The sequence below is a fragment of the Semicossyphus pulcher genome, unplaced genomic scaffold (assembly GCF_022749685.1).
Source record: "Semicossyphus pulcher isolate SPU_LCO1_2020_fin unplaced genomic scaffold, fSemPul1.0.p SCAF_11, whole genome shotgun sequence".
Lineage (NCBI taxonomy): Eukaryota > Metazoa > Chordata > Actinopteri > Labriformes > Labridae > Semicossyphus > Semicossyphus pulcher.
This window is the reverse complement of record NW_027211615.1, coordinates 25,699,857-25,844,035: the sequence shown is the minus strand read 5'-3', so window position 1 is coordinate 25,844,035 and position 144,179 is coordinate 25,699,857. Positions and strand designations below refer to the sequence as shown.

Here is a 144,179-nt window from a genome sequence, read left to right as displayed (position 1 = left end):
CGTGAATGGTTGTCTGTCTCTCTGTGTCAGCCCTGTGATTGACTGGCGATCAGTCCAGGGTGTAACCATGCCTCTCGCCCAATGACAGCCGGGATTGGCTCCAGCGCCCTGTGACCCTGAACAGGATAAGCGGTACAGATAATGAATGGCTGTTCTCCTTACTCTAATTTAACAATGGCTACAAATCTTAACGAGGCAAAGGGTTCATCCAGTTCAGAACTTTGCGCAGATATAAGGAAGTAGTGATGTGCAACTTCAGTGGGGAGAAAAGGAAAGAGACATTAAGTTATACATGACAGAAGCCTATGTGTAGGGAGTTTCTTTTCTGTTCAGTGGCCACGGATTGAACTTATTTTAACGCTCAGTTTTGAGATCTTTTCTGTCTTCTACAGTACAGCAATTCTCAGCAGATTTAGCTGTATATCTGATGTATATGGCAGCTTTATAGTGAATAAAGAATGAAATGGTTCTTTTCAACAGCTTGGAAAGAGGCACAGAAAGAGATAGGAGTGAGACTGTTTCAGCACCATGGACAGAGACACACCAATGGGATCCAGCCTACACACTGTTCCAGTATTCTCCATGAGAACTGCTTGTCCTATGCCAGAATAGTCTTGCACACACCTTTTACCCTTCTCCTACCAATGGTGCAACTTGCTAAGTGGTTGAACTTTTCTGTCTAACTTTCTTTTTCACTTGTAGCGGAAATTTGTGGCACTTTCCCCCAACCTTTACAGACGCAAGTTCACCAGAATCATCAGACATCCTGCTTGTTATCTCGTCTGACAGCGTCTGAGACCCCTTCCTAACATGTTTTCTTTTGTTGTAACTTTTTGAAATTAAAAAGAAAGTTTTGGCCAGGTTTGCAAAACTATTTCTGTCCATTTTCATCTGCAACAACAAGTGAAGCACAGCGAATGAACCTTCAAGGAGAGACAGAATGAGTGCATTTTTATCACTCACTGCGTCACAGACCTACGGAAGAGGATTAGGGCCACACTTGGATATTTTCTTTGACTCTAATCTCAGAATTCTGACTTTGATGTCTGAAGTACGGGTACCTGTGAGGAGCCAGTTTCAGTGAGATTGACTCTGAATCTGAGGGAACACATTCTGACCAAAATTGTTGGATTAAAGAGATTTTTTGCGTGTTTGAGGGGACGAAACGAGCTAGCAGTTTGGAAGCTAGTTGCACTTTGTATCAGCTGATATGTCCATCACAGTTTTTGGTCATCTATACAAAGAGGCAACTAGAAGAGTCTGAATATTTTTACATCTAACCTGGTGAATTAAGTGTTTATTTTGACCCGAGCAGAGATGGTGATGATGTTTGAATGAGGCGTGTTTTACCAAGAACAGGACAGATCGATGGATATTACCAAGGTTGTGGTTGAATCGTCCTCATTCCTGAGAGTAAGATTTCTGTGAAACATCCACTGAGGCCCAAAAGGACTCAGAGGTCAGCTGTAGGGTCAGAGGCTCTCCAGTGACAGAGTAACCTCCAAACATTCTTAAATTAATTCTGTTTGAATGAAGATACTCACCATCCTTCATTCAGCCTTCGACTTGGCTCCAGCCTCACGTCAGTTCCAAACACATATGCAACTGTCTTTCGTATTGAAGTAATAGGTAAGACTGCTTACATTGCAATCCTAAGTTTGGACCTATTGGCGTTAAGGATATCCTCATATGGAGTACAGTAGATAGACAGAACCACATCTGAAAGGTTAAATACTGAGTACGAGGAATGGTCTGTTAGAATTGACTTGGTATTACACTACACCTCCAAGTGTTTCTTTCACTACTCTTTGATAAATACATGAACTACTTCAACTTAAAGTTGTAATCTCGAAGAGTTTCGCTGTCTTTGGCGCCACCTGTGGCGTCCGCAGTTGGCTGACGGTCGCTTTCCTTTTTATTTTATTTATTTATTTTTTATTCGTGCAAAGCCAGTGACAACAAACAATGCAATAAAAATCACTAACAAAAGGTGCAATACAAATACGACATGAAGAGAAACAAATTAGACATGACATAGCACAAGACAAGTGCTAATTAAACTAATTAAAAGTAAGACAAAACAATGAAACAAAAACAAACAAACAAAAAGAGCATTGTTTTACTTAAGTTTTATATTGGTGTGTGTGTTTCCTTTTCAGACTGTTTGCTTCATCTGAGCGTCGAGTTTGTTTCTTTTTCTTTGGATTTTCACTTATTGTTGAAGTTGTATCTGTAGTCATCCATCTTTTCTTTGTTTGTTCAGCCATAGTAGATTACTGTTTACTCGCAACACTTGCAGAGAGCGGAACAGTAGCCGCTTAGCTCCGCCTACCCTCTCTGGCAGGCCAACCACTGCTTGCTGATGGAAAACGTGTCACTAACTGGGCGCCACAGACACCCAGTCTGTAATACTGCAAATGCAAAGGCTTTCATCAGTGGGCCATAGGCTCAATCACCATTGTGTTACCTCATTTGGCGATAGATGGAGACTTAACAGACATTTATAATCACTTAAGCCATCAGAGTCTCCTGAGTCTTCTTCCTCTTTTGGTTTGTTAAGCTTCCTGAAATTCCTTAACAAAGTTCACAAAAGGAGTTCACATATAAAAAAGTAAAATGACAATATGAACTTTAAGGCTTTCCTATAAAAATCTTACCATACTTATTTAACATGCCATTATTTATTTATCAATAAAAGATCATTTAAAGAATGAGGAAAAACACACTTTTGGGACCACGTGTGTGTTTAGGGACTCATTATATTTTAATGTCACCCAGTGTAACCTTTCCCTCAGTTTGAACCCTCTCATCAGTGTCCAGCCCATGTGACCCCTCAGATGATTTCAGTGTCTGTAAAGTTAAATGAACCTCACAACAATGCTTTAAAACGCCGCGTTGAGTCGATGCGTTCACATCTAACAGCCCCTGAAATCTCTATTCCGGTCAGGTTCTGCTGAACTTTAAAGAACCCTGGAGTGGATAATCATCCGTCTTCTGTTCATGTAGAAACTCATCACAGCTGCATTAATATAGAAATGAGCCAGAGGCTTTAATGCTTTAATTTGTTTTTGGGCTGCCTGGCAATCATCAGCTCATCCCCCGACTTAACAGCCTCGCTCCATTATCTGACCTATCTCCATGGAAGACTTGCATCAATGGACACTCTTTTCATGTGTATGTGTGTGTGTGAGAGAGAGAGATAGACCGTGATCACTTACTTTGTGCGTGTGTTGACCCCCCTTTGAGCTGCAGCAATGTTTATATCTGTGTGTGCACAGTGTGTGTTTTATGTTGCGATGCTCTAAGTAGTGTGAGAGGTGGTTTTATACGGCGTCTGGCCTCTGGGGAGAAGGAGGCACTTTGATTTTTGAGGTAACAAACACAGGAAATAAAGTGACCTGTAAAACATGTATTTTGCACATGGGAAAATGTGATCTTGTGGTTTTCCATGTGCAGTTAGACCAGGTACGAAAATGGACGGAGGCCAGCGGCACACACCGAAGAGGGGACTGATACGATAAAGCCCCGCTTTCCCGAGGCTCTTTTGCGACTTAACTCACTCTCCTCTCAAGTGTGGCAGCAGGTCCAAGGCTTACCATCTAAGGGAGCCGGTCGACAGCAGCTCTTTGTTTCGTGGGCTCCATTTCTGAATTTATTACGTCATCAGTGAGGTCACACAAGAAGCAAAGAAGCAGTTAATATCTATACCGTGACCTCATCATTGATTTCGACCTAATGCTGGTGGGTAGCAGAGCTGGAATAGGCGCCAACTCTAGCCGACTGACTGGGCGATAAACAAGCTCACAGCCTTACAGACCGGATGATGCCATTTTGAGGACAGGGAACACCGCACCAAGGAAGCTGACCCTGCTGTAACCCCCGCTCAGGCCTCAGGAAGTGGGCACGTCTCTTCTGTTTATTCCTGTCCCCTCATTAACTCGCCCTGTCTAGATCGTCCGTGGGATTGTGTGTTTAGTTGCGTCTTCTATTTGGTTGGTTGGTTCTTTTATATAATATTTTCTCCTCTTTAGGTGAGGAAGAGAGGTTAGATCCTTATATCTTCTTTTGGTTGTGTTCTCGGCCATGCCCTCCCTGACCCGAATCTATCATGTGTGTAAGATTAAAGGCGTTTTCACATTAGGTTAACTACTACTTCTAACTACTTCACATTAATAATTTTGTTCCTTACCCGAGTACACTTGCGGTAAGACTCCGAAGCAGAATGTGGCGTCTAATGCACCTCAAAAACAAGGAGAAGAGCAAGAAGAGGAAGAAGAGTATCATCAACCACGTAACATTGTTTATGTTGTCGTTCCAGTGTAGAAAAGCGTGTAAATCGCATTATCCCAAGCCCTTACAATGCAGCCGACCTTCGCTCTATGCCTACTATTTATTATAATTTGGAGGAAATCTCAAGAACGACCCTTTCGCCTACATTCCTACGGTATCAGCCCTGGCCGTGCAGTTCAGAGGATGAGATCAGTGGTGCTGCACGCATACGCGGATTTCAGAGGAGACGTTATAAAAAGCAGTCCACTTCTGTGGTTTGGTACGGTTAGCTTTCACACCTGATGCGTACCATACCTGAGTACACATGAACCGTACTCGAGACCACCTTTCCACGTGGACCCGTGGGAAGGAGCAACCAACCCTGCTCGAGTACGGTACACAGCGTTCACACAGTTTACCCTATGCTAAGCTAACGTGAAAGGCAAAATAAAAAGATTCAGAGTGTACAAGTAATGCAGGATCTGTCTTTGTTCCTGCAGCCACTTGCACATTGCTTTAACAAAGCTTCTTTATGATTGCACAATGGCTTTTCGGGGGCGGGCTTTAAGGTTTATAGATTAAGATAAGGGTAATGTTTTATGTCACTGTGTGTGTGAAATGGGAACAACAGATTATCATCGTTTGCTTTCTCTCTGTGAATTCGAATGTCTTGAACGTCTTTAACCACCTCAGTGTGTGTTTGTATACAGCTGCTGTCTCAGCTACCATCTGCAGTGTGTAAGTGTGTGTGTGTGTGTTGGAGAGTTATTGTCTGTGTATTCCCTTGGGGGTCATTGTGATCAATGAAGATCTGCCCTCTTCGTTTTGCCCTTTTGAACAGCTTTCAATGCCGGCAGCGGCACCGAGAGCGAAACACCGACTCATCCTCCTCATTTATCTTTCAGCGCGTCTCGTTCGGACTCCCACCAGGCCGGCCTGCAGGTGTAGGTGTGTGAGTGTGAGTGTGAGAGCAAAGGACAGTATTTATTTTTTACTTCGCTCTGGGAAAGATAAGTCATAAGTCACTGTGACTTTTTCTTTGTTTTCATGAATGATTCAGCCGGCTGACAAACTAATAAACTACCAGCGTCCCGGTGAGCGAAGGAAAGCAGCGGCGTCGCAGAGGTCCAGCTGCGGACCTCGTCAATACTTTATGTTCTTTGTTTTCCGAACTTCAGTGTGGAAAAACACAAGAGAGATTGAAAAGATTTGTTTTCTGTCTGTGATTTATATTTTCAAGGACGGGTTGTGAATAAAATTGTCTGCAGATTCTGACAAATCCTTAAATCGTCTTCAGTCTGGTGTCTTGAAATTCAAGGTCTAAAAGCTGTCGTGCGTCTTATAGAACAAAAACAGAAGATATTTTTGTGTTTAACAACTGCTGAGGATCATTTCACAGAAATTTTATGTAATAACATGATTGACTTGTAGGGCTCGACATAAGCACTGGCCCGGTGGCCCGACGGTATGTTTTTCACCCACCAGGCCAGTAGATTAAGCATTTAACTGACCCGGTGTGCCAGTAATATCCACAAGCCCACAGTGTAAACAATATAGTAGCCCTCCTGAGATTCACAGTCCTGATGGACGGGACAAATTACTTTCTACGCAGAATGGCTACTGCAGTCAACAAAACGTTACACGCTACTCGCTGCACACACGACAGAGCAGCTGTCATTCTAGAACACGCTAACTGACGTTGGCAAGCTACTGCTGACTAGTATAAACACACACGTTTTTGGTTTTCAGACGGGCAGTTACGTGAGGTGGCAAGTGTGTGTATTCCCGTTATCAGCTGCAGCTCGTCCCGGTGCACGTTAGCGCTGTGGCTACATAAACAGACCGTTCAGGGAGCGGACGTGGTGCGGACTGTTTAAAGGCTACAGGAAGTAGGAGACGGAACGATTTAGTTTCAAAAAGTTACGGGCTGATCATGCTGATTAAACATACAACATTGAACAGTGTCAGAAATGGTAGGTACAGCTTATAAGTAACACAACTGCAGCTATTACTACTTATTCATGCGGGTGTCAGAGTTACTGAACCAAGAATGTTAAAGGAAGCCTCTTCATACCCATATAATTATTTTGGTCTATTTTTATACGTTTCTAATAGTTCCACAATTGACTGAACACATGTTCAGTAATAAGAACCCTTACATGAGGAGAAACTGAATTTTACGTTGAAAAATTCAGAAATAACAAATAATCTCAGGACGAGATACGGTGAATTTGGAAAGTTACTGGCCCGGAGTGCCAGTGGGAAATTGTGCTCATTGTCGACCCCTGCACAGTAAGTATCAGGATTTGAGTCAGACCACTCACGTTTGTGATACTTTGAAATGTGTATTGCAGCAGCAGAGCTTGTGTTTGGCGTCTCGGCTCCGACCTCATCACTCCTCGCAGGTTTATTTTACATGCAGACATTTGAGGAGTGATGAGATGATATCTTTAACCCCTCCTAGCCGGAGCCTGCAGGTGGATGCTGGGGTGGTGGCAGGGCTGAAAGTATGAGCGCAGTACCGGTGCAGGGCAGCGGGGGCGATGACCAGAGAGGGCAGAGGGAGAGACAGGAAGTCCTGCAGCTTAAGTAGAGCGACGAATCGGGAGGATGTCGCTCCGTGTTTTAGAACATTTGTGCTTTTTAACAGAATACACTCATTATAAGCTTCAAAACATTGAGTGACAATTCAGCTCAATACACTGCATTATGTGAAGGTTACGCAAGCCTTCATTAAACCAATCACACGCACACACTCGTGCACACATGGCCGGAGTTTTGGCGTTATTTTTAATTATCAATGAGTGACATTCAGAAGTGACCTTATAAAGGGAGCGAGAGACGTTTCATCGGCGGCCATTCTCCCCCAGCACGATCGCTGCCTGCAGGCAACACAGATCCCTCTCTTCTCTCTCCCCTCTGTTCCAGATCTGACCGTGTGTGTGTGTGTGTGTGTGTGTGTGTGTGTGTGTGTGTGTGTGTGTGTGTGTGTGTGTGTGTGTGTGTGTGTGTGTGTGTGGCCTCCTCTGGTCTCCAGAGTGCTGACATTCTGAGAGGCGAGTCGAGCCGTGCCATGCCAAGCTAACACCCTGACATTGTCCTGACATTTCCCTCCTGCTGGCTCCTGCTTGCCTGCTTAGCCTCTGAGTGTGTGTGTGTATGTGTGTGTGTGTCATGTACATGTGACGTGTGTGGTTTTGAGATTTCAAACTGACTGTCAGCCTCATAGAATCAGAGTAAAGGGCTGAGCAGTGTTAAAATAGGTTTGGCTCTGGAAGAAGTGTGTATCTTTGACTGAGTCAGTATATAAATATAAAGTATTTAAGCACATGTCTGTGCACTAAAGCAGCGCCCTGTCTTCCCTACAGGAGGAAGCAGCCGTGCAGGAAGCAGAATCAGTGATTGTGAGGCTTTAAAGCTGTTATTAATCAGAAACGCCTCAGCTGCATTTCTGAACTTGTTTTTTGATGTATTTTTTTAAAGCAACAGACAGATTTTTATAAAAAAGTCTTAATGTTTTTCTTGCATAACCTTTTAAGGGAAAAGTAATATAAATGTAATGAATGTTGGTTGTAATTACTTTAGAGAGCAAACTGATTTATACTTTAAAAAGCTACAGACATTCAAGGTTTCTGTTTGGAAATATTAAAGCTGCTCTGAGGAACTTTCAGTTTGTGTTGATTTAATAATAATACTACATTTTATTTATACAGTGCTTTTCATGATACTCTAAGGTACTTTACATTTTTAAAACAACTAAAGAGACAAAATAAGAACAGAAGAAACACAACTTTGGCACAAAGGACAAAGCTGTATGGACAATGCGTCTCCATCTGCTCCCATTGTACGAAAGTAATGCCAAAATAGCCCCTGTGATAGGCGCTGCCATCTTGCGATGGTGACGTCATTTGGACATTTGGCCACTTCCGCTAACCCAAACACACATTTAACTTAGCGAAAAAACAGCAAGGATCCCACACGCCGGCGTGTTTAACAGCAGAACAGCTTCTTATGTTGGTCAGAGGTTAACGTTCACAGGTACGGAAACCTCAATGACTGTAGTGATTGTTTTAGTTACATCTCCTCTCGCTGTTCCTCCTCTACTCCGCTAATCCGATCGGCTGCAGGAGCCGTATTTGTCAACAGAGCTGTCAATCATCATTTTTACAGCATCAAATAACTAATTAAAAATAAACTTGTGAGAAAAATGAACACTTGGACGTAAATCAGCATGATAAGAACTAACTATAATGACAGAAACCATGTTTGAGAAAAATGTATCTGACATGTATTTTGATTTTATAGTTTGACTCATGTCCCATCTGTTAACATGGAGGAGGCGGGCTTTATGACCTATACTGCAGCCAGTCAGCAGGGGGCGATAGAGAGGGTTTGGCTTCACTTTTAGGGAGCTGTCATGTCGTCCATCTTTTTATACAGTCTATGGCTGTACCATATCTCTTTGCTGATTTCACCTGTACATGTGTATCACGCAGCGTGCAGTTAATGACTTTGTCTAACACCTACCCCCCTGCCAGCAGTTTCAGGCATTAAAAATAACTATAAAAGAGATAATACATCTTGTTGCTGATGGTCTGGTTTGCTTTTGTAGCTCATATAAAGTAATCAGAATTAAAATCAGTCTGTTTCATAACCAGTGAAAAACTCCTCACGGGAGCTTTAAAGATGCACAAAGATCTTCGGGGTTTCAGTTAAACCCTTTAAAGCCTGAAACTCAGATTTACTTCCATGTTTTTCACACAAAAACGGCTCCAATCATACGTACTTGTGCGAGATCTCATTAAAGTGTCTTGTTAAAATGAGTTCAAGTTAATTTATTCAAACAACAATCAGTGCAGTGTCATTTAGCTCTTAAATGAATACATGCAATCAGCCAGCCTTCATCATATACATTTCATCGTTTGAGTCGTTTCATCTCAGTAATGAGACTCATTCATGTCGCTTTTTCACTGCAGTAGGATTCAGTGTGAACAGGCGAGCGTTTAAGTGTTTCTTTGACCTTTTGCACCTGTAGTTTAACTTCTGACTGTCTGCGCGGAGCTGTAAACAATCTGTTTGTGTTCTCCCGCCTCTATATGCACCTTTGCTAACTGAATTAATGACAGCCCATATTTGTTTGGCTGCATTAATCTTATCTACTCCTGCTGGCAATTTTGTGGCCACGTTTTGTTTGTGTGTTTTTAATTAGAAAAACGATGTCCTCAGTCTTAATCCTGCCAAACAAAGTTCTGATTGAACAGGAATAAACAAATATTGTGAGGGCTGCACTCGAGCCAAGGAAGTAGTTTTGGTGATTTGGTTATAATGAAAGTCTGTCGTACTGATTGTCGGTCTAAAAGAATCCACGGCACTATAATCACAAATATATAAATCCTTTATTAAATAATGGATTTCGGGGCGCTGGTTTATCTCCGTCTGTACAGCAGTCACCCCATATACAGATGCAAAGTGTTGCTGCATCAGCCGCTGGTTCGACTCCAACCTCGGCCCTTTAATGCGCGTCCTCCTCCTCTCTCTTCCCTATATTTCCATATTCTATATGTCAGTAGTTCCCAACCTGGAGTCCGGGCCCCTCTCAGGGGGGCGCACGGCTTTGATTGCACCGAGATTGTCGAGATTAGATTTGCACATGTTCAATAAAATCATTAGAAAAGCACTTACTTGATAATCAAAAGTCTGTTCAACTATTAAAAAATGTTTTTTTTTTGTCCTCATTCAAATATCCTCAGGATCCGTCCCCGGCACGTTCCGTGTGTGCCGCGACATCCGGAGTCGATCACGCCCATTCAAGTCAACGTTCGTGATTCCACAGCACGCGCTGGTCCGTCTCCAGCACCCGGAAGCATCTCTCTCTTCCGTTTTTCATAACAACAACACACTGAAATCTTGAAAAAAGAACACTTTTAATTAAGTAGTGTACTCAGCCATGGTAGAAGCACAAAAATCACAGGGGCCTATGCAGATTCGTGAATTTTTAATGAGGGAGAAGGAGGAAATTTTAAATGCATTTTGTAGAAAAAAAAACATATCAGATACAATTTATTATTTCAAGCAGAGCATTTTGTGTCTTAAAACATGACTGGAGCTGCTCTTTAACCGTATTTAATATCTTCACTACTATCAACAAAGATGAAAGGACAAAAAAGAATCTTTAAAAAAAAAAAGCATGTTGACTCTGATTCTTGATTGGCTCAGCTGGTTTTCCAACCAACCTACCAACCATCAAAGAGCAGAACACCAGCCCATTTGTTCTTTTTTTGGTGAGGATTTGTGTATTTAGTGGACTAAACAGTGTTGTTTTAATTAAAATAATACAACTTTATTTATACAGCACTTTCCTCACAAAAAACAACAGCAACAACAGAGTGCTTTAAAAAGGTGGACGTGGGCAGACAAATGCAAAAAACTGGAAGATCTACAACTAAGAAAGCACCAAGAAGCTTGAATGAGGTGCTTCAAATTTTAATATATGAACTTGAAATGCTGCTGGAAAATTTTTAATTACATTCACATATTTGAAAAAAGAAGAAGCTGTAAATAAGAGATTAAGATGGTACAGTAAATAACCCTGTAACTTACAGTCCTTTTAATAGTCCTTATCGACATCCATCCCTCCACACATCCTCCACACATCGGACATCCAGCCATCCATTTATCCACCGGTCTGATTAAAGGCGATGCTGCTGACGGATTGATAATATCAGGTCAGAGTTTTGATTTAAATCCTAAATGTAATACACCATGCAGTGTAGTATTCGTCCAACACGTGTCCTCACACTCTGGCTGCTCTGAATCTTCCTCCAGGAAACAAAGTTAGCACTCAAACTCCGGCAGCGGGAGCAGCTGTGGGGTTTGACTTCAGGCTCCGCGGACTGTGAGCAGTCATGGCCGACCGTCTTTCAGAAACACTCGGTCTCAGGACCTGACTTGGTGGTCCGGCACTCTGTGGACCGTTACGCCGTGCAAGGATTTCTGTGTGCCGTGGGGAGATGGACTGTTCGATGGAAGGAGGGAGCTTAGATACACTGAGCAGCCAGCCGAGGTCGGAGAGTCTCTGTAAGCCCCGGACAAGTGGGACGCTGTGGATTTCCAGACTCAATCCTGAAGTAGTTACAGAGGGGCTGGATTTGAGTTCAGGGATAACAGCAGGACCTGAGGTCAGCCTGTGGCTACAGATACAAACTAGTAGAACAGGAAGTGAATATTAAACATGCAGATTAAAGAAAAGTCATAGTTTTTCTCCAGTTGATAAAAGAGTTTTAATTTGTGGTATGAAAAATAAAGATTAAAGCACAAGGTTCATCTATTATCTACACCGCTTACCCTGTTCAGGGTTGTGGAGGGGTTGGAGCCGATCCCAGCTGTCATTGGGCGAGAGGCGGGGTTACACATGGACTGATCACAGGGCTGGACACACAGAGACAGGCAACCTTTCACGCTCACATCACTACGGGCAATTTTAGAGTCACCAGTGAACCTAACGAGTGTCTTTGGACTGTGGGAGGAAGTATCCAGAGGGAGCGCACACTTCGTCTGACCTGTGGTTCCAAATTGGAACCGTCTAGCTGTGAGGCGACAGCGCTTACCACACTGCAGAGTGTTGAGACTGCTAGTATTCAGCAGATATCAGACCGGTGCAGTGACTCTTACATCCATAAACCAATCACATAGATTTTTCCTAAATAAACACTGGTGCTTATTCTGGTTGAAAAACATAGAAGTGAGTAGTCTGCTCACATCAGGCCTCGCTGTCTCTGCAACGAATCACTTTTCTTTCCCAAGAATTCAAAGTGTTAAATTATTTACAGCTTTAAAATGTAAATTATGCATAAGTACATTTATGGTGCGACCCTGTGGGCACGACCAAGAGAGCACCTGTAGTAGTCGACGCTTCATACGGCTTTGGAGAATGTTCGAGTCAAGCTCTAAGCATGTGCAGGTGACTGACCCTAGTCTTTTGTTGACGGAGGAATTGATGTACATCTTTCTCAGCTTCTCTAGTACCCTTTTTGTTCGTGTAGTCTTAAGTGCACGCATTCAAGGTTATCAAACTAAAAGGTTTTCATAGCCTGTGTTGGAAAAACACTTACAATGACAGTCTCAGACACTTTCTAAAGCTGGAGAGGTTTTATTTCTACGTTTAAACTCACATACGTTCTGTTAAAAATGCTCCAGTTGTGAGTTTTATAAAAGGTCACGGGTGCTTTTCCTTCTTTATCCCTAAAGGTCAGCGTTCCCATCAGCTCATTCCTGCTAATTGTAATATTAATTCATTGAAATCCTTCCATTAGCTGAGTGTTTAAGCAGCAGTGTAGGTAAATGTCAGCGTAATCAGTGCAGAGATTTGAGCAGGCAAGTGTTCTTTAGCTGATACATTAGACCACACAAGCTTAAACAAAGGCGGGGTAATTCTACATTAGCATAAAAAGACGAGACATTTGCTTTAACTGATCTGCTGATTTAAAGTTACCGTCACTTATTATTCTTGGAGTAGTGATGTGGGTTATTCTTGGTGGAAGCAGCAGGTTTTATATGTAAAGCTAAAGAAATACTGTTTACCAATTATCGTCAGAGGTCTCGTGTTGTTCCAAACACTGTCTGCTTTTAAATTTGTTGAAGACTATCTCATACTTTCCATTTGAACTCTATAAGGGATACCACTTTCTTTCAGACCAAGCATAAGTACAAGTCCTTATATTTGGGTACTTGCCGAGTACCAATATGAGTACTTAATAATGTCGTTACTGTTCCCATAATGACTTTAAAAGTTTTATTTTCATCAGACGTTCCTCACTTTCTGACTGTGACAAAGTAAATCGACAGAATGATGCAGCTGTTGCTGAAACTCAACTTTGTTTCACTTAACAAACAAACATGACAGTGCCACACATTTTAAATTTACGTGTAACCTCTAACACATTCAGTGGATTTCAGTATGACACAACATACCGCATATAGTGTAAAAAAGGTCACATGATGAGCACTCCCATTTCTGAGCGCACCTGAACGCAGCACTACACAGCTCATCCCCCCCCGAAACACGGCAGTGAGGGAGACATGCCTGGACTTGTTTATTGCACCTACTACGGAGACATCAGTGATCACCGACGGACTCTAGTAATTGTGTTTTTATCAGGAGGCTAACGTCACGCTGTAAAGTGGTATCGGATACAGTTGTATCGGTGTAGTACGAGTACTTAAGCTCCGATACCCGACACTGGTATTGGTATCGGTGCATCCCTAAACTCTATTAATATCTCTTCCTGCTTTGTTTAAAGTAGTACCAACTGATTTATGCGCCACAAGGGGGCAGTAGCACAAGCTCTTAACACCACATCATAGACTGTTTAAAAAGGTGGACGACGCGTCTCCACCATCTCTCATTGTACTTATTTGAAGCCAAAATATCCCCTGAGGCGTGCGCTGCCATCTTGCGCTGGTTATTTGGAGCCAGAGTGTGTGCGGTAGAGATCAGTGGGTGGAGCTGCCGTAACAATGTCCTGCTCCGTCCGCTAACCAAAACTTACAGAACAAAAACAGCAAAGAGCAGCTTCTTGTCTTGTCTTGTCGCCGATCCTCCTCTACTCTGCTACTCGGGAACTGCAGGAGCACAAGTTGTCAACACAGCTGTCAATCATGAGGTCACACCCCCTTTTTATAGCATCAAATAACTAATAAAAAGTAAACTTGTCAGAAAAATGAACACTTGGACGTAGATCAGCATGATAAGAACTAATTATAATGACAGAAACCATGTTTGAGAAAAATGTATTTCAAGTGTATTTCATAGTTTGACTCATGTCCCATCTGTTAACATGGAGGAGGCGGGCTTTATGACCTATACTGCAGCCAGTCAGCAGGTTTTGGCTTCACTTTTAGGGCGCTGTCATGTCGACCATGTTTTTATACAGTCTATGCACCACATTAACATATTATCACATTGTAGATTAATGGCTAAAGGCTGGCAGATTTCTATTTTAAACATTGAGCAGACAGAAAAATATCAGCAATAATCTGGGTTCGTTCACCAGTTAGTCGCTTACTTTGTCTGTCTTTTTTGGTGCTGGGCAGGTCGTGTACGCTGCGTTCTGCAGCTGCAGACGGGGTATAAAAGCAGTAACAGTGAGTCAAAACAGGCTGTAAATCTATTTAACTAACTATCTATATTTGTCTTTCTTTTATTTTCTTTATTTTTGGGCCTTTACTGAAAGAGTGAAGTGAGGAGTGAAAGGAAATGTGGGCAAGAGATAGTCAAACCTGTGGCTGCCCTGCACGGACTATGATCTCTGTATATTGGCCGTCTGCTCTAACCACTGAGCTAAACCGGCACCCCTAACTCTGTCTCTTAGACGGATAAAGGATTTAAGTTAAAGAAACAAGCAGAGCTCATGTTAGCAGGAGGTGTGTCCCCTGAAGAGCGTCAGAGAGACGCTGATTTAGCTGGACATGGTATGCAATAAAGGAAAACACTGCAGGCACACAGTGATTAACCACGGGGGGATTATAACATATACAAATGTATGAGAGCCAAAGGCAGTGAAACAGTAGAGCGAGAGACTCTAATGTCACTCCGTGGTTATTATATGCTCATCCTCCTGCAGCCATCATTTCACACCTGTCGTCCGTCTCTGAGTTTATTCACGTCAGGATCGTAGTGCTCGGTTAATGATGCGTCTCCTCCCTCTCTGACCTTTCTCTCTGCAGAATACACGAGCAGGTGACGTGTGACCAGGGCTGTGCTGACATGTCGGTCTCTGCTGTGTGTGTGTCTGGCAGTCACACACACACCAACACACACTGATATGTCGGCTGCAGTCCACTCGCTTCCCATGACAGCGTCCTGCCTTAAGGGGTTAAAAATGCGGGTTATAAGAGCGCTACCTGCATGCTTGTGTTGATAAGAAAGTCCTGGACACACACGCACAGGGTATAGATCGGGGAGGTCAGAGGTCAGAGAGACGACAGCAGCAGGGTGACCCGCTGCTTCAGGGAGGATGATCGCCCGGTCAGAGGTTATGGATTCAATCTGTGCACGGTCATATCTGCAGACTGACAGCAGGAACACACAATGACTCTCGCTGACTCATCACCAACACGACGGCACTCCTGCGTGGGTTTGATAGCATCTGTGATCGATACAGCAAGGCGTTCTTTTGTGAGGGTACAGGCTGGTCAGGAGGGCACACTGGTGCACCAAGCTAGTGAGATGGAAGCTTCTGGAAGATGGAAAAAAATATTTTTAATTAAGTAATTTGATTTTAACGTGGCTGCATGGTGGTGCAGTGGTCAGTGCTGTTGCCTCGACGCTAGAAGATTCCTCGTTTGAGTCCCCCGTTTGGACGTAGCCTTTCTGTGTGGAGCTTGAATGTTCTCCCCATGCATGCGTGGGTTCCCTCCCGGTACTCCGGCTTCCTCCCACAATCCAAAGGCACGCTCGTTACATTCATTGGTGACTCTAAATTGTCAGTAGGTGTCAGTGTGAGCCAGTCATCAACGATCTATTTTCCCTGACGAGGGCGAGACGTTGTCGAGCTAAAAATAGATTGTTGATATTAAAAACTCTGACGACACGTATGTTTTGTTTTCATTTATGAGACAGGACTAAAATGTTAGTGGTCGGCTGTTGGATGTTCAAAATGCATTTTCCCCGCTGTGCGTCTGATCTGTCTGTCAAAATACAAGCAATGCAGTCCTGTAACTGGGTAACGGATATCATGAAGGTGGTTGTGAACTTTCTCTGTAACTCAGGCTTTCTGCTTCAGGCTCTGTGCACGCTCACAGAAAAAAAGGGGCATGTTATGAGTCATTTGACGCTTCTTCTGCACAAAAAGGTGCAAACATTGTCCGCCTGCTTCAGTCAGACTGTTTAAATGAGAAGCGATGATGAAAAGTGATCTTTACATGTTGTGTCCTCATGGGTTCCCTGGGTTTACTGTTCAATCAAAGTGTTAATTTAACCTGAAGTAAACAGGTAAAAAGGAGAAGTATAGTTAGCATAGTTAATGGATGGATATCCTGTTGTGTTGGGGGGAACCCCGAGAACAGCCGAGCACGCACTCTGTGGATCGTCTCGTGGAACGAAATGATAGCCGATTGGGAAGCTGACAGAAGAAGTAAGCACAACAACCGCAGCCATGTTCATGCCATGTCCACCACTAAATCAGAGTTTTTGCCTCCTTCGTTTCCAAAAATCCCGTCCCCACAAGCAGGGTTATAAAAAATCCCCGTCTAAATGAAAACACAAAAACACAACAGAAACGGTGTCATGAGAATGCCACACCAACAGGCGGCAATATGACCCGGTCATGCAGAAGAAGAATCGCGGGCAGCCACAGGTCTGAAAAAATCTATCCCCACGCCTCTTTTCCTCAATATAGCAGACGAGTAACTGTACATATTGTCAGGAAAGGGGTGGGGGGTGGGACGCAGGTGCAGACCCAGGGGTGTCTCAAAGTTATCCCAGAGGGATATTGGAAAGGGGAGGAAAAGGACAACTGAACTGTATAGAGCCGCTACAGGCTTCCTTAATGAAATAAAGCACTAAAATGATTAACTAAATCGCAGCTGACTCAAAACCAAAATTGTCCAGGGGACCCAGAAAACTCGAAGCTAAAGGCAAAGGCTGCCCGGGAGGCCTTTGATAACCCAAAAGGCTGGAGTCACACAAACTCTCCAGCACCCCAAATTATTCCCTGGGAAACAGGCAACTGACCACAAATACACACAAAGTTCTGAGTTGGTCTTTGCAGATACACCAACAACTAGAGAAGCCACATGGAGAACCTCTCACTACCTCTGAAGGTGAGATAATGAGTCAGCCCAGGGCACTGGAGACTCAGGGTATATGAAGACTCCCCACACCTGGGCTTAATCAAAGCCAATCAGTGCCACACACACCTGAGTGCAGTGAGTTGATTCTTTCATCACTCTCACAGGGCCGAAAGGTTGAGTGCCCTCACACATATATACATATATAAACATGTAAAAGTCCTGTTAAGCATCACTGTTTTTGTCACATCCGTCATTTTGCAAGGAATGTCGCCTCATTCGTGTCTCCTCACAAAGGAGATAACGGCGCACAGCCTGACGTCACGAGCCAAAAACGCTGTTTACCTCGTCTACACGTCTCCATGGAAACTGAGTTTCTAAAAGTCTTCACCCTGGCCGGAGTTTTACCAGAGATCTGTTTTCAGTGACCTAAAACGGCGTATTGTTTGATGAAAGGCCAAAACACAGAGAAAAATCATGTGGACATGGCCTTAGATAATTTTCCGTGAAAAGTCCAAAATCTTCGCCAACTCTTCCAGCCTGTCGCACGCCAGTGTGCTTCAATTTCACTTGAGAGTCGGCTTCAAGCATGACGATAACCTGACTGATTTGGCAAAAGCACATCTGGCCAGCTTTACCTCCATTAAAGTGCAGCTGTGAGCATCCCATACAGTATGGAGGCTGTCATTTCCAAAGCAACGAGATATCTTGTTTGTCCTTTAAGCGCTTTATATTTCCAAGATTGTTTTGAGACCCTGTGACATCTCCTAAACGCTTTCAGTGTTAATCAAGATAAAACAGCTTTTAGAAATTAGTTTTAAACGTTTCTCAGCCGGTTTAATTAAAGCAGCTGTAGTCAGGCAGTAATTGAATTTGGATCTGCTCAGCATTTGAACAGACGTTCACAGTAAACAGTTGTTACCCTCGATTAACTGAAGAGCTCTTCTGGCTCCAAACAGCAGAGAGAGGAAGAGCGGGGAAAACAAAACTAAACCAGTGTGTGATCTAAAACTAAAATCCCAGTCATATTTCTAAGTCTCAGTTCTGTTAGTCGGGTCTCAGTGTGGGAGCGTGTGACGTTTTGTAGCTGCTGCTCAGTGTGTCGCTTTACCTCTTCACCTTCTCATTTCCCTCCTCCGCTGGGCTGAGACGTGAGGCTGGTGAGGCCGCCGGGGAAATGTCAGGGATGATCGCAACTCTGTCCCCAGACACGACGAAGGATCACAACACTGCTGCTGCTGCTGCTGGAAAATGTGTTCACTCACTTGATTTGCAGGTTTCTTTGTGCCAAGAAATACTTCAAAGTACAAATTTTAACGAAGTAAAGTTTGTTTCCAACGAGACAGCAGTACCGCTAAGAAAGGTGTTGTTGCAGTTGTCCGCTGAAAAATTTAAGACAGTGGTTAATATTATATCTGATGAAAAAATTGCAACTTATCATTGTCTCATAGCCAAACCCTCTCTATCGCGCCCCTGCTGACTGGCTGCAGTATAGCTCATAAAGCCCGCCTCCTGCAACACTACAGTCATTGAACGTTCCATAACCATGAGTATCTGCTTCAGACCGACACAAGGAGCTGTTCTGCTGCAGACTGAGCCGACCTGAGAGCTCCAACACGTCACGTTCACAAGGTAAATGTGTGCTTTAGGTAAAGGAAGGGGGAGATGTCAATACCGTGGCTCCACCAGTGTGGTTCCTGCTGCACACACTCTGGATACAAATGCGCAAGATGGCAGCGCCCACTTCCTGGAGTAGGCGGAGATGCATCGTCATTGATGCAACCCCACAAAGCTGTTAGCATGGCTTCAGATATTTCCGCAGACATAAAACTCTCATAAAATGTCTTAATATTTAAGAAACAAAAAAATAAAGTTCTAAATATTCTTGTCCCTACCTTTAAGTTTTTCAAAGATTTTTAATAAACATTGAGCAGGAATTTGATTTTTTTTCACATCTGGACGCCCGACAGAGTCTCGCCAACAACTTAAAAATAACTTAAAGATTTACTCTCCTCTTCAGCCTCGTTGCTTCTGCTCTGATGTCCACAATGAGAAGGTGACAGGAGGAGTTTGCCTTCACGGCTTTGTGCCTGAAAAACAAGATATCTGAACAGTTTACTTGTTTTTTTACGTTTATGATATTTCCTGGAGACTTCTAAAGTAATAATCTCAAAGATTTTCATGTAAATAAATGTCTGTTAAGTCATTAATGAGGTAACACAGTGGTGATTGAGCCCATGACCCACTGATGAAAGCCTTTGCATTTGCAGTATTACAGACTGGGTGTCTGTGGCGACAAGCGGCGCCCAGCTAGTGACGAGTTTACCATCAACCAGCAGTGGTTGGTCTGCCAGAGAGAGTAGGCAGAGCTAAGCGGCTGCTTTTCTGGTCTCTGCAAGTGCTGCGAGTAAACAGTAATCTACTATGGCTGAACAAACAAAGAAAAGATCGATGACTACAGATACAACTTCAAAATAAGTGAAAATCCAAAGAAAAAGAAACAAACTCGACGCTCAGATGAAGCAAACAGTCTAAAAAGGAAAGCGACCGTCAGCCAGGAAAATCAAGAGTGACAACCGGAACCAGCTGTGGACGTCACACATGCAGCACTGTCTGGATATCTGGGAAGTGTGCTCCTGCAATTACTGTTTATCACCACAGGTGGCGATAAAGAGAACGAGACTGAGATCTACTAGATTACGACTTTAAGTTATAATTCACTTGACTTCATCCTTATTTAATCTCATTCATGGTTCATTTATCTTAATGGGATTTTGACATCAGCTGTTGTCTCATTCAGTGTCTGTGTCACTAATGGATGACATTTAATGTTTACCTCCTGCGGCTGAAAGGGAAAGAACACATCCTTCTGTCCTTACGACGCAGCCTGGATGGACTCATCAGGCTGATTTACACCTGCTTCTGTTCATAATGTAATGCAACCTGATGAAGTGGTACAAACAGGATGTAATGTGAACTTTATACAACTTCTGAATAGTCCTCGACGCAGCAGTAAGTATATTCTATAAAAAGCAGTGAAACGGATCAGTTTAATCTAGTTAATCTTCCAAAACCCGTTAAGCTTTTAAAAGGTGTTTTAATGTGTCTCCAGTCTAAAATAATATCATGTTAAATATCGTGAGTAAAGAGGAAATAAACCCAGTTGAGCCAATAATCATGCAGTGAAAACAGCGAACCCTCCGGAGTGTCTGACTCAAAGTGTCCCGGTCGTTGGACATCTAAATGGCAGCTTAGCTGTAAAGAGGATTAACAGAGATTATTTATAATACCTGTGACTGTTGGTGGAAAGACCACTTAAAGGTGTTGATACAGTAAAGCTCTGATCTGGAGCTACGTTTTCTTTATGTTACAAAAAGCTCTGTACAGCCGAGGTATGGATCTGAAGCACCTGGTTCATGTGTGATTTCTGAGTGAGTATGACCGCGCAAAAGATCTGTGCTCTGTCTCATAGCGACACTTGACACTTGGCTTTAATAATCGCCACAGTCTGGGAGTAAATGAGGCATACTGGTTATGAACTGCCCGTGGGAGGAATAAACTATAACACCGTCCATCCGTCCTCCCTCTGTGTCTCTGTAACTCTCCTCGGCCGGCTCCTCCGTATGTGTATCTGAGTCGTACATCGTACAGCGACGTACGTCTGAGAGTTAATACAACACAGGCAACGATCGAGACAGGAGGGAACGAAGTCAGTGAGTGCCAACAAACAGCTTCAAGTGCGATCGGACACTGGTGCCAACAGGCTCATCCGAGTTAAAGATGTGATTGGTGGAGTAGAGTCATTTACAACATTTACATTATTTTACATTTACAACAAATGCATTGATCTGTGAGTTTCCTTGGCCGCTTAAATTACTACTGCAAAGGCGACAAAAGCTCGTCAAAATTGAATAATAGGTCCGGGTCCAAATATGGCTGCTTTTGGGTCCGGATTCAGACCGCGGCCCCGCTAATTAGTGACCTGGCTGTAGGTTGTCATACTGCTTTACGGCCTGTGTCCACTAACGGTGCCGGCAGCGCCTATATTATAAACAAAACCAATGCAGTTCAGCTTTTTCAGCGCTCAGCATCAGTTTTGCAGGCTGTAAAACGTGAGGCGCACCGCACTGCCTTTTTTGTTGAAGCCTGCCGTTAAAAAAAGAGCAGCTCGCTGCGCCTTTTTTTTCTACTGTTGTTAAGGCAACCACTGAATCATTAGCTTTCATTAACCTAACCGTTATATTGTAAAGAAGACTCGCTTCTCCTTTCATCCGATTGGACAATGAGAAAAAACGTCAATGATGTCGGGCGCTTTTCTGCTTTGAGTTTTTCCAACTCGAGGCGCTCGGAGCGTTTCCTCAAAAACGTGAGGCGCCCCCAGCTGCTAAAACGCGTTCTGTCTGATCGGGCCCTTAATGATCACTACCAAGGGAAGCGGAAGTGCTGCCAGACAACTTTCGTAACCTAGCAACAGTAAGCGCCGACGAGAAGCGCTCTGAAATTGAGGGCGTGGCTGCTGCCAGCCCAGAAAAACGCGGTTAGTGGACACAGGTCCTTATCGTTAAACACTCAGTCTGCACTCAACAGGTTATTAAGAGGCCTGCATTTCAGACTGCATACATAACCTTCTAGTGTCATGTCAGCGTGTGCTTTAGATGGCATGTGTCGTGGTATAAAGAGCAGAAAGGGTCCACATAGGGAGGAGGTGTGGGTGGTTGTATGGGTCAAACAGACCTTACCATTTCAGAAGTTATATATATATATGTACATACTTGATTGTTGATTGTAACCATGACGATGAATGTCCTCAGACTCTGCATATTAAAGCTCCCCAAGACCGTTTGGAAGAGCAGTACCGAGGAGGACAGAGTCACACTGGACAAACACTACACTGATTAATCAGCCGGAGCAATCCTTAATAAAAGCAAGCCGTTAATTAACAACACCAACAGCAAATAAGATTAGACAGAACTTTACTAATCCCAGTGGAAATTAGAGATAAAATATGTGCATGTCTTACTGAACTCGGGATGGGATCACAACTCTCTTTACTTTCTGTCACTTTAAGAAGATGAAGTCTTTGTCCAAATGTTCCTAAATGTTTGTTTATAATTTGGTCCGATTCAGTTTCCTGACTTCATCTTACCGGATGATTCTGTCAGACTCCCCTCACAGAGACAAGCAGCAGATTGTACATTATTTAATTAACAAACAGAGGGTTAATTAAATCAGCTAATTATATATTTTCCAGCAGCCTGGTGTTTAACAGTGGGACACTGTCCAGCCTAATGAGACAGCGCTTCTGGTGGGGCTGAAAACTTAATTAATGCAACCATATTGGTATGAAATTAAACTGGCTGCACATTGATTTTGGAACGACGCTCCAGACTGAACTGATTGCTTTCAAGGCTTTGGCAAAGTCAATTTTCGAGCAATTTTCTTGATAATTCAGAGACTTATCCAGGCCGCAGTCATTTCCACAATGAGACGCTCCTGTTTGTTGCCAGGAGGAAACTTCATGTACCAGTACACTCTGGATATTATTGGACTTACGGGGATTAGGAAGCCAACTCTTGATTTTGCTGCTCAAATCCGAGGAACGGATGCAATAAGGGGAGAAGCTGAAGCAGAGTCTGTGCAGGGCTTTGTGTCTACGCAATGAGGAGCGAGAATGGGAATTATAATTCTCGGCGTGTCTCCGCCGTCTCTCTCAGAGCGTCTGACAGGCAGCAGGGTTGATAGCAGCAGGGTTTGGGCAGAGGGACTCAGGGAAAGCCTGTAGCATGCATTCCAAACAAGAGCGGGCCACACTTTAAATTAAAGACCCGGCAGAGGTCCTGAGAGAGACGGAACAAAACAAAGACGAGGAGGAGAGTTTGAAGCATCACTCGCTGCAGTTTGGGGATCAATAAATCATTCCAAGTTTGTGTCCTCATTAAAAAGAGGCAGGAAAATGAGACGCAAAGTTCTGATGCGTCTTTATTAGACACGCCAACGACCTTCTGTGCATACTTATCAATACACGGTGTACAACAGTCTGTATCATCGAGCTCCAAATCCCCAAAGCCATCCGATTCACATGCACACAATGAACAATGCACTCCATTGTGGGAAATATTGACCGTAGCAAATGGAAATGCTAATGCAAAACTCCCTTACGCTCAGAGCTGTTCCTGCAGAGCGGCGTGTGCATGCACAATGATCAAAATATGACATGTGGCTGCTCGAATCGTGAGATTCTGCAAACAAAAGCCGTGCAGAGGCTGGAAACACGGAGCTGCAGCAACAGTGGCACAAACCGGGAACGGGAGATCAAAAAATTAAGATAACAACCTGATAAGAGACAAAAGCAGCAACACTCCTGCAGCTACAGATTAAAATCATAGAGGAAAAAAGAGGATGGGAATGGTTGAGAATAATCAAGGAATCAGTGACACTTACAAATGAGTTCAGGAGGAACATCTACGAGATAAAAGGCGACAAAGATAACGGGGCACGGCTGATGAAAGAGAAAATGTTTGCAGACGTCTTCGGGCTCCGAGCAGAGCGAGGCGTGTCCTCTCGCTGCCTAATCAGCCTCATTACCGACAATTAACTGTTTGTAATTGCTCGCTGTCAGTTTGGAAAGTCTATAATCAAGATGAATAGCACAACAGATCATTATAGGCGACTGTAAAGGTTGCCATCATAGTCATCAACTCTAAACTGTGTCTCCTTCTGAGGTCAATCAGCACCCGCGCCGATAATGAGCCTTTCAAAGCTAATTGAAATAAACAGCTCATTATGTCACAATTAACGAGTCGCTTGGATTGGTTCGATAAATGTGCGGGTCAGACTGAACAGTGACGGCTGGTCACACAAACAAAACACAGAGAGGCTTCTTGACTCTTTAAGTTCGGATCAACAATCAACTGCAAGTTTTACTTCTTTCCTACAAGTCGCACTTAAACATTTTAGCAGACCGTTTTCCGATGACAGCAGTACAATCTTTAGATCTGGGGATGTATGTTTCTGACTGTTTGAGAGGTAAGTCAGTTTCCTTCCTGTTTCTGTTCAGAGAAACAGAACTGAAGTCATCTTTAAACAAGCAGCCGTCACTGTTGTCTGTGTTTTCAGTGTCAACATGACAGTAGCGTCACGGAGAGAGAGCTGCTGCTGCTATTGAGCTGCCACTTGAGCTGCCACTTTTTAATAAGTTATTGCGGTGGTTTGATTTTATTTTATTGGTAACTGACCCTTAAATTCCACAGGATCTGTCTCTGGCGCATTCCGAGTCAATCGCGCCCATTCAAGTCAATGCTCTTGATTCCACAGCACGCGCCGTGATCCGTCGCCCGTGCGTCCCAGAAGCGTCTCTCCACTCTGCTCCGCTAAAGATCGAGCCGATCTATTGTTGACGGAGGTCGCTTCAAGCACGCGTCAAGCTGAACGGAGCAGATCGTTCCAAACAGGAAGTCACACACGAAAGCAGCATACAGCATCCGGTCATTTCAAAATAAAACACCATGTACAGACCGGTACAGACTCCCGTTTCTTTCCGTTTTCATAACAACACACTGAAATCTTGAAAAAATACACTTTTATTAAAGTGGTGTACTCAGTCATGGTAGAATCAGTCACGCTTCCTGTGGGCGAGGGCTCATACCGCCTGACGGACCAGAACCGCGGCGCAGACGGAACGCGCCAGACACGGATCCCGTGGGATCGAGGCATGCACTTCCTAACTAACCAGCAGTGAACATGTCACTCAACTAAAATAGTCTGCTTCCAAAATCTTGTTGCCTGGTTCGGGTCAATAGACACACACTACCAGTCAAAAGTTTGGACACATTTTCTCATACAAGTGAATGTGAAAGTGTGTCCAAACTTTTGACTGGTAGTGTTGGCTGTTAAAAGTTTGCTAAATAGGGCGTCAGTTGAGCTCAGCGGTTAAATCATGCATTCCCTGTTCAGGGGCGACAGTCCTCGATGCGGCGGCCTCAAGTTCAACTCCCATCCTCGACCCCTTGCCACGTGTCATCCCCACTCTCTGCTCATCTGTTTCCGACACTATCCACCGTCCTCTCTCTCAATAAAGGCATAAAAGGCCAATAAAATCATCTTTTAAAAAAAAAAAAGAAATAAGTGCAAATCCGAGGAAAAAGATATTACGTTTTTGGGGCACCGATTTAGCTCAGCAGTTAAGGCGCCCCATGTACAGAGGCTTAATCCTCAACGCAGCGGCCTCGCGTTTAACTCCGACCCTCGGCCTTTTAATACACGTCGTCCCGACTCTGTCCTCCCACATTTCTCTCAACAAAGGCACAAAGGACAGAAAATAATCTCTGAAAAAAGTGAGGCACCAGTTTGATGTTCAGATGGAGAGAAACAGTCGAAATGATCAGCGGGGACGCTGTTTGGGGCTCTGTTAAAGAGAGGTACCAAAATACACCTGCAGTTACCGGTCGTCACCACAGGTGTCGCCAAAGAGAACAAAACGGATCTTTTATCTTTAACTTATTTGGCTGCATGATGAGACTGTTATTTTTGATGTAAGGGGATATTCTTTGGGTTTCAGCTGAAATGAAACACACATGGAAACACCTCTACAAGTATCTACAGTATGTTGAGCTGATTGCAGCCAATTTTATTTGCTTGGCAGGTGTAAGGTGCTGTCAGTTTGCAACCCTTCGGTCTATCACGGGTCTATCTACTTTGAAAAGTCACCCACTATGAGAAACATTTGCAGAACATGATTCAGCAGATTGTTCCGTTTGAGGCGGATACTCACAGTTCAGTTCAGGTTCGTCGTTCTTCCTGCAGCACCATCTGCACGCTTTCAAACTCCACGTCTGGGGAAACTAATTAAACCTGCCCACTCATCCATTCCACAATTATGTCGTCTTGATCTCTTGGATTCGATCCTGTCCATTTCTGCGAGTGGACCGAATTTTTATGGAAATATTTCCGCCCGGCATCGAGCCCCTCACGCCTCAGCGGGCACCAGATTTCAGCATCGTCCCCAAGGAGCAGATTTTCTTCTGCTAACTCTCTGAGGCACGTTCAGGGGCCTCTCAGGGAGACGCACCGAGTATAGTTCATCAAAAGTCAACAGAGAGTGTAATTTATTTCAGTTACAGCTGGTAATCCGGTGATGGCATTTCATTCGGCAAAATTGGAATTCAGCGCTAAATAAAAGTGAAAACCTGCTACCTCAATGTTTGCACGTAACTGACAATGAAGGAGAGGTGGTTGTGGTGCATCGGAGAAGCAAGCAGATGCAGGTCTTAGTTTGCAAAAAGCTGACGCGCCCAGAGTCGGAATGTGTTTGGCACTGAGGCCGGAAATATCAAGCAACTCAGGACAGACGAGATATTTTTTATTCGTCGTACCCGAGAGAAACTTGAATCCCCTGTATGAGATGGACGAGACATTATGTGTTGGGAGAGATCTAGTTTCTGTTTATCGTACTGTCCAATCACGTTTCAACGGGCTTTGGTTGTATGCAGGGAAACAGTAAGAGCCGAACACATCGGCAGTGATGCAATCCTGGCACACACAGCTGCCATCGTCTGACAACAGTTTGAATCAATTTGTAGATGTCATCTCTCCACTCCAACTCCAGTCCCTCATCTTAAGTTGATACAGAAAAGGAAGTCTTGGAGTGGTTGTCCTTTGATGTTGTCCCATGATGTATTCATGCATTTATATATTTCACCACCGAGTCCGTGTGCCTTTGTTTTCTATATGTTTTATGTTTTTACCTGTCTGCAAACAAATATCCCCTCTGGGACAGTTGAGATGAAGTTGAAGCCCCTAAAAATACGTTTATCGGAGAGAGGTTAAATCGTCGTCTGAAAATTAGAAAAATGTTCGTCAACAACCTTTTATCCATGACGAAGAGACATTGATGAAGGCGGGTATGAACTCTCTGTGTTCTGCTTCAGGCTCTGAGCGCGCTCACTGCGTCATTTGACAAAAAGCACAGTTCACAAACGCCAGCGCTGACAGCAGCTGGTGGGAGCTGCAGTGCAGGGCTGTCAGAGTTTCCAGTGACAGTTCCACCTTTTGTGTGATCAGAAAATGTATTTGTTAACAATCTGTTAATAATATTTTGTCATTATTATTATAATCAGGAGACCAATCGGCACACGGGCACACTCTGTCCACAAGTCGGGAGCCGTTACGCTGCTGCTGCGCACTCGTTTTAAACACATAAAGCTGCGTCACAGAGAGTAATACTAGTAAACACCTGTCGAGTCTGGACTTTACGGTAAGCTGTTCAAAGAACTGCCCCCTCCTCTCCCGTGTCCTCATCAGACTGTGCATGCTGAGAGCGCAGCAGAGAGTGGAGGTGCAGACAGCTTCTCTCCACAATCACACACAGAACAAGAGCGAACTGTACAAATCTGCCAAACTTTATGGGCGTGTTTGCGCTCGAATATAATCAGGGCAATGTGCTTTGTGAATCGGACCATGAGACGAGTGAATTTACCAACCGTTCTGGTCGAAAGAACGAACTTAACAAACAGGCAGACTTCTCGCGCAGATCTATAACTTACCTTATATAACCACGCCCTTGCTGGGCCGTTGCTTTCTGAGAGAGGGGCGCAATGCACGCTGGGTGTTGTAGGAATGTAGAATGGGTGAAACTATGAGCTGTTTGTACAACTTTCTCCACAGCTATTTCAAATATACTTGCTTCTATCGATTGCAGAGAACACCAGCTTTGACTGACAGCAGCTTTTTCCAGGGGAGAACTGCTCCTTTAAAGGTGTGAAACTTTCAGCTGTAGTAAAACTAAACACACCTGCTCTCTTAAACTGATGATTGTAGCCTTTGTGATGGGTTCAGTCTTTAAAACAGCAGCCAGAGGCGTCCTGGTGGCAGGGTTAGGACAAGGTTTGACTCCGGCAGGGGGAATTAAGTTAAAGTTGCCTCCGACACAGGATGAATGTAGAAGTGGTGTCTGGCACTGTAGTGAGCCTGGAGGTTTCGTTGTATCTGACTTCACCTTGAAGTTTCCAAATCTCTGTGCATTTGAGTTGTTCCCTTTAATTCGCACTATTATCACAATAAAATGAACTTACTGCAAACCTGGTTTTGTCTTGAACTCTGGAAACGGTTCTTCAGCCATGCAAATACTCTGTTCCCCTCAGTGCTCCTTCAGAAGCTCCGCCCCCAAAAGTCATGGCGTGCATTGCCAGTGAAACAACACTTAACAACAAGCTCAAAACAAGCAGTACGGGGGAACTGTTACCGCCCAAGGAGAGTCAGCCTCAATAAGGGAAGTAAGCTGTATCTCTATCTTGGAGGTGAAAGTTCCTCACGGCAGCCTTAAAGTGAATCTTGAAGATCCAAGTTTCGTTCTCTTTGGCGCCACCTGTGGCGATAATTGCGGGAGCACACTTCCCAGATATCCAGACGGTGCTGCATGTGTGACGTCTACGGTTGGCTCCGGCTGTAACTCTTGATTTTCCTCGCTGTCGGTCGCTTTCCTTTTCAGACTGTTTGCTTCATCTGAGCGTCGAGTTTGTTTCTTTTTCTTTGGATTTTCACTTCTTGTTGAAGTTGTATCTGTAGTCATCCATCTTTTCTTTGTTTGTTCAGCCATAGTAGATTACTGTTTACTCGCAGCACTTCACCCTCTCTGGCAGACCGACCACTGCTGGCTGATGGAAAACGCGTCACTAATTGGGCACCGCTTGTGATTTTTTTCCACTAAAGTCGCCACAGACACCCAGTCTGTAATACTGGAAATGCAAAGGCTTTCATCAGTGGGCCATAGGCTCAATCACCATTGTGATTCGGGGTTTATTTAAATGAAAATCTTCGAGATTATAACTTTAAAGAGATGTGGCTGATAGAGCTGATTCCCTTTCTGGCAGCGCAGTGAGAATAAACGAACAGCAGACCTTCAGGAGATAATCGCTGAATTTGAAATGTAATCTCTAAACACAACAGGATAAACGTTAACTTAGCTTATGGGCTGAGAATTTGCAAAGCTGCAGACGTGGGCCTCGCACTTCCATGTTTCTATGTCCTTTAAGCCTTTCCTTTCATCACTGTTTTCTCTCGTCTCGTCCTTTTTGTCTTTGGCTATCCTACAGTTTAAATGCCCGTGTAAAAAAGTTTGTCTTTCTCTTAACACACAGACAAAACTTCTTCTCCCCTGTCTCATCTTTAAAAGGTCAGCTGTCCCCTCAGTCTCTACATTAGCCGGTACGCTGCCAGGCTGTGCCGGTGTCATAAAATAAGAGGGTCAGACGTCCCCTCGCTCCTCAGAAGTTTGTTCAGTTTCCTGCGACGCGGTGCTGTTTCGAGCAAGACGTGCCATCCATCCAGCAGCGAGGAACATCCATTTCTCTCAGCAAAGTCGAGTTCCCTCGTTCCCTCACAGCGTCCTGAAGAGAGAGAGAGAGAGAGAAAACTTCTGGATCCTCTGCAGCTCTGACAGATTACAGCCAGCCACCGTCTCCCCTCTCTAAATCAATCACCCGCTCTCTCTCGTTCTCAGCGTCCACATGGACTCCGCCGATGAAAACGTCGCTGACAGACGCGTCAAATATGCCGCCGTATCACAGGCCCCACCGCTGACACACGCTCGGCTCATATCTCCGCTCAAACTCGGGAAAGTGGAGCAAACTGTGACATCTGGCAACGGCTCGACATTAAATTTAACTCAAAGCAAACAGACGGAGCGCTGGCGAAATGAGACGCAGCCAAATAACGACACATTTATTCTAAAAGGACGTAAAGTTTCGCGGCTTTCACGGCAAAAGAAAGCCGATAATTTAGCCTCAAACCATCCACGTCAACAGCTACCCACGAGGAGGCTGAGGAGACCAAACTGCTTTTATTTTATGACTGCAACTTATTCAAACAAGTAAAACACATACACACTGTAAATTCCCTTTAAATCGGCAATCCCCATTTGTAAGTAAATCTCTCCCCCTCTGGGTTTTTGTTTCCTCGCCTGTCTAAGTGAAGCTTTGAATAAACTGGAATCATTATCAGCGGCTCCCAGTCAGCCCACGGATCACATCTGAAACTGTTTTTATTGGTTTTCACATCTGTTAGCGGCCTGACATCTGCATGTTTATCTGATACGCTCCCTCCATATGAGACATTAAACTTTACCTGCGGCGAAAAACAGAAACATCTAAGCACTGTCAGCCTCTGGGGAAAAGCACATTATGAGCTAATATTGTGTTTTTTCTTAATACATTCAGTGTCGAAGGGAACGAGTTAACATTTAGCTGCAGTTTGTTTTTGTTGGAGGATTTTGAAAGCCACATTTGTGATGTTACAGCTTGTGCATGCAGCCGTGTACAGACGTGTTTTTCTGTCATCCATCTTTGCACAGGTTTCAACTTTAAACTTTACTTTTAACACATTACCAAGACCTGAAGCATGCCTTTAAAGGGCCAGTTCGCAGATTTTCAACCTTCGTCCTATCATGCTGTAAATGCAATTTCGCTGTGTGCCTTTGGAGGACGCTATCCGCTTCTCCAATGGGACCTGGAAAACCCTGTGAGACCTATAAAATACCTTTGTAATAACAAAACTCTATCAGAATTTAAGTCATACTATCCTACTACTCTAACTCTCTATATATATGGTGTTTGTAGACTTCCCTATTTCAATCCATTACAGTTAATGTTAGAGGCGCCTCTTATAGATAGTACTATATGACAGCTATGCAGCTTGAGTCCCTCTTCGGGAGTGCTAACGTTTGTGAGATTTTTCTCGTTTTTTCTGTGGGTGCACATGACATGCACACGTCTTTTTGTGGGGTTGCATGGTTTGTGTGCAAACAGAACTACAATTAGATCTTCATGTAAATGTTACCCAATTAATTACAGATGTCAGCTGTATTTATCACGTGGATGTTTGTATGTATTTAAGATGGTGACTCACAAAAGCCTTCATAAGTCTGAGGAAGAGCATGTTGGCTCGAGACGTCACTTTGTGCTGAATAAAACCCTCTCTGTGAGCTTCCTGCTGTGCGGATCTTTATATATTTTTTTTATATACTTGATTGTTTTGGATCCAGCCCCCACTGGGGGATGTGCGTGTCTGTATTTGATTTGTTAGACGATCCACCGGTATATTCTCGTCCTATTTCAGATTCTGCACCGCTCTGAGCCGTTACCTGCAGCAAAACAGTATTTCACTCTTGCTGGGCCGTTCCTTTCAGAGGGAGGGGTGCAATGCATGCTGGGAATGTAGAATGGGCGAAACTACGAGCTGTTTGTACAACTTTCTCCACAGCTATGGCGCCAATTTCAAATATTATTGCTTCTATCGATTACAGAGAACACCAGCTTTGACTGACAGTGGCTTTTTCCAGGAGTGAACTGCTCCTTTAAGCTTCATGTCTATTGTATTTTATATTACATGTGTAACTACAGTGATTGTGTGTTGTGGCACTATGCTGCTAACTGTGCCAGAGCATCTTGAGTGGACACAGGCAGAGAAATATTGTTATAATCCAAACACTGAGAAAACATGGAAGCTCCTGCACCTCAACCACAGCCTCATGAATAGACCTCCTCATCCATTTAATTAGCGTTCAGTCATTTAACAATAGGAGATTAACCTTCACCTTCAGACATGACTTCCTTCCTTTAATGCTCTGCTTCAGTCACAAACACCCACACCGCACATTTCATCAACATCTTCACTGACACTGAGAAAGGTCAGGGGACTTTACCGTCAACACATTTTAACTTTGTTTAAGACGATTACCAAAGACAAGAGAATTCATTTATTCAGCTGTTTGCTGTGAATTCTGAAAGGACTGACTCCCACAGTGAATGATTGTTGGACACCCTCATTTCTACGGAGCGTTTTAGTGTCTCGGTAATTATCGCATCGGCTCCCATCGGCATTGATGGGAACACAAAACCTGTGTTGACACGCTAATCTCTGTCCCCTTTCCGACGTCATCTCTGCTATAAATTCCAAGCAGCGCTCGAACATCGTTCCAAATTTGTCGGTGCCGAGTTTGATAAACAGACTGATCGAGTAACAGATACAATAAAGACCTAACCACTGTAACATCTTCACTGTTCACTAACCCTGTCTTCGGGGTGTTTGTGACGTCAGACTGTGACGCAGCAGAAAAGAGAGCGACAGGAGTATACTTCACTGGCAATGGGAACAGAGACAATCTGCATCTATAATGCGTCAACGCGCTAATTTTAGGTGGGAAAGGGGTATTAGAGATAGGGTGAGGAGCACAGACATCCAGAGGGAGCTTGGAGTAGAGCTGCTACTCTTTCAAATCGAAAGGAGCCAGTTGAGGTGGTTCGGGCATCTGATTAGGATGCCTCCTGGGCGCCTCCCTTGGGAGGTTTTCCGGGCACATCTAACTAGGAGGAGACCCCGGGGCAGACCCAGAGCGCGCTGGAGGGATTATATATCCCGTCTGGCCTGGGAACGCCTCGAGATCCCCCAGGAGGAGCTGGAAAACGTTGCTGGGGAGAGGGATGTCTGGGTCACCGTGCTTAGATTGCTGCCACTGCGACCCGACCTCGGATAAGCGGAAGAAAATGGATGAATGTATGGATGGATTCACTAATTTACTTGTTTAAGTAACTGTGCTTAAATTGGTTAATATTGGATGGGAACATCATCAGGCAAAAAGGAGCATGTCTCCAAATTAATACTAATGTTGCTACATGTCTGTTAAATGTTAAACAAGGCAGGTTTTTGCTTTACAAGGCTTTAATAAGTGAAATATGTTTGTGATGTTCAGCTTGTTTTGGAGTTCTGCCCCCTAGTGGCCAAAGAACCAGATGAATGCAGCTTTAAAGTTCAGTTTTCACTTTGAAACATTGTGACCCAAATGTAAAACGTCCTCCTTGGTGAGTTCCTCTGCGTGAAGTGCCATCTCTGACATGATAAACATCTGATCGGTTCCTCTCACTGTAAGCCGCCACCTGCGCCGCGTCCTGCACATTCCCCCAGTAAACACTGCTGTGATGGAGGAGATGGATGGATGCGATGAACTCATTTATTATTCAGGCGTCAGTGTGTCTGAAGAGGGACGACAGGACAGCAGCGCGGGGAGAGAGAGAGAGAGAAACGTCTGTGGTTACTAATGAGGGTTTATCACAATGATACAACCTGCCTCATGCATCTTTCATACAAAGACCTGCATACGAGCGCGAACAGGAGAGGCTGTGTGATGCATTGCAGCGTGTCCGGGCATTAATGATGTGTGTCAACGCCACGAGACGGCCAGGCTGCACCGCTCTGTGGAAGGTCTGATATTTTTAGAAAACCGTGGTGTCAAATAATTCAAAATGTTGTTTATTTAAAGGTTTTATATCAAATAAATTCGACGTACAGAGTTTTTTGTTTCAGCTGTAACAGAGAGCTTGTTTTAATACTTACAACAAGAACATCGTACAAAAGATCTGAGATATTAACAGCGTAGGAAAATAATAAATACAGATATAAACATTTTATACAGCGTTTCTTTACACAAGGAAATACATACAGGTACTCACTCGATCTTCCGAGCTGTGAGGGGTTAAAGGAAGATAAGAAGTCGTCCAACAGCTGATTAAAATCGTTCTGTTGTCACACAGAAAGGTTCGACGTGTTCTTACTCGACAGGATCACGGATGGTTTTCATGTCGGTGAGCACCATGTGTCTGTGTCTGCGCTGCAGTCCCTCCATGAACTCCAGGTAGTTGCTGACCTTGAAGCCCTGGATCGGCTCCTCCTGCAGGGACAAAGAAGCAGTTCATGTACCACATTAAAGGGGTATTACACCGTTATTACAACTTTAACTTGTCCTTAGGAGTAAGTCTCGGGGTCTGTGAAGGTCTATAGTCAGCTGTAGCTCTGGAGGAGTTAAAGGTATAATAAGTAGGATTTTCCTAGAAAAATAAAATTTAGACTTTTACAAATATAATATAAAGCATCACTTATGGGCCTCGTGTGTCGGTGAGTGTGTGTGCAGACCCTTGTGAGACCCTTCCCTCTGTATCTATTCTGTTGTTTCGCTTTGCACGGGACGTTTTCAGGAGGGGCGCTGTTGTGGTTCCCTGAGCCAATCGCAGCGTACAGGTGAGTGTGGCAGTGGTTCAAATTCAGACCGGCCAACATGGCGACAGAGCCATGCAGAGTTGGCCTTCTTTCTGTTGGACAGGTAGGTGCCTCAAACCGGGGAGGACAAGCTAATCGGAGGTTAGCATGCTAGCGCAATGGTAACCATGATGTTGTCGGTGTTAGCGCGTGGGTGGGCGTGTTCTCGCACAGGAGAGAGAGAGTGAGCTTCTGGTGACAAAGAGCCCAGGAGGAGGGGCCCAGTTTGAATGTGTTGTTGACAAAATGCAAAGAAAAATCCAACTTATTATACCTTTAAAGACAAAATAACCCTGATGATGATAGCTAGTAAACATAACAGCCTGAATTTGCCTTACAAGGACAGGAGGGTGGAGCGAAAAGATGCTACAGGTGGCAGGTAGCATTATGGGTAATAAAAGAGATTCAGGGGGGAATTCACTAAGAATCATTTGCCCCGCTATTTGCTCCGTCTCAAGGTCTGACTCACAAAGCAAATTGCACTGATGATATTCAAACACAACTAAAGTTCCACAGATCCGTGCAGTTCGCTCTTTTTCTGTCTGATTGTGGAGAGAAGCCGTCTGCACCTCCACTCTCTGCTGCGCGGTGCTGCACCTCTCAGGCATTAATTGAGCACACACTGACGGATCTCAACTCCATGCACAGATCGATGATGAGCAGGGAGAGGAGCGGGCAGCTCTTTGAACAGTTTATTGTAAAGTCCAGACTAGACAGGTGTTTACTAGTTTCACTCTCTGTAACGCAGCTTCATTTTTTAAAGCCCTGTCATGTGTAACGTCTCCAGACCGTCTCCTCACATGCGGATAGAGTGCGCCAGTGGTTGAGCCTCGCTCTCCCAGGACTGATTGGTCTCCTGATTATAATAATAATGACAATATACGATTAACAGAATGTTTTTGCAGACCAATACATTTTTTGATCACCCAAAAGTTGGACTTGTCGTCATGATCAGTGTACTCAGAGCGTGACAGCTCTTATATCACTGCACTGCTTCTCTGCAGGTGGTTTTATTCTCAATCTAACTGTGTGGTGCTGTTAGTGCCGGAGTTTGTGAATTAGGTGCTTTTTGCATAAAGGCTCATTTACATAGAAAGGGGGCACATTTGCCCCGATTGTTTGCATAATGACTCTGTGTCCATTCTTTTTGTATTTTTGTGTATATTTGTTGCTCACACCAGTTTTGCCACGGGTGGCAGAGTAGGTCGGTGGGGGTAGATTCACTACAAAGGGCACAGGTGAAACAGTTGACAGTGACACACGGGTGAGGGGAAGACGCACAGTTTTTAGCGCTTGTCATGCTTTCTGCTCATCTTTAGCTGTTTGATTGATTGTTTAATAAATGGGAACATCACCCGACAGTGATGCAGCCCGGACCTTCTTTATTTCTGCATTCATTGATGGAAGCACGTTAAAAACATGGTCTCCCTCCCGCACCCAGCAGAGTATCTCAAACAGGTCAGGATAGTCACTACAGACTCATTTAAATACGTGCAAACAGCACCGGAGCACAGAGACGCTGCTTGCTATGCAGCACACTTTATTGTTGGAGTAGCCCTTTAAGACGGCCAGCCTTTGCTGATGTCACAATTTTTAATGCTTCTGTGTTTCATTTAAAGTTTAGCTTTTTTGTCTCTGCAGCCAAAGAAGTTAAAGGAATTAAAAGCAAGTTTCATTGAACAGTTTTTCTGTTTCCTTTAATTATTTTGGGACCCTCAGTTTTATTCTGGGTCCCACAGGTAGAGCAGACACATATTGCTTTTGCCATTGAAGCAGAAGACGGCTCACTTTATTATCATTCACTTTGCTGGGAGGTGAAGTGTGAATAATTCAATATAACCTTTTCATTAAAATACTTTACATTCAATCCGTTTCAAAGTCACAGGAAATCAAATTAAATCTGTGGGAATTGAACACTGCAGCGTGCAAGCAAACAACATCCTCGCTTAGCGCTGAGGTAATGAGGTTTTACGTGTCGGAAAGGCAAAAACAATATCTTAATAAGCGCTAACATCTCCGCCAAGCACGTATACACAGAACAAGACAACATTCGAGCCGTATCTTAAGTGTGTGAGAGAATCCGGGCAGACAAAGAGCATTTTATTTGCCTCATTTGTTCGGGCAGGATTTTAATTTGGCCCGCGATAATGAGCAACAGTATGCATCATGACAACCCCCCGACCTCATGGGCAATGCAAACAGTGCAGCAGAGCAAATAACTGTCTGTGCATTATGTTGCGAGTGGCAGCATCAATTAGCAGGCTGAGGAAAAAGCTGCACCCAGAAGAGGCAACGCGCTCAGAATAACAACACGCAGCAAACAACCCGATTTCACCCCGAGTCATTATCAGGCCAAGGACGTTAAAAACAAAACTACAGACGTTTAATGACTTCGGCAACATGTCGGCGCCAGTTTTGTTTTATCACTTTGATGTATCTGTTTTTGGAGGATCTAATTACACTAATGTTTGTGGGTAAATAACACTGACAAGGACATGACGCACTGAGAACACAGTCGATACTTGGAGTACAATGAGGGGATACAGAGTCATCCTGATTACTGAAGATTTTCACACATGAACATGCAAACAGGTCCATATGCATCAGGCTCGCACAGTGTCTCCCTACCTGGAGGTTTGGACACCACAAAGACAAGATTCATATCAGGAAGGGAGATAAATAAAAGCACAACATGATGTACATTCTTTCTGACACTTTGTCCAGACTGAAAACTACCTGATGGATTTTCTATAACTATCTTTAAACATTTCTAATCCTGGGAGAATCAAGTCTAAAGACTCTGGAGACCTCCAGACTCTCAAACCCCACCAGCAGCTCGACACTTTTTTATTTTACTGAAATATCTCAACAACTGTTGGAAAGATTTTTATGAAACTAGAATTTCAAGCTCCCCAAAGGACTACCCGTACATCCTCTGTTGGTCTTCAGACGTTTCCTTTAGAGCCACGATGACGCCAACATTTTTAGTTTAGAGTGAATTGTCTCTCGAACAATCAGATGGACTAAAATTGCATTTGGTTCAGGCCTTCATGTCCTTTTTGTTATATAACGTTGGCACCAGGAATAGTTGCATTGTTTACATAAGGATTTTATAGCGCAGGGTTTTGATGGGCGGTGAGAGCTAGCATGAACTGTTGAGCCTCCCCGAGGTGTCCTGGGCCTAACTTGACGAAACCCCGGTGAGGGGAGGCGCCCACTTGATAACCCTGTTGATGTGCTGGCTCTCACTAACCATCTAACTACAAGTTCGAGTTGTGGGGGTCGTTAAAAGCCACGTGGTAGGGTAGGTAGTATCAGCTTAGGGTTAGGGCAGGGGTCTCCAACAGGTGGCCTGGGGTGTAGTAGCTCGCCAACAGGTTCACAGACTCTGTACAAAAAATCAGACAACAATAAATGCACCTTGAAAGCTTCTTCCTGCTTCAGTTCAATCAAGTACACAGATGGCCCACTCCCTCCAATACAAAATATCGGATAGGATTATCAGCTGTCAATAAACACGGTGATGCTCCTGGCAAGTTTGTAAACGTCTGACCCTAACCAATCACAGCAATGTTGCAGCAACCTCCATCAACAGGTCAGGTCAGTTATGCTGTACGCTAGTTGAGCTAAAGTTCGGTGCTATTTGCCTGTTTAGCCAGATGTATGATGGACAATGAAGGTGGTCACGCCAAGAAAAAGCAGAAAACATTTCCAAGGTGAGTGGGGAAGCAAGTGTTAGTAATAGTCGACAAAAGAATCAACATGGGGCGCCACCAGCAAGTACAGCGATGTAATGCAAGCAGCTCTTGGCCACTTTCATTTTTTCAAAGTAGCTCTCAGATGAAAAAAGGTTGGAGACCCCTGGGTTAGGGTCACCCCCAAACCTAACTTAACACCCACATCTTCCTTGCTCTCTCCTCTCTTCCCTCATGAGTAGGGGGAGGTAGAGCATACAGCCTGATCCGGCAGGGGTGAGTGCTAGCCCCAGTCAGCCTTCCCCGTCTTCTTTCTAACACACCTCTCTCTGCAAACTCTTCTCTCTCTATTTTTCTCTTTTGTGTTTTAATTCAAAAACTCTATTGTAGTATCAGCAGTGTCAGTACCTGGAGCTTGCATGGCCAAGCCTGGGTGTGTTGAAGGTCCACTAAGGGTGCTGTGGTCGGTTAATTATAAGTATTGGGATGAGGGTACAAGGGGAGGGGTTTCTTCACTGAGCACTTACCCTTATCATTAGGGCTCAAGTATCTTGTGTTTAATTCAAATCTATCTAGTTTCATCATCAGTGTGTGAAAAGTACAGTGTGAGCAAATTAGCAAACTGTTGTTTGCATAAAATCTGTAGCATCACTGTGCCTAGAAAAGGCTCAAACGGCAGCTAGCATGGTTGTGTAATTTTAGCTTTGTTGTGTAAATGAAGACTTTGAATTTAACTAATTGAGAAGAGAAGAGCTGCTCACAACTCATCCATATTTTGATATAAGTCAACTGTGCAATAAGTGCTTAATTCCCTTGGATAAGTAGTGTCTAGTCTTATTTGCTTGGGATCCCCTAACCCCAAAAAATCCTGTGACCCCTGTCGAAGCCCCGATGTCTCTGAATTTGTGAGTAGTTAAGTTGTTATTTCCTGCTCTGACTGTTTTGTTTTAATATTTTTAAAGGAGCAGTTCTCTTCTGGAAAAAGCCACTGTCAGTCGAAGCTGGTGTTCTCTGTAATCGATAGAAGTGATAATATTTGAAATCAGCGCCATAGCTGTGGAGAAAGTTGTACAAACAGCTTGTGGTTTCGCCCATTCTACATTCCTACAACACCCAGCATGCATTGCGCCCCTCGCTCTGAAAGGAACGGCCCAGCGATACAGGCTCAGAGCGGTACAGAATAAGAAATACTAAAAAATCTTCAGGACTTCAGTCTACATCTCAAACATGACGATTTTGAATGAGACGTGACTCAGTTATAAATGAGGAATGTCATCAACAGGAGAGCAGGCAGCGTTTCAAGGCACCTCGCGGAACAAACGTTTACATTTTATGGTATGTCTTTTTTTTTCTCAACTAAACACTGCAGACATCAGAGGCGGGCGTCCCAGATTGAGGAAGTGTAGTTTAGCGAGCTCCCTGGCGACGTGAAACGCGTCTTCTGGCAGAGGTCGGAGAAGCGGATAGCGTCCTCCAAACTGCATTGTTTTCTTCCATAATGGCACTAGCTCTCCATAATAGCATGATAGGACTGAGTTGAGAATCGGTGAACTGGCCCTTTAAAAGCTATGAGAAAATTAAAGTTTTACAGCATGTACGCTATTCTTTTAAATATCTGCTGCCCTGCAAATCGTCTCATATTCATCTCATGAAGCACCATCCCCTCCATAATTACCCCACAGATAATTATTTAAAATGTGTAACACTTTGCATGTAGAAAAACCTCAAAGGAGCCAAGTGCGAGGAAAAGAAAGAGATTAAGAACAAATGGAGCGATTCTTATTATTCAAAGCGAGGGAAACAGAGGTGATCGTCGTTCAGAGGGGAGTCAGTAACGTCAGGAAGAAATGAGTTTTCAGTCTGATGGAGGACTCTTCTCCTGAGATTGTTCCAGGAAGCAATATATTACCACATAAAACACACTTTGTAAGACAAAAATCCTTTTAATTACATTGCATTATGAATTAAAGGTCAGGTTCTTCAGACTTATTTGATTCACTGATTTTAATAAAGTGCAGGTTTAATGTCACCAACACCAGCGACATCACTGTGACTCTATTAAACCCATTTTTCTTCACTGTGAAAGTCCTGCACACCGAGCCTGCTGAAATGTGTGTATTCTTCTTCTTGTCAAAACATAAGAGCACTACAGTTAGTATATAAAGTCTCCCGGTGGAGGCTGGTCTCGTCTTGACTTGTCAGATTCGTATTATAAAGGGAGACTTTGCAGAGTGAGATTAATCCTGAAGAAACATCAGAACTACAGTCGCTTTGCCTCTTCATTTATCTCACCGGGAAAACGGCTGCTGACACGGTTAAACCCGCGTAGAGATAAGCAGAGGGAATCACAGGGGAGACTATTTTTGGTCTGTTTTTCTCCGGCAGAATTAAAGATGAAGATGCAAATACATGACTGTGTAGAAATGATGTCTGACTAATGTGGATTCCTTAATTTACAGTGTGCAGATGTTCAGCTGAATATTTGACTGCTTGTCAGGTGACGTGAGCTGCTTAATGTCCCACGTAATCTTTAAGATATTTCAACCATTAGCACTTATTAGATCATTAGGTAAGTTAATTAATGCTTTAATTACCGAAGATTTCTTTAACCTGTCCTCCCATGATGAATGAGTGGTATTAATATTCAGTGAGAGTCTTGGTTTGTGCACAAAAAGACATTAAGGGTCTGATTCACAAAAGGATTGTGCAGCTTTTGTGCGCGCTAAACCTGTGCAAATAACACAAAAAAGACTAAATCTCAAAGCACACGCAAAGGGTTAAATGTGCTGTTTGCGCATATTTAAACTGTTAAAGAGCGGCCCCCTCCTCCCTGCTCATTAATCTGTGGATGGAGTTAAGCTCCGTCAGTGCGGAGCTCAGTTAATGCCTGAGAGCGCAGCTCCGCGCAGCAGAGAGTGGAGGTGCTGTGAGCTCCTCTTCACAGTCCGATGCAAAACAAGAGCAAGCCCAAACTTTATGGGCGTGTTTCCGCTTGAATGTCATTAGTGCAATTTGCTTTGTGAATAGTGGGTGCGAATGATGCGCAATTTTTGGAGCTATCAGCGCCCGCAATTTAGCCTTAGCGAATATCCTCCCTAAGAGTTTTATTGGTTAGTTAAAATAAAATACAGTTAGTTCCTCTTCATTCTGGACTGACTAAATGCATTCATTGTGTTTTCATTAGAGATGAAGTTCAATAAAGAACTGATTTGTTTCAGATTACAGAAATGATTTTGAAATAAAGTTGCTGTTAACAATGACAAAAAAAAAACTGGCAAAGCATTGTGGGAGGGGCAGTAAGTTTTACTCAAACAGGATGTAAGAAAAACTGTTGAATTCTAACATGTAACAACATTTTGATTTCAGTTTGACAAAGATATTTGGAGCTTTAATTCACAATAAATAGCCGTTTTTGAGTTTTTATATGTGAACAAGACGTTCTGCAGCGAACAGGCCAATCAGTGGTTTAATGTGTCAAAGTGCAGATTTATTAGCCCTTCTTACACTGCAGTTCTGCCTCAGCGTCGTAATGAAGCTCCGCCGTCATGCTGCCTTTGGCATTTTACATTGAACCAGGCAGCGTCGGCATAAAGCCGCCCCACTGTGTGTTTTTACATTCCAGCGTTGTGAAAGCAAAACGTGTGCGAGGAAACAAACAGCGCCTCTTTCAAATACACACACACAAGGCTGTTACTACCTCCAATGCTGGCTCAGAGGCGGAACGACTTCGCCCCACCATTACGCCTCTGTACGTTTTACATAGAAGACGGAACGTAACAGAGGTGTAACAATCCCGCCTTGAACTGGCAGTGTAACAGGGGCTATTGGGTGACGTGATACTGCAGCAGGGAACACTGTCATGTTTCAGAAAGTTAGGAAAATGAAAAGCTCTATGGCAAAGTGAGAGATTGTGACTGTCCCTCGATGCTATGTTGTGTTTACAACCTAAAAAAAATAGTCAAAAGACAGTGAGTAAATCTTATAAATTATGCATCTGTAATTGTGCGTTTTATATTATTCATATTTAAACTCCATTTAAAGCTGTAATATCACTTTCCTATTAGTTTTTTGTGTTTGTGTTGTTAACTTTTAAACACAACCTTTAAGGTCATTTTCTGTGTTAGTATGTGAGTATGTGTGCAGGTATAATTTGTTACCATGTCAGCTGAGTTAATGGGAAAAATGTAACTTGTGCTGGATGTTTATTTGCTTCATCCCACACGATACTTAATAATTAAATAAAGTGTGTAAAGAGAGGAATTAGAATATAAGCCAGAGCCCGCAGTATGACATGTTTATATATATGTGGTGACAGGCTAATTTTTCTCTGAATATAGAGCGGCTTAACTCAAGTTTCATTTGGGTTTGTGGTTTCGCCTCTGAGTGTGTGGCTGATATATGACCTCTGTCTTCTCCTCTCACAACTTCAGCTCCACTGCAGCTTAACTCCAGCCGGAGTCGCAACGATTGTTGCAAGTCGTTTGCTTTTTTAAATTTTAATTTAGATGAAATATAGATATACCCCCTGGTGGAGCGGGATAAGTGCAGAGGGTGCAAGTGTGTGTGAATGTTTAAAAAATCCTCTAATACCGTATCTGTCGGGATAAAATACTTCCTTCACATTGTTCCCACAGAGAGAGACAGAGGAGAGGAAGATAAGACCGTCGGATGTGTAAAACTTTCAACAGTTCAGCTCAGGACGAGGTGTGTGTAAGTTCCCCTCCTCACACACACACATAAACACGTAAGACACACACTCTGTCTCTGGCTGCAGTATCTGATGCTACAGCTCATTAGAAGAGCTTCCTCAGATAAAGCCTCCATAACTGATCTTTTATTCACCAAAAGTGTCGGCGGCGGCTCGTGGCGATGTTAACACCCGAGCTATCAGCCGGAGACAAGAAGGATGGAAGCTCTTAATGAGTAATGACGACGAGCGCGCCGTGTCAGGCCGTGCCTCATTCACAATGCTGCTGTTTAATGTTGCCTCGGATATTAGCGGGAGCGCACGTCTCAGAAGCTGCGACTTTAGACCTTGTGTGAAATCTTCAGGGCCACTTTTCAATTCAGCGATCATCCAAAATTCACCGAGCAGAGCTTATTTCAATGAAATGTTAACGCTCGGAACAGGCTGCTAGCAAAATACAGCATGATGGGAAGTTTTGTGAGCAAATTCAAAAAGTCGATTTGCCGTTCAATATGGATGTGACTCGTGGATGACTGCTGAATATAAAAGGGGAGCTGCACGATTCAGAAGAGGTCTGCAGGAGGGTTCACATATCATAGATCATGACCTGAACACAGCAGGGCTGCACTGACACTGAAAGGCCTTTAAACTGCAATGATTGGCTTGATTTAAAATGTCAGCACAACAAACCATCTCAAGTAATTTACCTTGTTCTCAAAATTCACTTCAAGCCTGACCCAATGCACGCCCTATAGATCTATAAGTAAACTAAGTTCATAAATAAGAATGGAGGACACTTTCACAAGCAAACCGTGCTGATTAAAATAAGATGATCAGGATACTGAAGCATCTGAGAAACACTGAGTAGACGTCACGAACCAAAAACAGATGTTGAACTGCTTCACTCTACGACAACAAACAATCTGAGGTCTCATCGGATGGTTTCACACCCAAGTAAGGAAGCAAAGCCACCAGAGACGTGAACAGCACAACCTCATTTGATTGCCTATCAAGACACAAGCTAGTGGAGTTGTAGGAGCATACAAAGTGGAAATAGCAACCTTGACTGTTACGGTTTCAATAGAAACAAAACAGTGAGGACCCAGAAGCAGACTTAGATATAAGGTTTAATTAAATAAAAGGCAAAAATGCACAAACAAAATCTAAACTCCAACAAAAGACAAAAAAGGAAAATCAAAAGACACAGCAAAAAAATTACAAACTAAACCAGGAAACAGGTAATCCAAGGGAACACAAGGAGCCACGAGGAAATCAGGGGAGGCACGAAGATAATCCAAAGAAGACACGAGGAACAAAATCACTGAAGGAAGGTCAAAGACTCAACTCCACAGGATGGACGCCAATGAACTGGCACAGAAGGGTAGGAACACAGAGACTAAACACACACAGGGTAATCAGGGACAGGTGAGACTAATTAACACAGGTGAACACAATGAGGGAGGGCACACAATCTAAAAGGCGGGAACCACAACAAAGGAAGGAAGTAAAACAAGACAAGACCTACAAGGGGCAAGAACTACACAATAAAACAGGAAACACTAGGAACCAAACTCAGGACTGACAGGACTACAAAGTAAAACAGGAAAGTCTCTAAATGAAATGCACAACTAAAGCAAGACAGGAACACAATATACAAACTAAACAATAAGAACTCATAACAAGAGACAAAGTGACAAGGTCAAACAAGAAATAATAACTGAACACCGAAATACAAGACAAAACCAGAACTAAAGTAGAAACTCATGACACTTGACGCCACCTTTTTTGTGAGCCAGAAGTGAACATATTTGGACGAGAGGGTGGATACACATCGCTACGCCTCAAGACAAGTAAAAAAGTCTCAATTACAGAGCTTCCACGCTTCTACTCTCAGTCTGACCGTGTTGGCCTTTATTTTGAAAGTACGAGCTGTTGGATGCCTGTGATAACGATCGGTTGCTTTACGTTATAACTGACGTTGCAGGCTATGAATGTTAACTCACTGGTATTACACAAACTCCGTTTCATGGCGCAGGGCTGGGTCCAAAAACTGAACAAATAATCTCAAAACAAAAGCTCCCCGTTTGTTGTTTTGCTGTGACTCACACACACACCTGTAGCAGTGAAGCAAAGATGAACACAAATCCCCTCGATGAACGGCGCGCATGTGTGATGTGTTCACTGTAGACGAACTGCTGTGTGAAAAACATTTTGTAGATCACGATTTGATTTGATGCCCTGCCTGTTTTATGTTTCTGCCTTTATGAAGCACTATCATTATGTAGCCTACTCTTGTAGTGCACTACAGAAGGATTCATGTTTAGTGTTTGTAATGTTTATGTTCTGAGATGGTCACACAGATAAAGGTATGAATCTTTTACATTATACAGGACTGTACTCTTGATATTTTTAAAAAGCTCTTTAATATTATGGGAGTTCAACTCTACTTGAATTGATTATTGTAAAAGTAGCAATGTGAAGTGGTAAGATTATTGAGGACCGATACACTGAGATGTTGTTTTCATTTACAAAGGCCTGCATGATCAGGCACCTGTGTACATCTCCGACCTGCTCCGTCACTACATCCCCTGCAGATCCCTCAGGTCTTCTGACCCGGGTCTGCTTGTCGTCCCTCGTGTCCGACTGAAAATCAAAGGTGATCGTTCTTTCAAAGCTCCAACACTTTGGAACACTACGCAAATACCCTCTGCAGTTTCTATGGACGTTTTAAAAAGCAGCTTAAGATACACCTTTTTAAACTGGCCGTTGATCATCTCCTGTCATTTTGCACATTTGTGGTCTTTCTCTGTTCAATTTGATTTATGATTGTTATTACTATTATTGTAACGTATTGTTGTTGTGTTTTTTTGTGAAGCACTTTGTGACTTTGCTCTGTGAAAGCTCTGTCAAATAAACGTATTATTATTATTATTATTATTGTTATGTACGGAGATGCATCCTGAATTCTTGTGTAGTTAAGATTTACAGTGACAGTCATGGCAGGCTGAAGAGGGTTAATATAAAAGTTAAGTTAATATAAATATTAATGATTTATGATGTTTTGACTTCTTATACTTTTTCTGGCCCTTTTCGGTGTCAATATTACAAAAAAACTCAAACTAACACTAAAACTAATAAAAACTTAAATGAAGCATTTTCAAAAGATAAAAACTAAACTAAACGAACAAACCAGCATCCTAAAAACAGATGTTGAACTGCTTCACTCTACGACAACAAACAATCTGAGGTCTCATCGGCTACTTTCACACCCAAGTAAGGAAGCAAAGCCACCAGAGACGTGAACAGCACATCCTCATTTGATTGCCTATCAAGACACAAGCTAGTGGAGTGTAATGACCATACGAAGTGGAAATAGCAACCTTGACTGTTACGGTTTCAATAGAAACAAAAAGGTGAGGACCCAGAAGCAGACTTAGATTTAAGGTTTAATTAAATAAAAGGCAAAAATGCACAAACAAAATCTAAACTCCAACAAAAGACAAAAAAGGAAAATCAAAAGACACAGCAAAAAAATTACAAACAAAACCAGGAAACAGGTAATCCAAGGGAACACAGGGAGCCACGAGGAAATCAGGGGAGGCGCGAAGATAATCCAAAGAAGACACGAGGAACAAAATCACTGAAGGAAGGTCAAAGACAGACTCCACAGGATGGATGCCAATGAACTGGCACAGAAGGGTAGGAACACAGAGACTAAATAAACACAGGGTAATCAGGGACAGGTGAGACTAATTAACACAGGTGAACACAATGAGGGAGGGCACACAATCTAAAAGGCGGGAAACACAACAAAGGAAGGAAGTAAAACAAGACAAGACCTACAAGGGGCAAGAACTACACAATAAAACAGGAAACACTAGGAACCAAACTCAGGACTGACAGGACTACAAAGTAAAACAGGAAAGTCTCTAAATGAAATGCACAACTAAAGCAAGACAGGAACACAATATACAAACTAAACAATAAGAACTCATAACAAGAGACAAAGTGACAAGGTCAAACAAGAAATAATAACTGAACACCGAAATACAAGACAAAACCAGAACTAAAGTAGAAACTCATGACACTTGACGCCACCTTTTTTGTGAGCCAGAAGTGAACATATTTGGACGAGAGGGTGGATACACATCGCTACGCCTCAAGACAAGTAAAAAAGTCTCAATTACAGAGCTTCCACGTTTCTACTCTCAGTCTGACCGTGCTGGCCTTTATTTTGAAAGTACGAGCTGTTGGATGCCTGTGATAACGATCGGTTGCTTTACGTTATAACTGACGTTGCAGGCTATGAATGTTAACTCACTGGTATTACACACTCCGTTTCATAGCGCAGGGCTGGGTCCAAAAACTGAACAAATCACAAAACAAAAGCTCACCGTTTGTTGTTTTGCTGTGACTCACACACACCTGTAGCAGTGAAGCAAAGATACACACAAATCCCCTCGATAAACGGCGCACATGTGTGATGTGTTCACTGTAGACGAACTGCTAAACCTTTTGTAGATCACGATTTGATGTTTCTGCCTTTATGAAGCACTATCATTATGTAGCCTACTATTGTAGTGCACTACAGAAGGATTCATGTTTAGTGTTTGTAATGTTTATGTTCTGAGATGGTCACACAGATAAAGGTATGGATCTTTTATATTATAGGGGACTGTACTCTTGATATTTTTAAAAAGATCTTTAATGTTATGGGAGTTCAACTCTACTTGAATTGATTATTGTAAAAGTAGCAATGTGAAGTGGTAAGATTATTGAGGACCGATACACTGAGATGTTGTTTTCATTTACAAAGGCCTGCATGATCAGGCACCTGTATACATCTCCGACCTGCTCCGTCCCTACATCCCCTGCAGATCCCTCAGGTCTTCTGACCCGGGTCTGCTTGTCGTCCCTCGTGTCTGACTGAAAATCAAAGGTGATCGTGCTTTCAAAGCTCCAACACTTTGGAACATGCAAATACCCTCTGCAGTTTCTATGGACGTTTTAAAAAGCAGCTTAAGCACCTTTTTAAACTGGCCGTTGATCATCTCCTGTCATTTTGCACATTTGTGGTCTTTCTCTGTTCAATTTGATTTATGATTGTTATTACTATTATTGTAACGTATTGTTGTTGTGTTTTTTTGTGAAGCACTTTGTGACTTTGCTCTGTGAAAGGTGCTATACCAAATAAACTTATTATTATTATTGTTATTATGTATGGAGATGCATCCTGAATTGGTGTGTAGTTAAGATTTACAGCGACAGTCATGGCAGGCTGAAGAGGGTTAATATAAAAGTTAAGTTAATATAAATATTAATGATTTATGATGTTTTGACTTCTTATACTTTTTCTGGCCCTTTTCGGTGTCAATATTACAAAAACACTCAAACTAATAAAAACTAAACTAAAACGAAGCATTTTCAAAAAATAAAAACTAAACGAACAAACCAGCATTGAAAACTAACTATTATAACCTTGCTCACCACCACCTCCTTCATGACAATTTGTGACTCAACGCAGTTTGGACCTGAGACGGAACGAAACATCACAGTATGTCATCACCACAAAACACAACAGTATAAAGGTCGACCAAAATGACGAGCAGGGGTGCAGAAGAGGAAAATATCTCCTCTTAAATTCATTCAATTCAAGTGTTTTTTTCAACAAAAAATGAATTTAAAAAGTGCAACATAAATGCATCTACTGTAGGGCTCATTACGTTTTAAGGATGTAACTGTAGCTGTAACTGGGATTACCCAATCAATGAATAAACATGGCGTGTGATAAACTACACTACTGCTGTATGCAGGTCATATGAAACCCCTGTCCTTGCTTACCCAAGGATACCCTGCTGTGTCATCTTTGCTACCCTAAATGCGATTCTAATTTACTGTATAAACCTCTTGCTGTATTTAATAAGACCTAAGAGTAACAATTGAGACCATAAACTCATTAGGAAAGTGAAAACCAAGTTATTTTTATAGTATCAGAAGTCTTTTTGCTCCTAGTGAAATCGCCCCCTGCTGGCCATTAGAAAGAGTGCAGGTTTAAGGCACTCGCACGTAAGCACTTGTCAGACCTGTAAGCTACATGCACTTCTTTTGTATCGTCTGTTTGTACAACCACACAGGAAATACTGAGACTATAGTGAAGGGAAAGAGCACCTGTCACCACTGGAGGCCAGTCAGTGCTGCATGGTCACATGCTTATATGACAGTCAAATTAATTTGCATGTTCTGGATTTCAATAAGCGATTCATCATTTCAATCTATTTATAATAATGCTTTTCATAAGACAAAAGGATGTACTGATTTAGAGTGATGAAATTAATCTGCAGCAAAAAGTTGCAGCCCAACCTTCAAAAATATCTCTGATTCCTCAACACAGATTTAAACTGAAGATATACGTCAATATTTGTATCCTCTCTCTGGACAAGGCCACCTCCAACTGCGCTTAAAATGTAGTTTAACAGGATGTTCAGTCTCTAAAATATTTTGCAGTTCTGCCTTTCCATCTCACCTTGAGGAAGACCTGCAGCTCCTGGGACTGTGTGCGCTGCAGGATGTCCGGCTTCAGGTGTTTGAATATGGCCACGCACATGTACACCTGGTAGTCAGGACCCATCACCACACAGGTGGAGACGTAGTGACAGATCTCTGTCCAGTCCAGATAGTTCCAGAAACACTGAGTCAGCCAGTGGAGGCACATCTGTGGGGAGAGAGACACAAGTTGTTGCTCATTAATCTCGATATTAATTAGAATGTAACTGTCAACACAGTCTAAGACATTCCTCTGTAAGTCTCACCAGTTCCTATTTTAAGAGGGTGAAGAAACAAAGACCCCAATTATACTGTGATATGAATGATTAACTTGATGCTTCTGACAAATGATTAATCATTTGGACAATTATTTTTCACCCTGTAATAAATCACGCCGATATTAAACATCTCTCCCCTCAGTCCTTCATCAATCCTCACTTTTATTTAAATCTGTACAAAACCAAGAAATCACTTTATTTCCAATCTTTATTTAAGCAGAGAGAATCAATGTTTCCCTCATTTGCAAAGATGTGGAGATGCAGAAAAACGCAGAATTAAATCTAATCAAAAAGGACCACTCAGTGAAAACAATTACACAGTGAGGTTAAGTGGCTTGAGATCAATTTCTCTTAAACATAAGCACTAGACAGAAGTACAGACAGAGTAACAAAGCAGCGTACTTATGAGCAGACAAGGTAAAAATGTTAGTCTTATGCAGACTTAAAAAGACAGGGTGAAAAAGGCAAAAATTAACTAATGGAACTTAACTATTATGCAAATTTCAAGCTTTATATTTGCCTCTGTGATACCTGTGGAGTAGCTTAGCATAACTTACATTTAAAAACTCCTAACTTTTCTCACACTGGTGCCGACTCAGTCAGCTCTGTCCCTTTAAGAAACCCCGCCCCAACAAGACCACTTTCTTCCGATTGTCCAACGTGACGAGCAGAGTGGTGGACTGAAAAGAAAAATTGTCCGAGGCAGACCGAGCTGCTGGGTGGGCGTGTCCGTGAACTGTGTCAGGGGCAGGAAGTTCTGCTGTGTCTTGGGCAGATGCCCAAATATAGAATTCCTCCACTTTGTGACATCAGAAAGTGAAGCCTCTGGAGAAGTCTCTGTGATTTGAAACTTCACCCACGTTTAGTCCAGACATCCATAATGTGAAACAGCATAATATAACTTTTGTTTTTATGTTCCCAGTGAGATTGACCAAACTCTCTCAACTGCACAAACTTGTGATTGCCACCCGTTGCTGATATGTGCTTTTGTGAGATTTGATCACGAGCATGGTCGACGGCACTAAAAATATCATAAAAGGCTGCTTGTTTCGCTTTGTGGGCAAATTTTCTTCACAAAAATGTCAGTAATACTGAAAAGTTTCAGGTCCTGCTGTTTAAAAGGAACGGACAAAAACTACACATTAAGTAGCGTCGGAGGAAGTATTAGCAGGCCAGAACACATCCATCTATCCATCTATCTATACCACTTATCCTGTTCAGGGTCGCGGGGGGCTGGAGCCTATCCCAGCTGTCATTGGGCGAAGGGCGGAGTTACACCCTGGACTGGTCGCCAGTCAATCACAGGGCCGACACATAGAGACAGACAACCTTTCGAACTCACACCCACACCTATGACTCACCAATTAACCTTACAAACATGTCTTTGGACTGTGGGAGGAAGCCGGAGACCCCGGAGGGAAACCCACACATGCGCGAGGAGAACATGCAAAACACAGAAAGGTCCACTTTGCCCAATCTGGGGTTTGAACTGGTGACCTTCTAGTTGTGAGGCAACAGCGCTAACCACTGCACCACCGTGCAGCCTAGGCCAGAATACAACAAGTATTAATAGTACAGCTGCTAATATCTGTGCTGTGACAGAAACAAAAAGACAATGGTTTATTAGTTAAAGTTATATGTTAAAAAGGCATGATACTTGTAGGCGTACAAAGGAGAAAAGTATACATAGGAGGATACCACTCCAATGTGCCACTTAGGAACGTGTAGATTGATATTGGACTAGAAGGTTCATATATGCAAAATATATATATCTTATAAATGGAGAAAATGTAAAGCATGTACAGGGATTTATTTTGCACCCACCTGCAGACTGAAAGAATCACCTGCACTCATACAGCTGTCACATCGTGCCTTATAAGTCTGGACTCTATATTCACTTTGTTTGCTTCATCAGCTTTTCTAAATGAATCTTTCTGGAAGCGTGTTTACTTTAAGAGTGAAAAATGATAACTCACAGCAGCCCTGAATATTGAGCTGGGATTAGGGGACGGAGAGACAAGGAGAAGCATGTTAATGTTTTATTTCTCCAGCTGATGACTGAGCTGAGATCTGTGATATGAATGCAGTGGCTCCACCAGGAGTTTCCCACCTGGTCCAAGTGGGAAAAACACAAAGTAAAAGCATCTATTTATCTACAAGGACTCAAAATCAAGACAGCACTTTTATTTTATGTCCTCTTACTGGTAAAAACTTTGGTCTGCACTCAGTTATAGTGTCATTTTAGCTGAATGATTATTAACCCCAGGTCAGTCGGTGGATTCTGTATGCACAAGCATGTGTTTAATCAGTCACACAGCAGTCTCTCTGTAACCTCTCCGTTTCTCCTTTTTGTGCAAAATCCAAAGTTCAAAAGGTAGAACTATTGTAATTCAAGGCATGTTAAAGGGAATCATCAAGTCTTCAGTTGGATTTTGCCATTACAGAGGTTATTTCAGAGCGGGGCAAAGCATGACGCAGCTACACCAAAGTTTTGCAGAGTTCGAATGAACTTTTCCAATCGATTATAGAACAATTAAAAAGATGGAGTGGGCAGAGCAAACAGTACCACCAATCAATCAGGGGGTAGATGTTCAATAATGCTTTTTTTTTAATATCAAATCTAGGTGTGGAGAACTCGAAACCAAAACTATTTTCATTTAAACAAAACAAAAAACACTAGAAAAGTAGTCTTCAGCCGTTCTTAGGATGGATTATTGGAACATCTTTCTTTACAAGGCGATACTGCATGAACTGCTTTCTTATTTATGTTCCCTACTGTCTCCTTAAACTCTCCGTGGCTGCAGCCTTCGGTCACATGGACATGGACATCATATTCGTCATTCCTCGAACTCGATCTGTCTTCGGTAAAAGTGCTTTTAATGTCTTTGCTCCCTCGTCTTGGTCTGAGCTACAGGGTCACCTTAAACTGGAGCAGTTTATTAGCTTGGACGACTATAAAAGCCGAATTAAGGAGCACTTGATTAGTGAATGCTTAATGCTATTAAGCTATTGGTAGATTAATTTATTGCCTATCTTAGTCTGTTGCCTGTTCTGTACTTGAAACTTTAATGTTGCTGTTTTTAGTTTGTTGTTTGTAAAACTTTTTATGCTGCTGTCTTGGCCAGGACTCCCGTGTAAAAGAGATCTTGTATCTCAATGGGATTATTTCCTGGTAAAATAAAAACAAACAGAACTTTTTTCTCTGCTAAGAGTACCCCTTTTCATATTGTAATACAATGTTAAAATCTCATTCAGCAGACGCTTTTGTCCAAAGGGACGTACATCTGATGTATATATATACATACATACATAGATATAAGCATTCGTTCATCCCACTCTCAGTCAAGCTCATTAATGGGCAGATTGTTCAGGATGGACAGAAATGATCAGGGGCTATGTGACGCTGAATTTGCACAGAGATGAATTGCACTTTATGAATTGCACTTTACGAATTGCACTTTATGTGACTCTGCTGAGTATTTTATTTCTTATGTATTGTTCATTGTTATTTCTGACTATTGTATGTGTAGTGGAATGTTGTTGTGGGTGGAATGTCCTGTCTGCAGCAGACCCCTCTGTCCGACACAAATTTCTCCCACGGGAGACAAATAAAGATACCTTGACCTTGACCTTGATCAAGACAGGAGGGAACAACGTCAGTAAGTGCCAACAAACAGCTTCAACACCTCAATGTCGTCATCATAAATAGCATCAGTATCATTAAGGTCAGAGGTGTTCATAAAGAGCTGGGTCTTTAGCTTCTTCTTAAAGGTGAAAGGGACTCTGCGGACCGAGTGGAGTTTGGTAGCTCGTTCCACCACCTGGTGACGACTGAGGAGAAGAGTCTAGTTAGAGACTTAGGGCCCTGTTGTGATGGGAGTACCAGGCGCCTTTCATTAGCAGGGCGTAGTGGGCGGGTCAGAGTGTAGACCTGGATGAGGGTGGGTAATACCGCAATATAATACCGATACCGCCAAAGCAAAGAAAATACTGTGATATAGATCTTAGGTCATGTCGCCCACCCCTAGCGCCCCCACGGTTTCTGAAGAAATGAGCTTGTTAGATCAAAATTTACACTTTAGCTTATCAGTGAAAATTGTGCGATAAATGAGATTGAAGAAGGTCAACCACACAGGAAGATTCAACTTCTGTTGAGCTGTGGAGATATTCCAGTCTGACCTCTGGAGGCAACCAACACAAGGACTGATGTTATCACTCCCATCATGTTGCGATAATGGCTGATGATAAGACAGGGTGCTTGAAACCGTACATGCGCTCTATAAGCAAAGCCTCGTGGGGATGTCGCGTTTGATTAAGGCATCATGGACGGTGGAATCATTTGAACTAACTGTGCCAATAATTAGCCGCTGCGTTCACTAACGACACAAGTCTGCTCAGGCATCTAAAGCTCCACTTACGGCCCATAAACATATTAGATTATCATTGCCTCCTCCTCAGCTATCCTCTAATGAAAACGGTGACATTTTAATGTGTGTGTTGTAATAAAAACAGGGTACGGACGGATCCATGCTTTTAAACTCTCAGGCAGAAAAACAAGAACACACACAGGAGTGTCTGTGACTATAAATCCCTTCAAGGTCTTTCCAAAAACACCTCTTTTTCTCGGAGAGGCAAAATGTGCTTTCCTCTGTTGCTGCTGTTCCTGTGAGCTAAAACTCAGGGGTTAAAGGTCAGTGTGACTGTATCCTAGCAGTATTCTCTTTTCATTTCCTTTCTGCCATAAACAGGCTTTCAGAGCTGTTATTAATCCGAGCAGGTCAGGTCACAGTGAGATATCAGAATCTCTTTGGGAGAAGAACGAAGAGGAGCTGAGTGATAATTCAAAGTTATTGTTCACAGACTATCATCTTACTGTGAAGAGATCACATAGAGTCATTGTTTCAATACTTTTTGAGTCAAAGTTATGATTCCAAGCATAAAGATATTACAGCTTTAAAATGAAATGTCTGAAACAGATTCAATAGTACGGAGTTTTTGACATATTGCATCTCACAGTGATACTGGAAACATTTCTTCATGTCTCTGTTTCTTCATCACTGAGCTACAGCTGCAATTTACTGTCACATAACATGTAACTGATGTAACTTGCAGGTTCTGTCAGCTGCACAGAGCGTTTTAGTGTCTTAATGCTCAAAGTTTTGGTTTAATCGCCGACAACTTTACTGTTTTGATTCAGTCCAATCTCGCATCCCATCGGCTACAGTCTGAGACGATATAGCCTCTTTGGACACCGGTGAACGTGCCGGGCAGTCAGCGATAATCAACTTCCCGTCAATACTTCCTTTTCCACGTGCTGCATTGTTACACAAAGAGAAGGCGTTTCCTTGTGATTTACTCGTCATTAACAGGTCTTACCTTTGCTGAAATTTCTGAATGCTGAACGGCTTTCGTGACACAGCATCAAGGAAATTCATCTCAAGTTAAATTTTAGATCTACAACAGATTGTTAGCTGAACTTATATACAGATGCAGCACGTAGCTGTCTTTAGCATCAAAGAGTACACAACCTGACCGGTACCAAAGAGCAGAGAGACAAAGTTAGCAACCAGCTGGGGTACACTTTTCAGCGTTTAGCAGCTAAAGAACCAAATCAGAGCTAAAAGAAGAGTGAAAACTGGACTTAACAGCTGCGAGATAGCTTAACACTGCTCTCAGCATGCTAATGTTGCTCTGGGTTTGCTGTATGTGTAAATAGACAATTGTTCTACCAGCAGAATGTCCAAAGTTCAACATAAATTAACTCTTTAAAAATGTAGTTATTTAAACTACTTACTGAAGTTAATCCAACAGACAGTCAATCCAACTCAAAAGCAGATTGATTACAGAATATGTAGTTCTGAACACTTTGACACATTTTCAGCGCTCTTTTTGTCGCACCAGACACAACGTTTTACGACTTAAATGATGTATGTTAATACATGAAAAACAAGTGCTATCACCATCTATACGCCCTCTATTATATCAGAATAAATGGTAAATGGACTGCACTTAGTCTCCTTCAGACCACTCAAAGTGCTTTTCCTCTGCACGTCACGTTCATCCTTCCACACACACAAAGTGCCAATCTCCAATCAGGGTCTAACCGTTGACCTACAGTCACACACTGATTACTGTGGCTTCTGGAGCAATTTGGGTCAAGTGTCTTGCCCACGCTTCGACATGTTGACTGCAGCAGCTGAGGATTGAACCCCCAACCTTGAGGGGGCTAGAGTCTATCCCAGCTGTCATTGGGCCGGACTGATCGCCAGTCGGTCACAGGGCTAACACAGAAACAGACAACCTTTTGACGCTTACACCTACGGGCATTTTAGAGTCACCGATGAACCTAACGAGCATGTCTTTGGACTGTGGGAGGAAGCCGGAGCACCTGGAGGGAACCCACGCATGCACGGGGAGAACATGCAAACTCCACACAGAAAGGCGCCCTACGTCTGAACCGGGATTCAAACTAGGAACCTTCTAGCTGTGAGGCTAACCACTGCACCACCGTGCCGCCCCCATGTGTTATATCATGACTTTACGAGCCTGCAATTGCAGCACTTCTAAGCTTAAGTCCAGCTGCTTTGGATTAAGCTTAGAATTACCATGACCTGGATGACAGAGAACTTCAAACTGGAGGAAGTTTAACTACAACAAGTCTACATCAGGGCTCGTTTGGTTGACTTAATCTACTCGGACAAAGTATGTGAGGCTACTTTGTAGAGTAAAATTAGAGATGTTTAAATCCATTAGGCTGTGGTAGAGTGTAGGGTACAGATTCTGTTTCTTATTTAGGACACGCGACGTGCACTGCTCATGGTTCCTCCTGTGATTCAGCTTATTTATCCTTAACCTACCACAGGTCGCTGCTCTCACTAAAGACTCTCGCAGTCACACACACTCCTATTCTCAAGGCAATCTATTTTAAATGCTTAAACGTTTTGTAGATGGATTTTGACAGAAGCCTGCGCCCTCACACGCACACACACACACTCACACAACCTCTACTGTTTGAATGTCAGAGGTGTATAATGCTTCATTTGCCGCTGCTGCTTTGTCAGGCTTTCAAAGCTCTAACTTTTGGAATAGGTATTTCCATTTCTGACTGAATAACAGGTGCCCATTACCGCCTTGAAGAGAAAAGAGAGGAGCTGAATGTTAACGCATTACTCCGCCCTGGAGACGGAGGGTTCAGATCTCTGATGCAAATGCGGCGAGTCTTATAAGCACCCCTGCTGCCGTACATTATTTGAGCCGCAACTGTCAACCGCCCGACGCACAGAAGACAGGATCAAACATAAGAGGATTCAAGGTGAAAGCCCTTTTTTCTGCCTCGTTGTTCGGGGAGAGAGAAGTCTGTGTCAAAAGAATCACGAGCCGAGGAGCAAAGATCTAACTTTTCAGCTGCTCTGTTAAAAAGGAAAAGGAAAGAGATTCAATGTCAAAGACTCCATTTGGAATTTTAAAGTCGTCTGAAGTCGAAGCAGGATAAAGAGGGAAAGTCATCCACAGGGCAACTAAAAGAGTGCTTACAAAGGCTTTGGAGCCCGTTTGGGGTTTCTTACCGACGCTGTTAATTAGATATTTTTATTCAACACCAGTGACAAAGCAAAAAGGCTGCTGACTCTTTGCTACTCTTGAAAAAGAAATCTGTGTCTGTGTAGTACATTTTGAATGAAGCCAATCTAATACAAATTCAGTTCCTGTTATTGCCTCCATCAGTAGTCATGACTTTCTTGTATTGATCTAAGACGCTCAGAAAATGGAAATTATAATAAAAAGGTAGAAAAGTGGGAATGAAATACTGGATTTAAACGAGTTGTTTGCAGAATAGAAAGAATCTACTGCCTCAGAAAAAGCTTCATCCGTCTGATTTAAAGTCTTTCTGAATCTTTACAGTATCATCGATTGATTTTACATCATGCAGTGCATTAAGTTATAGCAGCACAATTCTTCCTTACAGCAGAGCTCATATAGTTCTCTGACACAGATCTTCTTGATGGAGTGATTGGTTCAAAGCCTGAAATCTTTCACTCACATGCAGTCTTTGTTGAATCACTGTGAGGTATTCTAGAGTAGGCTTTGTACAACTTGCTTTTCAAGTTAAATGGTAAATGGACCGGCAATCTTCAACCAGGATCTTTGCACATTCAGTGTGGGGTTCATTGTCCTGCCCAAGGACGTTTCAACATGTAGACTGTAGCAGTTAGGGATCTAACCCCCAACCTCCCGAATGAGAGACGACCGTCTCTACCACTGAGCCACAGCCATCCATATGGATCACTTCTGTGCCACTCTGAGTGAGGAGCTTTTTACCAATGAAACATGTTTAGTGTGTTGTTGGTATATTCCTAACAGTCCCAGAGCCAGGGTGGCAACTGTTCAGATCAAACTCAAAACTGACTGATGACTTTCTTTGAAGCTGTAAAGCAGCAGTCGGCTGGTTTGTTGGCTTTGTGTTGGATTAAACACTTAAACAGCTTGTGTATTCAGACGCTAAGAGGCAGTGGTGTTTGTTATAATGATCAGTAACATTGACATGTTATTATAAATGTGTATTTTGCTCGTCTGCGTAACAGAAAAACAACCTTGATTCTTTTTTTACTTCATGAATGCAATTATAGTAAATGCACACTGGACTCACGCACTCTGTTTATGTTGCACACTGTTTTTCATACTATAAGCCTTTTGCACTCACCATCATCTTGCACATACCTGCACAACTGTACAGCTCTTTAATTACACCTGTTGTAGATATGATATTGTTTTTCATATTATTCTATTTTTATCCTATTCTATGACAGTAGGAGGACTACTGTTTACCCATTTTGATTCTACTCATTATTATTTTACTTGATTCTTCTGCACCGAAACACCAAGACAAATCCCTCGTATGTGTAAACCTACTTGGCAATAAACCTCTCCTCGTCCTTCCTGTTTTGTGCTGTTTTAATCCATTATTGTACATAGTTATTAGATGCAATAATGGAAAAAAGGTTTTATTCCCTTATCCTTCTATCCTTGAAGGGGAGAGAGGGAGAGATCGCACCCAAGCTAACATATACACTTATGGCCTGTGGGAGACTTAAGACTATGTTTTTATTTCAAAGAAAATTAAGCAGTAACCGCAATAAGGAGCCTGTGAGCGATCTTATCAATCAAATAACTTCTTGGAAAAGTTACAAACAGAGGATAAAAAAACCAACAACAGCCCGGGAAACACTTCAAAATAAAAGCATTGTGTACAAACAAGAGGAGTCAGACTTCCAGATCAGGCTTTTACTTTGAAAAAGCATACCAGAAGTGTTGACCTACTTTACTCTCCATGCCTGTGACTTTTACTACAGGAAGAGATGTTAATATTGCTGTCAGAGATCAATAGAACTCATCACAAGTAATTTTCACCGTGTATTTTGGCCCATAACCGCGCGCGGCTTGCAGTTACAATAGGCGAGCCTCCTATTCGCTAGATTTTTGGCCCGTGTCACGCCAGCAGTGTGAGGACTCTCATCTGTTTTCATGCATTTAAAATGAAAATGAACACGTCCCGCAGCCGACACGCACAGTGTTGCCCACAAAAGCGCACATTGACCTGAAGCGGTCAGCCACTAGGTTTTGACCTATCTTGTTACTTCAAATCATAGCACTCAGTATCTGACACTAGGTAACTTTTACTGAACTGTTTGTATCCCTCCTTGCCGATCCTACCTGGGATGGGGTGAAGCCAGATATCCTGAAGGCGGAGTGGACCAGAGGAACTTCAGCCTTCAGCAGCATCTCCACGTAATGAGCCGTACACCAGTAAACAGGAGGGATTCCTGATTCAGCCACTTCCAGGGGGACATGGACCTGTGACCACAAACAGAAGAGTTTTTATCTCTTTGTCTCAGAACATTTGAATATATAAAGCAGAGCCATAATTCTGCTGGCACTTCTGGTTCAAACAAATATCTATTACAGGCTCCACGTTTTGTATTCAGAGCTGACATTGAAACGAAAACAGCCTTGAATACTTCACCCGGCTTTTATATTGAGTAATGGAAATAGAAACAGCGTGCTGCTTTGTGTTCAGATACAAGTGTGTGTGTGTGTGTGTTAAAAGTGTGTGACTCCCTCCTAAACATGCTGCTGCCTCTTAATTATTCGTGCCCTTTCTGTTTTCTGTGATATTGACTGGATCGATCATGTTGTGGAGTTGGAGGCTAACTGCCGTGTGGAGAAATTCACCTGCCGCATCTGCATCGAGCACATAACACAGTCGAGAGCAATCAAGGCGTGATTGACTTTGAAGAGAGGCGACAGGATGGCAGAGGTTGGTATAATGAAAGGAAAGCTGAAGCTCAGGACCTCAGTTCACTCCTGCCATTCAGAATGATTGAATCTAGACTTAATTTTAGTCTTCTCCAAACTTAAATTATTCCTTTTACTCTTTTATTTCTCCTCTCCTCCTGCCTCATTTATCCCCCTCAGTCATCTTCCTCCTGACGTTACTCCTCTCCTTTTTTAAGTTCAGTAAAAGAAAAATTGTTAGTTTTTCACTTGGTTGGAAAATGAAGAAGAAGAATGTTTTTTCGGATTCTACACCAACTTTGTTTATTCAGGTTTGCTTTGCTGTGACTGTTGACATGCTTTGTATGAAAAAGAAGGGATTAGACAGGAACAAGATGGTCCGAAACTGTGTGTTTACAGTCTTCTATTTCCTTTGTGGGAAGGTCCACTTTGTTGCATTACCGATAAGTGGGACTTTTCTGAGCCAGTGCTTAAGAACATGTACTTTTTAAAGTTGCCGACATGTTCAGGAACCATAAATCTGTATAAGTGAATAAGAAAACAGTCACGTAAATATCTTCCTTAACTTAAGCCAATGTTTTCCCACAGTTTCTTTTTGTACTTTTTCAAAGCTATCCTAAACTGTCTTCTTTGCATCCATGCATTCATTTTCTTCCACTTATCAGTGGTCGGGTCGCGGTGGCAGCAGGCTAAGCAGCCCAGATGTCCCTCCTCCTAGCAAAATTATCCAGCTCCTCCTGAGGGATCCCGAGGTGTTCCCAGGCCAGGTATATATATTATTCCTCCAGTGAGCTCTGGGTCTGCCCCGGGGTCTCCTCCCACTGAGACGTGTTGAGGAATAGAGTCTTTAAAATTTGAGGTTTGCTGACATAAGCCGCTTCCTAAAGTGATAATCTCAAAGACTTTCATTTAAATAAATGTGTTAAGTCACTATCTATCGCTGAACACAATGGTGATTGAGCCGATGGCCCACGGAGGAAAGCCTATGCAGAATAATAGACTGTTCGCCCAGTTAGTGACGCGTTTCCATCACAGCAGTGGTGATGGAAGCGGCTGCTTTTCCGGTCTGGACAAACAAAGAAAAGATGGATGACTACAGATACAACTTCAACAATAAGTGAAAATACAAAGAAAAATAAACAAACTCGACGCTCAGATGAAGCAAACAGTCTAAAAAGGAAAGCGACCGTCAGCCAGGAAAATCAAGAGTTACAGTCAGAGCCAACCGTGGACGTCACACATGCAACACTGTCTGGATGTGCTCCTGCAATTACCAGTTATCGCCACAGGTGCCGCCAAAGAGAACGAAACTGAGATATTCAAGATTACCACTTTAAGTGCTTGATTACTAAATATGTAAAACCCAGCTAGTGCATCGTTCTACTCACAGAGGCATGTATCCTTGCTGGCCAGATGAACGCAGAGGTTAGCAGAGAGGACAGGTTGAGTAGCAGACTTAAGGACCGGTCCATGTCTCCGGCCATGATGAGGAACACAGTGGAGGCCAGCCAGTCGTGGCCTGGGTAACCATCCTGCTGCGTGACTGCAGGTATGAGTTAAAGAGGCAAAGGACCAATGGGAAAGATAATACAATCAATGTTAAACAAAAAAGGCTCCACATGCAACAATGAAGTTGGCTATTGACAGTGAATGGGAAAGATACATGGACTGTGGGTGAACACCTTCTAATTAGCCTTATGGGACCAACATTTCATGCACGAGAAAGAACCACTTTGCATGTAAAACAAACCTCAATCAAGTATCAGCCTGTGCATTTCATCACTAAGCAAACATTTACACAGCTGTACATCCATTTGGTGTAAATCAAATAAGTCTAATTTGTCTTGACTGATGATTTCTGGCATCAGCAGGTGGTGTTGAATTAATTAAAGGTGCTATATGTAACTTTCAGAGAATCCAAATTCCTAGCGACACGGCCGGCCAAATCATCACAAGCATTAGCGAACATTAGCCAGGCGGGGCAGGGCGGCTGGAGAGAGCTGTGATGAAGCCCTTGTGCTGTGAGAGAAAAAAACGCTGCACCTGGTGAGAGAACGCTGCACGCAGGTTTTGTTTCTATGACAACAATAAGTTGTGGGTCTGTTTTGATCCCCAAAAGCAATCGAAGGTCTTCATGATTCACACGCCCTGCCGATGTTGACTGTACTTTTCCCCCTGACGTCGATCACATTCCTGTTTGGTCAGACGAGCTTCACTAGATAAAGCTTTGTTTTGTTTTTTATTCTTGAGTGTAGTTTGTGTTGGTGTTGTTGTGGGTGCCGGTCGTTTGTTGGCATTATCCGTCTCCATTTCACAGCTTGCGTTGTCTCGTGTTGCACACTGTTGACTGTAGTGCCGTAGAATGAGCTCTCAGTAGAGGTACTCGCGAACGCGCAGGAACGTCACATCCTCGGAAAAACCGTCCCGAGTGCTTTACATATAGCCCCTTAAAAAAACTGTTTAAATATAAGTAAATATTATATCTCAAATGTGAAATGTATCAGTATTGTGTGAACTTTAAACATCCTAATTATGAATCACAAGAAACTGACATCCTACGTTGCGTTAAATAAAGCATTAAAGGGATAGTTCGGGCATTTTGTCGTTTCCATAACATCGTATTGTCTTGTATTTGCTGTCTCTTCCACAAACCACTGACCCAACCGGCTGTGATGATACCATGCGCTGCATGTGTAGGTATACAGGGTCATTGTGTGGAGTAGGACATAGTGCAGAGGGAAAGGGCGGTCTGACGCCAAGGTGAAGCGGTGACAAAATTCAAAAAAGTTCTGTTAAATGTAGGACTTTTTGAAGGGATAGCTACTGCTTGGAGAGTGGGAATGGGAGCTGGTCTGAGAGCTGGTTCTTTAAGGGCACGGTCCAGGTCGGGAAAATGATGAAATACATGCGGTTGACTATTTCTATTAATACCGTCAGGAAAATCACATATTGGCACCATCTTAACATGTATTTTCCTCTGTGACAACAAACATCGTCTCCCAAGTTACCAAGTTTCCAGCGTGTCCTTTAAGAAACATCTTATGGATCGAGTCACCTGAGAAACCGGCCTGCCGCAGGCGTAGTGATACTGGACTGTTCGAGAGAGAAAATAGTGCCCAAAAAAAGGCGTAGTATATGAAATCGTAGGGCGATGATTGAGTGTTGAAAATGGATCACCATTGCCTGCGTGTTGTTTTTGTAGGGTAAAACTTTTGGGTTCCATGACCCTGGCATCTCGCCGGAACTACTCATTCTACGTTCGGAACCGGACAGAACTCCGACCACGGGACTCAGTGAGAAAACTAAAAGCTTTGCATCCACTACACTACTAGCAAGTAATTCACACAACTTGGTGTCCAAAAATCGAAACTATCCCTTTAAAGTGTATGTGGTTCTTTTGACCCCGTCTGCAGCGGTGCTTAGCTTAGCTTCTGTGTAGGAACTCCGGCCGGCTTCTCCTAACAGGGGCTGACTGTTATCTACTGTTATCTATTGATAAGTACCTCATACAACCCCACTTCAAAAAACGTGAACTATCCCTTATGTTAGTAGTCTTTAGTGTCAACTCTCAATGACGCCAATGAGTGTCAACCACACAGCGAGTAATTAACACTAGACCAGCAGCTCCTGCAGTTAAAACCACCAAGATCCCACACTCTTCAGTGGATTCAGGAGATATAAAATACAGACTTATCTGCATGGCCTGTGGTGAGTCTGAAAATATTAAATTATATTTGGGATAATAGAGAGTTGAGTGTAAATTCGGCTAACATGATTCACCTACTTAAGGTCTCCCAGGTGGCAGCTCTGCGTTGTGAACACCACATTACACCAGCAATGTCGAGAATAAAACGAGCAGGATTTGGAAACGCAACAGGGTCCCAACACAATCAGATTCCAAGGTTTCTGTTGAAGCTTCCTCTCTTCAAGTACAGGTGGTGCATTCAGGCCTTCTAGGATTTACACCGTTAGCTCAGTTTCATTTGTACATTTTATAATTTCATTCAGATCCTGCTGGAAGCAAATAACTGCAGGAGCAGGTGTGAGTCCAGGAGACAGCACCAAGGCTATCAACACTTCCTGCATTTCTGTCTTTCTGCTGAGTTTCTGCAGGCAAGACTTCCCTGATGAAGGCCTCAATGGGTGGAACGCGTAGACATGGTTTTACTATAGCCCCTTATACACTGCCACTTCAAGGCAGGATTATTACGCCTCTGTCGTTCCGCCTTTGAGCCAGCATCGGAGGTAGTAACAGAGGCGTAACAGCGTCTGTGTAAACAGCGAAGCCGGCAGGGTAGAACAGTGCCGTGTGTGTGTATTTGAAGCACACGCTGTTTGTGCACGTTTTGGAACACCGGAACGCTATGTAAAAACACAAACTGGGGCGGCTTTACGCGTTGCTTGGTTCAATGTAAAAAGGACCAAATATAGGCTGCATGATGCCAGAGCCTGGTAGGGCGCTGAGGCTGATCCGCAGTGTAAAAATGTCTTATGAGACTGTAGCCCCGGAGAAATAAATAAATGAAGAAATGATTAATTACCCCTCCGCGTGCCTAAGATCTTCTCATTAATGTGACATAAATTTGACGCCTGTTTTATAGATTTTTGGCCCAAAAAATATGAGGAGAAGATTTGTTATGTCCCTTTCTAGACAACTTTCTAAAAACTGTTACCTCTGCCAACATTTTTGGTGCGACCTGATCTCTATGAAACTTGTTGAAAGGTTGAAGCATGAACCGAGGAAAAAGCTAATATATTTTGGAAAGGATCCAGATCCAATTCGGAAAAGAAGTAATAGCTTATCCGACCCCGAGCCGAGCAGTTCGTTTGTCTTTTTGTCAGAAATAATACAGAAATACTACTGGCCTAATGTGCTGCACGGACCAAGGAGAAACTCATTTTTGGGGTTGATTTGTATCTCATTCACAAAAAAAAGGCCTTGGTGGATGTGTACGCTTTCCGAAAGTACTTCTCGTTAAAGAATAGACATGGCCTTGAAAAGTCATTCAAATAATGTATCCCATATTAAAGTAATGTAACATCAGGGTTTGCCAAAGAAATTGTGCAAAACGTCAGAGGCAGCCTAAACCTGTAATCTGCCCCTCATGATAACAGAGGTGGGCCCTGTAAAGGATACTGAGCTCTGAGGAAGTTTTAACTCTCTGTGAGGACAGGAAGATCTTCATGTGCCTCATCAGCAGCGTCAGCTCGCTCACAGCATCTTCTTTAAGTAGCTTCAGGAAGCTGCCGTACCTGTCGAGAAAAGACATAACACGAGTCATGAATGCTTTCCATGAACCTGTCAATCCAGTTTGGTTCTGCACAATAAACACCTCTTTCTTTTACTCAAATAAAAGGTACACGTCAAATTACTGAGGCCTCGTGTAAATACACAGAAGCACTCATCAAAATTCAATTCAGAAAGTCCAGTGTGGTCAGCTCTAACTCAGCAAGTCTGACACTTGTAAGTCAAGGATTAATTATAAATTCATGTCCGACAACTTTAAATCCTGTAAGACACGCTGCTCTGTGGGTACCGCTCACACACTGTTTTGTTGATACCCAAAAAATGCAAACATAGCACTCAGTTATTTCTGAACATGCCCTGAAACTTTTCAGCTCAGAGGCTCCCTTCAGGGGAAAGTGTCGAGCAAAGAGTTATAACAGCAGTGTAATGTAGCGGCGGGGTGTCATTACAGACGGAAACGAGCAGTGTGAGGATGCGAACTTAAGTCAGAGGGATTACTTATGAAAAAACACAGAGCAGGCCGAGAATTATACACATCATTAAAGTGAAAACAGAGCAGCAGGAGAATCTTTACACATCGAGACAGGAAGAGAGGTCTTATACTACTCCTTCTGTGTACCGCAGCATGTTTATCTGATGCCTTCAACGACGTCAATATGGTGTGGACCGAGCATCTCATTGGACTCCCAGGCCCTCTTAATGACACAGGGTTGTGGGCTTAGTCCTGATGAACTTGCTACTGAATTAAAGGAACAGTTCTGTCAGTCAAAGCTGGTGTTCTCTGTAATCGATAGAAGCAATAATATTTAAAATTGGCGCCATAGCTGTGGAGAAAGTTGTACAAACAGCTCGTGGTTTCGCCCGTTCTACATTCCTACAACACCCAGCGTGCATTGCTCCCTCTGAAAGGAACGGCCTTTATCAGACGCAGATCTTTTAAGACACTGGAGTGAAATACTACCGTTTATGCTGCAGGTAACGGCTCAGAGCGGTACAGAATCCAAAATACGATGAGAGTATACCGGTGGATCGTCTAAAAAATCTTCTGGTATGCAGTCTACATTTCAAACTTGATGATTTCGAACGAGACATGACATCGGAGGCGGGCGTCCTAGATGGAGGAAGTGTAGTTTAGCGAGCTCCCTGGCCTCCGCTGGATGACGCGTTTTACGTAGTCTGGCGGAGGTTTTCCAGGGCCCATTGGAGAAGCAGATAGCGTCCTCCAAAGGCACAGAGCGAAATTGCATTTTTTCCTACCATAATGGCATTAGCTCCACATAATAGCATGATACAGCTGAGGTTGAAAATCGCCGAACTGGCCCTTTAAGAAACAGTGCACATATCTTTTCAATTAACTGTTTTTCAATCTCGTGTTCGTCTGGAGACATTGTTCTCTGTTTCTTAAGAAATGGCCTTCTTTGTTTTCCAGTTTTGGTGTATATTCATAGAATCACAGTTCAAGAAAGAAATTGTTTCTCCTTTGAGCCTGGGGCCAGATGCTTTAACAATTTTAACACACAAAAAAACATGCATAAATCCTTTTCAGAACAAAATACTGTGGAGAATTAGAACCATTGTAGGTAAAAGAAATTAAAGTTATTTCGCTAGGGGAAAGGGGTAATATCGGTAGGAAAAAAATTAAATTTCAAGTATCAAGTCGAATATTTATGAGATCTCTTGGATTAAAAATCAAATATTTGCAAAGGAAAATTCAGAATTTCCATAATTTTTTTTCAACGTAGACAAAACTAGTATTTAGAAAAAATAGCATGCTGTGGGAGAGTGAGGATCTCTCACATGTATAACATCATACTTACACACATTTTCTAACACTTAGTGTGACATGGAAATGGAAAATAAGGTGGGAGAATGAATCTAATATGCTGCGTGGGTGAGTGGGCTCTCAGGTCGGCATGATGTCAGATTTAAATTGCTTGCTTTAAGTTCATGAGCTGATTGCAGTGAACTGAAGTAAAGTGGTTCTCTTGTAGGTTAATCATGGAGCTCAGTCATGAATGCACTTGTAGGGAACTAAAAAAAACAGATTCTAATAGAGGACAGAGTTAGAACCTGTGACACTCACGGCAGCGGCATCCACTACCTCAATATTGGAGCGCTTCTCACCGGCGTTTTCTGTTGCTAGGAGACGAAAGTTGCATCGCGGCACTTCCGCTCTCCTTGCTAGTAACCGTTTGCTTAAATTGTTCTGTATGCTTAATATTTGCTTTTGTTTAAGGACATTTTTTAAATATTACACGTAAAAACAATGAAAAGGAAATGTTTCCTGGCATTAGCAGCAGCTCTACCTGGGAATTGAAACGAAAGGATTAGCTTGTCCTCCGCCATTGTTGTTGACAAAGTTGATATCTTAAGTCCCGCCCCTCCTTGATTTAGATTGGTCAGTGAGGAAGAACTGACATTGACGAGCGTGGCTGAGTTCTAAAAGCTGAACTCGACAGTTTTTAGTTAGGACAGAGTGAGGCTCAATCATATGAAAATCTGAAATTCAAATGTACGTTTCCCTGATTAAATATTTCCACTGTTATATGTGAGATATCATTTTACATAAAAGTGATCATAGCCTGTAATAAAAGTCCTTTTTTGTGCAAGACTAATGACAAAATACATGTGGCACAAAGCACTTGTGTTGCAGTATCAAGCTCTTTGTGTTTATTCCTCTGAGAGAGATGCTTGTAAGGGTGAGGACCTGTTCTTGTTGTCATGTGGAGACTGCTGGAAAAGACGGAGGCATTCATATGCAAATGTTTGATTAAGGTGGTGTCTATATTCATCTACGCCTATTAATCAAAGAAAAAGTCAGTGCACACAATCTGACAAAAGGTCTGGTTTATACATGCACAGCTCGTATGCTTCCTTCTTCTCCAATGGATATCAGATAAACACCGGATTAGAGAGGTGCTCTCTTTGCAAACGACAGGAAAAACAGCAGGGATAATTGTTTGCGCATCTTTTCCCTTTCATTGTATTTCAGTCAGGAACACTCTCTTCATAGATTTAACCATTTATTGCCAAATGGAAATACAGTTATGTTTAAGTTGCTCTCTGGGTGCGCTGAGTGAGTGGTCAAGGACGTTAGAGAGAGAGCGCGGCAGAGTGGGAGCGGAGCAGAGAGGAAGGTTGGGAGTCTTGCAGTAGGCTGGGGGCTTCATTAAAATGTTTGAGGCTCCAGCCAGCGCCTCCCAGAACATGGCACCCAGGTGACCACCTATATCGCCTGTGCCGTGAGCCGGCCCTGGGAGCAGTTAAGTTCATATTTATGTCGACTAATTTGTCATAATACCTTTGGTAAAAATGTGGTTTATTTAAGTCTCTTATCCAAAAAATGTTGGCCCCATTCACCCTCGTCTTAGACCCTGTTTTTAAATTCGGCCCTCTCTCTGATGACACCCCTGATCTACAGTATACAGTACACCTGAATTTCCCCTCTGGGGAAGTTTTATCTTATCTTAGTACTATTCTTTTATCAAGTGTTTAAGGGTCTTTCTTTATTAGAGTGCATAATGCAGTAACTATAATGAAGCATGCAGTTCAGCGAGTGTAAGGCTTGAGGGAAGGAGTGTTTGCACAGCGGGGTCTCCTTCCCAGGTTGCTGCTGTAAGAAGACTGTCTGATTAAATCAGGCTTTATGAGCTATAGAAAAACTTCACATACCTGACACAGGTGTTGACTCCCAGCTGCTCCACAGATGATAGTACGGCGCTCTTCACAGCCTGCTCCTCTGCTGTAAAAGGAAGTGATTAAAGAGAAGAGGTGGTTATTAACCAAGCAAGGGAATACCCAGAGAGGGGATACAGTGTGGAAGAAAAGACTCTTGGTGCATTATGACCGTAGAGAATGGAAAAACATCAAGAAGTATCATGACTTGCTTCTTTCAGGGCTCTACAAATGTGATGCTGCAGTCTAGGTAATTTTGTAGTTGCCAGTTTTACAGCAGTTGTTTCGCCTTTAATTGTGATGTTTGCGAGATAGCACAGCATCGAGGTGTCTTGGGTAATTTCAGTAACAGTCAGCTATGGGTAATTTCACAGCAGCACTTTGACGGTTTATAGCAGCGGAGTCGTAACTCATGGTTTTAGGGCTGTGGTGGAGTTTTGTGGAGGAACGCAGTGTGAAATGTTGAGCCTTGTGAGAAAGCTCTTTATCTCAGGACTTTATCTCTATCTGTGGAGAGACATACAACAGCAGCCGGGAAATACTGGAGCAGAGCGGCTTTAGATCCGCGTGCTTTGTACAGATCGCAGAGCTATCAGTCTCAGCGGCAGCTCTCATGGGCTCTTACTTTGCTCCATTAAGTGTCCGGAATCATAAAAATATATTAGTTTTTGGAGTTACAGTTGTAATCGTGTGGAGAGGCCGATAAATGAAGCAATAACAGGCGGGAGGAGTCATATTTTGTTTTGGGAGACGTCTTCCGCCGCTTCCCGGCTTTTGGGAGAAAGAATATTATTACATTTGTGATAATGGATCCCCTGCTTCAGACACTTTGCAGTAATGATGAGAAGTTTCTAACAATTAATATGAAAAGTTATCCGGAGACATAAGTGGCAGGGAAAACTCGAAATCCAATTTACGGGCTAATGGCGCAGAAATATGCAAGGGAAATGATAATACTGATATCTGAGCGATAATTCAATATTGTTACCGTTTAAAAACCACAGCCGAGCTCTGTGGATTAATCACAGGCCATCAAATCTTGTAATAATTGAGAGAAAATGGCTCGTGATGAGGGTATGAAGCAGTGCCAGGGACAACCAGCGCTCTATTTTCTCTCTCACCGTCGTCTCCTCGCATATTAACATCTCTAAAAACCTCTTGCTGATGGCAATTACTGTCTAATGGAGATGAATGCTCTCTTGTTGTATTTATTCCCTCCCTTCTCATTCCTCTCTCCTCCCGTCTCTCCGGCATTGATTCGCTGGTGTCTATTTTACAGTTTGTAATAACTTTAATTCAGCCGTTTAACTGTTAAAAAGGAGCCAATGTTGAGAGAAGCCCGTGCAATTTATCTCTGACAATAGTTGTGACAATCTGTTTTTAATTGCTAATCTAAGCGACTATGAAAGTTATGAAGAGTAATCTCTTGGATCTGCGTTCAGCTCAGCGTCGATCCAGCTTGCAGAATCCTTACAATTCTCGGTGCTTTAGGGAAATTAAAACAAAAGCACAGAATAAAGCAGACTGCGGGATTAAGGGGCTTTGGTGAGGGAGCCGTTATGATGAGACACATTCAAAGAAAATCCTTTAAGATGAGCAGCATGCAACATCTACAAGGAGCTTTTTCAATCTTGGCGTATGAGCGCATCCTGAAATGTGTGCAGCCTTTAAAAAAATGTGAAATCAACATTGCAGGAAAATATTGTTTTTTAGGATGAAGAAAAACCCCAGAACCCGAGAAGTTTCAAGGTCCCAACTGAACAAACTTCCTTTGATGATGCCAACAATCACATAAGTTGACCTTGAGTGGAGTTAGTTTTGTTTTGTAGCTGTTTTTCCCAAGTCCAGAATGAAGAATCAAACTATTTTTACCTCATCCTGCACTGTAGACTACGGAAGCCCTAAGCGGACATGCATCCACACATTTCATTTACTTAGTTTTCTCATAATAACGAGTAATTTCCGGTTGTTTTCTTGAGATCTCGACTTGTTTTTCTCCAGATCTCAAGAAAACAAAGCAGTTTTTTCCATTATAACGGATTAATTCATCTAATTATCGACATAACAAAGTGAGTTTTCTCTTGATAACGGGATAATTCTCTGTCGATCCAGAAACAGAACAACAGGCTGGTCACTGTCATATCACAGAGCAGGACACAACATGCTGTCATTGCCCACACTAATGAGGTACGTTTTGTGCTTTTACAACTCTTGAGATAGGAGAGGAAAACAGAGCATGTCTCGTTATGTCTCTTGGATGTTGAGCTGACAATATAAAGCTGTTGTCACATTCACATGCTGAAGAGGGAAAGTTTATCAGCGCTCACTTTAAATCTTCTTATGCATGAGCAAGATGGCGGCGATTACAACTACTTTGGAGGCCAATCATGGTCCAGGTTACAAATTACACAAGTGAGATGTAGAAACTTGGAATATCAGGTGCATACAAACTGAAGTTTTCAGAGTAGGAGACATTTTGTGTGCTTTTAAATTAATACAATATTTGCATATTCATAAAGAAGGAAAAATAGTAGATTTGTTTCTGTACATGCTTCAGTTGCTAACTGAACTTGCTTTGTGGTCTTAAAACATGTCTGGAGAAGAAGAAGAAGAATATTCAAAACAAATTTTGTGTTTTTCAGAGACAAATGTAGCGAAGTTTGCTCTCCCCACCTCTCCTTTAATCCTTTAATGTAAAGCAAATCAAACATCAGAACAGCCAACATGAAACTCCCAAAAGATCTTGAGAAAACAACCGGAAATTACTCGTTATCACGGGAAACGGAGTAAATTAAATGTATAGATGCATGTCCGCTTAGGGCTTCTATAGTAAACCATGTAAAAAATTAAATCAATCATAAAACAGCGGTGTGACTGTACTTATGATGATTCATATGATACTATAAGAAAGTCAACTCAGACTGGATGTATGGGTGGCAAAGGTTTAGTTCTCGTCTATCACAGTAAGACAGCAGATAAGGGCCACAGCTGCAGGAGAGAAGAGAAAATAGGGGAAAAGTCTGCATCATAATAAATAAACGTTTTTTGAACTAACAATAAATACAAGCACCGGTGTTGAAAAATGAGGCCAAAGCGCAAGCCCAAAAAACTGCAGTTCCTTGATTGGCCACATGAGGCTCGAGAAAACAAGAAATAACATTACAGCAGATGGGAAAATGCCAATTTTAGCAGCAGAAATAAACATGTTTACTGCCTGGTACAAAAAACAGTTTTGTTATAAATAGCTAATTTTATTGTTCAAGATAACTGTTCGGGGGTGAATTATTGTATAACACACTGTTTTAATTATATTAACCCTTAAATCATAGGGGCCAGCTCACTTGAGTGACAGGTGGATCCTGCTGGCTGTCTGCTAGATGTCAACACAGACACTGAGCTTAACTTCACCTGTTTGTGTTGTTGGAGCCTTTTTGGAATTTTTGTATTCAAAGTGTGTGATTTCTGGAACTTTCTGGCCGTGCAAGAAATGTGTGCTCCAGCTTTTCGGGGAGTTAAACGCTACTATTACTGTATTGATATATTTTTAGCGCTAAGTAGCAGGTCATACCAGGCTTGTTAGCCTGTTCAGTGTTTATCAAGATCGGTTATTTTACATTTTCCGGTACGTGTCGTTCACCCGTTGCTATCTCACCGGGTGAGCAGGCAGCAAGTCCACTACTTTAGTCTGATAAATATAAACAAATGCGGTGAGTAACCATCACAAACAGAATCTCCTCCTGGGAAAGTTAAACTAGCTCATTCACAAGCTAATGCTTCAGCCATAGACACAAACTGTCTGCCTTTTCCAACAACTCCCTCCTCTCCAGCACCACCCTCTCATCCAAGTTTGGTCACTCCAGGCCAATGAGTGACTGCAATTATTTATACAGTCTATAAAAAAATATGTGTTTAAACTTTTACCATTTTAACCATTAGCTGAGCAACCTCCTTTACCTCTCTAGGCCTCACCACAAACCACACAGCTGTGGTTGTGTGTGGGCCATGAACAGTTTTATAACTGAGACCATCTGATTACTTGTGCGGAGAAACACAGTGTCTTTGGAGGAACTGCTAACAACTTAGACATCAGACATGATGAAGGTGCAAAACATGGAAATACTCCAAAGTAAAGAACAAGTACCACATACCTGCAGCTAAGTGCAACCTTTACAACACAGTACATCCAGCCTGGAAACAATGTTTTAACAGTATAGTCTCAAGTTCTTTGAAGGTATTTTTGCCCTTCTGCTAGCTTAAAGGCAGAAGAGAATGGGGGTTTAAACCTGAGGTAGAATGTGGTGAGAAAATCTATTTAAATAACGGTTGAGTTGAGAAAGCACAGATCTCCATCTGAGCTATTAGGATACAACAGTCAGCATTAAAGGTGCTCTCTCTTTGTTTTCACAGCCACCCAATTTCAACAGGCGACTGAAATAAATGAGACTGCTGGACAGCTGCCTCGGTGAGTCAGGGCCATGAAGTGTGAGGAGATACAACTCAGAACAGTGAACTGACAGAGGTTAATACTCGGCAAATGAGTCTGCTCTCTGCGAACAATGGGAGCACTCGAGGAAGGGCAGAGTGGCTGAGACTGTAGTCAGCGTCAATCAAACGCTAAGAGGTGCCTACAACCCGTTCCCCCGCAACACGCACACACACACACACACACACACACACACACACACACACACACACACAGGCACAGGCAGACACACATGTAACTGGTAGATTGCACAATTCAACAAGAGCCATGACAGCTGCCTGGTCTCCTCAGAGGCTATTTGGTGGGAGGAATATTAGAGGGAAAATGGAAAAGCTGCGTGTGTGTTTGTGTGTGTGTGTGCGTGTGTGTGTTTGTGTGTAAAATGAAATAGAAAGGACACCAGAGAACCTTCATTTTAAAGCAATAAAGAGATGTAGAGGCGTAGGCTAATACGGCAATTTCATAACTGGTCCTCGTTGCGATGCTGGAGCAGAGGGTGCAGAACCATTCTCAGGTATTATAGATTTTGTGCAACAGCTTCTACAGGCACGTGTATCGACTGAGCTATTATCTGCTATATTGTAACATGTCATGTCAACATGACAAAAACCAAATGCTCAGATGAGACTGTACCTGTTACAATATTTTATAACATGCACTTGTGGAAGATTGTATGAGATTCATAGATATAATATCACAATTGATATGTCCATTAAAGTCCACAACTAAGTATAATTGGATTTTGCTTGTTGTTATGTCTCTTGGATGTTTGAGCTAACAATACAAAGCTGTTGTCACATTTATATATTGAAGAGGGAACGTTTTTCTGCGCTTTAAAGTGGTAATGTGGAAGATCTCAGTTGCATTCTCTTTGGCGGCATCTATGGCGATAAACAGTAATTGTGGGAGCACACTTCCCAGATATCCAGACAGTGCTGCATGTGTGACGTCCACGGTTGGCTCCGGTTGTAACTCTTGATTTTCCTCTCTGACGGTCGCTTTCCTTTTCAGACTGTTTGCTTCATCTGAGCGTCGAGTTTGTTTATTTTTCTTTGGATTTTCACTTCTTGTTGAAGTTGTATCTGTAGTCATCCATCTTTCCTTTGTTTGTTCAGCCATAGTAGATTACTGTTTACTCGCAACACTTGAAGAGAGCGGAAAAGCAGACACTTAGCTCTGCCTACCCTCTTTGGCAGACCAACCACTGCTGGCTGGTGGAAAACGCGTCACTAACTGGGCGCCGCTTGTGATCTGCTTGAGGTTTAACCAAAACTTAACAAAGAAAACAGCCAGCTAGATTAGCTAGTTAAGCGAACAGCAGGGGATCTAATTTAAGTGTTACTTGCTGGGTGACCAAACAGGCTGTATATTTCTAATGATTCTATTTTACGTAGTAAGTAAGGACATGTATTACAAAAACTACTAGCTGTCTATATCTTTAAATCTGCCAGTCTCATTTACATATTTTAATAAAGTAGATTATGGCAGGCTGAGAAAACAATAATATTGTTTAACACTCTTTATACACACAGACAATATAAGATGACACACTATTAGTTTCAGGAACAGTAGTCTGTCCTTCTAATAAGCACTCTGACACTGTAAGCTTTCAGAGCGCACACGTTTATGCTTTAAATTATGTCTGATTTTGAAGCTCACGTTCTCATTACATGTATTTATTCTAGTTTGATTATTACATAATCATTGCCTATTTTTTAAGCTTAGACAATGAAGCTTCTGCAGCCATCCGGTGTCTTTTTGCAGGGCCAACATGATCCGATGCGTTGTGAATTAATAAAGCCAAAGGGACACAAGGGACAAAAACACTTCGGAAATCTGATGTTGAAAATGTTCAAAGTAAATAAAAATAAGTGAATTATTTTCTTAAACAGTGAAGAAAATGAAAAAACTTTGAAGAGTGTGAGTGAACTGTGATAAATAAATGATCAAAACAAACAGTGAGAATTAAGATTCTTCATCAGAGTGTCCTCAGAGGAGTCGTGCCTCAGTACTGACAGACTGACAGACACAGCAGTGATAAAAGACCTCCAATACACTGCGGAGAAATACAACAGCCTTCAATGAGGAGCTGACAAGTCTGTCTACTTATTAAAAAAATACATAATAAATAATATCACTGGAAACATCGCACACACTCTTCTTAACCACTATTATACATTATTCAGAGAGTATTTTTTACACATGCTGCCTTCATGAGCTGTCAACTGTTCACAATAACTGGTCCGTCCGAATCCTCTGCTGTGTTTCAATATCTCAGAGGCATTTTCTGAATAAGGAAACAGTCATACTTATAAAGGACATAAAAATCTGCATTAGTCTGGTAGCCTGGATTGTAACAATAACAGTCTGTGACCATAGAAAAGGCTCTTTTGGATGAATTTGGAAGGTTTCCATTTACATTTCAAACAGGATGCCTCCAACATTCAGTCTTACAGTCTGTTGTTCTAATTTATTACACGGCTGTTAAATACTTGATTCTGATTGGTTAATTACAGCATTCCGAGGTCTGTTATTTCTCTATAACAGATTGTTGCTGAAGAACACACCGTGGCTAGGGAGGAGGCTCTAATCACACAATCTGGAGGACTAATCAAATCAATCCAACGTTATTAGTCCGGTAAATTTGACGTCAGTCTGTTTACAGAGGGGAAAAGGAAAAGAGAGTGGAGAGCGGAGAGAAAGCAGACAGAACCCTTCTTTTTGTTGTTAATAAAACTTTTGGAAAGTTTTTAATTTGAAGGACAGGATGTTCAAGGGTCTGTTTGAACTTTATTTTGGAAAAATATCTGCAAAATAACTAAGGGGGGTATGCAATTTGCACTTCATTACCTTTAGGAAAGTTTCTGGGCATTCACTAATTAGCTGTGTTTAATCAGTTTTTTGGCTGCCATCAGTCTGATCAGGTTGTTTAGCCCTGTAGCTAACAAACAAGCTGACCTACTGAAAGTTTACACTTGTTTAATCTGGGAAACATCACATTTTAACCTGGGGTAAAAAAAGCTTTGAAATAAGGATAACTTCTCCACTATTTTGCCCCTGTCTGCAAGTCCACAGGGATGATACTGACTCCAATAGTACATTGAAATGGAGTTCATTGGAATTCAGATTCTTTACTCTACATTGGGTCACTGATTAGAAGATGTAATGATAGTTTTTATGTTGTTGTTGTGTTAGTAATGTACTGGTTGTTTACACAACGTAACTATTGTTAATTAACAAATTATAGTAACACCAGATAGTTACCTGTACAGAGCAACAATAACTAACGATACCCAGCTCTTCCTGTCATTGCCACAAGATGACACTACAGTCTCAGCACTGATCTCATCCCACTTGCTGATATCGCCAAATGGATGAAAGAGCGCCACCTTCAGCTCAACCTATCCAAGACTGAGCTCCTTGAAACCAGCCAGTCCCTCTATGCAACCACAGATCAATATCCAGCTTGGACCAACTGAACTCATACCCACTAAGTCTGCCTGGAACCTGGGTGTCATAACTGACGACCAGCTAACCTTGAAGGTTCACGTGGCCTTGATTGCTCGGTCATGTCGATTTGCCCTGTACAACATCAGGAAGATCAGACCCTACCTTTCAGAGCATGCAGCACAACTGCTGGTACAGGCTCTCGTGATATCATGCATTGATTACTGCAACTCCCGACAGGCAGGCCTTCCGGCATGCACATTCAAACCTCTGCAGATGATCCAGAACGCAGCAGCGCGACTGTTCTTCAATCAACCCAAAACAGCACATGTCACTCCGCTGCTCATATCCCTCCACTGGCTCCCAGTCGCAGCTTGCATCAAATTGGATCAAAACAGCAACAAAAACATCTCCTGCCTACCTGAACGCCCTCATCCAGGTCTACACTCCCTCCCGCCCACTACGCTCTGCCAATGAAAGGCGCCTGGTACTCCCATCACAACAGGGCCCTAAGTCTCTAACTAGACTCTTCTCCTCAGTCGTCCCCAGGTGGTGGAGTGAGTTACCAAACTCTATTCGGTCTGCAGAGTCCCTTTCACCTTTAAGAAGAAGCTAAAGACCCAGCTCTTTCATGAACACCTCTGACCTTAATGATGTTGATGCTACTGATGATGACGAGATAGAGGATGTAGTTTACACTGCCTGTTGGCTCCTGTGTCCGGTCGCACTTGAAGCTGTTTGTTGGCTCTTACTGACTGCGTTCCCTTGTGTTGTGATCGTTGCTTGTGTTGTATTAACTCTCAGATGTACGTCTCTTTGGACCAAAGTGTCTGCTGAATGAAATTGTAACAGTTTTCCATCTTGGTGTCAATCAGGTTTTACAGTCAGGTTCAGGATATTGTTAAAGTCCCTCATACCTTTCATAAGAAGTCTGGAAATACTCCCAAGACTTCAGTCCTGATTAGACCTCCTTAAACCATCTGCTGATTCAGGAGTCCAACTTTGGATCTAGGTAATGATATGTGGAGTTGAAGACCTAACAGGCAACTTATGTAAGTAAAATGTATTTATAAGGCCTAAAATCAAACCACAAACTTGTCTCAGATGTCTTAAGATTCTCTGCAGCATCAGACTGCTTCTAGTCTTGACACTCTACTGGGTATTTCCAGTTTACCCTCCCTGTGCATTTGGGTTCACTGGGTCGAGCAGCCCCTCCTAGTTCAAAATGATGTCGACAGCTCATCTCCTCTTAAGAAGCTTGGGGCCCACACTGTATCAGCGCAAATAAGATTGTACAGATACAAAGTCAATCACAGGTCTTGACCTAAGGTATTGTGGTGAACCCAGTCGTATCACCTTTTGTCACCTCTATCACCTACGTCCCTGACCAGCACTGGTTGTCACAGTGTAAATTCCTAAGAGCCAGATTCAGAGTCAGGATTCATTTCACCCCTCTGTGGATCGGAGTGCCCTTAAGTTATTTTCCTCTGGCTAAATTGTTAGGAAGAAAACAGAACGTGTTACTCTTCTGCACTGACCTTTGTACTGAGCCGGGGAGAAGAAGCACTCTGTGGCAGAGCCTGATAGATGGGCCACAACAGTCTGCAGAAGGTCAGCCAGCACTGAGGAGACAAAAACAGACACAGAGATAAGATGTATGAGAGCACAGCTACAATAAACCTTGACTTTAGAATAAATCCAATTTATAGATTCAAATACATCAGCTTTGCTACTTCAACTATTTATAGAAGGTGGAAACCATCCTGTTGGATGCACTATTTAGCAACACAGTTACACTGTGAGTGACCTGGAAATAACTGTGAACCATACAGTACACATGTTACATAGTTAGTTAGCAAAAAACAATGAAGCAGCATTAAATGTAGGATGGATAAGTGTCTGTCTCAGCTGTAAGAACGTATGTAATGTAATATCACTACACTTCGTGCATCTGCTTGTATCTATTTACAGCTTCACTGCCCCTGATGCTTCCATAGTAAAACCCAGACAGCAGACAAACCACCCACAGTCCCTGAGAATCTAATTGTGGAGCTACGAGGGAAACACCGGATGATGAGGCCTCTTGTAAAGGTGATACCTTATACAAAACAATTCTACAACAACACAGAGGTATAGGTGCTTATATTAGACACAATAGACTAATTGTAGCTTTGAATACATTCTACCAAGCCAAAATTCATGCAGTCTAACATAAAAGTCCAGTAAAAGAAGGTGGAGGTTAAAATTTGCAGGGCTCGTCTGGGGGCAGCTGTGGCTCAGTGGTAGAGCCGGTCACCTTCTCATCGAAAGGTTGGCCATTCGATCCCCGACTGCTGCAGTCTACATGTCGAAGGATCCTTGGGCATGACACTGAACCCTAAATTGCCTTTGCCAGCCGTGTATGAATGCGTGTGTAAGGATGAATGTGACATGTAGTGTAAAAGCGCTCTGAGTGGTCTGAAGACTAGTAAAGCGCTATACTATAAGTGCAGTCCATTTACCATTTATAACTGTACTGCAGTCACAAATATTAGGGGCTTGTAATATAATGTCTACCTTCATTGAATATGATTTCATGCACAACAATTTTTCCACAATCATTCGAAATATCATAAGTATCATTTGGAATATGCGTCTCAGAGAGGGTTTTTACAGCAATTAGCGACACACAACCTCTTGCCTGATCACAATCATCTCTGTGCGTTGTTAACCAAAGCTTGCACGGCTGGGGAAAAGATGCATGCATAAAGAAAAAGCCTGAATGTATGGTTAAAAAAAAGAAACAGATCCACTTTTATAGTAGACTTGGATATCAACAGGTTTATGAATAATGCAGATAGTTATTAGAAGGTGATGGAACAAATGAAAGAGGGAGGTCATCCTAGGACCTGCCTCATTGAGCGAATCATTGTAGAACAACTGCATGGAAAGATTCTTTTTGATCATCAAACATTAATATATATTAACTGTTCTTGTAATTGAAAGTTAAATTTAAAGTGATAATCTTCAAGATATTCATGTAAATAAATGTCTGTTAAGTCACCATCTATCGCCGAATGAGGTAACACAATGGTGATTGAGCCTATGGCCCGCTGATGAAAGCCTTTGCATTTGCAGTATTACAGACTGGGTGTCTGTGGCGACTTTCACAGAAAAAATCACAAGCAGCGCCCAGCTAGTGACGCGTTTTCCATCAGCCAGCAGTGGTTGGTCTGCCAGAGAGGGTAGGCGGAGCTAAGCGGCTGCTTTTCCGCTCTCTGCAAGTGTTGCGAGTAAACAGTAATCTACTATGGCTGAACAAACAAAGAAAAGATGGATGACTACAGATACAACTTCAAAAATAAGTGACAATCCAAAGAAAAAGAAACAAACTCGACGCTCAGATGAAGCAAACAGTCTAAAAAGGAAAGCGACCGTCAGAGAGGAAAATCAAGAGTTACAACCGGAGCCAACCGTGGACGTCACACATGCAGCACCGTCTGGATATCTGGGAAGTGTGCTCCTGCAATTACCGTTTTTTTCGCCACAGGTGCCGCCAAAGAGAACGAAACTGAGATCTTAAAGATTGGAACTTTAACAATGACTCCAATTGTTCTCTATCTTTGTATGTTAGCTTTACACGATCTGAATTATCTAACTGTCAACATAAACATTTTTGAAGAAACTTTTAAGCCAAAAGTCAGTGAAGTCAAGGAAGTAATGAATAAAACGCTGTATTTTTGTACACACTTGCACACACAGTCATGTGACAGGTCGCCGTATCAGAAACACACGAGCGCTGATCTTATTGCAACGCAGCGACTCTCAGCACCAGTGAATGCATCTCACTGACATGCTGTTGAGGCAGGACAATTAAGCAATCAATAAGCTGACAAGATAGTGAGGTATTGAACAGGCTCTTGTGTTTTGATGGAGAGATAGTCGACTTAATCATTTTCATTTTACAGCTGTATAAAGGCCTGCAGACGACACAAGTGCTAATCACAGCGCCTTCATACTCAGAGCTAGCTGTAAGTAAATGTTCAATAAATTGCAGAGGAAGGAGGTTCATTTAGTGTATAAATGCAACAATTTCCTTCACTGATTGTTTCTTAAAAAGTAAAATGTCAGCCTTTGTGTGTGTAATGATAATGAAAAGCACTCATACAGCAGAGGGAAGCTTAGCACATAGTAAATCTTGATCATGCTTTTCCAGTAAAAAGCCTTAAATGAGCGGCGGAGAGTGAAGAGCAACAGTGTGCTGATGAAGGGAAGCAATCACTGCTCAGTATGTGCATTAATGCAAGATTGTCAGCCCTCATTTGAATGTATTTTCGTCCTCCTTGAATTACAGCTATTTACTCCTACGTGAATAAGTAGGCGTCGGTGGCATTTCATAGTGGATGTCAATGGCAGCGATGAGGAGTTCTTAAAAGGTTCATGGACATCAGATCTATATAATCTCAGTGTGGAGGTGTGCGTGGTGCACCTGCAGCACAAAGGGAGATTTCAGCACATAATGTGGTTAAATACAGAATCGACTGCAGCACAGGACGAGTTGTTTATTGCTCTCCTTGATATTATTTCTAGATATTCCAATGCCATTTCCCCCTCCTGATTTCAGTAGATATTAGCCAATACAGCGTCCCTCTCTGATACCACCTTTATATATGTGATATGATTGCTATCATTGTCGCATGGCCTTGCTCAGGGCTTTCCATAAGCGCTTAATTACAGCCGGCTACTTTTTTTCTACTGTGTATTCTAATAAAATACTTTTGACAATTGGTTGTGACTCACTTTTCCTGTACATTTTAGAAGCACTCGCCTTCGCTTCAAATCAATACGAGTATGAGAACGATGCCCGTCTGTCTGTACCAACCCCGCCTCTGCATGCTCTGAGTGTGTGAGTGTGGGGACGAGGGGACGCTCAGCTTAGCTTTGAAATAATTCACCAACTGTTTAGATTCAAGTTAGCAAACTTAAATATGTTATCCAATCCAAAAGTATTTATAAAGCACATTTAGTCAAACATAAAAGCCATAAAAACATCACCATAAAACACTAAGACCAATTTAAACAGGACAATAAAATAGTAAAAGGCGTTAAGACCAATAAGAAAGGAAAAATAATAAAAAGGTAACTCCCATGCGGAGCCAAAAGCCAAGGAATAAAGGTATGATTTATAAACAGGCCGAGTTGGGGACAGTTGGACATGTGGAGGCAAAGTGTTCCAGAGCTTTGGAGCTGCAACTGAAAAGGCTCAGTCACCCCTGAGCTTCAGGCCTGACCTTGGGACAGCCAGAAGCAACTAGATCTGAGTGTCCTTAAAGGTCTGAAAGTTAGAATAAATATCATGATAGAAGAGTGGCATTAAAATGTGCCAAGAGCCAACAAATTTAATGGCACCTGCCAACTTACACCGATCAGCCAAGGCATTATGACCCCCTAGGTCCCTCTTTTACAGCCAAAACAGCCCTGAGTCATCGAGGCATGGACACTAGACCTCTGAAGGTGTGCTGAGGTATCTGGCACCAAGACGTTAGCAGCAGATCCTTTAAGTCCTGTAAGTTGCGAGGTGGGGCCTCCATGGATCGGACTTGTTTGTCCAGCACATCCCACAGATGCTCCATTGGATTGAGATCTGAACCGTTTTTGCAGCGTGGCAGGGCGCATCATCCTGCTGAAAGAGGCCACTGCGTGAGGGAATACTGTTTCCATGAAGAGGTGTGCTTGGTCTGCGGTAATATTTAGGTAGGTGGTACGTGTCAAAGTAACATCCACATGAATGGCAGGACCCGATGTTTCCCAGCAGAACATTGCTCAAAGCATCACACTGCCTCCGCCCGCTTGTAATCAATCAATGTCATTCACTCGACCTGGCTCGGTGTATTTCCATGCATTATTACCAGCTTACACTCTATGTTACTCTGTGTTATTATGCCACTAAGAGGTACACAAGATCCTTGCTATAACTTAAGGCAAACATGCAGTTGCACAGAGAACCAGCATCTTACCGTTTCCAGTTAAGACGTTGGGTTTGGAGGTCATGACTCTGCAGTACTCTCTCCTGCACATCTCCATCCAGCTCTCCTCGTTCTTTGAGTCCTTAGATGAAGCCAGAAATGCACTAATTTCAGCATCTGCATCAGGGGAAGAACTACAGGTTAAAAGACACAGTACTAATGCACCGATGAATATTAACTAAGAGGTTTATCTTACCCTGTGAGTTATGGTGGATGTTTGGTGGGTCCAGCGTGTAGCAGGGAGGCAGAGGGTAGCTTGAAAACATGGGCCAGGGGTACGGATCTCCTCCCTGGATAGAGCAGATGACCACTTATATGATGAGTTGATGTAAAGACAGCATGTATAAAATGTTTTGCTGATGTTTTGGTCCGACTAGATATTTGGTCTGCCAGTTTATGGCCTGGCAGGGTCCTTTTAATGGATTGTAAGCATTTGTATTTTAATTTATTACCCTTAAAACTGTCTGAATACGTTTGATGACACACTTTTAGACACATTAACAGTACAGAGCACTTGAGGACGGAATTTATTACAGAGTGATTGTTAAGTGCCGAGCTGATTGCAGTTTATCAAGTTGTCCTTTCCTCCCTTCAATCTTCCTTCGTGCTGCACTCATCACACGTGTCGTATCTTACATTTGAACACCCATAACGCCTGAGTCACGGCTCAGCTGGTGACTCACCAAAGTAATGTGCTCTAAATGTTAATGGGGTTTAGGAAGCAGGTCTCTTTATCCAATTGTCTGTGCATGCCGCTCATGATAATCCCTGCTGGTATTTGAGTCTGCCTCTCAGGTGATGTGCTGCTCTGACAATGCACAGAGGCCTGTATGTGAGGACGGTGCTGATTGTTGCATACAGTCCCTATAGAGCTCTGGGACTCACTGCAGGAGGTAATTATTCTGCATTCAGCATGATTTGAGGTACTTAAGTCTACCCTTTTGTCTGTGAAAACAGTACTTATGAATTTTTATTTATTCCTTCAACTTTGTCATTTTGTTGTACACCAGGGGTCGCAAACCCTGCTCCTGGAGAGCTACCTCCTGCATGTTTTAGGTTTCTCACTTCAGCAGGATGAAGCCGAAAAAGGAACCGATTTTCTTGTGATTGACTTTAATTAACGACTCTTAAGTTTGCTGAAATAACATCATGATGCAGATTAGGAACAAGTCAACATGAAGCTTTGTCAGGTCTGTCCTCAAGAGGAGAAGAAAACTACTTTAAAATGACGAGTGCGTTGAACAGAGGTCAGAGCCATCATTTCTGATGCTTTTGAGGACGTCGGGAAATCTAAACGCTGAACGGCTTTCATGACACAGCGTGAATTTGTATCAGGTACAATTTTTGATCTAGAGCAGATTGTGAGCTGAACTTACTGCAGGTGTCTGTTTATAGAAATTAATAAGAAGAAAAATCGTCGTCATATGATGCTGATGGGAGCCGGGATGTCATTACGGCGGCTTACATTCCGCCTGCTCTCGCTCTACTCACGGACTGTTTTTCCTGCATACGCTGCAGCCTGCTGATATGTGATTACTCGCATTACAAGCGTACTACAAACAGAAACCAGAACACCCGTACTAAAAATCTACGTCCCCGCCTACAGATTCTACATTTCTATGTAGAATTTGTAAATATAGATCATGGTGTAGTTGTAATATGGATAACAGTTAATACTTTTAAAAGATATCTAGACTAAAAGACATCTGAATCAGCTTTGTGTAACCCAACATGTACAACAACTGCTTAGTCATAGGACATGAGTTCCCAGAAATATGACCAGGAACATGACTCAGCATGACTTGATCATAATGTCTCTGGGTAATTTAGTTCTTTTGTGCATACTTAATAGTCTTAATAAAAACATGACCATGTCTGTGGAGCCGTCTTTGCATATTCTTATGTCTTGCAGCAGCACAATAAATCTAACAGTTCAACAGTTAAAAAATGTAATATTGAAATGAGAATAAAGTGAAATCAAAAGTGATTCAAACTGTGGCTAACACTTTCTATGACGAACACATCCACAGAGCCACACGGAGGTCAAGAATTAAACATTATGATCCAGTGTGAACTTATGCTACTGTATGATACTCTGTGGACTATTATATATCATAGCATGCTTTAAGTCCTTACTACAGTTAACTGTTGTGTGTATATGTGATTAAAGGTAGTTAATAATGTATCATAAACCCTATTAGTCAAATCTAGTTTGTAACTAGTTAAGACCATCTATATGACACATGATCCTCGTATAATGGTATAAGCACCTGAGTGTCAAAACAAGGCAAAGCTTTCCAAAGTGGTTAAAGTAAGCAGCTCAATCACAGGCTGCAAACAAACCCAACTGTCCCATCAACATGGAAAGGTAGACCAACGCCTCAGTGTGAAAGTTCTTGAGGACCACAGCCTCCATTGAATCACTACTTTTAGCTTCTGCCTTCAGATAAAAAGTCCAAAAATATTCATACAAAAATCATTTGTCCCAGTTGCCATCAAATATCTCAATCAGTATGGACACTTTAAAGTCAGCCTGCTACCTCATACTGCACACAGCACTTTATATTATTACTGAACAGCCCTTTAAAGGGCCACTTCGCTGATTTTCAACCTCAGTCCTATCATGCTATTATGGGGAGCTGATGCCATTATGGTACAACAAAAATGCAATTTCACTCTGTGTCTTTGGAGGGCGCTATCCCCTTCTCCAATGGGCTCTGGGAAACAGACTGGGAGCTCGCTAAACCAGACTTCCTCAATCTAAGACGCCCGCCTCAGATGTCGTCTTGTTCAAAATCGTCAGGTTTGAAATGTAGACTGCAGACACGAGGACTTTTCAGACAATCCACCGGTATATTCCCGTCGTATTTCGGATTCTGAGCCATTGCCTGCAGCGATCAATGTCCTTGACTTTAAAACGGTAGTATTGCACGCTGGGTGTTGTAGGAATGTAGAATGGGTGAAACCACCAGCTGTTTGTACAATTTTCTCCACAGCTATGGCGCCAATTTCAAATATTATTGCTTCTATCGATTACAGAGAACACCAGCTTTGACTGACAGTGGCTTTTTCCAGTGGTGAATTGCTCCTTTAATATCCACCATTAAGAACTTGGCACCCTCCTTTACTGTTGCTCTGTTGTGTCTGTTTTTTAATTATGTTTTTTATTATGTTAATGTTTTAAGTGTTTTAAGTGTTTTGAATGGTTTTAAACGTGCCACCATGTTTAAATGTGTTACCCTGTGTTTTATATTTGCACGTGCAGGTCAAAGACACGTTTCAGCCTTTTGCATGCAAAAAGTAGACAAAGTATTTTCTATTCCACATTCATTGTAAGCCAAGTCCATGATGTTTTTATGACTGTTGATATAATACATAAGAGAGTATTTTGTGTTTATGAATGTAGCCATAAAGCTTTATGAATTCCTCCACACACATTGGAGATTTGGTATTCACATAGGATGTTTCGTAGCCATAAGGGTATTCATAGATACTTCTTGTTGACTGTAAACATCCTGGCAGATACTTTGAAATGTCAAGAACAAAATTTAGCAGCATTTCCGTGCCTGTATTCTCCACTAATAGCTGCAGAGATGAATAAAAGAGTCTTGTGCAACATGAAGGAAACACTCACTGAGCTAATTTACACTCCCTCACTTTAGAGATGTTTTGCATACCCTTTCCTTGACCCCAGCGTAAATTAGAGTCTTGTTTTGGGTGCAGCATAAACAACACCTAAATAATTGTTATCTGTCCCAGAACATGCCGGGTGAAGAAGGCTGCAGGCTCCAGACAACTGATGAAATCACCTGTAGCACAAACTGAGGACAGAAACAGATTGTGTGTGTGTGTGTTAAGGTGTGCGAGTCTGACTGCGACTAATATTTCTTTGAATAAGTTGGATCAAGTTTTTCATATTATGATTAAAGAATAGAAAGGGATGCTAAAAAATAAATGAAGTCTCTTCATGCGGCTGCTCTGGTAATTGTCTCTTTTTCTCTCAGGGTTTTGCTCTCAGTTCAGAGCTCAGGGAAAAGAAACAATTAGGGACGCTGAAACAATGTCATAAAAAGCAATTAAAGAACAAATGTGGAATAAACAGTGATTAAGGTTTGTAACGATGTGTTTGTGCTCCCTGAAAGATACTTAGGAAAACAACATATCACCAGAAGATAGTTATTAGGACTCGGCCTTGTAGAATTGCTTCTGTGGTGCTTGTTGTGCAGGATTAATAAGAAAACATCTTCCACTTGTTCACACTTGTATTTTCTAGTATTAAAGATGCCTTTTAACTTCAACCATTCAAATAAACAGGAAGAGAGGAAGCATAGATTGTACCCATTCAAAAGCAATATAAAGTGGAGCTTATCTGACCTCTTGTAGCGCTCGAGGAGGAAGCTTCCTCTCAGACGGACCTCCCACCACGCTGACACGAACCAGCACGTGATTCCTCTCCACAGACAGGCTGTCTATGATGACCTCCCTGAGAGGGTAAAGGAATAAGACACAAATGACTCACTGGATCCAGGTCTTAATGTAGTAACTTACTTCCACACTGTATTCAGAGGTTGTTAAAGGGACAGCTGGAACAGGTATTCTCAAACAAACAAAGGTGAGGACACATTTAAAGCAGAACTGTGTGTCCAAGGGGGTAAACCTGTGGAATAGCTTTGAAATAGAATTAAAAAAGTGTTGTTCACTCAGTAAAACAAATATAAAACTAATATATGATGATTGTTTTTCTTCGTTTTTGTCTTGTTTTTGCTTCTTTTTGTTTAGTATGAACTCTTTTTGAACTTCTTTTCTTTTTCGTAAGAAATGCTCTGAACTTTGTTTGTTCTGCTGTGGTATGATATAACTAAAGTTAACTAATTAAATGGTTGCCCAACAGAATTTGTTGTAGGTATCATAAGCCCTAGCTTCAGCCTACACTTTTCTGGTTGGTTTATCCCCAAATGTATTTATTTGGAATGTGAGATATTGTAAATGCTGACTGAAATAAATAAATAAAATAAAGGTTATTGCACTGAGATCTGTACGCTACAGCAACAATGCAAGGTGGTCAAATGTGTGACAGCATGCTAAGCCCATTGTAGGTGAAGCAAAACGTTTAAATTGATTGTTTTTCAAGTTAATTTTGACTCTTGTCTCAGAGAATTTCTTGGTTTCTCTAAATAATGTTTCACTTTAAAATTCAAGAGATATTGGAGTTTGAATTTTTTCTAATAAATTAACATCTTTAATCTCAGAGGATCTCCAACTTTTTCTCCCAGTAAATTTACGACTTTAATCACAGAAATTCAGAGTTTTTCGTTTCTATATTTCCCTCAAGCCCTGCTCCTTAATTCTTTATTACTAGATTTTATGAATTTATATTTCATTTTTCCCCCTACAATGGCCCTTATATGCGGCTATACAAAATGAGAAAGACAGCTGAAGACAAAGAAATGGTTGAAAAAAAATAGTCAGGAAATATATGTTTTTCACAATAAAATACCACTTTAGTCTCAGAGAAGTTTTAATTTAAGCTTTAAGTTTAATCAAAGTTTTTTTTTGTTGGCCCCATAAAATCTAAGCAGACATGGCGATGGGAATCATTATACAACAGTTAGTTCTGACCAAGTAATCTGATTGGATAAGAGGCATACAATGAGTGCTGATATAGAGAACAACATCACTGGGACTTTTCACTCTGTGTATCACTCCGCCTCAGCTAGGTGTTCTGAACACTGTTAATTAACATCACAGCAGAGCGTGTATTTCTACATTGATCAAGCTGGTGCCTCTGAATCACACAGCAGACTCTTATTTCACTGCTTGATGATAAATTAAAACAAACAGATGAATGTACATGATAAAAAACAGGTGATCTGTGATCACCTGTAGACACAGAGTGCAGGAGGATGCTTGTTGTGGAACTAGTTGAGTTCTTGGAGCAAAAAGTAATTCTGTTGTTGATTGTTACTTTTTACTCCTATTTGTCTCTTGTAAAACTGTTGTCTAAAAACAATATCACACCCCAGGGTATTGATGTTGCTGTGATTATCTGCGGCACAGCTGTGATGGTCTTCAGTACATCACTCCCTCTCATGTGATATTGCTTAATTACGACCTTCTAATTTAGTAACAAATCAAAAGTTCCCAATGTTATCACAGCTCAGATAACTTTCTTTAAAAGTCTTCTGAAACACTTTGAGAGTTTGAGCCTCTGAATGACTGTATCATTGTTTAAAGGCGAGTCAGAAAAGACAGGGTGAAGAGTTTCCATGTTTGAATATTACATAAGATCAGAGTGCTCCAATTATAAAGGCACTTCAGGGTCGGAGGGTGTCAGACTTAGTGGATTGCTCTTATTGCTGAAGCAATTTCAGCTTGAAATTGGTAATAAAGGGGACTAGTTTTTTCGCTTTTTCTTGGGGCTTGTTTGCCTCAAAGTGTGATTTGCATTTATTTCTTTGTGACTAAAACACAAACGTTATATCAGTGAGAGCTCAAACCTCAGGGGTCAGACAACAAAACACTGATTCCCCTCACAAAGAAGTTTTGATGCTTTCAGTGGGGTTTCATTTGTTTTTAGTAAAGACCAGAGCGGAAGAGATAAAAAGATAAAAATGCTAAATAAATGACAATAAAAAGTCAGATTAAAAAAGTAAAATTTGAAAAACATTGAACAGAAATGAAAAAATGAAGGAGGAAGAGAAGATTGTCAAGAGGAATGATGAGACGACGATGTCTGTGATGATAATAGGAGCACGAGGAGAAGAGACGGCAGGAACGGGAGATGGGAGAATAAATTAACAAGTCATCATTCTCCAAAATGCGATGCGAGTTGGCATTTTCAGGGCCATTTCCATTCATAACCGACAGCCCCGGCTCCGGCAGCCATTACCAGGAGAGAGGGGCTTTTGAGCACCCACTTTCAGAAATGGCCTTTTCACTCACTTTCCGCTTTATTCCATTTTATTTGTGACAATAAAAACAAACAAACAATTTCTCATCCTGAGCAATGATTAAATATGAAAGTGTTCTGTCATATCAGGATGATGTACGGAGGAGCAAAGAGCCTCCGCTGAACAGAGAGAACGACTGTGTGCATGTTGAGTGTGTTCGATGTGGAAACTATTAAAATGTCTGAGAAACATCCTGAAGTTTAACTCAGCTCGGGCTGCATCTAACTGAACTTTTTAGACACGCTGCAACTGCAAAGTCCAAGTACTGGATACATATAAATTATTAGCATCTGTCCCTTATTTTGAAGGGATACATTAACATTTTGGGAACACTCAAATGTATTTTTAGTATTTGATAAGAAGATATGAAGATCAATAAAGCTTAAATCTTGATGGCCCAGCTTAGCATAAAAACTGCAAGTAGGGGAAAACAGCTAGTCACACTTAGCTACATCACCTTAAAATCACACTAATTTTTTGTGTTATATCTCAAAAACAAGCTGTCAGAGGGAGTTAGAAGCTGTAACTATTTCTTGACAAACAACAGCTGTAAGAGCCAAATGTGGGGTTTCTAATGCATCATTTAATTGGGGTTTGGATTGTGGATGTTGCGGTGCTACTGCAGCAAAAGGAAGCAAGTTCACTGTCAAGGCGTCGGGTGTTTGATCCCAGAAGTGCAAGCGGTTTTAGACCGTTTGGTTTTGTTTTGTTGTCAGTGAGTTGTGTGTTTCTGTTGACTATGGCTGTATTTATACAGCAGCTTAAAGTGCCCCAATTGCTCATAGTCAACTAATCCCATTAAAAAACCAAAAGCAATAAGCTTTGTCTCTTCATTTAAATCCATTATGATAAGTTGAGCTAAATTACCCTGTTACCATTCAGACAATAAAATCATTTGACTATCAGCAATTATTTTTTATGTATGCTTATTTGGGATAAACGCACACATTTAATTCAAGTCATTTTAATACCATAAAGTGTTTTGTTTTACTTTAGAAAAGCTTTAATACAAATCTCAAAGCATAGAGAACTTCTTTTTAATTAACATCAATAAAACATTTTTATTTCCATTGTGTATCTGTGTGTTTGCTGGTTCTTACCCCTCACTGGTGTCCAGCTCCGTGACGTTCTCCCTCTGACTCTGCAGCAGCATGGAGCAGATGTCGTACTGGCTCTCCAGCAGCAGGAAGGAGTCCAGATTACAGCAGAGCACACTGAGCAGTCTGCAGAAACACACAGAAACAAACAGCACACATAATAAAACACACAGAGAGGACTGGCATTCTCAGATAGACTGCGGCAGAGGTTCAGACTGTAATGTCGTACAGGCTGCACAGCAGGACACAACCTGCAGACAAAGACAAAGTCCCCATTTCAATTGCTGGATCAGTCAACACGACGTTTCCCCACCAGCTCGCTGTAGCCAATTGTAAGCTTTGTTAAGTAGGAGGCCTTTGGGGAAAGAGTCATGGTTCATTTTCAATTGCTGGTAATGACACCAGGCTCATGCATGCTGTTCAGCTCAGCAGCATTTTGCTACACTACAGTGTGTTTTAACTCTGTGTTTTATATGATTCAATACCTGCAGAGAGAAAAGGCTGCAGGAAATCTTTTGATTATGCATCTGTGACTTTTTAACTTTAGTGATAGGAACAATTTTTTGTATTTTGACAGAGTTATAGCTGAAATAATCTAAACTTCAAAAGGCAAAAAGGTGGATGATCGTGTCTGGAATCCAAATTTCACTTCCCCACTACCACTTCCTGTTTGGCACCAGAGCTTACATCAGTTTATACTGCATTGAAGTGATTTTTTAAATGCTATTTTCTTAAAACAAGACTTTCAAAGATTTACCTTGAAATAAATGTCTGTTAAGTCACTATCTATCATCACCAAATGAGGTAACACAATGGTGATTGAGCCTATGACAGTATTATGGACTGTGTGGAAACACAAGCAGCGCCCAGTTAGTGACGCATTTTCCATCACCCAGCAGTGGTTGGTCTAAGGCGGAGCTAAGCGGCTGCTTTTCCGCTCTCTGCAAGTGTTGCGAGTAAACAGTAATCTACTATGGCTGAACAAACAAAGAAAAGATGGATGACTACAGATACAACTTCAACAAGAAGTGAAAATCCAAAGAAAAAGAAACAAACTCGACGCTCAGATGAAGCAAACAGTCTAAAAAGGAAAGCGACCGTCAGCGAGGAAGATCAAGAGTTACAACCGGAGCCGACCGTGGACGTCACACATGCAGCACTGTCTGGATATCTGGGAAGTGTGCTCCTGCAATTACCGTTGATCGCTATAGGTGCCGCCAAAGAGAACGAAACCGAGAACTTCAAGATTACAACTTTAAAATAGAAATAAAATAGTGGAACAAATTGTTAGACATCTTTGCATTCATATCAACTTTATACTAATGGAAATAAATCCCAGTTCGTACAGTTATGGATCAGTAATCATCCTCCATCAAGAGTTCAGACACACACACACGCACACACACACACACACACACACACACACACACACACACACACACACACACACACACACACACACACACCATTTTTTATAGTACTGCAAGAATCTATCAACTTAAATGATCCAAAACGTTACTCTGTTCATACTTTAAACACAAGTCACAATATCTATCAGATCAGTTTTATAACAGACATTTGTCGTGCACCAATAAATGTGCTGCCATATTTCCTAATACACTGTGGAGAAAGAACGATCAATTCCATCACCATAACTGCTCTGTGTTGTTAGTATTACCTCCTGCCAGTGTCAGCTAACAGCTTGGCATCTCTAAAATATACGTTAATGATCTGCCAGCTGTTCTCCACATACCCTCCAACATACACTGCACATATGTGCTCATTAGAAAGGTCCCGTATGTGTCTCACCGCTGTGCAGCACTGATCAAAACATTCTAGTGTAATGTGTATTGTCTGCTTGCTCTGCACTCTAACTCTGCATGTATTTGGCTATAATGTACGTTTAAACATGGAGTGTATAACAAATAGATCATTATGCTATTGATTTCAATTTTTTGGGTGTCCTTTAACCCAGCGTTCCCACTTCTGATAAGACCAGAGACAAGGAGGAGGAGGGTCTATGTGTGAGAACGTTTGAGAATGTTCCCATTATTCATATCTCTTTATGAGCTTTTAATAATTTAGGTTTTTAATCTACATCAGGACCACATAAGTTTTAACTTTATAGGTTTAAGGAACAACTTCACTCTTCAGAAATTGCCTTATCCTCTGTCTTGCTGAGAAGTAGATGAGAAAACCGATGTGATTATGATTCTAATAAAGCCACAGCTGTTCCTACAGTTCTCTGCTACTTAACCGCAAAGCTTGGCGCACCTGCTAAACCTGTTGTTCTTCAGGCACCTTTAAGGCTGCTTAACAGATGTTGAAAATGTGAGTGAACCCACACATGACGACAGATAATGATAGATTGAACAGTTTTGTTCCTGTGGAGTGTGGAGAGCAACGATATGCCCCAAACAGCACACCACACACTAACAGATTCATCAACAACCAGAGTCCGACTCTCACAGCTGGAAATCTCACTAAATCTCTCGCTGTCAAACGAGACTTTAGAGTAAACAAACATGGCGGACGATAGGTGGGAAGAATTGGTGATGATAATTTTTTCCTGAAAATTCATGAAGGAAAAAGAACAAACTGTGGATGAAGTGGTGGAGACGGCGTGAACATGGCTGTGCATGTTACTTTATGCTTCACGTTTGCTTTTGTCGCCATGGCTGCAGTTGTCGTGCTTCCTGCTTCAGTCAGCTTGCTTCTCAATTGGTGGCTATCGTTTCATTCCACGTGACGATCCACAGAGTGCGTGTTCAGCCGTCCTCAGGGGTCCCCCCCGATACAACAGGACAACGGATCGTAAATATTTAACATGTTTAATATTTTTACGACTGAAATCGGTGCAGCCATGACGTTCTTCCAAGCAGATCGGGGGAAGTAAAATCACTTTCAACACACCTTCAAAACGATCAGCTATTACTACTATTACTATTAACTTCCCATCATTTTATAAAGTAAGGCTTAAAATACACAATGAAATTAACAGAAATGTCAGTTATTTTTACACATTAAAAGGCGATTTAAAACATCTCTTTCCTGCTCTCAGCTAAATGTCACTTCAATTTCTAAACGCACGTGTTCTCGCTCTTACGTACCAGACATGGTGTTAAGCTCTGCGTGATGTTTGTCCTTGTGAAACACATCTCTCTTCTTTTAAACAGCTGCCTTATTTCCTGATGTGCCGGGCAGTAGCTTGGACTCGTGTTTGACTGACAGCTCTCCTCAGTCATCCTGTCAGCAGCACAGCGAGAGGCTGAGCGTCTGTCGGGCCTTCTGACCTCTGTCTGCTTGAACCAAAGCAGCGGGGAACCCATTCCCTCACCTTCCAGTTCGTCTCCTTGATGGGTTTCCTCTATCAGCTGGGGTGAAGACTGACTGTACAATCACAGGTTTAGTTTCCTGGAAAGCAGTTCTTTGGGAACTGATTTATTACAGCTGTACTGTTCCTGTTGCCTGGTGTTACCTCGAAAGATTTCCATTCTAGGGGAGCAACCAATCTTCATTTTTCTTTTCAATTAATCTGCTAATTATTACTCTGATAGCTTGTTTGATGTATAATCAGAAAGTAGTAAAAAATGCCTGTTGACATATTCAAATTACTTGTTTTCTTCGAACCAACACAAACATGTTCTGTTTACCAGCATGTAATCACATTTTTGTCATGGTGACAGGTTGTCATTTATCATTTTAAGCAGTGGCCAATCATCAAGAGGGCGGGTCTTTTGTGACAGCAAAGATCTGAGAAGCATGAGTGGCGTGCTGCAGATTTTTGATCTTGTGATTGACAAACATGAATATTGACCCTCCTCCGTGAAGTATTTTGGTTTAGCTTCAGCCTGTGTCCGTTTCTCAACCTAAATGAACTGAAACCAACACTGTGCATGGTTTTGTGAACCAAGAGAAGGGAATCGAAGCGGGTTTGTGCCAACCATTGAGTCTATTGGGCAGTCAGCAGAAGACAAGTGGGGCAGTAATGGAAAGTTATAGAGCTAAATGGGGATCATGCAAGGCAATCAAAGCATTGCATTATATGGCAATAAGACCAAACTGTAATAATTAAATGAGTCCTAACAACAAAAATTGAACCCATTCTTGATAGTGTTGTGACCAAGTCATCTTTGCTCAAGTCCCAAGTAAGTCTCAAGTCATTTGGTCCATGTCTTAAGCGAGTCTCGAGTCATTTTTTCTTGGGCAAGTCAAATCAAGTCAAGTTGAGTCAAGTCACAGGTTATGTCAAGTCAAGTCGAGTCTTTAGTTAAGGCAAGTCAAGTCCCGAGTCAAGTCACTTCTTTTCCACCCATGATCCAGCACTCTTACCTGTAGTATCCGGTCTTTATAAAGAGAAAAGACAAGGTGTTAGTAGCTCGTCTAATAATTATATTATTGGCCAATTTATATAACCTGTTCAAAAAGTATGATAATGAATTGTATCTGTATTATCTTGGCACAGACGCAGCCATGATGATGGTCTGCTCTGAGACCGTATTGAGTAGTAACGAGTTCGACTGATGAGGATTCTCTTTGGGGGCTTTGATGTTGCGTGTTGCCATAGCGAGGAGTTTGACTGACAGCCAGATTGTCCAATAATGACAATCACATACCGGGGAGCTTTTTGAGGCGAAATGTCCAGAATGGAAATTAAATTGGGTGATGTTCCCGGTTACTGCTGAGATGATGAGCAGTAAATGATGAGTCTGTTGCTTGGGTTAAGTTACGTTTGGGTCTTACGGTAAGAACCGTTTGTTCCCTCCATCTATACCAACTCAATCAATCAAATTTCAGTCAAATTGTATTTGTATAGCGCCAAATCATAACCAAAGTTATCTCAAGACACTTTACAAAAAGAGCAGGTCTAGACCGACTCTTTGTTATTTAGAGAGAGACCCAACAGGAATCCACCATGAGTAGCACTTAGCAAAAGGAAGGCCTGTTAAAAGGAAGTCTTTCCTTTTAGAAACCTCGAGCAGAACGAGGCTCATGTTGAATAGAGATCTGCCTCGACTGGATGGGCCTGAAAAGTGGGATAGAAGGAGATGCAGAATAGAGACAGGCAAAGAGAGCAACAACTAACTTCCTATTTCCCGTGACCTATCATGTGACCTGCTACCCAACACAAATACACATCCTAGTTGTCAAAGTGAATCCTACCAATATTTATACATAAGTATTTACAACATTAGACAACACTGAAACACAGGCAAAATTGGCTGCACATAGAGACAGACAACCTTTCATGCTCACATTCACTACGGGCCATTTTAGAGTCACCAGTGAACCTAACGAGCTCATCTTTGGACTGTGGGAGGAAGCCCCCTACGTCTGAACTGGGATTTGAACCACAGCGCTTACCACTGCACTGCAACCACACCGTGCATCCCTTTATTTTTTTTCAACCGTTCTCCTTTTTTTTTAATTCGCAAAATAATTTGTGATTAATGTACTGACTCTCAATGTAACAATTAATGAGTAAGCGTTTCAGTTATACATAATTACCCTGTTTATTTAACAAATAATTAGTCTATATGAAATAGCCATACGCAGACTTTTTTGGGGTGAATTTATACGACTGAGTTTCTGTTTTCGCTCGGGCCGAGCCTGAGTCCTTTTCTGCACGTTAATGTCCATGTTAATAAACAGCACCTCCCTCCGTGGTTCGCTCGAGGTTCACTCCCACGTGCAAGGATCAGAACAAGCGTTGTCAAAATGGTGTAAAACTTTTGTGACATCACGATAGAGACGATATAGAAAAACTAAAATGCTCCTATTTCATTTTATTTTAGGGCTCTTTTTTTATCTTTGTGCTGCTGTAACACTTGAATGTCCCCTCTGTGGATCAATAAAGAATAATCTCATCTCATCTCATCCCCTCTGACAGCCATAATAAAAGTCCAGCACTCTTCAGCAAAAATGTCTGGAAAGACACTTTTTAATTTAACTTTTTGGCTACTCTAAAAGACAGACACTTTCTTCCTGGTTTGACCAGAGATCATACCTTCTAATGCTGACTATCTCTTCTTTTCTTGCGCTTGCTTCTTACCAAAGTGTGTGGTCAGCAATGACTTGGCACAATTGAAAAGGCACAGTGAGCTCCATAGGACACGCTGATGTGGTAATGCATGAAGGCTAATTATCAACACAAAGCAGGGCATCGGGGAATGCTACTAATTTGGCATGAATTGCTGTTTAATGAAAATAAGGGGATTAACTGACCCACCGAGTTTAACCTGTTAAACATCTTTTCACTTTCTACACAAGGTCACAAGTGGAAACAGGGAGGCTGGCTGGAGAGGATCATCTGAAACAATCCATCTCACTTGAGAGCTTAAATTGTTGTCATTCATGCTGACAAGGACTGCATCTCACTTCATCTTCTGCTGATTGTCGTCCACTGAAACGCCCATTCATGATTACTCCCTTGATGACGTGGCCACATGCATCAGAGGACACGTGTGCAAACCAATCAGAAGCAGTAATCTCCTCGCCAGTCTGAGTAATGATCATGCTACTGATTGATTAGTCATGCCTGAGGTAAGATGCAAATGGTCGTCTTTACTGAAACATCATTTGGGAGGCTTCTATCGCTGACTGCCGGGGGGGCTTGTTTGCATCAATCATAAAGTCATTAAAAGGTGCATTAATGCAGAGAAAATCTCTGGATATGTGGCGATAAGACGGAATCATTTCCCAAAGGGCTTGTGGAAGAGCAAAATACTAGTAAATACTTGCAAAAACAGATAAAATGTCTGACTAAACCACTTTTTCCTCATAAAAACAACTGCTTAAATTAATAACCCATGCATACCCAGGTAGCAGGAAATCCCACAGGCTGTGCATTTATTAACAGTGATTAGAAGCTAAATTCAGGCTCCTAAAAACACCATGAAACTTACTGTACCGTGGAGAGTTTAATAAGCGTCATTACGGGTCCCAGGACAGGAGAGGGCGCTCTTACATCTGACATGTTAGACACAGGAGCATAAAACTACAACTGAACTCAAGAGAGGAATTAAAAACTTTCCGACCTGCCACACAGTCTTATTAGGTGATCATTTGCCCATCATCATCACATGATAGCTGACCAAACCCCATCATGTCTGGATTTATAACATCACTACGGAGCACACATGGCTTGGTTAGTTTCATCGCCTTCTCCAGGGACTGTGTCTGGATTAACTTTACTGCCACTTCCAGCCACAAGTGCCCAATTTGATGACCAGTTAGGTCGGGCTCAGCTCGGCTTCCTACCAGGATTTCCTTGAGTGGACATCAAGTACTGGCCTTCCCTTTCAGCTCTCCATCTGCTTCTGCTAGGTGACAGTTTCACTGTAGCAGGTCACACACTGGCTGCAGTCTTGCTAACTACAGCAGTATGAACAATTATCTTGTCTTGTTCACGACTGAGGGTAAAATGGATCGTGAGATTGACAGATGGTTTGGTGCAGCGTCAGCATTAACGCAGGCGTTGTACCAGACCGTTGTGGTGAAGAAGGAGCTTACCTGTAAGGCGAAGCTCTCAACTTACCAGTCGAACTACGTTCCAACACTCACCTATGGTCATGAACTTTGGGTAGTGACTGAAAGAATCGGTCACTATGGTTACAAGCAGCTGAAATAAGTTTCCTCTGCAGGGTGTCTGGGCTCAGCCTTGGCTTCTACGCCCTCGCATCAAAAGGAGCCAGTTGAGGTGGTTCGGGCATCTGATTAGGATGCCTCCTGGGCGCCACCCTGTGGAGGTTTTCCGGGCAGGTCCAACGCGGAGGAGACACCGGGATGGACCCAGAGCACGCTGGAGGGATTAAGATAAGATAATCCTTCATTGATCCCCAGGGGGGAAATTCGGGGAAAATTATATATCCCACCTGGCCTGGGAACGCCTCGGGATCCCCCAGGAGGTGCTGGAAAATGTTGCTAAGGAGAGGGATGTCTGGGCTAACTGCGACTGCGAGGCAACCTCGCATAGGTAACAATGGATGGATGGATGGATGCCAAAAGGATGCCTGATTAACTACATTTTCATGCAGCATTGTAAAAGGAAGGTCTGAAGCAAGACCAGTCATGCAAACAACTTTTAAATGCTTTTGATAATTCAAATTCTGGATTAACAAAATCTGAGGCAATTTAAATCCAGAGAATCTCAACGCTAATAGGCTTTTGCATCATTTCAAAAACAAATTTGCATCGTATAATTCTTGTTGGCAGATTTATGGACTTTGTAATTGTGTCATGCAAATTATTCGCTTCCCTTTTGGTCCAGAGCTGGTCTTTGTGACCGACGATAACATTGTTGCTTTTTTGGGAGGGAGGAAAACAGTGGCAGCACAATTTAGTTTTTGGCTGACCGCCGGGGTCAGCCCTACACACGGGTCTGTGTGTGACTGACTAAGTAACTGACTGAGTGAGTGAGTGACGGTACTTTTAGAGCTGTAGAGAGAGAGACATTGTAATGGCAGATCATGGAGCATATTGGACCTCCACTGACGCGACTCTCTGTCTATAAGGCTCTGGATACTTTGCTCGTCTGCTGTCCTCACCTACGTCCGCAGCGCACACCTGCTTTCAAACACATTGTCATCTGCCTCATAAGGAAACTCCTTGTAACACATTGCCCACAAAAGCACACATTGACCTGATGTGGTCAGCCACATACTGGGTTTTGATCTAGTTTTGTTTTTGTTACACCAAGCTGTAAGGTTGTAAGGTTGTAATCTTTGCTAGCGAAGTCTCAAAATGACCACAAACCAACAAACAACAATTGTGATGTGAGCAGAGAAGGAACAAGGAAGAGCTTATGACATTTTAGTGCGAGACAGGGTGGCTCAATGCGGTCTGTTCTGCTCATGTGATGCCAGTGAAGTTGGCTCAACCACCTTTGAAGCAGACGGTGGGAACATTATGTTACAACCTGCTCTGCTGCTGTCGGAGACGGCGTGGTGGGATGGGATGTTAGAACTACGTATGAGCAGGATGCACACTTTGTAGTTCTCTGATTGTGTGGAAATATGGTGTTTTTGGGTGCATAAAAAAAGGGGCATTAACACAGGGGTCACAGGTCGGCAAATATTCGAGTTTAGGTTACAATGATGGTGCGTTTTTAGCTCGTACATGTCAGGGCTACATCTTGACCTGCATGCAAAACAAACATAATCTTCAAACTCCAGCTACACTAAAGGCCATGACAGCTTTCTGCTCATCCTTGTTGCAGAGGCTGTCAGCGATAACGAGATTTGTTACGTGTGTATCCTTCCTCGTCTCATTGCCTGTATATTTTTAAAGTAGCAGTGAGCGGATTCATAATAATGTCTCTGGTGTTTAGTGGAGATTTGGCTGCTGACATAAAACTAAAAATCTAATCAAATCATGTGTGAAGTTCTGCACCAGCACACACTTGACATGTTGGGAGCCATCAACAGCGGCGAGAGGAGAATAAAGGCATCCAAACAATTCAGACAGGGGGAGAAACAGGGGAAAGAGTGCAGGCTGCCATGACAACAAAGAGGCTTTCAGCGAGGAGGAAGAGGGCTGAGGGATTTTAGCTCTCATTAGCTTGTGAAGATCAAGAGGGCTGGAAATTGTGGCTTCTTCTGGGTTTTTCTTTTTTTTTTTACAAGGAGGCTACACTTCAGGAATGCTCAGTGTGTGTTTGGTTGTCAGAAGAGCTGGTGATTAAACCAGAGCTGAATATTTTAGACTAGAGTCAGAGCCCATGGGGAAGCAAAAGTTGAGACTGTGCAGTCCAATGCTGGCTTCTTAAAAGGATAGGATAGCAATAAGAAAACACCATGAATACAACAAACATACATTTATTCTGCTTACAAGTATAAGATAAAGCCTGATTTATCTTATTCCTCTGTGTCTTGGAGCTCTGTTATTGTCCCCCAAATTGAACACATCAGTGAGGCACACTGCTACAAGACTGAGTCAGTTGCAGATAGCCTGCTTTGACAAGCTTGTTACATCTTATCACAATGGTGATTGAGCCTATGACCGACTGATGAAAGCCTTTGCATATGCAGTATTACAGACTGGATGTCTGATGCGACTTTCACGGAAAAAATCACAAGCGGCGACCAGTTAGTGTTTTCCATCAGCCAGCAGTGGTTGGTCTGCCAGAGAGGGTAGGCGGAGCTTAGTGGCTGCTTTTTTTTTTAGTGTTGCGAGTAAACAGTAATCTACTCTGGCTGAACAAACAAAGAAAAGATCGATGACTACAGATACAACTTCAAAAATAAGTGAAAATCCAAAGAAAAAGAAACAAATTGGACGCTCAGATGAAGCAAACAGTCTGAGACCAACCGTGGACGTCACACATGCAGCACTGTCTGGATATCTGGGAAGTGTGCTCCCGAAATTACCGTTAATCACCACAGGTGCCGCCAAAGAGAATGCAACTGAGATCTTCGAGATTACAACTTTAACTTACTTAACTAATGTATCAGTTGGAACCTAACGTTAATCACATGTTCTACATGTTAGTCTTGTTCACACGTAGCTGGTAATCTCCAGCAGTCATTCACAAATTAATATCCAGCTGAAAATGGTCCCAAAAAAGTCATTAATTACTCCTATTTGGGGGTTATTTACTGTACTTAAAACAGTGGTTTTAGCAATCCTTAGCAATGATATATTTGTGACCCCAATGGTCCTGGAGACAAGTGCCACCATTATCCATCCATCCATTATCCTAATGGCCACATCCATGGATCCATCCATTATCTATCCTTTTCAGGGTTGCAGGGCCCTGGAGGCCATCCTAGCTGCCATTGCCATTGGGCGAAGGGGGGTTACACCCTGAACTGATCGCCAGTCAATCACAGGGCTGACACTTATAGACAGACAACCTTTCACACTCACATTCACACCTACGGGCGATTTAAGAGTCACCAATTCACCTGACGAGCATGTCTTTGGACTGTGGGGACTGTTTGGGAACCACGCATGCACAGGGAGAACATGCAAACACGCATGCACAGGGAGAACATGCAAACAAATCCCACTTCATGTGAACCGTGATTTGAACCATCTAGCTGTAAGACAACAGCCCTAGCCACTCCAAATCAGTGCCCCTGAGTGCCACGGACAGGATAAGAAAGTCAAAAAGTATTGAGAAATTGAAAAACTAAAAGACAATCCAGGCACTATTAAAATGAAAATGTAAAAACAAGGAAGGGTTTCAACCACAGTCTACGTCAGGGCTCTAAAGTCTATATTTTTCCTCATTTTTCTTCTGCACCAGACATATGCTTGATGCACTTTTGATATAGAGCAGCCAGTCATCTCTCAATTCCCTTTTTTGAGAGATTAGTTGACAAAATGAAAAATATATGATAACGTCAGACGTGCCCTTTCAAATAGCACGACGCCTCACAGAATATAAGCGCCTGAGTGAGTGGCAGGGAAGACATGCAGCTGCTGAGCATGGGGACGCCTCAGAAGTTTATTATATACAGCAATTAATGTGAACACAAAGTCTCTTAATCACGCAGGTGTTTGGCAGCCAGGTGTCAGTATAATTACATTTCTAACTAACTTTGTGTCTCGGTGGAAAATACAAAAATAAAGCTTTTTATGCTACCTGTAACTCTGTTTAATACCATTGATCCAGTGTCGAACGAAAGAATCAGAAAAATAACGCCACACACAGAGGAGGAAGCGCTGCTCGGATCAGACAGAGATGAAAGACACAGGAAGGTGCTTCTGATGCCTGAGCAGGGTTACACTGTCTGCAAGGCAGGGGACACATTCCCCCTGAAGGATGAAGGCACGCTGCTTCGTTAGAGCGCCAGACGTTAAGACATATTCTTTATTTTCAAAGCTGCGTTATTTTAAAAAAGACTAATACATATCATGTGTGAATGTTTGACCCTGAAGGCGGACCAGTGTGGAGTCAATACTCTTGTTTTTATCAAGCAGCCATGATACAAAGGGAGAAACTTTTTGTACTAATGAAGCAGTTTGCCTTGAACTACACAAGCTAATCTATTTCCTTCCTTGTAGACAGTCGGATAAATAAATTGAGGTGGAAAAATAAGCCTCTTCATAATCAAACACGAAAGGGTTTGTTTGTTTTCACTGCAGAGCTTTACTGATATCTAAGTTGCAGGGGGCGCTGCTCTCCACTAAATAGGCTACTTGTAGAGACAGTAATTGCCTCACCACTAAAGCAATTAAAAAGCCCTCTATCGCTGAGACAAGGACACCGCTGTATTGAAAAAACCTCATCATCCAATAGATGCAAGCGCCAGGATAAGTTTCAATTCTCCAATGCATGAACGGCAACAGCTAGCCCATGTTTTATTTATGGTTAGGTTTAGTGTGTGCAAAACTGCTGCAGGTTTCACTGGTCTGCATTGAAGCATCCTCCTTGAACAGCAACAGGAAGGTTGTTATTCCCATGCAACCTGTGTGCAACAGGAGATTTCTCCTGCCAGCCTCTATCAGACTATACCATACACCCCCATCCTCTTGCTGTGGTTATCCACCTAAGTCAGCTAGCAAACATTTCTGTGCATTTGCCTCTTTTGGTTGTCAAAGGACCTTAGAACATATTATCTCTATCAGCCTTGTACCATGAGAGAGGGGATCCTACATGAAAGCTGCCTTCTACGAAGCTTTTGCTTAATACACGTGAGAAACTTTGTGTAGGTGCTGTTTTACCTGTGTTTTGCTCAATAGTTTAAACTGGACCAGCCTCAGTTGGACAAAGGTGATGTCATAAACTTCTTGTGCCATAAGGATCAAGCAATATTTGACACGAAAATGTGTTGATATTGCCAGGTAACAACTCCCAAAGAGCCCTTTTAAGGTGAAGAAGCTAAGTTTGACTCATCGTAACTGGGACATATCAATTTTCTACGAGCCAGAATCGCCATGAGGTATCGGAATGGTAAGCTGAAATCTTGACTACAACTTGACTACAAGCTCGTGCAAGAAGGCAGCCTGAGGTGAACGACGGTGAATGGCGATTGGTCGATTTCAGCGAGAGGAAGGTTCTACGTAGAATCCTGCAGCTGTTCTGAACCACCCGTTTCAGAGGCGACCTTTTTATAAATGTCATTCTGGAAAAAAAGAAGGAATTATGCAGTTTTCATTTTTTCACTGTGAACACCCAAAAATGTGAAACCCATGAAAATATGAGAACATCCATTTAAAAGATATTTAAAGAAGCATGTTTTTTCCAAAAGTTGCAAAACACAAGGAGTTTTAGCCGATATTTTACAATAATATCACATCAAATGTAAAAACAATGGTACAATAAGGAAGTGGTTAACCTAAAGAGAATTAATAATGGTCCGAATCTGCATCTCCCCTTGGCTAAAACAGACATATTTTTCCCTTACGGGATGGAGGAGACCAAAAATGAGCAAAAACAACAGCAAACATTGGACTTAAGTCTGTAGGAGTTCTGAATCACCCACTGTAAATGTCATGTGATTTTACTGACTTAATAATGAAATGTATACACGTGAATGATGTACATACTATACTGCATAACTATATACTATACTTATTAAGCTTAGCTTGCACTGCCAACATCTACACATCCTTTAGAACCATTTCTATTCAACCTTATTTCCTTTGCTCTCTCTATATGTGCTTCTTAATTCATACATCTCTTTAGACACATTCTTTATTAATGAATACAGTGTCCTTGTATGGAGTAGCTGTGCTTCAGCGATGAAATTTACCCTCTGGGATCAATAAAGCACTATACGTCTAGGCTACCGTGCTGCATATTCCTGCAGGCTGAGCATAATCAGAAAATCAAATGGAAACAGGCACCACAGTATTGGAGGTGATACAGTGTGCAACAGGACATGGTTTAAGAGTTTTTTGGGTTCAACTGGAGTTTACTTGGGTGATAAAGAGGGTATGTACTGTAGATTAGCAGCCCGACTGACACTAAATATACTCTAGTTGTAATACAATGGTATGTGAAGCTCTTTGGTGAAGTTATTTTAACATTAAAGTAAAAAACATATGCGAGGCTGCAATGGCACAAACAGTTTTCATTACAATAAACAGGCTGCAAATTCAGAACCGATGCAAAAGTTCAAAACAAATGCAACAACGGAAACACGCTGAAAATGGAAAAACGTGGGCAAAAGGCAGAAACAAATGCATTAACATCAAACGCGCTGCAAATACAGAAACGATGCAAATCCATTGGAAAGCATTAGGGGCTGTTGCAGCACGATTGCCCTTGTCGGCCGCCGTATGTTTATTTGGGTTTCCAATGCACAAGGCAGAACAAAAACATTTAAACAAGTACTTCAGTCAAGCTGTGGTAACCCTATTTACATTTTGTTAATGGATAAACAATAATGCAGGAGATTAATTCAGAAGTTGTTGGTTTGAGGCAAATAAACAAATACCTCAAAATTAACATGGTATGACGAGACTTACTGGCTGTAAAATGCTACATTTAGCACTTTTAGTGACGTGCGGAGAGTCACAGAGTGTGATTTTGTCAGTTAATCCATCAGTCTGGATGGTAAACGAACAGAGCATCTTGTTCCTTTCACTCGGCTTCTGGATGTTAATGGGAGTGGGCTGACTGACAGGCACAGAGAGAGTGAGTGAGTCAGCACGGCTCCAAACAAGTCGGAGCTATTGTGATTCAGAGAGCCTTAAAGGACGCAGAGGAATGCACAGCAGCCGGCGTAACATAGCACACACAACAAAGACATACCTGTGTATGGAAAGATACCCCTGCATGGATTTCTTTTTATCTACCTTTAACATATTTAAGACATTTTTACCACATTAACCGTAACAAAAAGCATAACTTAATCCCTAAGCTGAATTATGCAGCCTTCCTCAGACAGATATTGGTATATCCTTTGCAATTACTGGCTTTTTTAGTTCAGCATTACAATGAAGAATGAAAGCAGCTGTGAGGAACTTTCATTTGATTTTAGCGGCCCCTCTTGACAGAAGCAGTAAACTCAATGTCGTAGAGATGTTGATCTGGCTGGCGTTTACATTTGTTTTAAAAGCAATGAAAGAAAGATGTTTCACTTCTTCTTCTTCTACTTCTAATTCTTCTTCATAAAATTGGAAATAACTTTAATTTGGTGGCGGAAAACTTTGTAAACTACGCTTTGCATCTAAGTCCATTACCTGTCAGGGTTTATTTCCGCTATAAAGACCCTTTGGCTGTGCTTCATCCCGAATATAGCCTCCATGGACTGTCACGTCACAGCCACGTCTCACAATGTATTTCAGAAAAACTGAGACATATTACATAATTGTCTGAGAGGTAAAGGGCCAAGTCAGAATGAGTCAGTGAGGTTGAACTGTGTGTTTTGCCATTTCTCTATCACTGTCCATTTCTTCAGGCAATTCCCTTCTTTGCATTTCCTTGCTAATCTTGCTTTGTACATGCGTGCATCTGGGGCTGGGCAATATGACAATTTATATTGTTAAAACGATATGAAAAAGTCTGTAATATGTGTTTTTCTATATCGTCTCTATTGTGAAGTCAAAAAACCAGCGGCTGAAATGCTTTAAGGCAATTTTTACGTCATGCTTTACGTTCTAATCCTTGCAATCCAGTCCGGAAAAGGACTCAGGCTCAGCCCAAGTGAAAACGGAAACTCTGTACTTTTTATTTGTCAAATATTTAATTTACCCAGTATTATCCAAAAATAGGCTTTACCACGTGGTTATTTCATCAAATTTCATGGTAAATTACCAGCAAACATGATATATCGTGATATATATCGTTATCAAGATATTAAAAATCCTATATTGTGATACAGGATTTTGGCCATATCGCCCAGCCCTACGTGCATCTTATTTTGTAAGGACATCTCCTCCTGCTTCCTTTATTGTTAAAAGATTATTGTTTGGCATTATTTGATCAGGAAAACTGAGAAGGTCAGCGGGGAAGGGAGAGAGGGATGAGTTGCAGCAAAGGGGCCAAGGGCTTTAATCGAACCCACTACCGCTGCAGTGAGGACTGAGCCTCTGTATGTTAAATGGATTGTGTACCGCTTTTCTAGACTTTGCAACCACTCAAAGCTGCTTTAACACTACATATCACATTCACACACACATTCATACACTGATGGCTGCTACATAAAGTGCCCAACTGTCAATCAGTTATCACATTCATACCCGTTGGCTATGCCACCGGGTAATTGGGGTTCAGTGTCTTGCCCCAAGGACACTTCGACAGGTAGCCTGAGGGAGCTGGGGATCGTACCTCCAACCTTCCGTTTGAAAGACGACCGACTCTACCACTGAGCCACAGCCACCCCTAGACGCTCCCTCTACCAGGTGAGCTAACGAGGCCATCCCTCCTGCTTCCTGCTAAAGGGGCCAAATCTTTAAAAATGATATTCTCATATTGTTCATGGGTTTCACATTTTTGGGTGTTAATTGTTCACTGTGAAAACTGCATAATTCTGTGTTTTTCCAGAATCACATTTTTAAAAAGGTCACCTCTGAAACGGGCCGTTCAGAACAGCTGCAGGTTTCTACGTAGAACCTCCCTCTCGCTAAAATTGACAAATCGCCATTCACCGTCGTTCACCTCAGGCTGCCTTCTTGCTCTAGCTTGTAGTCAAGTCATTCTCAAGATTTCAGCGTACCATTCCGATACCTCCTGGCGAATCTCGCTCGTACATATAAAGCCGAATAACCGATCCTAGAGCAGCCATGTTTTCTACAACTTTGAAGTGACCGTGCAGTGCGGCCGCTGCCCCACGTGTAGGGAGGGGCTACGCGGTCACTCTAAATACTGTCAGCCAATCGTGGCTAAGGTCTGACCTCTGAATGGCAAAACGGCGTGTTTGTTTCAGGAGGAAGGAGAGGCTCCGAAAAATAAAATATGTAACTTTTTAAATGAAACAAACTTTACCAACGTGATTCAAAAACAAGTTCATTGCATAGCTAAAACATGTTAACTTACATACAACTCGGTCCATCCTCATGTTGATGGTTTTTGTAGGTCATATAGAGGCATCAGTACTTAATTAAGACAGTTAGATAACCACCTGAAACAGTATTTACAGGAGCGTCTACCCTTAACTCAGAAGCTGAAGATAGCTTTTACTCTGAAGGAATTTCTTCAACCCCTTCTCACTTGTTATGATGTCAGTTCTTCATAAATATAGAAATACACACACACGCACCCACACAGCCCAGCCTATTTCTCTCTTATCCACAGAAATCCTTTCATCAGCCTCTCCGTGCTGGGTAATCAAAGTATAAAGAACCATGTCAGTCTGCTTCGCCGGAGGCTGAAGCGTGTGTGTGTGTGTGTGTGTGTGTGTGTGCATACGTGTGTGCAGTCACCAGGTGTTAATCCGATACCATGTGTTCCCCGCTGATGTTAAGTAATATGGAAAAAATATCAATCTCACCTCAGGCCGAACGTGTGAGACTGCTCGTGGTGGAACAGGGAATGAATCTTTGCATCTGAATTCACAGCGATCAGCCTGTCAATCAAATCCTGCGGAGTAAAACGACAGGCTTTGAAGAATCACGCAGCAGTTATGGTGCAAAAAAAAAAAACCAGTGTGGGTATTTATGATGCGTAAGGTGAGAAACGTACATCATCCTCAGTGCATTGGGAGTTTAAAAGAAGGAGGAGGTTTGTGCGACTTTAAACAATTGCTTGGGTGCTGGATGTTTGGGGACAGAATAAAAAGTGCAAACATGCCCTCAAATGGCCGAAAGAGGCATTGCACGTCCGTGTGAAAAGAGACTCACAGGAATGGAGGTTGGCATCTCTCTCAGGGTGTATTCACTCTTGTTGGCAAGAGGCTGCCGGCCCAGCAGCTCCCACACAGATTGGGAAGAGGAGAGCAGGTTCACCAAGGACAGGAAGGACTGGAGAGACAGAAAGTGAGGCAGACAATAAGGGGGTTAGAGAGAGAAGTAAAAACAAAGCAAGGAGATAAAGAGGGACACAGAGTGAAAATACAAGTTATGATCATTTTAATCAAAAGAAAACTCTAAGGTACTTTCTTTTTAAACAATTAAAATGCCTTTATTCTCACAGCACGGTTTCTACGTGTATCCCTTTCTGAAACTCAAACCAACTCAATTTGAGTCTAGGAAACCCTCCTCCTCTTATATTTTGGATGATTTCATTAAAATTGTATTCAAATTTGTGCCACCTTTTTTTTCAATTTAGCCTTTTTTATGCCTTTATTGATAGAGGAGGACAGGTAGTGTCAGAGACAGGTGAGGATGAGAGCCGAAAGCCGTTTTGAAGATTATGGCCTCTGTAAATGGGTCGCATGATTTGACCGCTGAGCTAAACCGTCGCCCCAATATTGGTTGTGTTTTAAAGTGTAAAATATGTGTGTACATTTTTATCGACTATATTATTTTCTGTCAAGGGACTGTTTTTTAGTGGCTTTTGCCGTTGGATAGGATAGTTGGAGAGACGCAGGAAATGTGAGGATGAGAGAGTGGGGGATGACATCCACCAAATGATTGGCAGCGAGTCGAGCCTGCGATCAGTGTGACGAGGACTGTAGCCTCTGTACATGGGACGTCTCTTCTACCAACTGAGCTAAACCAGCACCCCATGGGACTTGTTTTGAAAACTATCTTAGGCTTTAAATGCAGTGATACTTCTTGTATCATTGGTTTTTTTTTTAGACACGTTATCTCTTTGAGACAAGGGGTCTTGTTCTTAAGACAAACCAGGTTAGGACAGCAGGTGCAAAACAACACAAGGTTACAGACAGACAGAACATTCAGTACACTGACAGAGAAGAATATGTTTCATAAATTCACAAGAGGTCATTCCTAGAAAAACAAACCTTGAAATAACAAAACACAAATACCAGACAGACACAACGACGAAAGAAAAATGTTATGGCTCAACAAGCCAGTGAATTAAAGTATCTAGAAATCCATGGAGAAAATGTAAGGTGATTAAAGAGGGGGTGTTGTGCTGTTTCACATTTTCAGACATAATGTTACAATGTTGGACGTCCAGACTAAACGTGGGTGAAGTTTCAAATCTGTAGGTAAAACTATGTTGGAGTAATCCCCAGGCTGCTCAGCTCAGTCTGCAGGCTGCTGAGAACGCCAGGTTTCACACAGTTTATTAGACATGCTGCACTTTATGACGTCACAAAGTGCAGCCTCAGCAGGCTTCCGAGAGCTGGCCAATCAGAAGAAAGCGGGCTTGTAGGGGCGGGGTTTCTTAAAGGGACAGAGCTGGGTTTCAGGTAGAGGCTGTATGAGGGCTTGCACAGAGAACCAGTGTGAGAAAAATTTTGATTTTTTTTTACTGTAAATGATGCTAAGCTACTCCACAGGTATCACAGAGTGAAATATGAAGCTTTAAATTAGCGTAATAGCCCCCCTTTTAGGTTTAGCTCATGTCCCGTATACAGGTGCCAACGTCGATACGGCGGCCCCGGGTTCAACTTCCACCTTCAGCCCTTTGCTGCATGTCATCACCTCTCTCTCTTCCCTTGTTTCAGACACTATCCACTGGCCTGTCACTCTAAATAAAGACCTATAAGTACACAAAAATATGTTTAAAAAAAACCCAAAGTAAACTTGAAATAAAAAAGATGCTAAGTGCATGTGAGCACTTATACTTTAAGTGCCTGAAGGAAGACATGAAGTCCTCCTGCTCTCATCACAGGATCAAGAAGAACAAGATAATACATGGGAATCAAAGAAAAAGTAATGATATATGCACACAAACACACACTCACATTTAAATGAAGGTTTGTTAATTTAATGACACAGCTTGAAAGGAAGAACAAAGCCTGTAACTACTGCAATGATGGTGGAAATATATAAAGGCGTGTTTTTCTGAGGTTGAAATCTGTATTCTTTCATCTGCTCCGGTCTGTTGAATGTTTCACAGGTTCATCACAGACTGTGATTTATGTGACTGATGTTTTATTCTCTGCCTGCTTGTGTTTTTTTATGTCTTCATGCATAAAAATGAATCCAACACATTAAAAGAAATTCTAAACACGTAAAAGGCGAAGCAGCTGCCGATCCCCCTACCATTCATATACATGCACCAGAGCTCATTCCCCTGTGATACTTATAAAGTTTGTTTTGTCTCACAGAGGTCAAGGCCCAAGTCGTCATTACATGCACATTTTATCTCTTTCCAGCACAAACTCGGCACTGGGGCTCTGCTGTTTCTCAGCTGGCTGAGGTGGACTTGAAGCTCTGACTGTAAGTATGTAACCTGGCAGCTGACCCACAGATAAGGCCGGCTTTAAAGTCACCAGTGGCAGGACACAGGTCACACTTCACTGGCTGTTCGTATTCAGTTGGATAGTTTCGCTCAGAGAGAAACCCTGGCTCCTGTCAGAGGCCGGCATCACACACTCACATACAGATACACACTCCTGTAAAAGTCTGAATCTTTCCTAGACTGAATCTAAAGCCTACTGCCAGGAGGAGTCCATCACAAGGTTTAAACGGCTTGTAGTTTTCCACTTATAAATTACAATTCCACAACAACTACAGTCCTATTTAATTTAAATGTAACGTATGTAATACCTTGAGACAGCTCCTGTCTATGGGGTCCATGGGTGTTGGTTTGGGACGGACCACTCTGACATCTTCAGTGCCGCACTCGAGAACAGACCACAGCTCAACAACCAGGGCCCGGACAAAACCTGCAACACAGCATCATCCATCCATCCATTATGTATACCGCTTATCCTCTTCAGGGTAGCAGGGGGGCTGGAGCATCAGCGCTGTCATTGGTCGAGAGGTGGGGTTACACCCCGGACTGATCACCAGTCAATCACAGGGCTGGCACACAGAGACAGACAACCTTTCACGCTCACACCTACGGGTAATTTAGAGTCACCAATGAACCTTAACAAGCATGTCTTAGGACTGTGGGAGGAAGCCGGGCTACATAGGCCCACTACGTCTGAACTGGGACTCGAACTGGGAACCTTCTCACTGTGAGGCACACTTAAACTTGTCGGAGCTGATTATATTATATACAGTGAGATTTAAAGCATTTCATCTAACACTTAGTGATGCAAACTGATAACCACTTTCTATTTACTAATCTGGTCATTCTTATACTATAACAGGGTTTTCTTCCTTGAAAGAAGACAGTAGAGATAGCCACAAAACATAAAGGGAGAGAGATGACAACTTTCAATTATTTGGTATTCGTCTTAACCATTCAGCTACCCAGATGCCCCATATTACAATTTGCACACACACAAGTTGAAGGCTATTATCTATGCTCATGCAGATGTCTATGAGTCCTTTGTATCTAGCATAAATAAGTCTCTGACATTTGGAATGTATTCACAGATTTACTATGCTGGGTCAGACATTATGATTATAATAGGGTTTACATTTCTTGTCCAACAGCAGTTCAGAATCAGCTTTATAACCAAGTAGGTTTTAACATACAGAGACATTTCCTTGGTGCTTATGTGAATAACCATAACAGCAAAAGAAACAAAATAGATATCAAGGAAAAGCTGTAAAAAAGTTAAATCAAATAACATACTGTCTTTATCCTGACAAAAACTGCAGTGTACACTTCCTCTTACTCTGTCTTGATCAACAATAAGATGTTGCTGGTTGCTTGTTTCATGTCAACTTGGCAAAAACAGTTTACAAGCCTGGAGCATCACAGCTGTTAAGTGTTTGTTTGAGCAAAAGTACCTGAACTGTGTAAAGCCACCACCCCTGGAGAGGTCGCTGCCACCTGGGTCACCATCACCCCGTATCCAAACTTCTCACAGCGACTCACCTGCGGAAAACACACAAACAACAAACCCCATAATCCTCACAATTTTCAGTACTTTTCTTACATGACATGAATAAGAGGTCAAGACAGTATAGAAAAACATGTGATAAACATTTTAATAAAGCCTATCAAAGCTTTATTTTGAGAGAAAAGGAGACTCAGTGTGGAAACTCTGCTATGACACTGCTAGAATCCTGACGAGGCCCTACATCATGTCGTTTAGTTCACTGAGGAGAAATCTCATTGCAAACTGAGTGTTAGGACCCTTCATTTATTACTACACAATCTCACAACTAAAAATAGACAAAATAATTACATTCCATAATTAAAGTGAAATACCAGCTGAGAGAAGCAATTACAGCAGTGTGTAAACAATGGCAGTAAATTAAGCCCATCGGGGATTAGCTTAGGTTTGCACTAAGTCCGAGAGTATGTGTGACTACCATATGAATCACAGACAACACTATGTATGGACGGCATATGCAGGGTCCAGAGATTAATAAATTAAATCCAGTGTGGGAGTAGCAGCATGTAACAGCCTCCAGGCTTCTCGTGAATACAAAATAGTCTTCAGGAAATATGACTGTGGCTTAATAATCACATAGACTGCAGAATGAAGTAGGGATACGGATGATGGAGGCAAACAGAATGAATAAAGGGTTAATAATAGATTATATTCTGCAGGATAGGACATTATAGAATACAACAGCCTAATAAGTATGCATACGTGTTTTATAATAAGCTAATGTGATTTTTCCCCCCTCTCATTATCATGGGTTCATATTTTGCACTCACAAAACACTGTAATCTATTTTTATGTATGCTATATGTTTAGCATTTAATGCATTAGATTTCCAAGACAGTCTAATACAAATGGTTGTTTTATATTGCAACGTTCCTGTTTATGATTGCTGCTGTTTTGCAGTGGTTTATTGAGGGAGGTGTCCACCATAGTGGGTAATTGGCTGAGAGTAGTTCCAAGGGAAGAGGGAGTTATTATGATGAAGCTTCTTTTAAGCGGGAAAAGAAGATGCACGTTGAGTGAGCGAGAGCTAAGTGAGAAAAGCAGTTAGCCAAAATGTTTGTTGTTTTTCCGGGGATACCTCACCCTCGGGTTAGCTGTTGCTGTGACAACAAAATCAGTGTTGCTAGATTGGGCGGGTTTCCGCCCAATTGGTCTTCTTTTGATTACCTTGGACTGGGGAAAATTGCGTTGGGCTGGTAGATGAATTTTGGGCTGCTTCTGTCAACATGTGGCGGGGTTTTGAGCACCAAACAAGCTGTGATTTTATGGTCCAAAACAAAGATTTTGTGGTTTCCACTCACTCGTTGTTTACCCATTTGATTGACATGAGTTGTACTCAATCCTATTATTAAAGGAGGACGATTTACTATGACTTCATTATCATTGACAGTGTTTCTTTTTAGATTTCTTAAACTAATCAATGCCTAAATAATGCCTTATTTTTAAAATATTTTTGGTGCATTTAATGTCATATTCATTTATTCATATTTTTTATTTATTTATGTTTTATTTTGGCAGTTTCATTCCTCCATAATCCTATAGTTTTTAAATAGGCTGGATTTTGGTGTCACATTTCATGACAGTATTTGATCACTTTATTGTGGTTTCGCCACAACGCCGATTTGTGTAGCTTATTTGGTAGTCGAACTGCACTTTTTGGGGTTGTGATAGCATATTCATCTAACATTTTATCTGTGGTTATTTGATGCAGATATGAAGCTTTGGATGAATATGATCTGTTGTCTATTTCGATGTAATGGTTTTTATCGTTTTATTATATATACAATAAAATAAGAGATAAAGATTAAATGCTGAGAAGTGGATCTATGGTGATTTAAATATAAATGCCAGAATTAAATATAATTGCCAGAATAAAGTTAAATGAAAAAATAAAGTTAATTACAAAATAAGAGTTACCATGCAAAAAAAAATATATATACATAAGAGTTATTTACACAGTATAGGTATAGGCAGTATTTATATCACCATATTGTGTCAACATATTATCCAGCTTTTAACGACTAAATATAGGAAAAAATAAGGAAACAAACAGGAGCAAATGTAACAGGCTGCACTTGCGGTCGGCGCATGCGCACTACTGTTTCTGGCAAGGTTATGATTTGGGCAGGTTTTTATTGAGTTGGGCTGGTTTTGAGTTGTAATTAGGCTGGAAACTGTCAAACAGATCTGGCAACACTGAACGAAATAAATCTGGGCTCGGTTGAGCTAGCAACGCACATCGCCTCTTCCTCCATCCGTCTAACTACCCCACAACGCTACAACATTTAAACAAATGTACTTTCAACCGCCCGACCGTGTCTAATGACTGACTTCCTTTCTAATCCTGCTGTGGTTTCAGGTCTGCCTCACTATAACTCAAAGTAATGTGGCACAGAATCACTCGGCACAGCATAATGTGACTTTGACACATTGATGAAAGAGGGAGGATCTATCAAGGCGGATGAAAAACCGAGACACTGCCAAAGTTATATCTTCCAGGGCTTCCATAAAGGTGATGAAATAGTTAGATCAAGCTATATCAACATCAGCACCTCTGCACTAAAGTCTGGGCAGTCTGCCGCACCACCACTTGTAGGACTGCAGGACTGGAAAGGGAGAGGGGAGTAAGCCTTTGTGCCTTTGTACTATCTGCAGTGGGTTTGTGTGTACATGTGCATGTGTGAACTGGGGTAGTGCTGTAAAGGGTAGTGCATAAACCTACAGTCTATAAATAAAGGTTGGGATAAACCTCCCTAAAATGTGTAGTGGAGATGAGAATACCTTGGACAAAAAAGAACCAAAATAAAAATACCCACAGTTATACTTTTACAGCATCGTAGAAAATCATGTTTTTTATTACCTGTAGTTTTTTAGTGAAGCGAGAGAACATGTAGGAGACGCACTCGTTGATGGCTCCTGTCTGCTGGAGCAGCAGCAGGCCTTTAGGAGTTGCAGCAAAGTTGAGCAGGCTGTCCAACAACGTCTCCTCCCACATGTGCCTGTTTCAAAGTCAAAGATAGGGACAGACAGTAAGCTGCAGTGCTACAGCACGTTTACACACTGAGAAAAACACCAGTTCTCGCCTTATGAAATGCTGACCACGCCTCAAGTGTTTGTGTGAGTGTCTGTTGGTGACAAAAGCACGCTGTGTGCTGCACGGTGTACCTGTATCAGAGGCCACCCCACATGTTGCAGTTAGAGGCTGATTAACATCGGTGTCAACTAAGTATGTTCTGATTTTATGGTCTTTTAGCAATCATCAACCAAACTGCTTCTTAATCCCTATTCAAATCTATATCTTTAACCTGCCGCCCATAATGTGACATTATGTAATTTGTTATCTGGTTTGTTAACAACCACTTTCAAATAAGTAGTATCTATGCAAACACGGTTTATTTTGATACTTGCAATCCCTTGAAATACCTCAGCTGGCATGTGAACATCAAAAGGTGTTGGGTGTGTTTATTTGGCAATTGAACAAGATAACTGTTATCATATCTAAGTCCTGGAGTATTAGGTGGAAAGCTATCAACGTTAAATGTCTGAGCTGAGTCTCTTTACTACCACCTTTATAATGTATAATGCCTTGGATTTAAATATTAAAAGCTCTAACTGTGTCTATTTGTTTTAGTGTGTGTGTGTGTGTGTGTGTGTGTGTGTGTGTGTTTGTGTGTATGGCCTTACAGCAGCTCCTGGGTTGATGTTTCAGCGGTTGCTCCAGGTACCGGTGTTGGAACCCTTTCTGACAAGGAACTAGTCTGAAAATAAGGAAGCAGAAGCAGCAGCAGAAGAAGAAAAAGAAGGAGAAGGAGAAGAAGGAGAAGAAGCAGCAGCAGAAGAAGACGAAGAAGAAGAAAAAGAAGGAGAAGGAGAAGAAGCAGCAGCAGAAGAAGACGAAGAAGAAGAAAAAGAAGGAGAAGGAGAAGAAGCAGCAGCAGAAGAAGAAGAAGTAGCAGAAAAAAAGGAGCAGAAGAAGAAGAAGACGTATGTTATTAATCCCCGAGGGGAAATTCAATTTTTTCACTCTGTTTCTACAAACATGCTGCACACACATAGGCCCGAAATACAGACATGAACAAACAGAACCCTATGAACATGCACTAATGGAGAGATGTCAGAGTGAGGGGGCTGCACATGGACATGCCCCCCAAGCTGTTGGGGGATTGTATAAATGTAAATAGCTGTAGTGTTTGTCTACCATAAGCCTTTTATGTATTGACTTCATATTGTAAATCTTAAAACCTTTAATTAGTCATTCAATAACACAAAATTGATCATTCTCATTTATTTTACCTTGTAAAATTGCAGTGCGCAGACCTAAAGACCCCCATGTTTACGTAACACATTCACGATGTAACTTCCTATGGACTCTGTGATATGCTTAGGTAAGTTAGGTTAGCTTTATGGCCCCACGAGGGGACAGTTGTGCAGCACATATGGCATAATACAGAACATCATCAACAATTAAACAGGGAAATGAGAGCTCACACCTAGAACAAATCACAAGGATGCAAATGTGCATGTTCAAGGATGACCCTGCCATTCTACCCAATCAAACCTTAACTATCCTTAACCTTAATCTATTTTCTTCCCATGTGAGCTATCTAAAATCACATGCCTCTTTAGGATGACTACCACAAAGTTGAGGGGCCATGCTCTGTTATTGGGTGGAGTGAGGTCAACGTTGTTGTTATATTATGCAACACTTAGACATCAGATTTAGATTAAGACTCGATCCTAAAGTACATTGCGTCTACGTGCAGTACGTGATCTTTAATATTTAACAGAGTTGGCGAAGTCAGCAGGAAGTGAGAGTGGAAAAGTGTCCGACAGTGACAGCCACACTGGCTCCTACAAGTTAATTTTTGACACAAATGTTTTAGATAACAAAGACGTAACAGGCGGATTGTTTGCTGTATTTACAGAAATCTTCTGCTGAGACATTAAAAGTTAAAAACACTCTCACTGACAGTCTTTTCTACGCCTCCTCTCTACCTGTACTGCAGTGAGAGTGCTTTGTTATTTTTGGTTTTGGTTGCACATTCAACTGTAGCTGTTTCTGTTTTCACTTCTGTTTATTAGTTTTGTTTTTCAGTTCTTCAGTACTAAATGTAGTCCACTATAGTGCTTTGTTATGATACAAGGAGTATTCTAAAAATAGAAAGTGTATTAAAATGGGTTGTTAACTCCCTCTTCTGCAAGCAGTGGTGGTGCTTTTCTTGCTGCAGTGAAAGGACTGAGGAGGGAACACTGCATTCATCAAGCAAATGAAACATGACAGGACTATTCGAGCTGGTGAAACTCATCATTAGACATGGACGCCCCTCCATTAGATATTCTTAAGAAAAGGTGCACATAGAAACTTTATCCAGCAACTTTTACAATGTTTATTTGGGAGGATTGGTCAAATAATAAAGGGCCAGATTTCTTGCATTACAAAGTCTGCCTATAATAAACAATTCATTTCATGCAGCAACACGAATACTATAAGTCTTTATTGCTTTCTAAAGCGTTTCATAATCTCATCTGCTTTATGCAAACACGCACAACTATTGTTGAGTCAGCAAGGCAGACAATAATACTGTTGGGGTAGTTTCAGAAAACAAACTGACGTCCCAAATATTAACGAGCTTTTGTTTGTTTAGGGCCCGAGCACCTCAGGTGCCAGGACCCTATTATGTTTGCTAGGATTATTATTATTTCACTTTTTAATCGCATTTTTACCCAGCTCAGAAACTCATGAAACTGCGCAGGCACATCAGAATTGGTGATATTTTATTGGTCTCAAATATGGGCGTGGCAAAGTGGCTCAACAGCGCCACCTTGATATTTTTAAAAAGGGGACTCCATAGAGGTTACTTTCACCTACACGTGTGAAATATGGTATGCATATTTAGCATGTCAAAAGTTCCCAACAGGAAGTCGACAATTTTCTTACGAATATGAAAAAATTGTGAATTTTGGCCATTATCAGGAGTCAAACTTGGATGAACTCCTCCTACACTGCTCACCCGGTCCACTTCAAATTTACTGTACAGCTAGAGGAGACCTGGGCGATGAAAAGCTATCAAAATCTTGTAGAAAACTCAAAGGGCGTGGCCGGGGCGAGCGCTCAAACTTGCATGATTAGCCATGAAACAGGAAGTGGTATCTAACTCCGCTGTACATGTTCCAATCTAACCCAGACTTTCCACCTATGAGAAGGGTCCTGGCCTAAACACACTGATACGGCATCATTCAGTGATGCTCCTAGCGCCACTGACAGGTGACAGGAAATTTCTGCTTTAATTGTTTTAACTTATTTTTACTTAAACTTTCTACTAAAAGCCACTGACAAACTTTCAAAAGTATATTCTTTAACCACAAAAAAAGAATGTTTTATCAGTGTTATATTGTTTTGTACCTCTTTCCATGCAGCAGCTACAGCCTTGTGCAGGCCATAGGGTCGCAGGACCTGTAAACCCTCACAGGTGTTGTATATCTGCCTGCAGACAAAGATAAATGCTCCGCATAATGCATGGGAGACGTCAGAATCGCTGAGTGATGACAGCTCCTTATCCAGCAGCCGGAGGGTGAACTGCACAATGACATGAGCAGCGGAGGCTCTGCAGAGGAGAGGGGAGACAGGCAAAATGAAATATGCTGACAAGAGATACAAGAAGACAGATTTTATTGTGTGTAATATGAGGTGTTTGGCACCTCTGGCACACGTTAACTCGTGTCAAAGAGCTAAAAAAAAAGTCATGTCATGTCTACCTCAGTGAACTGTTTGCATGCTTTAAGTTTTTTACTTGCTAGTCTAAGGCTCTCCCTGTCGTAACTAGAGTTCTAAATTCAGTCAGTGACAAGAAAAATGGTGATTAAAGTCACTGGTGCGCTTTAATATCCTCATTATTTCAACATTTTACTCAGAGGGCGTACATGGAAGAATTAAGGGCAGACTAGGGCACATTAGTCATCCCAGCTCAACAGTGGTAAAAGCTTTTGTCATTGTATTTTTGCTCATTCACAACAATAGACTGACCCTACTTACAAACTGGTCAGGGTCAGCCAATTACAACACAATACGGAGCTACAATAAGCTCCAAGTGACCTTAATGTCCTCATTGAAACATAGTATTTTGGAGTTTTTGCTGTAATGACTCTTGCGTAGAAGATATTTAATCAAAGTGACTGACAACCCAGCCACATCCTCAGGCCTAATCTGCTCTGTATGCAGAACTCAGAGGATTTGTTATGCAAACTGTGTTGAAAACTTCTTGAGTCAGAAAATGTAATTTATTCATTAGTATATGAAAGGTACAAAATTACACTGTGTATTAATCATAATTCAGTCACGCTGTCCCACCTCTCGCTGTTGTCGACGATTACATTCTTCTCGTATAAGAAGAGAGCTAATCCTCTGTCGGTGTTTGCGATGCGAGCCAGGACATCAGCGATGAGCGTCAGCGTAGCTGCAGGTGATTTTAATTTGGCCTGCAAACAACAGAGAACAAATAGACAAAATTACCAAACTTATTCAGAAACACAAAGACTCCAAGGAGGGATGGTGAGATAATAACAACTGAAATAACATCTTTAACTTTGACAATAATGGGACTAACAAAAAGCTTTGTTCTTCGGCAATGCTTCTGCAACATCACACAGTTTTTGAAAGGCTGCCCGTTGACAAAAACTGTCCTGATTACATGATTGAAACAAACTATTTAGGACTCGCATATAGTGTTGAGATCAATCTTTAAAGAGCAGCTCCAGTCATGTTTCAAGATAAAATGTCTGCTTATAATAATAAATTGTGTCTAATACGTGTTTTTTCTGCAAAATGTGTTTAATTACCTTGTAAAAAACTTCCCAAGGCATCTCCTCCGTCTCCCTCATTAAAGATTCCTGAATCTGCATAGGCCCCGCCCACTATGTACATTTCCCACCCCGCCTGAAAACAAAACACGTCCCTGCCATTGTTTAGTGGCAACTTGTTGAAACTTAGCTAGCTTGAAATGTGGTAATTATTTGCAGTAACGTTAACGTTAGTTGTCAGTAGTGAGCTTGCCAAAATTACGATGACAGTTACAGCTGGCTCAGGTAGTTGCCATAGGTTACACATAATGATGTGCATAGCATCACCCTGTCCATTAACGGGATTGGCTCCTTAGGTTTGTGACGTCTCAAACCTGCCAATCTGAAAACGTGTTGTTCAGCCTGTCCTTGGTACACTGCAGTTTAAAAGCAGACAGGCCCAGCCATGGAGATGACTGCTGATGTTGTCCCTGATATGTCTAGTAGCACATGAAGAACACCACATGGAGATGTTTACAAGGTTAAACACTGGATTTTTCAGCGGAGGGGGTCTTTGAAAGTTATGATTGAGGTCTGGATAATTTACTTGCTGCAGGTTTTTTGTTATATAAAGGGTCTACTGATACAGGACAGGCTTCATTCTGATCAGAACTTACTTACAAAGCTTACTCTGTTGTTGTTATTTGTACTGCAATATTTTCTTGTTGAAATGAGAAAAATGTTTTATAAGAATGATGTAAGGCAGGATGAGTTAGTTTAACTTTTTACTGATGATTATTAATTAATACTGTAAATCCCAAACTTTCTGCATGAAACTATCTGTATGAATGAATCTCCATCATGTTTGTGATGTGTATTTAAAAACCAGTATGTGACCAGGAGGAAGATGGATGGCCACAAGCCATCGAACAAACCCGAGCTGCTCCAAGAGCGGCCTAACGTCACCCAACAGCACTGTGACAGACTGGATGTTTACCAAATACTGACCTCTGAACTCTTCCTGAGTTAAATTATTAGTATTCTGTTGTTTCAACATGAACATGAACTTGTTTTCTTTACATTATTCAAGCTCTTTCATGCTCTATTCTGCATCTTTTGGTTTTCTTAATCAGTCGTCATTTTCTGAAAACAAAAGACCTCAGTGAGAAGATTTGATTTGGAAGTGGTGAGAAAGGTTTTTTACAATAAAACAAAAGTTACTTTTACACAAACCTATAGATATGCAGCGGTCTCTTAACTTTTTCCAGAGCTGTATGTGTGTGTGTGTGTATGTTTGTGCGTGTGTGTGTGAGTGTGTTTGACCTGCTGTCCATTGAGCAGGGCTATAACTGGAGCCAGCAGAGTCTCTATGACAGAGGTCTGGTAGAGACACTCTGCAGCACACTCCGTCCTCTCGCACAGCATCCACAGCACCTCCATCACCAGGCCGCTGGGCGACAGGGAGTCTGAACACACAAATGGGGTCGATTAAACCTTTTTTTACAACTGAATGAATGCTTCTGCTTTGTGTTTGGACTCTATCTACGCATCATGTAGCTGAATTACAATCATGTCAATACATTTTATCATAATTAAAACTGACCCCAAACACACACACAGCAGTTTAAAGCTTAAATACTGTGTCTACTGACATTGCATCCTGTAGCATCATTATATAATACAATAAATACTCTCACAAGTGATGCAGGTGTTTGTCATCGGACTGCAGGTAAAATATTACACCATGAGAGCCTGTCCCCTCCAGCAGCCAATCAAGATGATCCCCTGATAGTCAGGGTGTGTACACTATTGATCACTAGCAGAAAGGTTGCTCCTTAGTACAAGGTTAAGAGATAAAAGTTATGGTTATGCCTCACAGGGAGCGCCCCTACGTTTCCTCGTTCCAGACTCACAATCATTACTGAAACCACGAGGAAGCTGAAACTCATGATGTGGTTTATTTCCCTGTGTGAGTACGTGTGGGCTCACCTGTGTGTGCTGTGTCACTCTGAGTAGGTTTGGGGTGTTGGTACAGGATGTTAATCAGGAGAACAACCAGGTCCGTCAGGCTGAGTGGATCTGAAACAGGACGTGATAAAGTATTAAATCAGTCGGGTAACTCTGTGTCTAGACAGGGACAATAAAAATAAAGGTGCTGCTGAGAGGGAAAGAAGTATGAGTGCGTGTTTGAAATGTTGTTAACCTTGACAACAAGGATCGTCTTGGCGCACAGTTTGCTAAAAATGTTACAGCCAGGATGAGTTTTAGTGTCTGCTGTGATTTACAATTGCCTGATATCAGATGAAATGTGTGGATTCACATACTTGTCATTTCAATATGTAACCGAAAGAACCCAGACATAAAAATTCAGCTATTTACAAGGCTTTATAAAGCACAAAATATACTATAACACATAACTGATATGCATATAACAGCTGAAATAATTAGCCAATTAACCGATAGATTAAATATCAATCCTATTCATGAAGTAAAAATGTCAGTATTTGCTGGTTCCAGGTTGTCAAATGTAAAGATTTGCTGCTTTTCTTAGTTTCTTTGACATCATCAATCAATATATCAATGTTTATGACTGATTGTTGGTCATCCCCTAAGAAATTGTGACAATGTTTTTTACTATTTTTAGACATTTTACACCTTAAAGTAATAATCTAATCAAGATTATCATTTAAATAAATGTTAAGTCACTATCTATCGCTGAATGAGGTAACACAACAGTGATTGAGCCTATGGCCCACTGATGAAAGCCTTTGCATTTGCAGTATTACAGACTGGGTGTCTGTGGCGGCTTTCACGGAAGAAATCACAAGCGGCGCCCAGTTAGTGACGCATTTTCCTTCAGCCAGCAGTGGTTGGTCTGCCAGAGAGGGTAGGCGGAGCTAAGCGGCTGCTTTTCCGCTCTCTGCAAGTGTTGCGAGTAAACAGTAATCTACTATGGCTGAACAAACAAAGAAAAGATGGATGACTACAGATACAACTTCCAGAATAAGTGAAAATCCAAAGAAAAAGAAACAAAATCGACGCTCAGATGAAGCAAACAGTCTGAAAAGGAAAGCGACCGTCAGCCAGGAAAATCAAGAGTTACAACCGGAGCCAACCGTGGACGTCACACATGCGGCACTGTCTGGATATCTGGGAAGTGTGCTCCCGCAATTATCATTTATCACCGCGGGTGCCGTCAAAGAGATTATATCTTTAAATCATCAATCATGTACTTAAAAAAGGACATTATAATATAGAGAAAAATAAAGTCCTATCAGCATCATAGCATTTAAATGTGATATGCACATCAAGTATAAAATGTTGCTCAGAATGATAAGTAATTGTCATTTATTTATTCTTCTAGCAGCAAAAAAAAAACATGCGCCTTTTTCAAGGAAAAGACAGGAGAAGAATGTACGAAGGATGTAATCTACTTATTAATATCAGAGCTGTTTGATGGCTGAAATTCTTTGCATAGTAACTAAATGGTGATCTTAATGTATAAAATATGATAATAAATCACATTTAAAGTCCTCTTCATTGGTTCTGTGTGTGTCTATGAGAGAAGTCTAAATATAAAAAGCACAGAGGCAAAATTGGGAAATAAATCCAAGGATGAAACAAAAAATGCAATCAAAGATATCAAGAAAATCTAAAACGTGTTTATAAACTCTACAATAGAAACTTGTTAAGGAACTGACACATATTATGACACATAAGGGCGAGGAGATGATCTCCATGCCTCCACCCAAAGAGTGGTCCTTCCTTACGATCGATATGAACCGCTCTGACTCAATGATTCGTCTGCCTCTTGACTTACTGGGAGGGTGATTAATGTTACATAAAAGTTTTTAGAGCGCTGACAGTAGACAATGAGTCTGCTTGAGTACCATTCACGCAATTACATAAGTTTAAAAGTGATTAAGGCGAGGAGGAAAAAAATCGCTACGCAGGCAGGCGTGGCAGCATGTGTAAACTGACAGACACATTCCTATATGAGATTATCTGCTGGTATCGTAAAAGTATCCCTTTTCCCCCGTAACTCCAAGCCAGTTATGTAAAACGTTAGAAAGTTCATCTGAGTCCTGCAGCTGCAACAATAAAGAGCATTAACTCTTTACAATGTTTAGACATTAAAGGAATAGTTTCATATTTTCAAACTTATACATAATTGTTATCTGGAAAGTTAAATGAGGACATCAATACCACTCTCCTGTTTCTCAGGTAAATATATATAAAGACAGAAAACAAAGGAAGTAGCTGTGTGCTAAATTAAACACCAGTATCTCACATGTTGTATCTTCAAAAACAACATTTTAAGACCGTACAAATGGAGATGGTATAAATATGTTGGACTATTTCAGTTGCATGTCAACCAGCGGATCAGCAGCATGACCCCCACTTAATGAAAAATTGTTGTTGTTACAATTCAGGCTCTGTGGAGTTTTAACAAACAAGATAAAACTCCTTAATTACTGAGTTTTAAAGCTGCTGGTAGTTGGACTTTGTTGCCTTTAGAAAACGCCAAGTTTCCCCCAGTCTTTGTGCTAAGCTAAGGTAACCTACAGCTGATACAGCTTCATATCAACCTCAGAGATATTAGAGTTGTATTAGGCCCCATGTCCACATAGAGCCTTTTTCTGAGCGCCAGCGTCTTTTTCAATTGTTCCCAATGAGGACAAAGCGTATTCAGCATCTTTTTCAGTTGTTCCCAATGAGGACAGAGCGTATGCAGCGTCTTTTTCAATTGTTCCCAATGAGGACAGAGCGTATTCAGCGTCTTTTTCAGTTGTTCCCAATGAGGACAGAGCGTATTCAGCGTCTTTTTCAGTTGTTCCCAATGAGGACAGAGCGTATTCAGCGTCTTTTTCAGTTGTTCCCAATGAGGACAGAGCGTATTCAGCATCTTTTTCAGTTGTTCCCAATGAGGACAGAGCGTATTCAGCGTCTTTTTCAATTGTTCCCAATGAGGACAGAGCGTATTCAGCGTCTTTTTCAATTGTTCCCAATGAGGACAGAGCGTATTCAGCGTCTTTTTCAATTGTTCCCAATGAGGACAGAGCGTATGCAGCGTCTTTTTTTCAGAGCGCTCTGCCTTTTTTGTTCGGCTGCTCCGAGCGCTCAGAGTTGAAAATCAATGAACTTTTCAGAAACGCTCTGGTGTCGTAAATGCTGCTTTTTTCAGGCAACCAATCAGATTGGGCGCCACTCGTCACCCTGGTTACCACCAAACATGGAGGAGCAACTTGTTTTGGCTGTTTCTGTCTACCAAGGGATGTACGATATGACAAACAAACAGTATCGCAATAGAGACAAAAAAGCCCGTTTGTGGGAGCAGATCGGCCGGACACTAAATGTTGCTGGTAAGAGTTGTGCCTTTATTGACCTACACGTTGTAAGTTTGCTGTTAGCTGTGTAGTAAGTTAAACCTATTGTTGTCATAGAAACAAAACATGCGTGCAGTGTTTTTTCTCTCACTGTACAGGCGCTTTATCCCAGCGCCCTGTCAGCGCTTTTCTGCCTGAAAAAATGCGTTCAGTGGACACAGGACCTTAGTCCTTTTGCAAAAACCTCCACCAGGGAATAACAAGAATAAAATCCAAAAAGTCAAACTTTTTCTTAACGCATTGAAACCTTTTACATGAAACAACTATGTAGGAAATTTAAAACTATACCCTTCATTCTTTGGACAATACTGTTTACAGAGCAGTCTTGTTTTTTACCTTTGCGCTTCTTCACTTTGATGGGAAAGAGCTTCCTCCCATTGGTGTAGATGAGCAGTTTTCCCAGGACACACAGCGAGTGGACAAAGAAGGCATATTCAAGCTCTTTTCCCGTGTAAACACTCCTCTGGACTGAACCTGAAACAGTAACAGTAAATAAAACTTTTAAACTTCAAGTGTTTAGACTTTTGCTGTAATAACATTTATTGTTGAGATTGCGAAGAAGGACATGATTTCAGCTGAGAACAGAAATGTAAATTTTTAATAATCAAATACGCTAACTACTATTTATAAAAGCCACGATCAATGCCCTTGTTTTGACAACATTTCATGTAGCTTCTGTATCAAAATGATAATAAAAAAGTCTTTGGCAACCCCACACTGCCTCGGGGGCGGAGAAAAATCCAAAAAGCGCCACAGCTCAGATAAACTCTTCGTCTTCTTTTATGAGGAGTGTCTCAGTGAAAGGGGAGTCAGCGTTTTTCGCCTCATCCAAGACAAGGTCAATAAGTTCAGTCTGGAGGAGCCAGCTGGCTTTCAGGAGATAACACACTCACAGTGACATTCACTTACACCCCACCTCACACTGTTTCCACTCTCATTTATTGAATTTTCACAATGAAATGTGCAACTGGGTGTGAAGCATTTTACCATCAATCTACGTGCTCGCAATGCTAATTTTGCTAATTAAGATTGAATACTCTAAACAAACAAACAAACAAGCAATCGCTGAGAGAAAGTAGAGAGATAATTAGGAAATGAGGCCTAAATTTTGAGATACACATGCAAAGCCTGGCACCAAATGTGACAACAAGTCTTGTGTTTTGTTGCAAAGTTTAGAGTGAATTCATTATAGAGAGTTGTGTTGTAATCTGACATTTTCAAAGCTTTAGTAGATAATCGCCGAATGAGGTAACACAATGGTGATTGAGCCTATGGCCCACTGATGAAAGCATTTGGAGGGATATGGACCGGGTGTCAAGTGGCGCCCAGCTAGTAGGGATGCACAATTTTTTGCCGATATGCCGATATTTTCCAACCCTTTTTGCCGATTGCCGATTTCGGTACTGATATTTTTGGCACGTTTTTTTTCCACCTAATTGCAGGGAACATCAAGTCTCCCCTGTAGTGGGATTGATATCATGCTACTCTTATTGTAGTGTCCCACTGGCAGAAGCAGAAATAACATAATACAGTGCTTTTTTTCATTTACTGGGCAATATAAGAAAAGCACTGATTTATGGAATCATCGAGCATTTAGGCAGAATTAAAGAGTTGTTTTATCGGCTGAAAAATGACACATCTGCCAATGCCGATATGTCTTTTTCAAGCCATAATCGGCAGATATCGATAACGTGCCAATAATACCGTGCATCCCGACCAGTTAGTGACGGGTTTTCCATCACCCAGCAGTGAGGGTAGGCGGAGCTAAGCGACTGCTTTTCCGCTCTCTGCAAGTGTTGCGAGTAAACAGTAATCTACTATGGCTGAACAAACAAAGAAAAGATGGATGACTACAGATACAACTTCAACAAGAAGTGAAAATCCAAAGAAAAAGAAACAAACTCGACGCTCAGATGAAGCGAACAGTCTGTAAAGGAAAGCGACCGTCAGCCAGGAAAATCAAGAGCCAACCGTGGACGTCACACATGCAACACTGTCTGGATATCTGGGAAGTGTGAAGTAATGCTGAAAATCCCAAAACAGTTTTAAGGAGATATGAGATGTGTCAATAACAGGTGTTCCACCTCTTATCCTTCCTTTCTTTCCTCTAACTCTAAAAAGTTTTCTGTACTGTCTCTTCTTTCATGCTCATTTCTTCTTTCTACTGTTATCACTGTACTCCTCTGCGACATTAGGACTAATGACAGTGGGAACAACTTCTGTACATGAAGAAAACAGAATAAATGATGGCTGCAGAGTCTAGGTACAAATACATTTAACACCCACAGGCTTCAAATGAAGCATTCATTTCTCATTAGGGCTTTAGCAGCAGCTCTGAGTGTATTTTTTGTTTGTTTCACAGGAGACATTAAAACAGCATTACAGCTAATGTGCTGAAGTTAACCACACACAGTGAGACTCAGGGTGAGGATTTGTATTCAGAGAAACCTGTTGGAAGAAATCATGAGTTTGACTGTTTTACTTGCTTGTGTGCTGCTGCTCTGCTGACTGGGGATCAGTGGTCTCATTTGTGAAACGTTCACAGGACTCACAGTAAGGGATGCACTGCTGAAGGGCTGCTACAATCTGAAATAATAAAAAGATTAAAGAGGGGGTATCATGCTGTTTCACATTTTAAGACATGTATATAATTTTACAATGTTGGATGTCAAAACTAAACGTGGGTGAAGTTTCAAATCTGTAGGTCAAAGTATGTTGGAGTAATCCCCAGGCTTCTCAGCTCAGTCTGCAGGCTGCTGTGAACGCCAGGTTTCACACAGTTTTTTCTACATTCTGCACTTTGTGACGTCATAAAGTGCAGCCTCAGTAGGCTTCGGAGAGCTGGCCAATCAGAGGAAAGTGGGCTTGTAGGGGCGGGGTTTCTTAAAGGGACAGAGCTGACTGAGTCGTCTCAGGCAGAGGCTGTATGAGGGCCTGCACAGAGCACCAGTGTGAGAAAAATGGGTGCTTTTTTAACTGTAAATTATGCTAAGCTACTCCACAGGTATCACGGAGTGAAATACGAAGCTTGAAATTAGCATAATATTTCCCTTTTCCCACTGGTCAAAAAACCCGCTAACACCTGGCTTTTTTGCTTAGTGGGAAAGGTTACAATCGGCATTCAGACCCGGGTCAAATGACTCTGCAGTAGACCCGGGAAATTATCACCACGGCTCCGATTGGCTTTGATGGGAACACAAAATCCATGTCGACACTCTAATCTCCGCCCCCTTTCCAGCGCGATGCTATGCTTCATCGGTAACTTCTGCAACTCCTTGTCATCTCAGCTACAAATTCTTCCCGCCTCCGTCCGAGCAGCGCTCGAACATCGTTCCAAATTTGTCAGCACCTAGTTTGATAAACAGACTGAACGAGTAATAGATACAATAAAGACCTAACCACCGTTACATCTTCACTGTTTACTAACCCTATGTCTGGCATGTTTGTGACATCAGACGGTGACGCAGCAGAAAAGAGAGCGAAAGCAGTATACTTCACTGCCAATGGGAAAAGAGACAATCGGCATCTAAAGGCGGGTCTGAAAAACCTGCGTCAACGCGCTCATTTCGGTGGGAAAGGGGTATGTTGTGGTGGTTGCTGCAGAGACTCGATTGGCTGACTGATAAGACAGCTGCTAGTCTCTTGTGCCAAATGCTGCTATATAATTGCCAAAACAACAGGCTTACTGAAACACTTACTCAGAACATCAATGCTACCTCCTCCTATCGAATGTCTAAATTGACAGTTTGAGCACTTTAAGTGTTCGTTTTGAATCTTAATCCGAGCACTTTGGGGAATTTAAGTATTTAAAGCTGACAGAGTTTTGGAGGAGTTATTGATAACACTTCAGAGATAGTTCCACAGTAATCCTCTCTAGAGTCAGAGTAAGAGTTGAGAGGGAGGATGAGGATTTACGAATCAATTTTTAAATGTCGAAGTGACACTCAACTCTTACGCCTCGTTGTCTCAAAGACTCCTTTATTGACGAAAAAAAAACACTGAAGGCTTAGGTTAAATGTAGTCAATGCTTTAAAGAATCCTGTTTTTATTCTGAATACAAATATCTCATAAAAACGGAGGAACTAGAAGAGTGAATTCAGCTTCTCTCTGAGGCCAAAATATAAAAGCAGGAAGGGAAACTGAATCTGTACATTTTTAGTTCTACCAATCTGCAGTTTTTTGAGTTTTTTCTGTCTTCAATGCACTCAATAGTTCAAGACTTTCATGCCAGTTTGGGTTGTTCTCTCTGTATGGCGCCAGACTTTTCAGAAGTACAGAGCAGTAAGTGAGAGATATTGATTTCTGAGTGAATCACTCACCAGAGACTTGTATTTTCTCTCCAGGAGTCTGAGAACTACAGTCCTGCTGTAGTATCCATGCTGAGAGAGGGAGAGGAAGAATACAATACATGACACGGAGTACAAGAGAAAGAAATAAAGGCACTATAAAGCTAAATTAAAACACAGTAAGGTGTACACAATGCAGGACACACCATCCACTTTTTAAACCAGGTAGCTTTAACATCCAGTAAGGCGAGTAGGTGAATGGGTTCAAGAGCTTTCTCTGTCCCTGGTGAGGCAGAACCATGTTCATGATGGAAGGCCAGCAGGGAGAAGGTGCTCTCTATAACTTCCTCCATGTATCTACAGCAGGAACAGGAAGAAGACCAAAACACTGTCAAAACTGTACATTGTAAAACTGTACTTTTTGCATCGCAGTCTGTCATGATTCCATCAGTGGCATCTGAGCTAATGAGATTTGCATGTGTGGAAAAACAAGTCCAGGGAGACCTGCCAACTCTGACTCACGCACGGATTATCCACTGGGCCGATTGTGTCGGTGCCCGTGGGCCGCTGACAGCAAGGGGCCCCTTCAACAATGCAAACTATGGCCTCACCCTGTCGCTGCCTTATCCTTTACAAATAAATCAATTGTGTGAATGCAGAATTTCTCAATTTGCAATTAAAAAAATATAAAAATATTTTGATTGTTTTTCTGACTGTGTCTGATGACAATGAGTCAGAGGACTGTGGATCATTTGGATAATGGCATGGTCAGCACGGATGGGAGAGTTTGACCAACATAACCTTATGTCTATCATTCCTCTACATCATTCAGAAAACATTAGCTACCTGAGAGTTAACTTACATGGATAAGTAAAAGGGGGGAGCAAATTTAACGGCTAAAGGATTTGAGAGACATTGGACTTATTTGTGCATGAGTGCATGACTGAGCACAGCTGTTCTGATGATCTGTGCAACCTGTGTGTCTGCAGCCATGCTCTGGCTCACAGTCATTGACCTGTTGTCACTGACATGTTGTTTATGTTGTTTGTTTCTGAATGCTGTGTCTGTTTTGTTTTTGTTTCTATGTGACTCGGTCGGCTGTGAAACTGAATTGTCCACTGGGATCAAACTCAAATGGCACTCCGACCAATACATAGCAACTGCGGACTGATGGGTGAATTTAACAAACATGTTGAGTCACTAACTACCGCTGAATGAGGTAGAGGTCTGCCAGAGAGGGTAGGCGGAGCTAAGCGGCTGCTTTTCCGCTCTCTGCAAGTGTTGCGAGTAAACAGTAATCTACTATGGCTGAACAAGCAAAGAAAAGGTGGATGACTACAGATACAACTTCAAAAAATAGAGAAAATCCACTCAGATGAAGGCAAACAGTCTAAAAAGGAAAGCGACCGCCAGCCAGGAAAAGCAAGAGTTACCACTGTCTGGATATCTGGCAAGTGTGCTCCCGCAGTTACCGTTTATAGGTGCCGCCAAAGAGAATAAAACTGAGATCTTCGAGATTACCACTTTACTGTCTAGTAGCTCGCTTTTATACAACTTATTTTACTGCATTCTTAATCCATGCCTGCTTTACAACTCACTTCTCAGGATGGCGGATCCAAAAGGTCGTCACCTCCTTTTGAAAGTCATTCATCAATCGAATCTGAGGCCAGAGCCAAAAAACAGTGTGTGAGACAGACAGAAAGCGGTAACATGTCTGTATGGTGACACACTTTAAATACTGTCAAATTAAAAGACGCTGCACCTGTTTGAGCAGGCGGCTGATCTCAGGTCTGCTGATGTCGACGGTGGCTGAGCCGGATGGAAAGCTGAGCTTGTGAGATAGAAAACTTGACTCCACACTTTTAGCTGCACATCGAAAGACAACATGTTCATACACTATGTTAGCTTATATTAGTGTTCACATACATAATGCAGTACAGTACACAATACAATTTAAGTGCATATATTTTTACCAATAGAATCCTATAAACATTATACAAAAAGAACAATGAAAATTGTCCCCTTTATTTCTTGTAAAATATTTATTCAGTACTAAAACCTGCACTGTAGAGAGCTGAAAGTCCAGCATGGCTACATAATACAAGCAGAATGTTTATCCCTCATTTCGGATGGAAATAAAAAAAGAGGAGCTGACCTTTCAAAGTGTATTTTTTCAGATAAAAAAAGCACTTTTACTTTGTTCTGTTTAAACATGACAGTGCTGCCCACACATTCAGACCTTTTAGAGCAGCCTACCCAAGCTGGTGTAGATCTCTCGTGTTACGTTCAGCGGAGAGGAGGAGAAGCTTTTAGCAAAGAACTGCAGAACATTATCCTGGATTTGAGGGGGAGAGATATGAGTTATCAGCACACACACAGAGACTCTCACACAATCAAAATATATAACCTATTAATGATACATTAATGTTAAAATATGAGATGAAATTAAAGAGGGATTATCACATAAAACATTCACAGCCTCTTAAGAGAGAATGGCTTGCAACCAATTAGCTTTCAATTATTGAGCAGTGTTATCTTGTTTTCCCTCAATTAATCAGGAGTGGCAGGATTTCAGCAAGTGTTTTGTGTTCGTTATCATCAATTACAAAGCCTGAAATTGTTCAGAAAGATTACATGATTATAACTGAGACATTTGTTAATTAATTAAATGTGATTTTGTAGGACGCTGATTGCAAAAACTGCTGAGTGCACGAGGCAACTGAGGACTCACGCTGAGGTCGGGGTCGGTCAGAGCTGCACAGAGGTTCCTGCGCAGGCTGCTCCAGCTCTCGCAGCTCAGCACGTCAGAGGGAGGAGCACAGCAGAGGGCCTGAAGAGCCTCCCAGCGCACCTACACGCAGAGGTAGGCCTACATCACTTCAACTGGACTACATGGTTAATCTTATTAACATTCAGGGCAGGTTTTTCCAAACATGGTGGCTTGCTGTCTTCCCTTTGTTTACTCATCATCACCTGTTGCATATAGGTCCATTTAGTCTAGATCCAGACCTTTAAATCTGATTTTATTCCGCATTTAATAAAGGGGCCATAGAGGAATATTTCTAGGACTGCGACTAAAGATTATTTAAAGCTCCTGTGAGGAGTTTTTAGCTGATTATGAAACGGACTGAAATTAACACTGATGCTTCTGTATGAGCTACAAAAGCAAACAAGACCATCAGCGATAAGATTGATTATATCTTTATAGTATTTAATGCCTGAAACCACTGCCCAGGGGTTGGTGTCAGACGAGGCGATTAACTTCAAATCAGCCTTTAATTCTGTATTTTCCACGGCATAGATTCACAGCAAATGATACGTTTGACTGTTAAAACAAAGCAGGATGAGATTTTTGGTTCAAAAACACGCGCCAAAATCAATGTTTATTACTATTAACCAACTTTAGTGCTGTTTTATCTTATCATTAAAGCGCTGGCTGTTCCCAGTTTCCAGTGAAACCAACAACCAATAAGAGCTAAGCAGTGTTAAGAGTAATGATAACCTTTTAATCTGGCTCTATCCATGGAAAATAGGAACCATAACATCCACAAAGATTTGAGACACGAGTTGATGTCAGTCAACTTACAGAAATAACTTAAATAAACATGACGATGTAAATTCTTTGGTTATTTAGTAGAACATTTAAATGATGATGACATAAACCTTATTTTCTAATCATAATAATAATAATAATAACTTAGACTAGTATAGCGTCTTTCATGGGACCCAAGGCCGCTTTACAGAGTAAATAACGAACAGACAACAGAACAAAACAAGCAAACAAATAAGGCAGAAAGAGACAAATGAAACTAGCACTGAAAACAGGGGAAGGTGGTGACTTATAGTCCAAAGGCCGTGGTGAGCAGATGGGTTTTGAGGGTGTTTTTTAAAACGTCCAGGGAGGTGGTGTTGTGGATCTCTGCAGATAGATAGTATCCCAAACTCTTGGATGGGGTGTAGGGATGGAGGAGGTATTTTAGGTACTGGGGGGTGAGGGAATGGAGAGACTTGTGGGTGAGGAGGAAGATTTTATAGGTGATGCGGGACTTGACAGGGAGCCAGTGTAGGGTGGGGGTGATGTGCTGCCAGGGCTTGGTGCGGGTGAGAACCCTTTTGGACATACTGGAGCCTGTCCATTATCTGTGGCATATTCTTGCTTCCTTTCTTGTTAATCATCTCACAACCTCATATTTATCTGACCCACAGCTTTATAGAGCATTTATAAATGACACAGTGCTACCCTCTGTATTGATGGCTCCACTGCCCCTGCTTCCACACACATCCCTAACCTTGGTGTCATCGTTGATCAATCCCTCTCCTTCGAACGTCATGTTAACCATATCACAAAAACTGCCTTCTTCCATCTGAAAAACATTGCCCGTCTTAGCCCCCCCCTCTCCTGCTCAGCTGCTGAAACGCTCATCCACGCCTTCATCACCTCACCACTCGACTACCTAGCCCCTTCCTAACTCACTGACCTCCTTCACAAACACACTCCCACCTGTAACCTCAGATATGCCAGCGCCAACCTACTCACCCGATCCAAGCACCTGACTTGGGGGGGGGGGGCAGAGTGTTATCCATTGCTGCCCCCTCCTTCTGGAACTCTCTCTCCCCCAACACCTCAGACACTCTCCCTCACTCCCCTCTTTCAAAACAGGACTCAAAATCCACCTATTTACTTTGCTGTTGTTTTTAACATGTAAAGTGTCTTTGAGTACCTTTTATATGCTACATAAATAAAATGTATTATTATCATTATTATTATTATCAAATCTTTAGACAAAAATCATGCAACAGCAACGTACACCACCATAATGTCTGTGTGTTAGTGAGCCTTTCTACCTCTTTGGGTCGGCTCGAGTCAAGTTTTTCAGCCAGAACTTGCAGCTGCTCTTGTCTGATGAAGGCATAACTCTGAAAAGCAAAATGGAGATGATCATGATCCATCATAAACCGGAAAGTAAAAAGAGCTCTCATTATCTGATGGCGCTGCGCCACATGTTCAATGTGTCACTGGGTGGATTCCCTGCAGTCTTTGCCCTATATTCAGTCTACTGTGAATAGCTGTTGTTAAAAGTGCATTCAGGGATTAAAACTGAGATACAATCTTTGTTTCATCAACAATAAATAAGAAAGGAAATAAATGCATAAAACATCAGACTGCATCTATTATGTCTCTGACCTGGTTGAAGGAGGAGTCGCTGTCAGAGCAGTTGTCAGCGTACTGGCTGTTGGCCTGACTGTGCTGCTTCTGTCGGTGCATCTCCTCCTTCCTCATCTGGTCCTCTTCAAACTTGTTGATTAAAGACTCCACCACCATAATCATGGAGTTCTTCAAGGTCTGCATCATCTGCTGGTACCTGTCACAATTAGAAGCACTTATGGGATTGTAAATGTCCAAAAGTCATTTGATTTGTGGGTGTTTAAAATGTATGATTCAACAGAAATCCAACTGCTATGCCGACTTAAATAAAAGACACACTCACTCCACTGAGTCCCTGGTCACTCGGGTGACAACATGGATCAAGGTGTCATGACCTGAGCCTATTGCATGTTGTCCATCTCCTCTGGTTAAGTTCTTGGTCTCCTCTTCCACCACAGTCCCCAGTGAACTCTCCATGTACTGGCGGAGGTACTTGACAAACTCATAACTAGGAATAGAACATTCACAAAGTAAAATGTATTGTACACAATATCTGAATTATACCAACAACCAACAATCAACAAGAGTCCAAAAAATAGTAGGTTCATTATTGCACTGTCTTTTCTGAAACAACATATTTCACATGCAACAGTCTCAAGTCTCAAAGAATTACTTGTGGAAGTTCTTGTCAGTCTCCTCCAAGTGAAGGAGAATCTCTTCAGCACATTCGGTCGACAGAGCCCCCGAGATCCTGTCGTTGATGCTTCGTAAAAGTTGCTTTAGCAGGGACTGCAACTCCACCTCATCTTCAGCTGACAGCTGAGACATCTCTACAGCTGGTCCTTGGGATAGAACATTATTTAGTGCTTGGTTTTCTTGACTTAAAATATGCAGATGTATAATTTAGTTGCCGTGCCAATTCACTGTAATGCTAACAGGCTTTAGAACAGAAAGAAGGATACCCTTACCCTCAACTAAAGTTAAAAAAGAGAGCTTTTGTGTATAAAAGTAGCACAGCATGTAAAGAGAGAGTTTACACAGCAAAATCAGGAATTTCAGGTAAACTAATGTCTGTTTGTAACTCCAGCACATAATAAACAGTTAATCACCAACAGATGTGATGATTGGCAACCCCTGTGATGCATAAGGCGTTTCTCAGAGTGAAAATAAGGTACTTTATACTTAACATAACAGTGCACACAGCTGTTTCCACGCGAATAAACAACTTAAAAGGCGAAAAGCAACAATCAGTTTGTCCTGTACACCTAAGCTCACTATTTAATATCTACGCTTTTACTTGGAAGCCAAAACCAGTTCATCGTTCCTCTCTCTGGTTAGGTTGACGCTGCTAACCTAAATGCATCTCTGTAACACAGCTAGCATAAAGCAACAGCAACCTATTACAAGTAACGCCGAAGCTGTCTAAAAAATAATAATAAAACCGTCCCAGCTGCACAAACTAACCAGACAAATAGGAAGAAATCGTATGCATGAAATTTTAAACCAGTTACCTTGTTCTTGCACTTGTCAAGCTTTATTATCCAGCTAGTATTTTGGGAGAAACAGCAAACGGCTGCTGCGTCTCTATGGAAACGTCCACTAAGCTTGAACCGCGGTGCATTCTGGGATGAAAAGAAACTACACGCTGCCTTCATGGACGTCGGAGATTTAGGTTTCACATGTAAATAGACACGATAGGAATAGCTTGAGGTCAAATATTAAAGGAAAAGCCGAGAAAAATATCTTATTTCCCACCACTCCGCAAAATTCAACCATTGATACCGATACTATTTGCCTTTTTTTAATTATTGTTTCAATTACATTCTATATCATGCACTATCTTTAAATTCATAATCCTGCACAATAATGCGTAATAACTACAAATACTATTGTCAATTTACATGTCCCCATTACTTCCTGCTGACTTTTGTAGATAACTATTATAACATTGCTTTTAGGCACTGTTTCTTCTGCATTAAACCATGCACTTGTTATTTTATATTTTCACTTATATTTAAGTTGTTTTTTGTATTTCTCTAATTTTTACTATATTTTTAGAGCTATCTGGCACTGTAATTTCCTTCGGGTAAATAAAGTTCTATCTTATATCTATCTTAAAGTAATATTTTTTCGAAGCTTGAAAGTTTCCTTTCGGATTTTCCCATGTAGTAGAATGCAACACTAACGTAGATTGTCACGTGACTCAATGTTTTGCTGCTTCTGCCGGGTGCTGAAGAGGAGACATCTCTACCTGCTAAAACGTCTGTCAAACTTTCTGCTTTATTTATGAATGTACTAAATAGAAACAGAGACATGTTTTATTAACGCGCCTTACTTACTAGGTAACGTTACGATTTGAAAATCACAACGTTAAACCAGCGGTAAAAGCTTAACCTAGCAAACTAGCATCAGCATCAACAGTGTGACTATGGCGGCGGTTGACAGCTTTCAGTTTCTGTACAGAGAAATTTCTCGGTCATGCAGCTGTTACTTTGAAACCCTGGCCCTGGTGGGTGCTCTTTACACGGCCAGCAGAGCAGTGATCCTGCTTAGAGACTGCTGCATGCTGGTCAGGGTGCATTTTCTGCCGAGGATGATCCCGACCAAGAAGCTGACCCAAAGATTTGGAGACTGGGCTGTCGTTTATGGTAAGGATGGATGCTGCAGGTGATCACAGTAGAGACAGTGAGAACGCATGATGCTGAATCGGAACCATGTATTTCATTTTGGTCATTTTAACTACTCTGTGAGTTTTGGGCATCACACTATGTTAATAAAACAAGAAACTAGGAGGACTATCATTTTGAGAGATAAAAGGAATAGTAATCAGATGCTCATTTAAGATATTAATTAAACAGTAAATGCCTTACATCAACTTGTTTCAGCTTCTCAAATTTGACCTCATGCTGAAATGATAATTGTCAAATGAGTATCAATGGGTATTTAACTCCTGATCTCACAAATCTAGAAATCTGTCAACTTGGGAGTTTAGAAATTGTAAGAAGCATTTTTATTGTTACTGTTTTCTGACACTTGAAGAAAAAAAGACATATTTGGCAAAGCAAGGCAAGTTTATTTTTAAAGCACCATTCATACATAGAGCAATTCAAAGTCCTTTACACTGTTAAAAACAGAGCATCATGACAGGCATAAAATACAGAATACAAAATATACTCAAATATAAAAACAGGTCCAAAAAACTGTTTTCTTTAACAGTTAAAACCAGAATAGACTGATAATTGGATAAAAAAACAAAGCACGATAGATCCCCTTACACTCCACCCAAACACACACCCACTAACTCACTTACAAAGTACACTTAATTACTTGATTGTTTAAGCTTATCAGTGTTTCTATCCTTTTGTTTAGTTGTTATTGTTACCTGAATTGCCCTGTCCCGACTTGTGTCTTTTTGATAATCAATGATATTGCGCTAATAATAAAGAAACCCTTAATATAATGCACACTTGCTCACAACTTCATAATGAAACTAGCATGGCTAACTAGGTCCACAAATAATATTCATTTTATATAACTTTGTTATATAGGTTTATTTTTTGTCTTTCAATGAAAAGGGAAAAAAACACAGTCACAGAGTACATAATGTGAACAAATGGATTCAGACATACAGATTAAGGTTGTTCAGTCTATATGATAAAAGCAACACAATATTATTAGTATTCAGAGGGTATATGACACTTTTAGACTTTTAGGAATATTTCAAAAGTACATAAAAGTGACAGAGAAATCAGATTTCAGAGTCTGTTACACTAAATGGCCCACTCCTTTCCCAAAGGCTTCACATTTGGACAAGACCAAAAAAACATGTACAAAGTCTATAGACACTTAATTTAAAACTAATCACATTTTTTTAGCAGATCATTTTCATTGTTGCTCGACATTTATTTGGAGTCTTAAATATGGGAAAGTAAGATTAGTTAATCCTTCATTGATCCCCAGGGGGGAAATTTTGGGTGTTGCAGCAGTACAAAGACAAAATAGCAAGTAAGTAAATACAGTATAAAAAATAAGAATAGATAAAATAAATAAGAATAAAAATATGAGGTATATACAACTGTTATACAAGTAGGAGTAAGTGACAAGATAAAGTGACATGGCATGCAGGATGAGATACTCCAGCAAACGTATATAAAACACAGAAAGAAAGCAAAGATTTACATTTGAGAGGCTGGAACCACCAAATGTTTGCCATTTTTTTCTTGATAAATGATAGTTTAGTGATTCAGATTGGCAATTGACTAATCAGCCTATTTTCTCTCTAATCTTTTGAGTCAAAAATGGCTTTTTTTAAATAAATATATACTATATATATCCTCATTTCTTCCGCGACATGACGTCCATTGATGACTTTTGTCCTGTCAGGTGGATCAGAGCCTGTGGCCACTGCCTATGCAGAGGAGCTGGCCAGGCACGGTATCAACATCATCTTTGTCACTCAGGACCACACCTCTGTCAGAGACACCTCTGCATCCCTCTCCCAAAGCTACGGAGTGGAAACTGTGGTGGTCCTGGCCGACTTCTCTCTGGACCAGGCAGCCAGCAAGCCCATCAAAGAAGCCATGACGGGAAAAGATATTGGCTTCCTGGTGAACTGCCTGGACGAGTCTTTGGCTGCCTCGCAGAGTCTGATTGAAATGCCGGAGCAGGGCCTGTTGGATTTGGTGAATAAGAACGTTGCGGTCGCAACTCTGATGACCCGGTTGGTGCTGCCTGGGATGGTGGAGCGCAGCAGAGGAGCTGTGGTCAATATTTCATCTGGTGCTTGCTGCAGACCTTTTCCTGGAAGAGTGACACTCACCGCCTCCACTGTGAGACAAAACACTGACCTGCTTCTTGTGCATGCAAACACACACAATACATATCAGTGCTTTCTCTAGACCCTTTTCACAGCATATTTTTTCTCTTGGTAAAATCAGGTAAAATGTTTTAGGACCAACATATCCACAGGCAAACTGCATCCCTCTTACTTGTCTGCCTTCCTTCTCCTCTCCACCAAGTAAAAACATCACCACAAACACATTTCTCTTTACTAGCTATAATCTTCTTCTATTGAATTTCAGGGCTACATGGATCATTTCTCAAGAGCTCTTCACCTTGAGTACAGCAGCAGAGGGATCTTTGTCCAAAGCCTGATTCCTTTCCAGGTAAATGTCTGTCTTCAACAAGTAGTGCGGAATGCTTCGCGTCAACCAAAAAGTGTCTTTCTGACGTATTCTATGATAAGATAGTTCCTGATTTGAATTTAAAAATGGCCAGTAGGGGGCGACTCAACTGGTTGCAAAACAAAATCTGACTCTATAGAATAGATGACCCAACTTTTCAGTTGATTAAAAATCTTTTTATTATAAGGTTATGGTCTCATTTGGTAGTTTAAAGTCTAAATACTGCATGCTGTTCATTTTGTAAGATATGGTCCCATATAACGTAAAATAGTAGATACAGCAGGGTATAATGTAGGGCGTGGCTACATTTTGATTGACGAGATGCTGCTAAGCTACCTGTCAATCAGAATAGAGGCGTAGCAATGTGTATCCATCCTCTCATCCAACTATGGTCACTTCCTGCTACAACAAACCAAGATGGCAGCCGCCAAATGACATGAAACATGTTTTTATTGTAGCTGATATGTAATATAAATAACTGGATGCCTCTCAGTGCTTGATATACAGTGTGTTTATGTGTAACCAGATAGCCCCAAGTGGGCGAGAACCATCATCATCATCAGCGCCGTCAGCACGATCAACTGACGGCTGGTTTGTACCAAAGCCAGACGTCTACGCTCGCCACGCCATCTCCACCCTGGGCGTCTCCAACAGGACCACCGGCTACTGGCCGCATACACTACAGGTCGGCACAAAATCCATCATCATATCAGATTGTGATTAATATATTCTCTCAAAGTTTGCATATCCAGCCATTGTGATCTAAAACATAAAACATGTATCTGTCTCTCTGCTGTTTTTCTTCACAGTATGGACTGATGAGATGTATCCCAGAGTGGATCTGGGTTCTTGGATCACGTGTGGTCATCAGTTTAAGCTAAGAGCTCACCTCTCCTCTCACAAAAGACTAACTGGATCTTATTGTTACATAAGAGTTTTCTCCATTGTGAAACTCTCAGGCTGTGTTGAGGTTAATAGTAAAATAATTTTATTCTGTTGCTCTGGGAACAATTTTAGCTTGTAATACACGTGTTTCATTTATTACTGGACTATGGTCTGACAATTTAACAACCTAATGACACATTGTTCCGAGTGAACAGACAAACTGGGCGTGTCTTTGAGTTAGGATTGATTAGCATCATTTAAAACATGAGCCTCCGCCTTGTATAATTTCAACCCTTTGAACTATAGGACTAGAGGTAATTTCATATCAGTGGGCGGTTAACATGGATCATTAAGATGTGGTTCATTTATATATAAGATTATTCAATCTGTAAAGAACAGAACGTACAAGGATTTTACAGCAACAAAGTCAACGTGAGATCAAAAGTCTCGCCTTAATAAGAAGCAATATCAAAGAAACGTCACCAAAATAAAGATAGATGTGTGAAAATAAAGGAATTCAATACACAAACATATCAATGAGTTTAGGCAATAATTTCTGACATTCATTGACATTCATTTTTATTGCTCTAACCCCATGTTTATGTGCTCGTTCCAGTCTGGTTTAACCTGCTTTTTACCGGTACTGAACACACCTTCATGGCACACGTACAAGGAAACGGCAGCCAAAGCTGGTGTTCTCTGTAATCGATTGAAGCAATAATATTTGAAATTGGCGCCATAGCTGTGGAGAACAGCTTGTGGTTTCGCCCATTCTACATTCCTACACCCAGCATGCATTGCGCCCCTGGAGGGAAATACTGCCGCTTTCCAGTCAAGGACATTGATCGGTTCAGGGTGGTACAGAATCCAAAATACAGGTTGATCGTCTAAAAAATCTTCAGGTCTGCAGTCTACATTTCAAACCTGACGATTTTGAACGAGACATGATATCGGAGACGGGCGTCCTAGATTGAGGAAGTGTAGTTTAGCGAGCTCCCTGGCCTCCACAAGACGACGTAAAATGCGTCGTCTGGCGGAGGTTTTCCAGGGCCCATTGGAGAAGCGGACAGCGTCCTCCAAAGGCACAGAGCCAAATTGCATTTTTTTTTCTGCTATAATGGCATTAGCTCCCCATAATAGCATGACAGGACTGAGGCCCTTTAAGTGCAATTGAAATGTAATTTTGAAAACTATAACTGAAGAAACTTGTTAATTAAAGGCGAAAATAACACATTGTTAACTCAAACACTAAATTGTGACCAAATGCAAGTAGCAGTTAGCTTATCTGGATTCCACGTCTGATCAAAGACAGAGTGTTTACAGCAGATAAGTGTGTGGTGGTGAATGGGGAGCTTTCAGTTGATGTGGTATTACTGCTCAGGGGTAAAGATTTAAGCATCTCCAGGAGTGAATTTGAAATGCACTGAAGAGTGAGAGTGTGATGTTTTGTTTTGTTGAGAGAGAGCATTTGAGCTGCAATTTATTTTATGTGGATTTATCTCTTTAAAATAGGTATTTATATTTAAAAATGTAACATATTCAGATATGTTGTGTTGAGTGATTGCATATATAAAACAGTACAGTATATAAAAAGTTGACCTAAGTTTATTTTTTGTCATCATAGCATAAAATTAGACCAATAAAACTCTTCTTCATTCCCATGCTGTCCTGTCTTTTATTTTATTCAATGAAAATGGCCATATTTGGATATAAATATGATAATAAATGTCAATAAGTCTCTCTAAAGGTGCCCTCTAACTAGGGGTGGGGGTTCCAGCGTATGTGTGTGCGTACATGAAATGTTGACTGATCTATAGGCTGAAGGCCACAAACCCTCTGTTTTTGCCTTAAAACAGCAGACTGGTGTAAATCATTCACGTCAATGCACAGACACTAGGCCAACGGCCAGAGTTTACCCTGTGACCCCTCAGATCAGCCGGGTCAGAGACTGTTTGTAAACCGAATGCACACACGTGAGGGGCAGGCTGCTGCATATACACATGGAATGACGCAAACATGGCCTGCTTTGTGAGGAACCAGAATCCGTGTATACATTGTAGATATATTTATCATCCATATATATATTTCCTCAGACAAAGTTAAGCATATGTCTACACTGACATATAAATGTAAAATAGATTTGGTTTCTTATTTAGGAAATGCTGGAATTTATAGGAAATAAATAAATTATGATAACACACCAGGTGATAAACATTCATGGAGCTGCTTTTCATACAACATCGTACATTATAAATCAAACAAATGTGGAATACCATTGTAATAGTGATAAAACAATAAACTGATATACTATATACTAAAGCGAAAAAAGATGCAGAAAACAGTTCAACATAAAAGACGACTAAAACCGATGGTTATTGGAAGCAGGATGTTATACGCCGCCAGAAAACACTCGCAAAGAATGTATTCGACTGCCTTTGGGAATGGTATTCCACAATTTGGGAGTGTTGTACGTGTACAAGGATTAACAAATGACTCTACATCTACAAGTCCTTGGCGATAAGGTGGACTCCATCTGCTTAATATCGATCACGTCCTTAATATAAAGCTTCAGAACAGGTACCAAATGGATCAATCTCAAATGGAAAGCAATGGTAATTGATACACATCTTTTTTGTACTTGTTAACACTTTTTAGGAGCCCTCGTGCTCTGTTTGGAAGCATCTGCACGTTTCCCTACTCATATTTTCAGTTTCTTTTTTTCCTTGTATGTGAAAAATGTGGGGTGCAATGAACAAAACTGCAAGTAATGGATGCTGCTTCCTGACTCCTGTCCGTATCTACGCCCACTGAAGCAGAATACAATGAAAGGATAAAAGAAGATGGTTCGTCGGACATCAGTGTCGAAGCTCAAACTTAACATAGTTTTGTCTTTAACAGCCTTTCCTCCACATTCAGAGTTCGTACTGGAGGTTTGATGTTTTGGGTAGGATGGTGACCTTCCAGATAAGATGCCAGGGTAACAATGAAAGGACAGCTTCTTGTTCACTTCCTCTCTTTGTCGCCCTCGTGAAACATCGCGGTCTTCCTCCAGCTTTTTTTTCTCTGTGGGTTTGTGCAACTGGTAAGTTCCTATTGTTACCTAAATGATTGATTTTACCCTTTTAAAGAGAAGGTGACTGATTTAAATATTTGAATATGTTATACATTAATTTGCGAGGCAATGTTTGTATCATGCACGATTAGAAACAGA

The 144,179-nt window shown here is 41.8% G+C and overlaps 2 protein-coding genes across 2 annotated transcripts; one reads left to right on the top strand and one right to left on the bottom strand.

Annotated features, from left to right (window-relative positions):
* Positions 1-33,508: 33,508 nt before the first annotated feature.
* Positions 33,509-136,434, bottom strand: tbc1d32 (TBC1 domain family, member 32). The gene is made up of 34 exons (XM_069657376.1): positions 136,412-136,434; positions 135,574-135,742; positions 135,244-135,408; positions 134,940-135,117; positions 134,600-134,671; positions 132,486-132,605; positions 132,011-132,089; positions 131,517-131,620; positions 131,353-131,414; positions 129,961-130,111; positions 129,788-129,847; positions 127,955-128,054; positions 125,805-125,942; positions 122,071-122,160; positions 121,405-121,547; positions 119,654-119,781; positions 118,709-118,910; positions 115,990-116,063; positions 115,166-115,304; positions 112,196-112,283; positions 111,056-111,174; positions 108,272-108,391; positions 107,923-108,011; positions 90,542-90,664; positions 86,866-86,974; positions 82,688-82,781; positions 82,483-82,608; positions 78,025-78,108; positions 68,554-68,623; positions 64,771-64,886; positions 61,022-61,176; positions 59,052-59,192; positions 49,046-49,234; positions 33,509-33,775 (listed from the first exon to the last, which is right to left on the bottom strand). The coding sequence occupies exons 2-34, from the start codon at positions 135,726-135,728 to the stop codon at positions 33,656-33,658; spliced, it is 3,903 nt and encodes a 1,300-aa protein (XP_069513477.1). The 5' UTR covers positions 135,729-135,742; positions 136,412-136,434; the 3' UTR covers positions 33,509-33,655.
* A 749-nt stretch (positions 136,435-137,183) lies between these two features.
* Positions 137,184-142,627, top strand: hsdl1 (hydroxysteroid dehydrogenase like 1). Its single transcript, XM_069657164.1, has 5 exons — positions 137,184-137,548; positions 139,284-139,729; positions 139,982-140,065; positions 140,610-140,768; positions 140,893-142,627. The coding sequence occupies exons 1-5, from the start codon at positions 137,329-137,331 to the stop codon at positions 140,962-140,964; spliced, it is 981 nt and encodes a 326-aa protein (XP_069513265.1). The 5' UTR covers positions 137,184-137,328; the 3' UTR covers positions 140,965-142,627.
* Positions 142,628-144,179: the final 1,552 nt, after the last annotated feature.

Coding starts and splice junctions, on each gene's coding strand:
- hsdl1 (XM_069657164.1), top strand. CDS start 137,329: ATGGCGGCGGTTGACAGCTTTCAGTTTCTGTACAGAGAAATTTCTCGG. Junction 139,730..139,981: donor TGACACTCACCGCCTCCACT/GTGAGACAAAAC, acceptor ATTGAATTTCAG/GGCTACATGGATCATTTCTC. Junction 140,066..140,609: donor AAAGCCTGATTCCTTTCCAG/GTAAATGTCTGT, acceptor ATGTGTAACCAG/ATAGCCCCAAGTGGGCGAGA.
- tbc1d32 (XM_069657376.1), bottom strand. CDS start 135,728: ATGTCTCAGCTGTCAGCTGAAGATGAGGTGGAGTTGCAGTCCCTGCTA. Junction 135,118..135,243: donor GTGACCAGGGACTCAGTGGA/GTGAGTGTGTCT, acceptor TAATTGTGACAG/GTACCAGCAGATGATGCAGA. Junction 116,064..118,708: donor TAGCTGCTGCATGGAAAGAG/GTACAAAACAAT, acceptor CCTTATTTTCAG/ACTAGTTCCTTGTCAGAAAG.